Genomic DNA, 119,936 nt, shown 5'->3' with positions numbered 1-119,936 from the left:
GGAAGGATTATAATCCTCATTGCTAACTGCTGTATCAAAGCGAAGGCTTAGCAAAGTCAAGCAGTAAGTTTACAGTAGGGCTTGAGCGAAAGTCGCTTGTAATAAGACGAAGGAAAGAGTTAAATACACTGTCAAGCATGTTTAACGAAGTATCTCTTGCTGAGGAGTGTACGGCATAACCGTAATCTAAGCAGGACCGGACAAAGTTCGATAAAAAAGTAACACAAATCCCTACGAGCTTCCCAACGAGTACTGGACTACACTTAGAATATCTAATGTTTTCATACATTTAACTTATCTTTGTGTCTAGCAAGCTCAGCAGTAATATCATGCACAGAGATAATGAGTGGACTATGATCACTACAAACTTTAAAACCGTGAGGAAATAGAGCCAGTGAGCTAAAGAATATATTAATGTTATATCATGCTCCAGAAAATGACATAAAGATGCACGACCCATCATTCAGTAAGTAGAGGTGCAAATTGTGTCTCACCTTACCAAACATATGCTACACGGAGAGCAAAGTGATCGATTTCATGACGTATGATGTGAGTTGAAATTAATAACAATTAACGAAGGGAACGGTAACTGCTACAGGATCTAGTTCTAGATAATTACAATTGGAAGGATGATTCTAATTGCAAATATAAATTTTGGTGGGTATAGACAAAAACAGTGACGAAGGGAAACTTTACTGGCAATATAGTTTCGTTCATAAAGATTGCTACACCACCATCTCTTTTATCGTTTGTAAGGCACTGACATCTTTCGAAGATATAGCCACAAGGAGGTTTACTGTCCTTTTGTCGAGTAAACAAGAGATAGTTTGATGAACTTTATACAAAAACCACGAACTTTCCACTGCACAAATACCATGATTATTAATTTTTTATAAGGTAGATAAGATTATTTTCTGGGAATACGTGAAAGTAAATATTATTAATTCGTCCTATTTTATAGGTAATCTCTTTTCGGCACTAGATTTTTGTAAAAATATTGTCAGGCCCCCGGGTCGAAATGGACCTCCTCCGTGTTCTCAAGCAGTATCCGAGATTCAGATAATGATTGTGAGGACTGGGATGACGGGGAATTCAGCCCAGAATTTTCTTTCCGGAAAAATACTTAACGCAATCTTGCTTGGCGGCTCGATCACCGGCATAGTCATTGCAGACGTATCCTACCGTTTAGGAGGGGTGATAACATCACTTGTATTCTGAGTACCAGAGACAACGGCTGAAGATCTCTTTCTCTTACTGAGCTCCATAATTGTCGTTGTAAGCAAGAAGACTCGATCACATAGCATTTGACATAACCTCTTCCACTCTTCGCATGATTCAAACTCTACGTTTGCTTTTTTTATTTATGGCTTGCCGCAAATAAAATATTTGGTTTAAATGAAGTACCAGACGAGTTTAAAGTGCAAGTAAGCAGATACATGCAAGTCATCCCCAGTTTCTGTTAAAAGAAGCAAATACGGTACGTTTAACAACTGTTGGGAAAATTCTGGGCGTAAGTGAATGTAAACATTAAGAAATTATTTTCATCTCGGATGATTATGATGAGTCGGCAATGTAAACGCAAAGCGAAAGAACTTACCCGAAAATTTCACAGTACTTATTGAGAAAATAACATCACGGAGAGAATTAGACGTTTAATTTTTACGTCGATTACAGGTGGAACCTTGTTTTCTTTACCGAGCAAAAATTTGGACCGCAAGTGGAAAAATAATCCAGAGATTGGATGCAATGAAGCTGATGTTACTAGCTGGCGCTGAAGGATATAGGTGAAAATGAAAATATTCAGTAGCAAATGAAAGTATGGTCGGAGAGCAAGTATCAGGCACAGTACGGGCATCTGAAAAGGATAGCGGATAATAGGATTCCATACAAATTGTTCAGAAATTATGAAAGAGGGAATAACCTATTCTTTCGGATAAAAGGGGTTGGTACGGCCAAAGACCTTGACGATTGAAGTGGCAGTTTAATAGAAAATGCAGAAATGACCGTTTACGTTATAGGATCTCATTTGTAAAACCAGTGAAATTTCTCGCCAAACAATATTTTATCATCCGATCAGAGTTAATATTATAACGCATTCAAAATACTTTCTCCCGAAAATTGAAAACCGGCTAATCTACTATTAACATTCACTTTCAGTTATTCGCAGCAAGATCGGTGACAACTTACAAACTCCAGCGAAACCGATTTAACCCAATGTAAACCTAGCAGCATTCGTTTGTAGGTAACCCTCAGAATTATTAACCGTGTAATTAAGTAAATATTGACGCGTAATTTAATAAATAGCGACTAATTCAACGGTATAATTATTATTATGTGCGTATACGACTATAGAGATGCCGCATAAAACTTTGTTTATAAGCTGTACTTCCAGACTAAGTTGAGTCACTAAAAACAAAATAATCGTCTAATTATAAATACGATTATCTACACAATTTTATATTACACAATATTTAAAATATATATATATATATAAATAATACAAATAACGAATTACTTACATAAGTGTTTGCGGAATCCCTTGCAGAACTGTATAAATACTGGGAAAACTAATATATTTATCTTTCAACTTATTACATGGTCTGTCAGTTGAAATTGTCAAACCAAAACTGAAGAATAAAAAAAAACACAAATAAAGCTTTATTAATAATGTATTCTGAGAATTTTCTTCTACATTGTTATGCATTCTTTTTATCGTTATCAACAAGTAGCTTCAAAGGTATATTCTAAAACAGACTATAATCATCTGACAACGTATTCAGCCGTATAAAGCAGATGTTTCTGAAATTGTATGATAGAATATTCCTCAGTAGCGACGTAAGATCTGAAAAGTATTATGTTTGTTTTAATAGGTAAAATGAACTTTTTCAAAAGCATATATGTTATTACCGAAACGGTAAAAAATTAGCAGAAATTGTAAACTTTCTGAAAGTACGAAAATCAGAGAAAATAAAAATATAAAATATCTGTAGGTATTTAAAAGACTTATCAGTCTTTTAAATTTTAGACTACAGTACATTCCCAGAAGGGGTCACGGCCCAGGCTGAGCTGTGTGTCTGCGGGGAGGTCCAGTCAAATGAACACTAGATATTTGACTGTCCTGCTCTTGGGTGGACCAGAGACCGGGCCACCCTGGAACTTAGGGGTCAAGGAAAAAAATGGTCACTCATAAGCGGCGAGTCAATGTGGCGTGAGCTGCATTGTCGGACCGTGTCGAGTTCCTTGATGCTGTTGCTTTGTTCAACCGGCATCACTAGTTTAAGGGATATAAGACTCCTACCGCTTGCTGTAGGAAGCTACCCTTGAGAAATGGCTGGCCGTCGGTCAAATATAGCTCCAAGCGCTATAATATTGTGGACAGGTACATGCTGGCATTCAGCGACCTAGACATGACAGCAAATTGCTGTCCTTGAAGGAATAAATTTTAATTTATTGACAATTCATATATTTTAGTATGTAGACGGGGTGCACCTACCCATTTTAATAATATATGACAAGTGAGCGGTGGGACATGCAGGCGAGTGGTGTAGGACACCACGCTTATTCCGCTCATGCAGTTAGGTAAGCTCTAGGAGCTAATTAGGATATTGGTCGCTAAACCGTTTTGAGGAACAGTAGCCGTTTGTGGTACAGACAATCGGCCTTATGCTTTACGGCGACCGAATAGGGTGGTGGTGGGAGAAATGACAAACCAATAGCCTATTTTATCAGCTAATATTTTATATTAGTAATTCATTATCACCATCACCATCACATTAACATTAATATTAGTATTAGCATATATATTTTTTCAACACTGTAATGTAAAATTATATTTAAATGTTAACATGTAATGTTCATGTATAAAATCATTTTATAACTTATTAAAATTAGTATTTAACCATCAATTGAACAATGATTTTTATTTTGTCAGAATATGAACCAGCAAGTTATTATGTAGAGTAATTACATCTAACTGAGGTATTACACAGAGGCGGTTAGTTATTTGAAAATATACAACATGGCATACTTTGTTTTTCAGTATAAGAGTGCACAGAGTCATCTTCATTTTCCATGTTAACATTGATGAGGTGCTTGCGTAAGATTTTTGCATTATCAAAATATTACAGTACTTACATTGTTATGAGGTACATATTTTTATTCTGTAAAGAGAAATTGATTGTTACAGAATATTTTACATCTTTTCCTAAACAAGAGTTTTGTAACAAATTGCAAATTCTGCAATTTCACTCAACCCACTCTTAGCTTTTCCCTTTCTATTTTAAATTATGAAGAAAAAATATTTACACAAGATCACCTTATCTAAACTCAATATTATATTTCAGTCATAAATAGATTTAAGAATCTAGGTCCAAAGACTGTAGAAGCATATCCAGGACCAGATATAAACAGTGACCACAACATGCTTGTAAGTGAATGATGTAGTCTAAAATTTAAAAGACTGATAAGCAAGGTATCCTGATAAGGGTAAGTGGAATCTACAGGTCTGTTCAGAAAACAACCGAACATTCTTAATTACACGTCAACGGAGATATTTAGTGACATGGTTGGCAGCAATGCATTCTGCATAACCTCTGTAACCACATGTTCATGATTGTTGATACCATGTTTAGTTATCGTATTATTGTTAAATGAAAGCAACATGCTCAAGTATTAGTAGCGATTTTTGTAATGTGCTATTTTCAGAAGCAATAATACACGTAAAAATTGCATGAAACTGGGGAAAACTTTCACAGAAACGTTTCAGCTTTTGATACAAGCTGCATGTCACTAAATATCTCCATTGACATGTGCAACTAAAAATGCTCGATTATTTTCTGAACAGACCTCATATAAGAGAGAATATAAAAAGAAGACAGATGAAAGGATAGTGAATTAGAAAGAAGCAGATATAAAAAAGAAATGAGATACATCAAAACGACTTATCAGAAGCAACAGAGGAAGTGCTTGGGAAACCAAAACACATGATTCGAAATGAGTGGATAACTGAAGAACTGATCTGAATGATAGTTCACAGAAGGGAACTAAGGGAACGCAAAAAAGAGGAAGGTGGAAAAGAATATAGGAAAATAAAACAGCAATATTAAAAAGATAGCAAAGGAAGCCGATCTCTATGGCCGATACAAAGAGGATGATAAGACTAATTGAAGTTAACAATCTGGAAGGCTTATACAACAGTAAAATACATTTTTGGAGATAAGAAAACTGCATGCAATGTAATTTTGAAAGAAGACAACTCTTAGAGAAATTGGCCGATAATATACTGAGAAATGAATTTGACCGAGCAATTTTGACCCTAGATGACAGGGAAGCATCTGGAATTAATGAACTGACGTCAGAACTAATCAAATTGGATGAAAATAGATGTTAGGATGCAATGTACGAGCTATTCTGAAAAATTTACTAAATTGGTGTAATGCCTGACGATTTCAATAAGCTTATATCATAACAGTATAAAAATACTTTCGGCAAAGAAATGCGAACAGACCATACAATAGGCCTGATGATACCCCATGCCTCAAAAATCCTCACAATAATAATCTAAAAAGGCTAGTAGGGAAAGTGGAGAGTATACTTTCAGAGGATCAGTTTGGCTTCAGTATGGGAAGAAGTATACTAAAAGCTATACTTGCTTTAAGACAGATAACAGAAAAGTGAATAGGGAAGAATAAGAGACATTTTTTAAGTTAATTGACTTTAAAAAAGCATTTGATACAGTAGAACGGGACTTTTGTTTAATACAATCAATAAGAGCTAGTTACCAGGTCAATAGGTTAATGTGAAAAGTATACACGGATGAGGTAGTAGTTGTTAGATGTAGAGACAACAGGAAGCAAAGAAAAAGAGAGTTGTCAGGCAAGGGTGTTCATTAACAGCTATATTGTTCAACCCTGTTCAACACATAAACATAACTAGGGATAGATGAAGTAATAGAAAAGTTACGGGGTAGTGATAAAGTAAAAATACATTACGAGAAAATACATGTATTATGTTTTGCCAATGATGTACCTGTATTCACTGAAAATGAAACATAATTGAAAAGAATGGTGAAAAGTATGGACATCACACATTATCCATAACAATATAATATGAAAATAAATATGGAGAAAACAAAGGTAATGGAGCGAGTAGGCACAACACAAGAGCTGCTTTAGATATGAATAGACAATAGTTGAGTAAGAGCACTCGAACAGAGCGAACGTGTTTCTTTGCTCCACGTTTTTGGCTGTTCTGTTTACAAGATTCGACAAGCAACCAAATTCAGTAAACAAGGACTTAGGAAATTTTCTTCAATCTCCATGGTGAGCTGACATTTTTTCTAAGTCCTGAGAAAGTAATATAAGGGGAAACGGTTTTTTCTCAATAGATCCCTGTACTTCCTAACCCCAAACCCCCTTGGGATCTATCCGTCCCAGGTCCTTCCCAACCCCCTGATCACCATTCCTGTCCCCCATTTTTGACTTCATTTTTGGGGGATACATTTTGGGGGAGCGGTAAGTACGGGTGTACAGCCCTGACATTAGACATGGGGATAATATTAAAAAAGAAGCTATCATCATGGGCAGGAAAGCTGATAAATCCTTTAAACGAAAATCTAAGATTTTCTATGACCTGGAGGAAGGAGAAGAAAATGCACTATGCGGCATCTTAGGGTTGATCAAGAAGGTGGCGGAGGATTCCCAGTCACCGACGTTTGTTTTACCAGAAGAAAAAAATCGGTTTGGCCATAAAACGTATGTTAATATTACGTTGAGGGAGACTTAGTAAAATAAAAATGGTGTTGCCACAAACAACGGCAAAAGCTCAAAGTGGACCTGTTCAGAGCGTCAGGTTGATGGCGCCAGCAGTTTCTGACAGTAGAGCACGCTAATAGTAAGATCCGCGGGAAGATCATACGCTGACCTTCTTCGTACTGTAAAACAATCTGTTACAAGAGAAGAGGCTAGAGGAGAAGTCCTGGCATTACGTAAAGGTGCTGATGAGCAATTATGCATTCAAGGGACATACGAATGCGGAGAGTTTATAAAACGTGCTCAGAGACAGAGCCGCAGACCTATAGATTGATTTAAAAACAAGAGGCTGTCGCAGGACCGTGATCCATCTCAGAGAGTTGGACTGCGACACAACTGAGAATGAAATAAGAGATGCGGTGGCCAAGTCATTGGCGACCGCATCTTCGATAAGACCCGCTTACGATAATACGCAAAATGCGTCACTTATCACAACACAAAAGAGCGGCAATGAAACTTATACAGGCGAGAATTCGTATAGGATGGGTACTTTGTAAAGTCCAGATAAGATCCGATACTCACTGCTTTAGGTGCTGGGAGATGGGTCACTCTTCCTCTCAATGTAATGGGCCTGAACACACTGGTCGATGTTATAACTGCGGCGGACAAGGCCATAAGAAAAAAGACTGTACGGAGCCTTCAAAGTGCCTGAAACATAATAAGTCTGGCCATCGGACTGACAGCGGGGCCTGCAAGAAGACTGACTGATGAAACTGATGCAAGTCAATGCAAACCGTAGCGCCTTTGCGCACGACTTGATTTGGAGAACAGCGATTCAGGAAAACATCGACTTTCTAGCGGTTTAGGAACCTAACATGAGGAGGGTGGCTGCCTACACCTGAGGCTGATAGGAATGCAGACGCAGCTATTCTGAACGTATCAGGTTCTATCGATATGCACAGATAGGTGTCTCTAGACATAACGGATTTGTTGCTGTGGAGTTGGCTAAACATATACTAATATCTGCATATATCTCCCCCAACTCAGGTATCGCAATGTTTTCTGAATTTATAAGAGGATGATATTAATGGGCGATCACATACATCGGACAGGGTCAAGGCTCGATCGTTGATATAGCGATGGCAACAGAAAGTATAATTCTGAAATACTTCTGTTGCACACGCCATTACTAACTGGCGTGTGCGACAGGAGGAACTTGCTACTGACCACAACGCCATCACATTTTCTGTGGCTTGCACACGGCCAGGATATACCAGAACCCACGCTGGAAGCCAACGGACTACGAAGCCAGAGGTTTCGCAAATGTTCGACGGAAATACACAAATAACCCCAGAACATCCTTCTGAATACTTGCAAAGTGCCTGCAGACGTGCAAGACAGAAAGATGGGCCAGGTAGACGCCGGGTGTATTGGTGGTCCTCGGCAATTGCAGAAATAAGAGCATCAGTACTCGCATTGAAGAGAAGAATGCAGCGGAACATGCGTAGAACTGGTCGAGTGGATAAAGTAAAGAGAGAAAAATACCGTCGTGCAAGAAAGGCATTAACTGATGCTAACAGAAAAGCTAAGAAAAATGCATGGGAAAAATTTATTGCTGAGCTTGATGCTGATCCTTGGAGGGGAGCCTACAAAGCTATGATGAACCGATTTGGTAGACATAACCTCCCTCTTCCTGGTGAAGTGGCGATTGAGAAAGTGAAACAATTATTTCCAGTCGTAGAGACCGAATGGAGGGAGATCCCGGTAGTGCATAACAATAGGTTCACTAGTGATGAGCTTAAATCTGCGGTTACCACGTTACATCCCAACAAGTGTCCAGGACCTGACTCGGTTCCAGGAAACATTCTTAGGGAAATAGTGTACAGACACCCTTGGACGCATTCAGCGTGGCACTAGAAAAGACATGCTTCCCAGACTGTTGGAAAGACACAAGCTTAGTCTTGATTCCAAAAACCAAAATCCAGGAGAAACTACACACAGACCGATATGTCTTAAATACCACTGGGAAATTATTCGAACGAATGATTGTCACCAGACTCGATATTGAACTGGAAACGAGTGGCGGATTGTCTCTCAAACAATTCGGTTTTGTCAAAGGAAAATCCACGGTTGACGCTCTGCAGTACGTAATCAACTGAGCCAGAGAAAGAGCGGGTGGTTCTCAGCGTCGACGGAGGATACCATTGATTGTCCTCCTAGACGTCAAAAATGTTTTCAGAAGCCTCCCCTAGCCGGTTATCAATCAGGCCTTGATTGAAAAAACTTTAGTCCATATTTCAGAAGTATTATAAAAATCTTACCTTCATCATAGAACGATGTACGTCAGTTCTGAAAAGGGAGACGTCCCAGTTGAAGTATTCGGAGGAGTTTTTTCCGCAGAGGTTGTCCTTGGACCAGCTTTCGATGGGGTGTTTCGTATAGAGTTCGATGGAGACGTGGAACTAGAGGCCTATGCGGATGACGTAGCTTTACTGATTTCCGGGTATTCTGAACAAGAAGTGGAGGAGTATGCAAAAGCCGCGATCATCAAAATACAGGCATAGTTGTCAGACATAGGGTAGACAAAGGCATAGCTGTGATCTTAATGGGCGCTAACATCAGTTAGCGCCCATTAAGACCACAGCGCCAGCATTGACTGGCCGTCGTAGACTCCGAAACATAACCGTTCGAGTAGGTGACACGGCCAAATACTTAGGCGTATGGTTGCATAAAAGCCGATTACAAACTGTACACTTGAACAAGGTGACTGAATGTGCAGAAACTGTCATCGGGAAATTAAAAAGACTGATGAGTAATCACCGGGGACCAAGCCCCTCTAAGAGAAAACTGATACTGTCCGTAGCTATGTCAATAATATACTATGCTGTTCCGGCTTGGGCGGAAGCTTTTGATAAAAAATGAAACCTTCAACGGGTCTCATCTTTCTCATCTTTACAGCGCAGGATGAATGTAAACATAATATCGGCTTACAAAACTGTTTCACAGAATGCACTTGAGGTGACTGCAGGAGTTCCTCCCGTGAATCTTCGCGTTCTGATGTTGAACAGGATACGACATGGTGTGCCGCGCAAAGAAGTCCGAAATCAGATCTTGGAAAAATGACAAACATACTGGCAATACCGGTTGTTGGACAAGAAGGATGATTCCACGAATTGACTTTTGGATCTCCAGAAATCATGGGAGGTGGGCTTCCATTTCTCTCAGTTGTTGACTGGGCGTGGAAGGTTTGGGGCTTACCTCCACCGCTTTGTCAGAAGGCCCGAACCGGTTTGCCAATACTGTGAAGAAATAGATACCGTGGAACACAAGATATACTTCGTCACCGGTGGGATGAACTGAGGCACACATGGGCCATTCAAAGACTGACACCGGATAATACCGTACAATACATGTTAAAGGGACATCGTGAATGGAACGCCGTAGCAACGTTAGTCACGAATATTATAAAGACTACGGAACGAGACGGTGTTGAGTGAAACGGGGTAACCTGGAAGTAGGGTCTTACAGGGCAGCTCTGCTCATGAGAGGGTGGTTTGCTGAGGTGGACCACTCTTGACTCTTGATGACTGACCAGGCACCCCCTATCTTCATGGGTAATAAAAAAAGACAGAGACCCGGCTGGATCCCTCCCTACGGAGAGGGTACGGTTAAAGGCAGGCATATAAAAGACCCAGTCCTGGCCTACTGGGTGAACGACCCACGCGGGGAACGGCATAGCCCGGTACCGCGGGGTGTCGGTAGGTTAGAGGTAAAGGCAACCTTTGAGGGTGTGCAATACATTAGCTGCTCCACCCTCCTAGGTATGGGAGATATGAATGGAATTCATATGGTGAAGGAATTCACCTATCTTGGTAGCAGAATTACATCAAATAGATGAAGCTTGAAGGACATTATTAGCAGAATAAAACAGGCGAAATTAGCATTCAATAAGAAAATTAAGATATTCGCCTAAAACAATATGAACAAAAAATTGAGTACACAACTGATGAAGACACTGAGAGTGTTTTCTTATACAGCAATGAAGCATGGACCATAGGGGCAGAAGAAAAAAGGAGAATAGATGTATTTGAGCTGTGGTGCTACCAATGGATATTGAAGATTGTATTGAAGGAGGAAATAACCAATGAAGAAACATTATGAAGGATTGATGAGGTGCCTTGTTTATGGAGCTTATTAAAGAGGAGGCAAGACACTTGGCTAGAACAAGTACTGTGGCATAACAGTGGGCACAGTTGAAGGAAACAATACCACAGGCAGACCAAGACTAAGGTATATTGAACAAACCACACAAGAAACATACATGAAAACAAAGAAATTAGCACAAGATAGAACTGCCTCTAAGAATACTTGCTGCAAACCAATCAAAGAATTGAAGAAGAAATAAAAACGCAGCAATTCTGCAATGTAAATAATTTTTCATATAATTTTTTCTACACCATTTTAATTATGCATTACTTGGCACTGAAATTAAAAGAAAAATTTTAGCTTATTCAAATTAATTTAATAGTGGTGGTGATGAAATCTGGTTGCTGAAAATTGTCAAATTTCTGTAATAACTAAATCGCTTGTCAATTGATTTCAGAAATAAGGGGTTATTTTGTTTACAATGAAAGGCTTAACATTTTAGCTCATAAAACGCATTTTGATGAAGCAAATGATTACAAAGATATAAAAGATAAAAAACTGATGCCATTTGAAAATTGCTAACATATGAGGTCTGTTAAGAAAATAACTGAGGATTATTTTATAATCTTTATTATTAATTTTACAGATTATTGGTCAATCAATAATCCCGAAGTGGCATCCCTTTTATCACTGATTATAATTTCAGAAATAGGACAAAATTTCAACAAGCCAGGTCTGGCAAATAGGGGACTGAAGGAGGACAATCATCTATTTTATGGCATAAAACTGACAAATTGACGAAGACAAGTGTGCGGGAGCATTGTCCTGATGACAGCACCAGGAGTGGTCTTGCTATAACTCTAGTCTGAGTTTGCAGGTTTTTTCACGTAACCATTGTAAAATGCCTTTATAATACACACGGTTCACTATTTCACCTTGAGGCAAGAATTCAAAATGCACAATTCCATTAAAATTGGAAAAAACATAGCATTGCTTTGACATTTGATCAAGATTGACATGCTTCCTTGGGGCATGGAGATCTTTACCAATCCATTGTGTTGATTGAACTTTTGTCTCAATGTCATAGACATAAACCCAGCTTTTGTCACATGTTATGATCCTTTGCATGATTGTTTCATCATCTAGGCTTGTTGTTGTGAGTTGGACAAACATCCACTCAATGTTCTTTCTGCTGTTCAATCATTAAACAAGGAACAAACTTTGATGCAACTTGATGCATGTTCAATCTATTATTCAAAATGTCATGGCATGATCCAGTTTAGGTGCTAACCCCTTCTGAAGTTCTCTGACAGTCAATCAATGATTTGCACATACCAGATCGTTGATTTTCTGAATGTGAGTTTTATCAGTTGGAAATTGAAAGCCTTCCTGGTTAAGGGTCATCTTCAACTGACTGATAACCACTTTTCAATCGTGAAAACCATTCGTAACATTGCATATGACCCAGAGCATCACCTCCATACGCTTGTTTCAAAAGTTGAAACGTTTCTGTGAAAGTTTTCCCAGTTTCATGCAAAATTTTACAGTATTGTTGCCCCCAAAAATCATACACTACAAAAGCTGCTGCTAACAGAAACACATTCACTCAAATAACAATGCACGAAGACTAAACGAAATATGAGTAATCGAAAGACATGTGGTTACAGAGGAGGTTATGCAGAACACAATGCTGGGTTATTTTCTGAACAGACCTCATATTTGCACTGTAAGTTTTTAATTTATTGGCGAAAGACTGTAAAAACATGTGTAGCAAATATTAAAATGATTCCTCAATCTGATCCTGATATATAAATTCTTCTTTAAAAAACAAAAGATAGCAAACAGAAGGAAAACAAAGGGAATTTGATATTTTTTCATAATCTTTTATTCATTTTTGTATGAAAATGAGTAGCCTGCTAATTTCTTTTTTGTTACTCTGTGTGTTTTAATAAAGTAAAATATATGGTTTAACATAATTTTAAATCTAATATAATGTAATGTTTATGTTTTATGTTTATAACATCAAGTACAAAATTGTATTTGCTTATTACTATAACAAAGGCATATTTAAAGTTAATATAACGTACAGTTCATGAAAATTCCAGAACATTTGTAAAATGTCACAGAATAAAAATAAATTTAATCTGATTTTGGCTTATCAGCTTGGAAAAATAGCATTTTCCCACTCTGTTTATTTAAATCATGTTATACCTGAGTCATTTATATACCTGAGACAAATTAATATCCATTACATGAAGATCAGTGCAACCATTCTCCAGTTATAATAGTATAAACAAGCAATATACAAAGTTATTATATATATAATATTATATTAATATTAAAATATATACACATATTTTTTTTTTTGTTGTCTCATATCTGCAGCATCATATGCTGTGCTTATATCAGCAAGTGCGACGCTAACTGTACAGACATCAGTGGGAGTACAGTATACTTACACACAAGGACCCCTTCCCACAAAGCCAGATTACTGCGCAACTTCCCCACCACAGTAGCCCTACCACTCGCAGGGAAGTATATAACAAACGCACGGCACAGCAAGAGCTTATTCAGTCACTGACTACCAACAGGAGAACAAGATAGAAGTTCTCTGGCCGACCCAACTTTGGACGTCCCGCCAGATGCCAATATCTCCTCCAACAGACCAGCAGGCCTAACCAGCTCACTGAAGGAGCCGTTGAGCATGGATGCTACCTTCCAGCCCCAGCTTGCCAGGCTTCAAGCACCCTGGCACACAGACCCACTAACAAGAGCCGACCCAGCATGGGAGAACCACTTTGCCATGCCAGCACAAGACAACCGACACTGGCCCAATACTGTAGTGGGGACCCAACTGTCATTGAGTGGTAGCTCTGCAACTCCCCGACTACAGTAAGCTGATTTCACCGGAAATCAGCTTCTTGACCCAAGCCCTTCTCAGGGCTACTAATCCAAAAAGCCTTTTAAGTCTTGTAGCATACAGCCTTTTTCAGGGCCGCCATAAAGCACTAAGGTGCCACATGCATCAAAGTAATTCTGTGGCAATATATATAATCACACCTTCCTTTATATGGAAATATATGGTAAAAATGTACAAAAGTTATAACAAATTATTTATTAAACATTCTAAATTACAATAATTAAAAAATAACAAATAAATATATAATTTAGTTTTAAAAAATTTTAAGTTTTCATGTTTTGATACAATTATATTTTAAAATCTATTTAGAAGTCAGTAACTCTTCCCTTACGTTCCCAATCTCCATATCTAGTAGGTTCAGGCCCACGAGGACCTCCAATCTCACCAGTGTGAGGATTTGTGTTATTGGGCCATGGTTTAAGTGGTTCTTTTTCTTGTTGCGGATGTGTCTCTTCTTCAAGTTCATCCAGTTTACCTTTAAACAAAGAAGGGAGGGATAATTCAGAAAATTAAAATTTTCTAATGAGAAAAACTTATACAATTCAAAGTTTATATAATTAACATGCAAATAACCATTACACAAAATAAATCAGAAAAGTAACTCCAGATTCTTGTGGAAGTTACATCATGGTTTAACAAAACAATTGTTGAGATAAATTTCCCTGATCAATTTCATTAACTTTCCCTGAAGAATAAAAGATTCTAATGCTAAATCTAATTTTTCCCCTAAAAAATCACACGCAATATTCTATAAAACAAAATGTATTTACTCCTATATTCCTAGCATACCACATGCCATAAAAAGTTAATTTATTTAACAAGTATATATATATATATATATATTAATTTCTTCAACATGTTGTCCTGTGTGTTGAATTATAATTAATATTTATAAACAACCAGATACACACAAATAGAGCAAGGCTGATCCTTCAGATTCATAGTAGGTTATTAAATATACTACAAGTAACAATAGCATTGAGATACTTCGTCAACCATGCTCTTTTGGACAATTGATTTAAGTTAAATTTGATTTTAGTGTAGCTGGTCCTTTATTTTATGTAAGAATAATTACATTTTTCTGGTCCTTTATTTTATGTAAGAATAATTACATTTTTATATCTTTTTAAGATATAAAAATGGACAATCATATCAAATACAATGCCCATAAGTATGAATTGCGTTTTTGTGTATAACTCGCACAATACATCAACTTATGGGAAAGAACTGTATTATTCTTCTATAGTCATTTTAAATAGATAGTTTTAAAAATCTTTCCACTGATTAACTTAAATTATAATTAAAAAATTTTTTACAGAAATAATATTATTTAGTCAATGAGTTTTTAAATAATACTAATCTCTGTTCAAAATGTACATAAATACGTGCTCAATTAATTTTTATTAACATCTGAATCATGAATTATTTTGTAGTTACTTTTTTTATATTTAACAAGTTACCTTCATGTATTTAACAGTATTCAATGCATTTATATTTCTTTAATCGCAATTTTTTTTTCTTTTACTAATTGTCTGGATTTTGCAATGATGTCTTGATTAAGATTTTACCACAGTTTCCCTTGATCCATCAAGGACATAACTATATAATGTATTATTATGTATGATCAGAATAAAAGATTTATTTATTTTATTATTTAGAACAGGTTTACAGTTTTTTATTTGACTTCTCTTATTATCTTTTCAGCCATTCTAAAATTAAAACCTTCTAACATTCTTGCTTAATATAAAAATACCACTCGTTCACTTTGGGGCGACTTCTTAGTTAAGTTTCTTTATCTAAAATCCAATATCGATATTGTACATATATAATCAAATTTTCTTTATCACAAAAGGTCACTCAAAGTAATAGGCATCTTACTCATAGATTTGACAAATCACTCCATCAAGATGACATCATATAAGGATTAACAAGGATAGACCGATTAGATTTAAGAATTTTACATTCTGTTGATAATATTTTTAAAAATGCTAGTTTATATTGCACAAACAAATCTATTGTTTGGTCCAAAATATTTTTTACATCGGCTTGTACATAAACCTTTAATTATAAATTAATTTCATTATGTTGTTAAAAATAATCAAACCTTTATCTAAAGATAAAAATATTAAATTGCACAGAATTAAAAATAACATCAATACAGACAGCTGCTATCTCCAGTCTGTCATTTTCATTCGTGTAATGTTTGTTTATATATATTTTTTCTTATTTCATCTGTTATGTTTATCTACCTTTTTTATTTTCTTACGGGTCACTTTTATCTTTGATAATTAAGAATATAAAAAAATATTACAAATTATTAAACAAATAGCCCACCAGACCGGTCTTTCTTTTTCCTGTTTAGTCTCCGGTAATTACCGTTCAGGTATTCAATGACAATGATATGTTTGAGTGTGAATGAAGTGTAGTCTTGTACAGTCTCAGTTCGACTATTCCTGAGATGTGTGGTTAATTGAATGAAACCCAATCACCAAAGAACACCAGTATCCACAATCTAGTATTCAAATCCATATAAAAGTAACTGCCTTTACAAGAATGTGAGCCTTTGAAATCAGCTGATTTGCGATGATGTGTTCACCACTACACCAACTGGTGGGTTTACTTTGGTAGTCAGGATTCAATTAGCCACGAATCTCATCAACGGTCAACCAGAATCTGCACAAGACTACATCTCATTTACAAGTCATATATATCATTATCTCATCAGTTGTCAGGGGGGGGGGGGTTACTTACTAGTTTTTTAAAATAAAAAATAATGAAACAGAGGATGCGTGCTTGCATGAATATTGAATATGTGTGTGATGATAGAGACCACAAGCCAAACTGTACTGGCTGTGGTAAATGACAAAATTTATGTAGAAAATAGATAATAATTCTGTTCTTAAATGTTTTCTATTAAATAATTTTATTAATCTGCTGTAACGTTTAAACTTATTTTTGTTGTTAATGACCTCATGCTCCTAATAAAATCACGATCATACTCTCCTATAATGAATGAGTATAGTCTCAATAAAATCAGTAAATATTATTTATTACTATATTGCTTATTGTACTACATTATTATTATTATTATTATTACTAAAACCAAAATCAAATGTAAATAAAACTAAAACCAAAATCAAAACTACTGAAATAGAGAAAGACATGACTGTGTCTGAAATAAATACATTTTTTTGGGCGTAACCATTAATGATGTCCCATGCAAGAAAAATTTACATTTTTCGGCGAAGTTGACTCCTAATACAATTGAAATGATACCTGGATGGTTGATCAAAATTGGCCAGCCATAAATTGTTTCTTTCACATTACATGGTCATATAATTATTGTATTGTTTACAAAGGAAGTTCCTCCTACAAAGAATTTTACTGCAGGTGGCAGAGACTATATCACACAGAAATTTAGATCAAGGGGAAGTTTGAGAAACTTTATTGCTTTGTTGATTCTTTAATCACACGATAAGTTGTTATACCAAAGATTCCTCTGTTGGACATGAATGGAACTTATGGTTGGCTTGAACTTGGGGGGGAAGCAGAAACATTACTGGTGGTAGAGTCTCGACCACACATTAACTTGTCAAGCCTGGACTCCTTTGTTGGGGATGCATTAAACTTAGCTTCAAACTCAGAAGAGAGAAGAGGGCACAGAAGCAATGTAGTGGCACTAAAAGAATCAGATTTTACATCGCTTAAAATCATGGTTCCACATTTTTTCATCTTGCTGTTCATTTAATTTTTTTAAGTACTGAAAATATTTCCAGTAGTAGCCAGGTTATTAAACTTTCTGACAGTTGGGCAAAAGAAAGAAGAAAAAGGCAGAAAACAGAAGAGAGTTGACAATGCTATCTCTACAGTTTAGAACTATAAAATATTTAAAACAAAATCAAAAAGTATAATAATGATACGATTAAAAAGAAACAATTATCAGTAGTTATAATTAAACCTTAATTGTAATAAAACCTTGTACACTCATCCAAAATGATATCAGTTTGTATGTTTAGAAAGGCCTAAAATGTAAAAAATATGTTTTCATTTATCAGACAAATCTATTCTAGATTCTCAAAAATGATGAATAAATAAATCAGAGCCTTTGAGAATAATGCAGGATGTCAAGAGTTGAATAGTAACCGATGTATTAAATAAATTAATATCATATTAAATATGTAACCCTTTTAAAGATAATTAAATATTTTCACAATCTGGACTGTTCCTTAGGTATTCTAAACTTGTTAACTTGAAGACCATTATAAAACAGGTGACCTATGGTAAACCAGAGTTCTAGACCAATTAGCCTCTTAAGTGCACTCTCAAAACTTTTAGAAAGATTAGGTCAATTAATTTTATAAAGTTAGTTATTAACTGGTATGGACTATCAATCAGTAGTAATTAAAATGGATTCCAGAATGGAAAGAATACCCAATATTCCATAATTTGATTGATTTGGATAACTAAAAATATTTAACATTTATAGCAGTTCCTCACATTTTTAATCATACTAAAGATAACAAAACCTGAGATCTGGCTATGACTTTTTTTTAAATTAGAAAACACAGGATTCAAGTATAGAGGTAGAAAAAACAGCACGCATAGGAATAAAAATATTAAGCTACAGGCTACCCTAGGTTATCCTTGATTTTTTACCTGATAGGTGTTAATAGATCACTGAAAATAAATTAAAGTAAACAGCAGCATTCTGACTTTCATCAAAGAAACAATATGGTTTTCATTGGCAATACCTTGGGTCAGAGTGTACAGAGATGTGATAAGGAAGTTACCCATAATCGTTAGACACTCAAACAAATTCCCTTTAGCATCATATTAACTTTGAATTCTAACAATATCAAGCTTCACTTCTGCTAGTAGGCTATAACATGAAACTGTACTGAACAAATAAATAAATTAAATAAACTTTTTATTCTGATAAGTAAAAAATACATTATATAGATCAAGTCAAGAATGGATTGGTGTGCTACACTGCTCCACAAAAAAAAAATAAACTGTCTCAGCATTTGTCTCATCGGATCAATGGAAACCATATTAAAACCTTGATCAGAGCAGTATCATAAAATATACAATGATAAAATAGATGTGATTAAAATCCATACTGATTATCTGAAATATGAGCACATGAAATCTTAAGAAAAATATATGACTCTACAAAATATAAGATATAAAGATAATTCACAATAAAGAAGGCATTATGAATGAAAATTATTTCAGCATATACTTATGTACACGTACATAAATAAAAAACTTTTTTCATAAATAGGATTACTTAAAACTTCATCAGCAGTACAATATGTTTCCTCCATAAAAGAATTGTTTAATTATATTTTTAAAATAATTTGATAGTTTATTGAAGAAGATAACAGAAGAATAAGATACTTTTTCGTAAGCCAAATTATTGTGTTGAGTTGCACAAAAACAATTCTGTTGTCTGGTTTCATTGGGGTGGATATTGTTAATTTTTTTTAAGAGTGTAAGTGACTATCCTTTTTAGAAAAGATTGCACATTCATAAATATACATGTACAGATAACTTAAAATTTTTAATTTTCCTAATTTTCTAAATGTCAGCCTAAATGATTCAAATACTTATAGGGGACAAAATATGATCTGACAGCCCATTTCTGTATCTTAAAAACTCATTTAGACTTTTTGAGGGACCACCAAGAGATAATGTTATAATTTAGAGAGGAAGATACATAAGTATAAAAAATATTTAATAATGAGACAAGTATAGCATTTTATTAAGGCACTTGTTGCACAAAACGCTATGTTGACAATTTCCTGGAAAGCAAATTAGATTTTTTGATTTATATACTACTAAAAGCATCTTTCTTTTTCTGTTTAGCCTCTGGAACCACTGTATGGTATTACTTCCAAGGATGAATGAGGATGATATGTATGAATGTAAATGTAGTGTAGTCTTGTACAGTCTCAGTCAACTTAAATATTAAAATTATCTAGTACATATTACATTACGCTGTGCCTATCGTATGACTATATTTATTACTCCCGTATTTGTTTCTTCGTTAAGTAATGTAACCAGACAATTAGCCATTAGTTGTTAAAATAAATAAATTAAGATAAAATTCTTCCAAATTTTTTGGGAAATGTTAACTTAAATACAAATATCATCAACAATAAGATACATTAAAACCTCAACAATAATATACCACAGTCTAAAAAAGTCTTGTAAAGGGTATGTTTTAATTATAAATACAGTAGCTGCAAATTAATCCAATCACAGGGTATTTTTTGTTTATTTCTATGTTGCAGCTACATTGCTTGACCGCATCTGTTCTTAAATTGTCTGTGCAATGTGAGGCTATTGTTCTTTGGTTATTTAGTAATATTCATGTTATACGTAGCGTTTTATAAAGTTTGTTTCATTTTTTTTAAATCATATTTTTGTATTTTTTATTGTCTTGAATGCATGTAAAATAATGGACATAACTCCAAGAGAGCGTTGGAAAATTTTTATTTTTCTGAGTATACCATTGTGACACAAAGACAAATAGCTTCTGAGTGTGGTATTGGACTAGGAACAGTGAATATACCATTTTTTAAACAATTTAAAGAAACTGGTCAGTTATTAGTGAGAAAAAGTAAACTTTATCCACAATTAAATGTTGGGGACTTTAAATCGAGAATTAGCAAAGTGGAATACATTTACAAGTGGCAGCTGTTAGACACAGACTTCTTGCAGCTGGACAGAAAGCTCGTCAGCCAGCTAAAGAGTTTTTAACTTCACCAAAAAAAAGGCTCTTATGAGCCAAAGGCACATGCTAACTGGACCAAAAAAGATTGGAAAAACTTTATGTTTTTCGACGAGTAACATTTTTATGTTCAGGGGCAACGGGTTAAAAAAGGGTACATTAAATAAATATCAGATGAAAATACATCAGTGGCCCATATCCAACAATCAAACAGCTCCAGAAATAAATGTTTTGAGGTTGATTCACACCTGAAGGCCCTAGTTCATTACTTTCAGTACGTGGTATGTTGAAAGATGAAGGATATATAAAGTCTGAAAGAAAGAGTTGCAACACCAACTTCAAAACAAATCCCCCACATGGCAATGAGATGTTCAAACAAGATTTGGCACCACATACTACTGCAAAAAGAGTGAAAAAATTGTTCAAAGAATGAAAGTTACCCCATGACCAAGCAACTTCCCAGACTTAAACACCAAATTGAAAATCTTTGGGCAATAGTCAAAGAACAACTCAAAAATTAATTTTACTACAAAAATTACCTCATTAAAGCAATAATGTCAGTATAGTTTCACGATGAAGAAATTTAAAAAAATTGGTAGTACACTTGTTGAATCGATACCAAGTCATGTACACGAAGTTATTAAGAATAAAGGAAGACATATAAATTACCAGATATTTACAAAATGTACAGGTGTGATTTTTTTTAAATAAAGTTACTTTTTATTAAATACACAATTGTGTGTGTGTGTGTGTATATATATATATATATATATATATATATATATATATATGTGTGTATGTGTGTGTGTGTGTGTGTATTTGGGGGTGTGTGTTGTGTGGTGTGTGTGCATGTGTATGTGTGTGCATTTGCATTTGTGTGTGTCTGTTTGTAGACAGATTTTTCAATATGTAGGTATTTTTTTGTAATTATAACTTAAAATTATAGCTAACAAAAAAATATATTATAGTATAAAAATAAAATAAAAATCAACCTTACAAACAATTTATGTTATATCTCTAGCGCTTTCAGTCATTCGACCATCCTCAGTTGAGAAATATTTTCATAATTTAAAATGTTCAAATTAAAATTAAAAAATTATAAAATCATAACAACTGATCGTTATTGCATAAAAGTAATTTAAATCAGTTATTTAGAGTGTCTCAGTTATTTTTTGTTAATTCATTGTCTCGGTTGTTAATTCATTGTTATGACTGTACACAATTGAAACACTCTTATGCAACTGATGTAATTACTTTTATACAACGTTTTAAATTATGAAAAAATTTCTAATCTGAGAATGGCTGAATGACAAAGCGCTAGAGACATAATATAAATTGTTGGTAAGGTTGATTTTTATTTTATAACTAATTTCATATACCAACGGTGCCATGTTTGAAAATTTTAAACATATATTTTGATAAAGCTAATTAAATTAATATAAAAGATTAAAAACTGAAATCGCTGCATTTTGAGATTTGTGAACATGTTTACACCATAATTTTTTATTTGAGAAGGGTGATGTAAATATGAGTACTAAATATTACAATGATTCTTCAATCTGATTTTCAGATGTGAATTTTTCTTTAAAAATCACAAAATGACAGATAGAAAGAAAACAAAGGAGAGATGATAACTTTTTCATAGAACATTTTTTGTTTATTTTGATAGATAAAATCAAAAAATGAATAGCCAGTTAGGCTTTTTTAATAATCTGAGTAATGGTTTTCATTGGAATTTTAAAAAAATTTTTATGGTTTTGCTGTACATCAATACAAAAAATATATTGGGTTAAGTAAATAAAAAGTGCTTATTATTTCCAACTTATAAAAATATTTAAACTTCACCTAACACTGAGATCCTTTTTTACAACAGATAATGAATATATTTAAAAAAAATGAAACATGTAGTGATACAATCGAAATGTTGGTTATTAAACTTGAGTGAAACTATAGTTTTGATTTATATCAATCGACAGTAAATGTATTGATAGCAAGCGAGCATGGATAGGAAGCGTAGGGTAGAAAAGAAAACAAAGAGAGTATACGCAGTATATGAGAGTTCTTATTTAATTTTTTACATTATATTTAAAGTAAACTGATGATCGTCAATCATATATATTTATTTAAAGCAGTCTGCAACAGGTTATGAGCTGGGATATATGAACAGAGGTCATGAAAATTTTGTAGGATCATTATGACCAAGTGGATAACCTCAATATGGAATCACAGTAGTTAACAAAAATATGAACATTAAGAAATTCCAGATTAGAGTAGTACTGACAGCTGAAGACCGCTTTGACATTACTAATGAAGATATACAGAAATCAGATCTGTAAAAAATACTTAATTTCACAGCAAAAGTTGTGAAATTGAATTAGTATGAAATTTATAATGGACATGCACAAAAGTGTTAATAACGTGCATGGAATCCGGGTTTTTTCACATGTTTTAATGTGCAATTCTGCAAATGAAATGTGGACTGAACAATACATGAACATCATCAAGTGTGTGTATTCATCTATTACAGCAGCAATCTTTTAATTTGAAATTTGAATAAGGTGTTATGAACTCTCTAAAAAAAATTTAAGAGCAATACTATTAAGCAGCAGAAGGAAGAAATACCTGAAAAAATGGTTACTACAAAAATAACTATGTCTTTGCCAGGTCAGTATAAGCATTCTGTGCCTGCTTGGAAATCGGTAGCCGAAAATCAACTAACTCTAAGCAATTTAACAGCTAGATTACTGACTGAAGAAGAGCATTTGAAACCAAGTGAAAATACTGTGGAATTTACTGCTAAACACATAAATAAGTTTATTCTCAAATGTTTTTCTTGTGAAAAGGTTGGACATAAAAAGAATCAGTATAAGAATTATTCAAGTTCTATAAAAAATAAAGATATACGTCACTTTTGTCATAAAAAGGGCCATATATTAAAAAAATTGTTGGTTTCATCAAAAGAAATTGTCAGATGCAAATAAACAAACTATAAATGATTGAAATGGAAGACTGGTCTTAATTGGAAATTTCTGAGATGAATTTAATTGTAAGAACAGTATCTTAATAAGTGGAGCATCTATGTATATGTCATGATTTAAAGATATCTGGAAATTTTGTACAGCTTAATGCACTGAAACAAATAAGAGTAGGTGATTATTCAGTAAGCACTGCATTTGGTATTGTTTCTGTTTTTATTAAATCTTACGATGGACAAAACATCATAAATATGAAGATGAAAAATGTGTTCTATGTACCGATTTAAAAAATAATATTCTCTCACAGGGCAAGGCTGTGGATAATGGTTTTTATTTGAACTCAGATGCTTAAGAAGCATGATTAATTTACAAGGAACCAAATCAATCAACTCTGTGCATTCGCTAGATGGTCAACTAAACATTTTTGCATGTTTTGCTTGGGTAACCAGAATTTTATAGATGAAGATGGTTGTTATATGGCTAATGATGCCATAGTGAACTAAAATAAATTTTTAATCTGGTGGCATCAAAGTTTAGCACGTCATAGTTTCTAATTATGTGAAAAAGTTTTTAAATCAGAATGGTATTACGTGTGAAGATAAAAATGAAAACTTGTTTTGCAAAACCTGTGTGCAAGGAAAACAACATTGTCACTCATTCAAAGGAAGTAATTCACAATCAACTAAAATTGTAAACATAATCAATGCTGATATGTGGTCCTTTGGAAGTTGTCTCATTACTAGTTTTTATTAAAAGATTACTATTCGCATTATAGACAGGTGTATTTTTTAAAACTTAAGCATGAAGATTACAGTAAGCTTGAACTTTTTGTGAATCTGGGTGAAAATCAAATGGTCAGAAAATTCAAATCTTAAGAACAGATATTGCAAAGAGTTTGCTAATCACAATATAAAAACAAACTTCTAACTTAGCAAGGAATAGAATATCATACTGTTCCTTATAATCCTTAACAGAATGGTCATGCTCAATGAGAAATTTGTGTGATTATTGAGGCAGCTAGAACAATAATGGGAGCAAAACATCTAAGCAAGTAATTTTGAACTGAAGCAGCAATACAGCTATGTATCTAATTAACAGAACTGGGCTAAGTACAGTTAAAGGTAAAACACCTTATGAATACAGAATAATAAGCAGTTTTGACAAAATCGTCTCATACAAAAGTGTGGGACATATACCAGAAATCAAGAGAAAGAAGTGTGATTTTAAAAGTAGAAAGGGAATCTTTGTAGATTATGGCGGAAGTGCAAAAGGACTGAGAGTTTGTTTTTCCAGATTAATATATAGAAAATAATCTCTCAGTTCTTTTGCATTGATATCCAGTAATAGAATTAGAAAGAAATGTTATTTTTTTCTATCTAATCCAAATAATTTCTTGTTTTCTTTTTATTGTATGTCAACATTAAAAAAGAAGAACCTACACCTGAAACTGAACATGTTGAAAGCATAATTAAGGATATGACTGCAGATGAAAGTTTAGAAAGAAGTTCTCTGAACATGAACATACATAAACCTGCTGATAGAAAAAAGCTTCGTCCTAGAGATCAGCTGCAACCTCTAGCTAAATATAATGATTATGATACTGTCTTGTTAGTATGACAAGACAGTGTCAATACTGTCAGTGTATTGACACTGAAGAACCAACATCATATGAAGAAGCTAAACTGTCAGTTTTGCTAAGCAGTGCCAGGATAGGAGGTTGAAATCAGCTGAAAATGATACATGGGACGTTGTTGATAAGCCAGAAATATGTGATGGTTACTGACGTCAAGTAGGTTTACAGAATTAAACAAGATAATTAAATTTAAATCTAGGTTAGTTGCCAGAGGGTTCATGGAGAAAAGGCCAATATATGATGTTTATTCTCCTGTTGCCAAATTAAATACAATTAGATTAATGTTACCTGTTATTGTAAATTTTTACTGGCCTGTTATGTAAATGGATGTCAGTAGTGCCTTTTTTGCTTGGCAAACTGACATTTGTCAGTTGCCACAACTGTTGTCTCACAATGTGAGACATTTATCAAATAATAAAGTGTACAAACTTAAAAAAGCATTTTATGGTTTAAAAAATTCTTCCAAGTGTTGGTATGATAAATGTCATGAATTCATGATATCTAAGAATTTTGTAAGGTTAAAAAATAATTATCATTTGTTTCAGATTATCTAATGATTAAAAAATTTTTTTTTGCCCTGCCTCCCAGAATCAGACCCCTAATTAAGCATAAACATAGTTCCACGAGGTACCTTCGCCTCTAGCTGCCAGATGAGGGAAACACCAGGCTAGTCTATGCTGTTCCTGGCCTCCATCACCCAGCAACTGGAACTCGGTCCTTTGTACTTCACCTCTAACTGGGGACACCCCCAAAGGGACGACCCTGCTGGGACTCACTTTTAGCTCAGGGCTTGAGAGTCCTCGCACTTCATCACCACCACCCACATGTGCAAGCACTGGCGAATGGCAAGTCCGTATAGAGCTGTCCCTCACCCCCTCACTTCCGAAATATTTTACTTGAAGTATTCCCGACACAAAACCCATCACAGTGAGATTCACCAGACTGTGCAACATCTTTCCAACAATGGTCCCTACCTCGAGATGCCCAGTTACGGCAGCACAGTCACAACATTCCTCGTCCCACCACGGGCACACTGGAATATCACGTGCTCCGGTGTGTCTAAGTCCCAACAGTAAAAGCAGAATGGGTCTTCAGCTCGTTTTCATCCACACAGGTATGAATTGTGTCAGCCATCATGTACTAATTTATGTTGATGAGTTAATTATCACGGGCTCAAACAAGCAAGTAATAAATGTTTTTTAAGAATGAAATTTGTGTCAAGTTTCACACTATTAAGATATTACTGTAGAACAAAGTCTAAAAGATGGTATGATAACTTTGAATTGAAATAATTATCTGGAAAATGTTCTAAAATGTTCAATATGTTAAACTATCCCTCTCCGGTATATGTAAAACTATCTCTACTCTGATGGATAATAATTTTGATTTTAATTATTTTCTGAGGAAAAAAAACCAGAAAATACCGAGATAGAAAATAAGTATCGAAAACTAATAAGTTGTATTATGTATGCAATGTTAGGCAGCAGACCAGATTTGTGTGCAAGTAATAATCTAAGCAGATACCAAAGTTATGCTAGTAATGATTTATTAATATGTCTAAAAGGAGTGTTGTTACATTAAAGGAATTCTTGATTTGAAAATCGTTTATAGTAAAACTTATACTACTGATATAACTAAAGGTTTAGTAGATGCTGACAGGAATGGTCACTAACAGAAGCCCACCAGTGGACGTTGTTTTAAAATTTTTAAATGTACTGTGTCATGGTGTTCAAAGGAAGAGTATTGTGTTAGCTGTCTTCTACTGAGGCAGAATATGCAGCTCTCAGTCAATGTGTCAGTGAGGCTTGTTTGTTACAAAATATTTTAATTAAATTTGATGTGATGGAAAATTCAAGTGATTTAGATGTACTTTTATTTGGGATCAATTTGTATGCTACATGAATTAATAAATCTTACAAGCAGCCTAAACAGTCAAAGCACACTGACATTATCATTTTATTCAAGATAAAATCAGACAAGGTATAGTAAAAGTGTTTGCACCACTGGATATTCAAGTGGTTAACATACTCACCAAGCCTCTAGGTAAAATATCATTTGAAAAATTAAGAAAGTTAATGTTAAATTAAAAGTAAGAAATGATGTTTATTTTTATTTGTTGGCATTTTTCAAGTACATTGTATTTTTTTCTTGGCATTAGTAAATTTTTGGTGTGTTATGTTATGAAATATATCTAATGTGATATTACTATATTTGTAAGGTTATGTTAGCTGTATGTATTATTTTTGCTATAAACATTTCGATTACGGGAAGGTGTTACAATCAAAATGTTGAAATCTAAATTTATATAGTTTTGGTTTATTTCGATCGATAATATAAGTATCAATAGCTAGCCAGTATCAATAGGAAGCATAATGTAGGAAAGACAACAAAGAGAGAGAGAAAAAGAGTACATGCTGTATATAAAGTTTTGATTTTTTGATTCATTAAATTATATTTAAAGTAAATTGCTGCTCATCAATTGTATATTTGTTTAAAGCACTCCGCAACAAAAAATGTTTGATATAAACATAGAATTTTGGATTAGCTTGATTCTCTCTCAAGTTATTTTTTCAGGTTACAATTCAGATGAATGAAAGCAATAATTAGTGCTCTACTGAATGATACAAAGAGATGAAAAAGTGAGTGCACGAATGATAAGAAAAAACAGATTTAGTAGACAAAGGCAGTACAACAATAGAACCTCATTTTGAATCATCAAAACAAATTTTATGATATGGCTTTACCTTATTATATGGTATTTTTAATTGAACATACGATCAACAGGATGTTTTCAATTGCTGATTGAAGCTAATGGAGAAGACATATATCTCACACACATTCTGTTTTAAGAGGCATAAAAAATTCAGTAAAAGACAATAGTATAGAAGATCATCCAGCCAAGATCATCCCTAGGGTTCTTACACCATAGTACAAAAAGGATAATACAAGGAAATTTTTCACGACATGGTGGTGCAACTCTATGCAATCCTCAACCTTTTTCAAAAAAATAAGTTTCTGATGAAATCTGGATCTTCCAGTATAATACAAGGATTAAATAACAGTCAGTATACTGGAAAACAGTCATTACCAAGAATGTAAACAGCTCATCAAAGCAAGTCTAAATTCAAAGCCATACTCATTGTGCATATGGCATCAAAGGTGTAATTTTGGAAGACTGGGTTTCAGAAAGAACTTTAGTGAATAGGTATTATTAAAACAATGCTTTGAAAAAGCTGAGTCAGAAAAAACTACCAGAACTGTAGAAAAATGATCTCATTCTTCATCAGAACAATGTACCTGCCCAAACAACACTTTCAACCAATCAGCTTTTCACAGACAAATACAATACCATATTGAAATATTCTCTACATTCATCAGATTTAGTACCTTCTTCCACATTACTCTACGGCTCACCACTCTGTTTTCTAGATATGAAGAAATGGTTTGCGGAAAATTATTACAAAATGAAATTATTGACAAAAAATCTGACTTATGTTGAAGAGTTTGATAAATCATACAATAAGTATGGAATCAAAAAACTTGAGCATCATTCGGCTAACTGTATAAAATTGAAAGATATTGATAGAATACATATACATATATCAGCAAAAAAAATTGTTAATTTTTCTGGTTTCCCATTTTACTAATATAGAAAGTTTTGGTAAAATTACATTTTTCCTTTTTTGAGGCTTCGGGTGCAACTTACACATTCCTTTAAAAATAATAGTGTTTTCTCATTTTAACAACTGATGTTTAAAACAATGTCCAATATTACAGAATGATTCAGAAAAAATTCTAGAACAAACAAATGATTTTACAAGTCCGCCAAAAATAGTTAGTTTTCATTTCTCGTAGAAGAAAACAAAAGATTTGTATCAAGTGAATAATATATGTGCGAGATTAAACTAAATTTATTTATTTCATCTTCTATCATCTCCAAGGTTAAAGTTCATGGCTTTTTCACTAATTGAAACACTGAATTTTTTAACTAGAAACAGAAAAGTTTCTTCGTGATTATATTGCTCCTTGTTCTAAAAGCATAAAATATTTAATCATTAAAAACCTTTACAGTTCAAAATATTCAATACTTTTTCATGTTGTTTGGTTGATCTTGATTATTTATATTTACTTACTATTTAAAAGAGAGGAATATACATGTTACAATATTTGTGACATTTTAAACCATAAATATTCCTTTTTTATATCCATTGTTTTACTTTTTACAAACTTTCATCAAAATCTGAGCTAGTAGAGGTCGAAACTTTTTATCTCTATGAAAAGACATCAGATGACCCAATAATAACAGATAATAAAGCAGGGGAGTATATTCTGGGACAAATCAATTATTAGTAGCCTACTTGAAATTAACTAAGTTCCATCTTATCTGTTGTACTTTCTGACACCTGTAATATATAATGATTTTTGAATTAGGAAATGTTTATTGTAAAGATAAAGGAATGTGATCATCAATTTTGTTAAAAATGCTATTTTAAAAAACAACAGGTAAAAAGTAAAGACGACCAATAAAAACGGTCTTACCAATTGGAGTTTTCGCTCGCAGTTTCTTAGCCATATTTTCGACTTTTGAACATGATCCGGCACCACTTATACTTGGTTTTCCTGAAGAATATCCCCTCAAAACGTTTTGTACATACTGTTCTTTACAAGCAATTCGGATCCTGGAATACATGTTAACAAACTTAACCTCAATTTTGTTTGAATGATATTATCAGTAACAACAGCCGATAAGATCTTGCAGTTTTGCCGATAATATAAAATACAAATGTTTAGTGAAAGAAAATCAATATCAAATAATTGTTACAAATAAAAAATACTGGCCACGTGTTAAATTTGATACTAAAGAACTTGTTTACGCATTAATTTGTCAATGTTCTCTGAATAATTGGTAATAACAAGGACGGCCTTCTTAAAAGAATAACATTAAAATAGCTGTTACAATTCAGTAATATATTTCATTTTTTCTATGACTGACTGCTAGTAAAGCAGTCAGAATTAAAAATAGTAATAAAAACATACTAGATTTTTTTTTAAACTACTCCAAATTAACGGTTTTAAATGTATTTTAAAAATGTAATAAAAAGTAAGAGTTATAAATTCTGAAACTTGGCTAAACTGTATTGTCCTAATGGCGAAGCTGCGTGATGGTAGTTGAGAGGAGTTTGTTTGTAATTTTGCAAAATGAAATGACATTACATTGAGAGAAATTGAGTGCTTAAGTTGTTGCTTTATCATCATTTTTATTTTTCGGAAAATTTGTCGTAATCCGTAGTGATTTTATTTTATCAGTGTAAACTCTTGGTGGTTACTAGGCGTTATCGTGCCGTCCAATGTCAAGGCTCTAAATTTTAACCAAATTTGTCAGTTCTGATACTATTCCGTTCTAATCGTGATATTAATCTATTTTTAAAAGCAGTGTATTCAAGTGATTAAACTAGTTAAGTTATACTGTCGTTTGTATAAATATTTGTTAAGTGTTTTATTGAAGTGTTTACAGTAATACAGTTACATCATTAATGATATTGTCTTCCTTATCAGTTGCTTCTTTGTGTTAGGCCTAAAAAAGGTCTCTTTTCTTTCGTAACTTCTTGTACGATGTCAAAAAATAAGCTAAATTTAACATTACCGCCTGGATCAATTGAACCGTTATCTATTTCTCCTTCAGCACCAGTTCCTTCTCATGATTCAGAGTGAGTAATCGTTGTTTTTTGTTATCCGGTTATTAATATTATGAATATGCTTATCTATTGAGTTATTTTTTTGTGATAATGAATATTTCTACAGATTTTTTTTAATTACAGGTTTTTAAAGTTTTTTTACATGAGCAAGAAAACATTTTTCTTTCGAAAATTTGTTTTGTGAAGCCACATTTCATTAAAACAATTACAACAGAGAATTGTGATCAATGGAAAAAAGTTTAAAAAACTAAAATGAGTTTTTTGTTAATGTAATTCAGTAATTTTATTGAAATAGTATCAAATTAAGTTTTGATAGGTTGAGTGTGAATTAGGAGATTCTTGTTTATTCTTTTATGCTAACTTTACATTTGAATATTTTATTTATTTTTAATATAACTTGACCTATTGAAATGTATGAAATTTTCTTGATTTTGGGTTGGTGATTATATTTATATTATATTATCACTTTTGAATAATTAATTATAATAGTGTTATTTTTTTTAGAATATCTTAATGCATGGACTAGGAGAAATTATAGTGTATTCTTAGAAGAAATTCCATCTTTTTTTGATTGGGACAGTGGCTTTTTACTTATCCTATTTTATGCCAATTCAATAGTAATCATTATAAATAAATTTAATTCTTATCAGTAAACAATAAATTCTGCACTACAGATAAAAAAAGGAACTGCCCCTGCATTTGTTCGGTTAGGTCAAGGAAACCATGGTAAAATCGTAATCAGAGCAACATCAAAAAATGCACAATAAATGATAATTATAAACAACTTGAAAAAGTAAAAAATAGATGTAATTAAAATCCATATTAATTATTTAAAATTTAAAAAATGAAATAATGAAGTGAAGATACTAAATAAAATATAACTACAAAATAATTCACAATTCAGAAGGTGTTTGAATTATATATATATATAATACAACATTATATATATATATATATATATAATGTTGTATTATTATTATTATTATTATATAGATAAGTTATTATCTACATAATTTATCTTTACATTAAAGATTTATTTATTTTGTAACTACAATGGAAAGAAAAAATAACTGGAATGAACATGTATTAACATAGAATATATTGCTGCTTATAAAACAATGTCAGCTAGTAATTTTTTCTCCCACCAGTTTACTGTGAATCAACACCTTCACTGACATTAAATTTTAAATATATTTTAATTTACTAGTTAATATTAGTTTATTCATAACGATAATAATTATAGTTTTTCGTTATTATATTTTAAAAAATGAACATTCAAGAGTTTTAATTTTTTTTAATTGCCATTCCTGATTGAAATTGCTGTTATTTAGAAACTGACTTATAAATAGAAAACTGTGTTGAAAACACATCTAAACCCGTCAGAATTAGATTAGATAATTGCACAATTAAAGTGTATATTTTTAGAATTTTTGTATGTTTTCCATGGGCACAAATTAAAGTAAGTTTAAAAAGAAAAAAGTATACATATTTTCCTTTAATACTTCTTAAGATTGTTGTAAATTGCATAATTAGCATAAAAGTGATTGGGAAACTCCGTCTATAAATAATGTTTCACTTTCCAGACTGAAGAAAGTTAAAGATTGGTTGTTTTTATAAACAAAAATTAAATTTTGTTGGTAACATTGAGGAAATAAAAAATTGCCTTCAAGTCCTGGGTTTTATTGTCGAAAACAATAAAGATTTTACATCCCAATTTACTTAAAAATATGACAAATTAGTTTTGTAAGAAATATTCTAGTTAGCTTCTCGTATCCGGAACCCATGTATAACATCTACGTAACTAGTCTGGAATCTTATCATTTAGCCATGTGATATTGATTACAACATTATCCTAGAGAAACTTTCTTTAACACTTACAAAAGAAGAAAATTAAGCGACACAGTAATTTGTACAAAATAGTCAGTTTGATCTTTGACTGTTGAAATTTATTAAAGTGCTTTTCTTTTTTAGTGCCCATATTAAATACTAGAAAATTTTTGATTTCTTTTTTACCATTCTGTAAAATAGTTAATAGTTATAATTTGTCACTGTGTAGATTACACAGGTTGGGTGATTTGATTTAAATTGATTTTTTAGTGTAAAACTTGATGGTTTCAAAAAACCATACTCCAGAACACAAATCTATAATGCTTCGTCAATACTTCTTAACATATATACTTAATTATTAGCTTCATTTGTATAAATCCTACTATTTGATTATACAGAACTTTCATATATAGCTTATATATGTAATAATTGAGTATATAAAACTGTATTAATGGATGATTTCATTGTACATGCTTATTGTACTGATTGAAAAATGTTTTTATGAACATAAATTTTGAAATGTAAACTTGTAATTTTTCTGACTTGCAAGGGCAAACATTCAGCTTATAAAGTAGTTTATTGATATCCTTTTGCAAGGTGGTAGGATGGTGGTCCACTCTTCAAATCCAAAATTGTAGCATCTAATTTGGCCCTATTTCTTAGTAAACATCATTTAAAGATTATCAAGAGGTAAATAATACAATTTGTTTGTTTAACTGCAGTCACAGCAGCTTTGTGGCAACCATATCATTCCATTCCAGTCTTGTAATCGAGATGTTTTGAGTTCCAAGCCTCTTGTGTCACCCTTTTTCTTTTAACTTTTTTTCTTGCATGAACATTAACACAGATGATTTTTTTATTGTGTACTGTTTGTAATAATAATATTTATAAGGAAATAAAAAAAACCAAAACATTTCATTAGTGACCTCTATCGTAAGCATAACCATTTTTAACATTAATAAATCATTTAACGTTAATCATATTATATGTTATATCACAATAATGAGCAATATAAAACTGTAATGATAAAGTTAATGTATTAATCTCAATATATATCTTTTACTTTATATAAAACTAATACGTTTTAATTTTTAACTGTTTTTTCCAATCTCGGCTGTTTATTATAGCAAAAATAAAGTAAAACAGTTTTTTTTATAGTGGACAGCAGCTTATGACTAAAACAAAATTGCTCCTATTTCACACTCGATTAACTTTTGAAACTGTTTTAAAAACTTTAAACTTATTTTAGTTCTGAGTAATTATTTTTGTCATAAGTTTTATGGAGAGAAAAAAAAATTATATTTTGATAGTATTTGTGAACTAATAATTAGATGACCTTAAACAAATATTTTATTTAATGCACTTATAAATTGTTTCAGAAGTTTTGTGCCGTACTTTACAGCCCTTATTTTTCTGATCAAAATAGCGATAAACGTTTGTATTAGAAATGCATTTGGAATCTATTAGATCTTACAAAGATTTCCCCAATTTAGTTCCAAATGTAAAATTTTGTGACATTGACTACTAAAGAAATCATATAAATTGTAAATATAACATATAATTAGGAAGGATTCATTAATATAATAGTTCAGGAAAAAAATACATGTAAAAAGCATTTAAAACTGATTGCAAGATTAAGTATATTGAACTGATTCATACATTGTTACTCTCTTTGCTGATATCATTACTGTGTCTTTATATGAAAATAATTATTTAAAATATTATGTAAATTCTCCATTAGCAGTTCAGTAAATTATTGTCTAGATGGATTTTAATCATCTAAGAAATATTGTTAAAACCATTGCATTTGTGCTTTTCAGATTCATGTAACATTTTTAATCATGAAGTTAGAATTCCTATTATTAATGATAGTATTTCTTTCCTCATAAAGCAAAATTTTTAGATTTTTCAAGATCACAAATTCTCTTGAATAATCAGATTTTGTTGACACAAAATCAAATTGTAATGTTTTGATTTGAAGTATTATAGTGCTAAACTCGTCATTATTATTAAATGTTTATTACATTTAACCTAAATTCCTGTCTTAATATCTCTTGAGGCTACCCCAAAATGCCAGAATGAATTTTCAAGATATAAAAATCAACTTTTAGGCCATTATTTAGTGCCCAAAGTATGAATCATGTCAACCAATATTTTTATAAAATTAAAATTTTAACGTATCCATATGGTTTATATTTACAAACTTGCATTCTTTGATAAAAATTGTTACTTATTCCTTAAAAAAGAAATAAAAATATACCAGACCGCATAACAGAACTGTTTTTTGTGTAATACAAAGTAATACTTTGGGTTACGAGAAAGGATCTTATTATGCTTTCGTTGTCATTTTAAATAAATTACTGAACTGTTAAAACAATTTATTGAAAATTGTAGAAGGATGAGCTGCTGGTGAAAAAAGAACCTTCTTTTTTTAACAAATGTAATCTTTATTTCCTCATTTAGACAATCTACTAAAAATGAGTAATATTGCCTGCTTATCATTTTATCCTTCTCCAGAAAATCATTGAAGATAATGCCACAAGCATCTCAAGAAATAGTGGCCATCCCCTTTCCTTCTGATTGAGTGGTTTTTGCTTTTTTTTTGGAACAAGTTCCCCAACTACAGCCCACTTTTTTACTGTCTTGGCATAAGGTCAGTAGTTATGTATAAAATTTTAACAGTTGTTTTGAAATTGTGCAAAGATTTTTCTCAGTTACATTAAAACAGCCCCAAACTGTGCTTAGTGATGTTTATTTGTTCATGCTTTTCATGGTTTGTGAGTAAATGTGACACTCATATTTCAGAAATTTTTTACCTATGTAAAATATAATGCACTCATCCATTTGAGATCCCTCTTGCCTTTGTAAGCTCATTTGTTTTCAATTTTCTACATCCATCATTATATCATAATTTTTTTTCATTATATTTTACAGTTTTAACCTCAACAAGCCATCTGGAACCATCAGCTTCTTGTGTTCACATGACTGCTCCAAAAGTAGCTATACTTTTTGTAAACAGTTCTAATCAATCAATCATCATAATATTTATTTGACTTACCTTTAATTTACCATGTAGTTTTTGCCTTTCAAAAAGTAAGTTTTATTATCACCTTCATCCATCTTTCACAAAACACCATACTTAAGTCAACTGCAATATCTTAACTGTTAATGAATTTTTCAAAAACTCGATCATTATCATCAGAATGATATCAAGCTATAAATAGTTTATGCTGGAAAATCCGTAATCAGTGAGGATGATAAATTGTTTGTTCAGGTCTTATAACATTTTTTTATTAAAAAAGTCTTCCAAGTAAGATATGGAAAACACAACAGCATCAACAGAGGAGGAAGTTCTTCTACAAAATAATGTAAATCATTGTCAGGATTAATTCTTTTGGTAAAGAGAACAGCTTCAACTGCTTATTAAATTTTTGGTAATTGTTTACATAAAATTATAATTTTGCTTTGTAAAATTGACAATTCATATTATTGCCATGTCATATTCTAATATTTTTTAGTTTTAAAAAGAGCAAAATCTCCAAATAGATATAACTTTATAACAAAACATTTCTGGTGCTTTTTTTACATAAAAAGTATCATTATTTTTATCAGATGAATAAGTGTAAATATAAAGTACGTCAGGCAAAAACCTAAAACACTAGTCATTTTTTTTTTTACATTTTTAATCTAAACCTTTTTTTTGTTGTAATGTGAATGATATATAAATATATTTGTTTGTATGTATATTTTATTTTAGGAAGCAGATCCCAGATCCTGGATCTGCAACAGCCATCAGGTATTTAAATATAAAATATATAACAATACTGATTATCATAATATTATTTTATGAAAGCATCTAGTAAAACCCTTGTAGTATTTGTCTTTATATCATCATATTTTTTTAAAATTCGTCTACCATTTATCCATACACATATATCTATCGCCCTTGTGTTTTATTATTTTATGTATTTATACTTTTATTTTAGCTAACCAATAATTTTATTGATGAATGTAGAAATAATTTTTATGTAAATAGTGAAGAATAGGAATAATTTGCAGAAGTAATTCAAGACATGAAAATTAGCAAAAAATCTCCAAAAATTGTACGTACAGAAATGCTTTCTTTTATACGTCTGCTTTAATATTTTTTAATCAGAAATTTGTATCCCAGAAAGGGTCAGATTATTTTACTAAAATTTAGTGTGTACTAAATTTATATACTAATTTATTGAGTATTAGACAATAAATTTAAGGTTTTCAATTTTTTAACCAGTATCTTTGTATTTGTTAGTCCTCTCAAATTATATTTATTAAATAAAATCTGAAGAATTTTATGTCACTTATTCAAAAATGCAATTTATCAAGAGAAATATATATGTTATTAAGCATGTTAATGCACTAGTTCTAAAACAAGGAAAAGTTTAACTAAATTTATAAGCCAGTGAAGTTAAATTTGAATGTATAAATATTTAGGTAGGCCAAAAGAATATTTACTGCATACAGTATTTTTTTTTTTTTTTTGTGCTAAGGTAATAAATAATGATAGTAAAATAATAAATAATGATTTTTTTTTTTTTATTATTTGTAACTTTAAATTGATTTTATGTAGGTTTTAGTAACTGTACTTTGCTGTTTACTTGTTTAACACAGTTTATCTTAAATGCTCAAAATGTCCTCCATCAATATAATGTACATCCAACCTATGTGGAAACACATTGCTACATAGTTTGGCACAAATTACAATGTAGATCAGTGTCTGTAAATGCATCCATTATGAATTCATTTTGTCCATCGTTTGGGGCTTTCTCTTGTAAACCATATTTTTCATTATGTCAAAGAAAGTTCAAATAAAGATGGTGGCAGTGCTGCCTCATCATCCATTCTGATACTGTGGGAAGGTAGTTCCTTACTACCAACAGTTAGTGAGGGGGTACCCCATTTTACTATAACTAATTCATCTTGCTCAACGATAGCCCTGATTCTGGATTGTGGTACTACCATCTCATGCTCCATGTTTAGGTAATCGTTACAATAAACAGTTCCATCAAAGAAAACAAGTTCTAGAACACATTCACTTGAGATCGCCCACCTGGTAATGCCGGGCCGATTTAATTGAGATGAAGCTTGAAACAGGCCTCATCTGACCTGATGATTTTTAAAGCATGTCGCATTCATCAGAAATTTGGTTATGCATGATTCCACAGAATTGTAACCACCAGTCTAGGTTACCCTTTAGATCATGTAACAGGTGGGACAGCTTCAAATTAAATCTTTAAATTAAGCATCATAATGACATCCTTGGCAGGGATAACTCCTGTACATTATGTACATATTTCTGCACTGTTGAAAAATGTCAGTATCTCATTTCATTTTGCTGTCATAGTCAACATAGGGTATCCAGATTTTGGTAAGTGCTGAATTTGTTCTATTAAGCTTGTCTGTGATTTGATAATTTGTGAGAGAGTATTAGACACTTTTGCCATACTATGCCCTTCTCCTCAGCATTTTCAGTTTCCTAATGCTGTCGCTTTAGAATCCACTTCCTTTTTCTTTATTTAAGTTCCCTGCCTGATAACAATACGTGTAAAGAAAATAAATACTGTATACCTACTTTTGGCCTATTCTGGTTGTATTAATTTTTTTTGTACTTCATTACTTTGACTTAACGGCCAATCTATTTGTAATTAACATATAGACATTGCTTATTTTATTCTGAAATTAATCCACTAAGGTTCTTTAGTGAAATTTAATTAAAAATTAAAGAATAAAACAGAATTGACAATTGTAATTATTTGAAGAAGGTTCAACTATTGTAGAAAATAAAAAATGATGCATAACAATTTTTATAGTAAGTTAGAATTTGAAAAATTATACATTTACTAAGATATTGAGGATTGAAATATTTGAATTTCTGCCGCTCTAAAATTTGATTAGAAAAGAATATCCCAATCTGTTTTCTCTGTATAATATGTTTGTCTGTAGTGAAAGAATGAAGGAGTATTGGAGAGCTAAAAAACTAGCCAAAAGTTAACCAATCTAGTGGTCCTACAGTGGCTGGTGTCAAAAAAAAATATTTTGTCAAAACATTTATAGCACAGTTGCTTGAAATATCTAAATCCACATTTGAGAATATAAATTTTTATTGAAGAAAGAAACATAAAATGATAGATATCCAGAAAATGAAGCAAAATATGATATTTGTTCATATAGATTTTATTGTTTTCTTATATTTATTTTATTTGTGGTTTGGAGACATTTTCTACTGTTCGTTACCCGGCTTCGTTGATACCCAGTATAAAATCAAAAAAACATCAATCAAGTTTAGTAAATGAAGATTAATTTTGTTACAAAAATCTGATGGACAAAGAAATTATTAACCAGATCAGTAAATGAGAATTTTGATGATGATGATGATGATAGCAACGTAATTGGCAGGGGAAAACTGTGTAAATTGAATATTAAATGTTTAATTATAGACATAAGAATAGTAAGGCATGTGTTTGTAGTGCATTAATCAAAATAATCTTCCCCGGAATATTCTGATTTTTAAGAGTTTGAGGTAAAGCGTTTTTTTAAAAATGATCTATTTAAATTTATTTATTACCTTTAATTTAAATTAAAGGTCAATTGACCTTTTTATAATTACCAGAAAGAAAAATAAATGAATAATTAAGTAAAAATAGGCAAAGCAGTCCTGGATAGCTTCTTTTGAAATGGTCTTTAAGATCTGTGAAGAATATGCGTTAATGTCATCAGTAGTCTCAAAATATGGTGTCCTCCCTCATCACTGATTTTAATTTTAGAAATAATAAAAAATCGCAAGGAGCTAGGTCTGCCAAGTAGAGAGGCTAAGGGACGATAGTCATCTGATTTTTGGCATATGAGTTACTAGCCAAACTTCTTTTTTTGATTTTTTCACGTAACCATTGTAAAACTCCTTGATGGTACACACGGTTCACTGTTTCACCTTGAAGCAAGAATTCCAAATGCACAATTCCATTAAAATAAAAAAACAGAGCATCACTTTGACATTGGATCAAGAGATTGGCTGGATTCCTTGAGGTGTGACAATTCTTTGCCAATCCATTGTGATGATTGAAGTTTTGTGTTGATGTCCTAGTCGTAAAACCAGCTTTCATCTCTAGTTTATGATCATTTGCATGAATGTTTCATCATCATTGGCTTGTTCAAGAAGTTGCTGACAAACATCCACTCAATGTTCTTTCTGCTACTCAGTCATCAAATGAGGAACAAACTTTGCTGCAACTCTATGCATGTTCAATTTTTCAGTTGAAAATGTCATGGCATGATCTGACTGAGATGCTACCCCCTTCTGCAAGTTATCTGATAGGCAGTCAGCAATTTGCACATACTAGATCGTTGATTTTCAGAAAATCAACAATCTTCAACTGATCACACGCGTGTAATCAGTTGGGTATGATCAGTTGAAGTCAAAGGCCTTCCTGGTCGAGGGTCATTTTTCGATTGACTGATGGCCACTTCTAAATCATGAAAATCATTCGTTACATTGTGTACGACCCAGATCATCAGCTCCATAAGCTTGTTTCAAAGGTTGAAATTTTTCTGTGAAAGTTTTCCCCAGTTTTACTTAAAATTTTACATTGTATCGTTCATGTAAATCCCACATTACAAAAGTTGGTACTAACACATGTTGCATTCAAATAACAATAATACGAAAACTAAGTGAGATATCAACAATCCAAGAACATGTAGTTACAGAGAAGGTTATGGGGAACACAATACTACCATCCACATGTCACTAAATATCTTTATTGGCACGTAATTAAAAGTGTTGGGTTATTTTCTGAACAGACCTCATAATTAAATCTAAAAAAGATAGTTGGCAGATAACAAGATAGTACCAAGTTATTGGTTTTTCATTTTGAATTGTAAATTATTTTATAAAATACAAAAATACCCCAAAAAAAATCTGATTAGTTTGATAATAGAAGTGCATCTAACATTTTTACATGTTCACATTATTGTGTGTATTTATAATTTTTGGTCAATCAAATATGAGTAGGTGCATTATATAAATCTAATAAAGAAGAAAAGAAATTATGTACATCACCTATCTGTTTCAAATTCAGTTAATTTCCCATTGTATAAAGATAGTAGTTATTGAACAGGAAATTTGGGACCTTGGGTTCAGATCTTTTATAATTTGTTTCTTTCATGAACAAAGAATCTGGGAAGTAATTATCCAAGCTAACATCAGGCACTTGTATGTGTTACCTGTTTTATAATCATGGGTCAATCCATTTGAAGTGACCCTAAGGTGGTTGATTTACTAATTAAAAAAAATTGAAACTTACCCACTTCTTTCCTACATGTCTCAGGACCTTAAAACTTTATTTCTTTATTTAGTTTTCTATTTTTTATTTAAGCAGTTGGGTCTCATGGGTTGTACAACCACCACTATAAATATATAAAAAAAATATAAATGGACTAATTTAAGAATAAATTAACTTTGCTCTTGTTATAATTATATAATCTAACCAAACTTACATCAACACTCGCTAGTCAAGGTTAGCAAGCGTAGGTTAAGTTTGGTTGGATTATATGGTGGTGGTCGTGTAACCCATTAGACCCAAGCAGTTTACCTGTGATGGCCGTTTTTGTTACGGTGGACACATCTATTTTTGTGATTGTAAGGGTTTATGGAAAAATCATAATTGAAAAACTATTGCTCCTGTAAGGATGAAACAAAAAGCAATTTATTCATATTCTCTCAAGGTAAAAGATTGGTCCAGTGGTTTATTTACCTATCTCTCTTCATTCTATGAGAAAATTACCAGTAAAGTTGAACATGAAAAACAGTAAAATTTCACTTTTGGTCATTTTTGCAAGAGGCAGGGGTGGCATTCACAGTTTGAATTATTTTTTTATATGTAAGTATATGTTAGTAGTTTTACCATAAATAATATTAATGCTGATATACTTACCCCTGAATTTTTGAAAACTAATTTTTTTTTAAATTCAAATATTGGCTTCAAATAACTCTTATGTGGCTGGTGATAAAAATCTCAAATTTGCAGAACTTAGTGTTTTTTTTTTTAGATATTTATGGAAAATAAAAAAGTTTCTTGTGTATTATACTAATAAAAAGTTGTAAACTCTCAAAAATCATGAAAAACCTGTTAAAAGCAATATCATTTTAACTCACTAAATACGTGCTCCAAGGGGGTTTCTTGTCTTCTTGGCAATATTTTTATACTTATTACTACAGTTGAAATAGACTTGTTTGAACCATTTAACTGCAGTGTTCATGATATAACAGGCGCTTGAAGTCATTTCCAGTCATCAGGAAAATTCATGTTGCAACATGCTCATTTATGCTTGTTGCATCATTTAGCTTTGCAGTTGCAGACTGATGAGTCTGACATTAGCCAGTGACCTTTTCACAGTGACTCAAATTCCATCCTGTGTTTGGAAGTGTTTATTAAATAAATAAGTTTTACTTAATAATATTATAATTGCAAACCTTAAAATCAGTTAAATTTTTGCATTATTTTCAAGTAATTTAACATAAAACAATGTTCTATAGGAATTTATGTGAATGAAGAGTGTCATAAAACAGTGTATGGTACAGTGCCAAAAGAACTCATTACAATTTGTGAATTTAGTGATGAAAACCAACCTTTTTTTTTACTTGTTAATTCAGATGTCACTAGTGTTTGTAAATATCATGAAAAAATTTTTTTTTGTCTAAATTCATTCACCTGTATAGTTCTGTTGTCACCCTTTGGGAACTCATAAAAAACCAGTTAAGTAAAACTTAAGACAAATAACATTAGAGCGAGTTCTAAAATAACACATTTTTCCAAACTTAAATTTAGTTCCTGGAAATTCTCTTTGTGTTGTTTCTAAAGTATTATTTCCCAGCAGAATAAAGAACTATGTGAATGTGAAGATCAAGAGCAATAGAATACAATGCCCCACATCACAATATTGAACAATTAGATGCTGCTTGTAGCATTTTGGGTGCCTCCATCAAAATTGAAAAAGTTAAAGAATTTTAATTATTATTGAAGAGATATCACAGCTGTTGGTTAACCACACTAAATAAATTTTCATTGCTACAAAAACAGGCTAAAATTTTGCTACAATTTATTTTTTCTTTTATATCGTTTAAAATAAAAATGAATTCTTGATAAAAGATAATAAGATGGCTACTCATTGATATCTCAGTTTTGGTAAGTTTTAAAAGCGTGTTTGAATCAAAATTGTATTAGGTTAATGGTATTTGTAAAGTCATCAATGACCCATTGTTAATAATTTAAAAAATATTGAAAACGTCAACCTCAACAACATAGGGGCTAAATATAAAAATATATAAAAAATGTAAAGTGTCAAGAAGACAAGAAACCTCCTTGGAGCACCTATTTAGTGAGTCAAAATGGTATCGCTTTTGATAGGTTTTTCTTGATTTTTGAGAGGTTATAACTTTTTTATTAGTACAATACACAAGAAACTTTTTTATTTTCCAAAACATCTACAAAGACTCTGCAAGTTGTGTAAATTTGAGATTTTTATCACCAGCTCCATCAGAGTTATTTGAATTTTTAAAAAAATTAGTTTTCAAAAATTCAGGGGTAAGTATATTACCATTAATATTATTTATGGTAAAACTATTAACATATACCTACATGTAAAAAATAATTCAAACTGTGAATGCCATCCCTGCCTCTTGAAAAGTTACCAAAAGTGAAATTTCACAGTTTTTCATGTTCAACTTTATTGGTAATTTCTCATAGAATGAAGAGAGATAGGTAAACCACTGGTCCAGTCTTTTACAGGAGCAATAGTTTTTTTAATTTATGATTTTAATGTAAACCCTTACAATCACAAAAATAGGTTTGCGCACTGTAACAAAAATGGCTGCCACAGGTAAACTGCTTAAATAAAAAAAAAGGTCCTGAGGCATGTAGGAAACAAATTGGTGTTTCAATTTTTTTTTGAATTGGTCAAAAAATGCTTGTGTTTTTTTGGAATACTTCAAATGGATTGACCCTCGTGCAATAAATTCATGTAGCCAAGTAATATTTTTCAAGGATTTTAAAATAATTCTTCTTCCTTCATTTGTATTATGAAATTGTTACGGCATTTAAAAATTATAATTTATGTATATTATTTAAATTGAAGTTATTCAATTTAAATAAGATTTATTCAGTTTAAATAATACACTTAAGTTATATTTTTTAGATGCCGTAACAATTTCATTCATACAAATGAAGGTAGAAGAATTATTTTAAAATCCTTGAAAAATATTAAAATTTATCAAACACAATGTGAATCACTGCATCCTGAATAACAAATTTTGTTTATTACCCAAGGAGAAAGGGAATTGTTCAAAATGTGGAGTGAGCTTCAGGAACTGCCATAATTGAAGTTTTAAAAAAGATCAAATCATTTTTTTCTATTAAAAATGCTCTGCTGATATTGCTTCCCCACCCTTGTACAAGTACTATCAAGCATTCATTTAGCTTCCTTAGTTGAATTAAAACATTGCTGAGAAGCACAAATGGTGAAAACAGGTTAAATGGGTTAGCTATGTTTAGTATTTGCCGACAGTGGGTTTTCATTAAAAGGAGCAATTAGTTGAAGCTGTAGTTAGACAGTTTGCATCTAATCCTCACAAACTATTGTTACAAAATTAGTTTGTTTTGGTTTTTTAAAATAAATAATGAGCTGGATATATAGAGGAAGTTGTCTGCTTATGCTTCCAGTGCATCCTTCACTTTTTCGGCTATACAGTCTGTAAGACCGGTGAAAATCTTGAGAAGCTAGTCATACAAGGAAAAATCTAGAGCAGCAGGTCACGTGGAAGAGCACTGAAAAGATGGCTGGGCCAAAGGGGGCTAACCTAAAGATGCGATTGGAGAAACATATTAAGCATATTGATTCAAATTGCAGAAAATTGTCAGTGGGATATGAATCTCAGGTCATCAGTTCTCAGGCATAAGAGGAAGGATCAGTTAAATTAAATAACTGTTAAAATGACAATTAAATTCCACTTCAAAGGATAATGGCAATATCAAAGGGATTAAATAAATAATTCAAATTAAATTGATGAAGTTCAAGCGAGTTGAATGCAAGCCATAGGTTGGCATTTTCAGTTCTCTAAACTTTCAAAGGGTCTTTGCTTACTGGATTTCATTTCAAGTGACCAGCATCCAGAAAGAAGATAGATTGAAAATTTCCTTAAACTTTTGAAACATTACGATGATGAACACAAATTTTTGAAGAAGTTAATTGTTGAGACATGGATCGATTGCTTTGAACCTAAGAGTAAGCAACAAATTTAGTTTGGAAACATAATTTACTCCTATTGCAAAAAAAAAACCACTGGTAGGAAAGTTGATGATGACAACATTTTGGGAAATATAAAGTTTAGTTTTTACTAACCTCGTACCTAAAGGTGAAACAGTGAATACTGAAAACTGAGCTATGTGTTATTGCTATCTTTGAATAAAAAAATCATGTCCAAAAGATTGTTCAGGATCAAGGTTGGTTCGTTCAGGATAATGCTTGATCTCATTCAACCAACAAAAAATCCATTGTCTTCCAAGATCTTGGGTTTGAGCTGCTGGATGGTCCTGTGATTTTCATTTTTTTGGCCTCTGAATGAAGAGCCAGAATAATTTTTCTTCCTATGAAGAGATCACGTTAGCCGCATAAACTTGCTGCACATCAGACAAAAAATTTAATTTAAAAACATAAACGAAGTCCATAGAAGTAGAAGGGGATTATGTTGAAAAATTAGAATATCTCATTTTCTGTCACATATAAAAATACAAAAATTTATTTTTCAATTAACTTTAGTAAATTCTTTCAGTACTATTTAGATTTAATTTTCATTTGTTAATATTTACATTGCAAGATTTGAACTTATGTTCAAATATGTTAAACATATTGAAATGGAACTCTCTTAGTGCATTGGGATTTAGTACACATCTGCAAGTGGAATGGGGTCTGTGTCTCTGTTTAACAATAAATTGTTTAATCCCTATAAATCTTTCTTTTTCTGTTTAGCCTCCAGAACCACCATAGGGTATTACTTCAGAGGTTGATATGTATGAAAGTAAATGAAGTGTAGTCTCAGGTCGACCATCCCTGAGATGTGTGGTTAATTGAAATCCAACCACCAAAGAACACCAGTATCCAAGATCTAGTATTCAAATCCTTATAAAAGTAACTGCCTTTACTAAGACTTGTACCTTAGAACTCTCAACTTCAAAATCAGCTGATTTGCGATGATGAGTTCACCACTATACCAACCCGATGGGTTGATCCGTATAGGTCTTCATCTTGACCCCATAGGAAATACATCTGCCTTATGATGGGTCCAACCGTCACACCACCCTCATCGTACCTAGCCCTTAGGGGGCTTTACCAGAGGATCTTCAATAAGCCTCAAAACATCTTTCGGTTTGGCCTCGGTCAAGATGTCACTTATGCAGACACCTTAAATGACATTCCCATTGGTGTTCAACACATAAAATGGACCTACAACACCTGTCAGCTTGTCTGCTCAATCAGTGTGGATTCAAACGAGACTACACTGATTGATCTGATGGTCGATCCTACCCGAAGGAGGAGTGAGTCTGAAACACAAACACGAACTGTGAAACCTCAGCAACATCAAAACATTTAAGTAACAAAAAACTAAAAACAGTAAGCCAGACAGCTAATCATAAACACAACATTGTCAACTATAAAACAAAAACATAAAAACAATACAAGAAATATAAAATACAACAATAGATAAACAACCCAGAAACTCAACTAACACAAATCCCATAACCATAATAGAAATAACATAAACACAAAACCAAAGAACAACACAACAAAAATTTTCAGAGAAAACCTAACCAAAAAGCAACAAAAACACTAAACTAAACCAAACATAAAAACAACACAAACACTATAAATAAGCCAAAAACTTAAGGAGAAAACATACCCAAAAAGAACAAAAAGTAACAGTTAACTAAATTAAAGTAAACATAAAAACAACAATGCAAACACTATAAAAAAGACAACTGGAAACAAACCAAACCAAATAAGACTAAAACAGAAACATATAAAGAATAAACAACACAAACACTATAGAGAACAAGCGTGATTCAGAAGTTAAATAGGACCAAAACAAACATATATAAGTAATAAACAAACACAACCTATCACCAAATATTAAAACAAAAACATATCAAAGAAGCCTGACATCCTAGCTCACGGGACTGTCTGATGCTAAAAATCAATACGCCTGATTAATAAATCCCACGCACACTTGTATGTGGGACGGTTCTTGGACTTGCAGTCCTGATTGTCAGGCTTCCCCGCCCGAACACAATTAATGCAACAAGGAGATCCCTCATCGTTGTTAACTTTGCAATCCTCGGAATGATGACCTCCTTCACTATAAAAACAACAAATTTCCACATACATGTAACCCTTAGCCACTCATCCAAACAAATAACACCAAAAAAATCTGCAAACATTACCTTAATCCTGCAGTAAAGAAGGTTTGCGTACACCCGTCCTTTCTCCATCAAAACTTTGCGTAATTCCCTATTGCATTCGACAATATATTTAACGTAACTCGGTTCCCTCTTACCTGTCCAAAATATGACTGAATTTCACACGAAATTCAAAACATTAACAAACCTTCTCGCTATACTTCTTGTTCTGGGCCCAGACAGTATCGATAAAAACCCTTCTCTTGCAGGTTTCGAGGGACATCATATACTATAATCCTAGGCCTCAAACGCCTAGGAACAACGGTCTGTATTGGATAACAGGCCTGCTACAAGTGGTAAATCAAGCATTTTTATCCATTTTCTGTTTTTAAAAATAACTGATATTTAATTACATATAAAAAGTTTTAGCCAGTTTATTCATATAATTTAAATTCAGACGTCATGTATAAAAGAGAAATTGTTACAGAGACTAAGAAAATTTTATCAGCTTTGATTTGACCTAAAAAATCACTTTTTAGACCATTGAGGTTAAAAACGTTCTTCTTTTTTTTACTGGGAATTAAGGTTAGTCAGATATGCAAAGTTACATCAGTTTATAATATTTCGTTGAGATTTATTTTTATTATTAAAAAAAGATTCAAGATTATGAACTATATATTTTTGAAAAATTTCAATTAGACCTAATCAAAAAACTGTATCTGTACTATAGAAGCATGTTAACAAAAACATGTAACCTTTATTTTTTTTAATTTTGTTTTGATGCAGGTGTTCCTACTTACCGTAAATAACTTATAAGTGAAAGTAACCTAGAATAACACGTTTTATTGTTACTTCTACATTATACGAGAGTAATTTTTTTTCCAAGGTCCGATCGGTCACAAAATTAAAACCACAGTGAAAATAAAACTTTTTTATTTGTAACAAGTACTTATATAGTTACGCTATTTCTCTATATAGTCGCCACTCCGATTTAGACATTTGTCGTAGCGTGATACCAACTTTCCAATACCCTCGTCATAGAACGGAGCCGCCTGTGTTTTCAGCAGTGTTTCTACGCTGGTCTACAGCTCGATGTCTGTGCCAAAATGTTGTCCTCCTAGCCAGCGGTTCATGTGAGCAAAGAGGTGAAAAACGGATGGAGCCAAGTCCGAGCTGTATGGTGGGTGATCAAACACTTCCCAACGAAAACGCTGCAGGAGCTTCTTTGTTACAGCTGCAGTGTGCGGCCGAGCATTGTCATGGAGAAAGACGATGCCTGATGACATTTCTCTCTCTATTCTGAATTGCCCTTCGTAGACGTTGAAGAGTCACGCAGTATGAGGCTGCAGTGATGGTCGTGCCACGTTCCATGAATTCCACCAAGAGAACTCCATTCCGGTCCCAGAACACAGTAGCTATACACTTTCTGTTGGAGAAGGTTCGCTTGAACTTCTTTGGTTTATTGGGAGAATGAGAATGCATCCACTGTTTGAGTTGTTCTTTTGTTTCTTCAGTTTCGAAATGGACCCATGTCTCGTCCTCTGTGACAATTTTGTTCAAAAAATGTTCTTCATTGTGTTAGCGCTGGAGAAACGTTAAGGAGGCGTCCATTCTCATTGTTTTGTGATGGTCGGACAGCATTGGGAACCCATCTCGCACACAGTTTGCGGTACTGAAGTCTCTCACTCACAATGATGTAGAGAGCTGACCTTGAAATTTTAGGAAACTAATCACTCGATACAGAAATTGTGAACCGACAATTATCTCGAATTGCCTCATCCACTCGCTCAACGAGATCATCGGTTGACACTCGCTTCCTTCCCTGACCGCCTGCATCATAAACATCTGTACGTCCTGTTTTAAAGTTCCTGTACCATTGTCGCACTTTGCTGTCACTCATTGAAGTTCCACCGTGCACATTACTTATTTGTCGATGAATTTCAGCTGCATTACACCCCTCAGCCTGAAGAAATCGAAATACCGCTCGCACTTCACACTTGGCGGGAGATGCTATTGTTGTAGACACGTTTACGTTCTACCTGCGTGTTCAGAACTAAACGAAGTGACGCTGCGTTATTGAAGCCGATACTAGAGACGCTGCGCAACACATATGCGCAAAGTTTCATCCGATTTTTGCGCGGATTTTTATTTCGTGACCGATCGGACCTTGAAAAAAAACCCTCGTGTATATATATACACACACCTACTAGCTAGTTGGGACTACACCCCCTGGAACCCTGCAGTGTCTGTCACCCTTTTGGGTGAGAGTAATACTGAAAAATAACTACTAAAATATTCAGTATTTATAGAAACCAGAAAAAAAACATTTTTATTGTTTATATATGTCTTAAAAGTTTAAATATACAGCTAAAAATGTTGATTGTTTATTCTTACATCACACAAGAACCAACTAACCAATTCATTTCAAATTTGCATTGTCCCAGGGAAGGTTTTAAGTCATAGACTGAGGACGGAGACCCTAGCCTCCTTGTAGGATGAGGTTGTGAATTAAAGATGTTCAGTAAAGAAAAAAGATTAATCCTCACTATTATTAATATTATTATCATTTTTTTTTTTGAGGTTTTTAGGGGCATCGACTACTTTGGTCGTTAGCCCCGTCTCACTTCAAAACAAAATTAAAAAAAAAAGGTTCGCAATTTCATATCCTAACACAACTTTCGAATCCAATATTTACCGTTTAGACTTTCCTTTCGGCCATCCTTTCTTGCACCGTTTTTCCATTCTTCGAACGGCCTCAACTTCTAATGACTGTGTCTGAGGCCTCGGACATGGCATCTTCTTCTCTTTCTGATCTCAATGACGTTCGCCGGCTTACATCGGGTGATGAAAGCTTGGTTGTTGCAGTTAGCATCGTTGCTATTGAATCTAAACTCGCAAGCGATGTATTGTCGGCGGCTGATATAGACGCTCTCACCGTGGCTGCTCTCTGAGCTTTTGGAGGCTCTATGCATACAGTTTTATTATCGTCTGTGTCTGGTGCTTTCTCGATAATGACTTGCACCTCCATGTCGGTAGACTCAAACATTTGCTGTACCCTCGGGACAATTTCCTTAGCCTTATGACTAGACGACGGAGTGACCATTTTTCCTTTTTCAGTTAAATCAAGATTTTTATTTATTACATCAATTGGTGGCATTATAATCGCAGGTTTTGCTAGTTTTTTATGCTGCGCTGGCACGTTTCTTATATCAACGACGTCAGTCCGAGAATGAGCCTTTTCATGTTTAACTGATTCTGTCCGATGAGTCGACTCAATCTTTGAATCAATGCTTCTTTCAATCATTGTCGCAAGACAATTTTAAATGTGGAAATTTTAGATGTGCGTTAATTTTAGATGTGGAAGGGGTAGCAGCTGCTTCTGCATAAGTGGTCGATGTTCGAGGTGTTCTTTGACTAACGATTTTCTTCGCTTCAGGATAACTGACGTTTTGAAGCGTTTTAACTTCCTGAATGGCCGTTTCTAATTTATATACGGGGCAGTTACGGTGCCCTTTACAATTAATGCAGCTTGGAGGGTCTTTACTTGGATAACCCTCATGTATCTTCATTCCACATATGCATATTTGCTACGCTTCACATCTGGCTGCAGTGTGTCCGAATCGTTGACACTCAAAACATCTCATAGGCTGCGGAATGAATGCCCGTACATCAAGCCGATGGATGCCAGCTCATACCTTTTCAGGAAGGTTAGGCCTATTGAATGTCAAAACATGCGAGGCCGAAGGAAGAATCTCACCATTTCTTCTCATAGTGAGTCTGCGACAATGTGTCACTCCCTGTACTATTTCTTCTGTACAGTTTAGAAGATCACGGCAAACAACAACTCCTCTTGTTGTGGTAAGGGTGCTAAGCGGTTGCACAGATTCCGCAAATTCACCGATCTTCAATGCCTGGACTCTCTGGTTTTGACTGTCATTGATAGTTTCGACGTGCAATCCATTAAAAGTCTTCCGGATTTCTTTAACAGGACCACCAGCACAATTAGCAATCTCTCTAGTGATTAAGAATGGACTAACCGTTTGAAAGTTTCCATTCTCCTTCGTAATAATTAAAAATCTTGACTTAGGTACATTATAGCCAAATAAACTTTTCCGTAAGTCTTTACTGATTCTATCAGCATCTTTCTTAATTTTATCTGACTCCTTACTTTTTCCTCTTCGCTTGCGACAAATCGGAGGTTTCTTAATGAGGGTGTTTACGTGCACCCTCTGCCACGTTTGATTGTTCAAGTATATTCGTTTGTACTTATCCCTTCTGTAGCAAGGCTAGTCACCAGGGTACACCCCCACTCCAGGGCTACTAACCTTGGAGGTCCGATCCGGTACTCTGGTGGAACCGGCATATGTCCTGGCAGAGAGAGGATGCACTGACTCCAGGCTCCTACTCACCGAAGCTGTCAGAGATCCCATGCACCAACATACATGGGCACCATTGCTACATGCTTGCCATCGCAGGGGGCATGTGGACAACAGAAGGGTCTCCGTTACACCTGCAATAACATTGACCCTGGCCGCCACATCGCTAGCTCTAAATATGGTATGTGTCCACTTCCTAATCGTTTAATTTTTCGTATCGTGCAGGTGGCCGAAAAATCCAATCCATCTGGTGACCTGAAGATGGTAACAGATCAAAAGAAAAAGCATATCCGAGGAATTTACCCGGAGCGCCGTTAGCCAGCTATATGTATTGTACATAAGTACAGCTGTGGCCGTCCTGGACGTGGAATGTAGATGTTGTGTTCCGGACGTGGGGATTGCCTATCTCAGGGCATCATCATCCATCCATCCATCATTATCATCCATTAATCCATCATCCATCCATCATCATTAATTTCCTTCAACTCTATGTAAGGTAAAATTCTGTGATAAAAGATTAATAAATTTATCAGCAACTACTCTTGGGTGAAAATAAATGGATTAATCCTAATTCCTTAGGTAAATTTTCATCAAAATTGACATTGATATAAGTAAAATTTGATCTTATTAATATACACATTAAAAACGATTTCAAACAATTTTCTTTATTTTAAATATTACACTTATTGTGGTCTCGGAATTATTGGGAACCAGCTGTAGCCATCCTTTTTGACTTTAGTTCTTTTTTTTAGCCGCTTAGGCTTGGGTCTGGTTTTGCAAGTTAATGGTGAATAGTGTTATGGGGATGATAGTAAAGGAATGTAAAGAGATGTCGAAACATTTTGGAATGAAATTATGTTTTAAAAACTTTGAAATTGCCATAATTTCATTCAATTTTTAATACTTTTTTTTATTTTCCTTTAATATTAAAAATGCACTATTTTTTTTTTTTCAATAATTTTGTGCATTGTGTATTTATGAATATATTTAAAAGCATACTGATCCTGTTTGTATGTAAGGATGATGATTTTTTTTTAAATATGCGTGGCTGCAGTTTTTTGGCATGTATAAGAATTTTGCCTGATGCTTAGAAGGCTTTAAAAAAGAAAGAATTACATTGTATTAATGTTGAGAGGATGGTCTAAATATTTTTCCTACAGCTTCTTTAAATTTCATCTTATATATATGTTTTTTTTACAGAGTTGGTTGCAAATTACATTTTGTATTGTACATTCATTTTTATGTAGATTTTAGTAAATTTTTTAATAGTATTCTTTATTTAACTGGCAGACCCAGAAATTAACTTTTAAGTCTTATTATACTGAGTGAGTCAAAAGTATGGAAACCCCTCAAACAACTTTAAAGCTGTTCCAGGTAGAATATTGTAACTTTCAGGATAAGGTATTGGTGAACTACTTTACCTTTTGATGAGAAATAGAATTTCATTCCTTCTTGGGCGGTGGCTCAGGGTTGCAACTCAAATATTGTAAACGGTAACACCCTTTGTGTGATACGTCATTTTAAAGGTCTCTTTAAGAAAAGAAAAATGGCTTAAATAAAAAGTTGGTTGGTATAATGTCTGTACCCAAAATGGCAGCAGGATAAAGTTTGGATTTTGAAAATTACTAAATGTATTAAGTTCAGATAATAAAATTAAACTGAATTGAATTTAAAAAAAATAATTAATGTTTATTTTTTAATACAAAAAATTGTTTTTGTTCCAATTTAATGAGTAAATAAATAAAAATTTTGTCACCTAATCATGCTGATTTTCTGATCATTGATTACAATTGTAGCAAAAATGAAGTCTACTTCATTGTTTTGTAATATTCAATTTAGAGTGTTTCATTACTACACTGTTAGTTTCTTATGAGAATTTATTGTGATGGATTGGCTAATTGATTTTGTCTTCCTTTACCACATTTGTAAGTCACTTTTGTTACTTACATCTTTTTTAATTGTTTTTTACTGAATTAATTTTTTCTGTTCCATCTACTACTAACATTGCTAACAACATGTGAACAGGAGAAGGTCACTCACTCTTTTAATGATGAGGGGCCTTGGTGATAGAGTTAGGTCATATAATGAAGTTTGTGAATTTTTCAGCGCAACATTTAATAATAGTAACCCTATTTCAAAAGGTAAAGTGTCAGAAACCATCAAACAATTTGAAGAATCAGGGAGTATTAATAATAGGAGAAAACCAGGGAGGCCTAAATCTGCAACAAATAATAACGAATTGTTAGTGGAAGAATTTATTTAGAATCCTCTTTTCTCAACTCGTACGGCAGCATGAGAAATAACATTAGCCAAACATTAAAAAGTGAAAATTTCAAACCTTTCAAAATTTGTTTGGTCCAAGAAGTTAACCCAGTGATGTCATATTTAAATGCCTACACAGATGACTTAGAAATTATATTTAAATCCCCCTGGCAGTATTTCGGGGAACATAGTAATACATAAAAAATCAACTAATAAAGATTTTTCACTGAAAATGCCCCACATTTCCAATTACATTTGTTTTTCTCTCTGTTAGCCTTCTATATAAATCTGGAGAAGAATACCAATTATCTAAACAGTGTGTGACCTCGGTCCAACAATGGTTCACACATGTCAATCATAATATTAGTACTGTCAGGAAGAGTAGGATTTGTCATATCACCTACATAAATTGTGAAATATAAACAATAGCCTGAACTAGATCCAAAAATTTTGTAAAATTTTATTCCAAATCTTGATTGTTTAGATCTATTACATTGCACAAATGAATGGCAACCTCTGAATTTCATTAAACTTTCATCAAAGCTATGTTCTGAGAAGAGAGATGTAATTCAGAAAATTTTGTAGAAAAATGTTGTATGGTAGGCCTAATTTTGTTCAGTTTATCATTTTCATTGTTGTCAGTAGTGAAATGCTAGGAATGTTAGATTAGCTTGAATTTCTCTGCTCATTGTTTCGCGAAATGTGGGTGTGTCATTGCATCTGCTTTTACTCCAATACAATTGGATACATAATTTTCGCACCTGTGACATCAAAATTACATCTGCAGTTGTTTGAAACCATTTATCGTCAGCTTTCAACTTTTTCATAACGGGGTTGTTCAGTTGCTTTGTAGTATATGCATTAGTTTCATCACAGATTTTTCAAACAAAGTTTCCATATATTCCAAAAAATTTGAAGTTCTGAAGGTGGATCTGAATTAAGCCTATTCCATATATCTTCATAAATGCCACTATGTTCAGTAAAAGAATATATGATGGGGTAATTTTGACCTTTTGTCCAATTACAATCACTTTGTTTTTTGTGCGTCACAGTATGTACGCATCTAGACGGGCCTGGTGCATCATCATTATTATCATCACTTTCCCCACTAATTTCATCACTAGATTCACTAGAACTATTCCTACAACTTTCTTCAGACTGTTTCATCATCAGAAAAATCACTACGTTCATTATCACTGTTTAGAATGCTTTCTAAACACTTTTGTCAATTCTTCCTCATCATCACCACGAAACCTTTTTTCCACCATGATGGCTACTGAGGTCGTCAAAAAAATACTAACAAAGAGATTATTTTATTTTGATAAGAAACAGTGAATGAGGCTAGAAAGGGGATTTATGAAAATCACATGTGAGCACTTTACTTAAGAATGCACTACAATGCCATCTATGAGCTACAAACTGAAATATATACATGTATATGGAGCACTGTAGCATTGCAACCTGAGGTCGTTGTATGACTTGTGCCAAAAAATTGTGTGACGACCTCTGGGCGTCTTATGATTCAAATGGGTTAATGAAGATGGTTACATTCAAAGATTCCAGTTATGCAAAATTATGATGATTAAACAACACTGGCATTGTGTGGCACATACACAGTATCCAGTCAAAGTAATTGTATGGATACATATGCTTAGTGGACAATTGAAGGGCCTATATTAGTTGATGGAAATAAAAATTTGGTGTAATATGAGGCTTATCTTCTCGACCATATCATTCAGAACATTGTTGGCCCCCCAACTTCTAAAACATTTGGTTTCATTAAGATTGTGCCCTGCCTTATTTCAATCTTCTGGTACGTGAAATTTTAAATCAGTTTTTTCCTGTAAGATGGAATTGGCCTAAGGGGTCAAATAGAATGGCCAGTGAGATCATCCAACTTGTCACCATTCTTGTACTTTCTACGGGGCCACTTAAAAAGTATTGTTTATCATAACAAGCTCCAAGATATTGATGATTTACAAAATAGATTTCAAAAATCTGCACAAAATATCACTAGGGAATCATTGAATAATGCATTACTTCTCATCCTTTTACAGCCCGATTGGCACACTGTCAAACAACAGAAGGAGAACGTTTCCATCATTTATAAAATGTAATGTAAGTAAATAAGCAGATGTTATGGTTAATATATATATTTTTTTTATTTAAGTAAAATTTATTTGGTAATATCAATTTAATAAAATTTTTATAGATTTATTTGTAATAACAGTTCCTTAATATTATCAATGTAATTTTTTCAAACTTCCATTTTGAGCACACACATTGCACCAACTTTTTATTATGCCATTTTTCTTGTCTTAAAATGACTTTGAAATTATGTATCACACAAAGTATGTTACCAATTAAATATTTGAATTACAACCTTTGGGTCACTGCCCAAGAAGGAGTTGAAATTCTACTTCTTGTCAAAAGGTAAAGTAGTTGACCAATACCTTATCCTAAAAGTTACAGTATTCTATCTGGAACAGTTTTAAAGTTGTTGAGGGCTTTCTATACTTTTTACTTGCTCTGTAGAGTATTTAAATTGTTTTTTATTTGTATTAGTTGCATTGATCCTTTTTTCAGTATTTTCATATTCCTACATTAGTTCTCTTTTTTTAAGCTTAACCAGTTACTTAGTATTATTATTGTGGTATTTATTATTTGATAAAACTTTTATATGTGGTGAATGTACGTAGAATTAGGTTTTATTCAGATTCTTTGGAAACATTTGTTTTCTTATCATGTATTTATAACATTACTGCAGTCTTATTGTGGAACTGGGAATATGTTGATATTGGGTTTTATTTTAAGTCAATTGTAATTTAATCATGCTCGTCACATTCTCAATCGTCAGTTAATATATAATCAAGTGTAACGATATATAGATTTCCTGAAAGGAAATTTACATTTACATTTTGAGAAACTGATTTAAAGCATGAAAATACTTTTAAATTAAAAATTTCCTCTGCCAAGGCTTTTATGAGTTTAGAATTAAACCTATTCCACACCCTCAGTAATCTGTTGCCCTGTGATTTCCAGTTATTTATTTATCTTTTTGAAATTAAAGAGTGCTATAGAGGACTCAATGACGCTATGGATCAAGGAAATACTGTCAACATTTTTGTAACAGAAAGAGAAAACTGTGATGTTTAGTTAGTTGTAAATGGTGACTACATGGAAAAATAAATTTTTGTAAATAAATAAGTTTTTGTAGAAGATAAAATATACTTTTATGCTGTATTTTTTTCCTTTAATTATATCTTAATTAGTGAGTTTGTTACAAGTGTGAATTATGTTTCAGCAACATTAGTGTTAATTCATCAGTGCAAACAATTAAAATTAGTTGGAAATGTGAAAGAAATAAAATTTTCTGTATTCACTGATTTCATGACAATTTAATGTTGAATGTATCAATAATTATATCATCAAACTTTTGTTTTTTTATATTTAACTAATTTAATTTTGTGTTAACTTATTTAATTTTTGGTTTTTTAACTCTGAATAGTTTAATTTATTATTCATATGTTTATTTTTATCATAATATTATGTTTGATGTTTAAAAGTTCATCCAGAGATTTAAAAGAAATATTAGGCTATAAATTTAAAATAATTGCTAATTTAAAAATATGTGTTTGGTAAAATATAACCGTATTAATTTTTATCGTATTGAATGAAGCAGTAGATCCAATATTCTGTCATTATAGGAAATCCACAGATTTTGTCAGCCACTTAGTGATGACTTATTTGTTCTCATTACCGCTTCCAAAATAACTGCTGCTAAAATATGTTTTTAGTTTAGAAAGCAAAGATCACTGGTGACGATCAGAGCTGAATGGTTGGTGCATAGATATTTTTTCTCAAAATATTTTAAACAGCACTTGAGTTGTTACAGCTGAATGTAGACGTTACCTATTGTAAAACAAAACAATGCTGCTTGGAGATTGTTTTTGTATTTATGTGATTGAAACCAAGTAAGTGTTTCATAATAGGCTTGTGAATTAATTTTGTTCTGCTTGTCTGGAAATCAACAAGAAACCTTTCTATCTCCAGAAAATGCTTACTATCACTTTCTCCATGCTCAGAGTTTTCTTGATTTTTTTTGTGTACGGTGTTTCTTGAATGATGCCTTTCTATTGATTATTATTTACTTTCATTAGTGTTATTGTATAACTTTGTTTCATCAATAGCATCGATACGATTAAGTAATAAATTGCACTTATGTTTATATCAATAAAGAAATGTTAAAGGTGCTTGTATGTCACCTTTTCTTGTCTTCAGACATTAAAGGAGGAATACATCAGGCATGATTTTTATTTTGCCTGACAAATAAATGTACAATTGTCTATATACAATTTTGTCTATGGAAAAAACATAGAAAAATTGTCTATGGAGATTGTGAAAATCTGAAGAGGTGAGCTAAATAATTCAGGTTAGATCTAGCTGAGGTTAATAAACCATCTATTCTTATGAATTTCATTGTAGATTTTTTCTTTGCCTTATAAGAGAGTATTGTTGACAATGATCTTTCTCATGGATTTTTATCATCCTTTATTGAACATTCTGTATAATTTTCTTACGCTTGATTCACTTGTCAACAAATTACTATTCCTTAAACTTCAATTTATACTGGAAAACCTTTCTTGTAATGTATATTAAATTTGGTAGATTTTCTATTTTCCATGCATTTAAAATCCACAGGAAAATAATAATTATTTATTAATCATACTTAAATCATCTTATAGTTGGCTAATAAAACAAAGAAATTTTATTCGTCCCACACCATGCATCACTGTGAAAGTTATCTTTACGTGAGTTTTGGACCAATATTATTTTCCTAATGTAGAATTTGATTATAGTCACGAATTGATATTACTAGAAAAATTTGTTCATTAATTTTAATTTTTGTTTTTTTGAACTCAGACGAAGTACTCTTGCTGGGAAGACTAGTATAGAAGTTTTACAAGAGCGATTAGAAGAACTCGGTATGGACGATACACAGCGCAAACGCATGGAATTCTTTCTTTGTCAAAAAGAGAAAATTGGTGAACTGTCAGATGATGATTTTGAAAAATTGGGAGAATTAGGTGCCGGTAATGGAGGTGTTGTTATGAAAGTTAAACACAGATCAAGCGGTTTAATAATGGCTAGAAAAGTAAGTAAATTTTCCATTTGTGTGAAAATGTTATGATAGTATTATACAGGTTTTTTTCTTCAGTATGGTTAACGAAAAAAGGCATCTGAATTTGAATCATTATTATTTTGTATATAAAAGTTTAAAAATGTTTATTTACCAAATTGAAACCTACTCAGTTTAATATTGTTTTATTAATACCTTATTAAACAGCAAAAAATAATTCATTTATTATTGTATTTACTGAAAAATATGGAGAAAACATTTTTTTTTTGCCATTTTTCTGTAAGCAATTTCTGAGGAGGTTATAATTATTATATATGATTATATAATTATTTTTTAACAGATTTGTAGTTAATATGTGTTAGAATACAGGTTTTATATACCGGTGGGTTACACTGTCGATCTAAACTGAATGATTTTAAATGAATTTCATGTGTCATTAATTTTAGGCTTTCTTTTCAACAACTCATTTGATTAATAAGTGGTAACATTTATAAAATTGTTTACTACTGCTGTTATTAAAGATATTTCATTATAATTACTGGAGATTGAGATAACTTTTTATCTTTTTTTTATATCCACTGCTACCAAAATAATTGTCAGAATTAGCTGATAAGGATAAAGAAAGAAATCATATTTTTAATTGGCATAATGGTGCTTCAGTCTATCCATGTTACGACCTTTTTACCCAGCGTATATTTTTTTAAATAATTCGACTGTGTAAATAAATTATTAATGTTGAAAAAACATATTAGTGGCATTTTTGCAGTAATATTATAGAAAACTTAATAGTAAAATGCAATCTAAAAATAAAATTGTTATGAAAAAAATGATCATCATGAAGTACCATTTATTTAGAAAGAAATGGAAATCTAAACAAACATAATTAAAAATAATTATACTTTATTTCAGTATTAAAATTTTAACTTTATAAAATGAAATCTAATTTCCTTCTAATTATTTAGAACTACTTTATCATTGTCTGGACCAGCATATTTTAAGTCATGTAAAACTAATCAGTTTTATGCCATACACGTGAATTTGTATTTATACATTAAATACTAGTTTGCCTGTTTACAGTAAAATTGATTCATTTATATGTAAACAGTGGCGGCTCAAGTATAGGCACTGTGGAATTACAGCACTCCCTATTTCCACTTGATATTTTGATAACATTAAATATGAGTCCTTTTTTCTTTAATTATTTTTTTATACTTGTACAATATATAATCCTTAAGCTTAATGTCAGTAGCCATCCCCCAGTTTATGAAAAAGATACAAAAATCTTTGTATGGAACTGTGCACTTCACATTTCCAGCGGTATGTTGTTTGACTGTTGTGCACATGCACACATAGGAAGCTGCACGCGAGTATGCAAGGGAGAGAGAGCACTGTCACTCTTGCAGTTCCAACCCTGGTGTGCTGGTGGAAGATAGTTTTTTATTTTACTACGCTTGTGTGAAGAATGTTCCTTGTTCGTTCCCTTTTCTAGTTTTATCGGTGGAAAGAATATGAAAGTGGTTTAGTTGTTTTTTCAATAACAATCCTAATAAAATGTTTGAAGTGTATTTAAAAATTTCTCTTGTTCATAACATATGTAAATATTGAAATTGTCAGTAATAACTGCATGTTGCAGATAGTCTTCAAGATGAGGAATTATATCCATATGAAAATGAACCCTAACCAAAGCAGAGATTATTTTATATGTTTGTCTCTTGAATGGTCAGGTAATCATTTTTTGATAACAGCTTTAAAAATGTCAGTCGGTTTGTCCCTGACAAGGATTAGTCAGTCCAAGATGTGTGACCAGCTCCCCAGGCTGGTCTAGTGGTTAACTAGTCATTGCAAATCAGCTGATTTCAAAGTCAAAGAGTTCTAAGGTTCAAATCCTAGTAAAGGCTAGTAATTCCTAGATCATGGATACTGGTGTTCTTTGGTGGTTGGTTTTCAATTAACCACATATCTCAGGACTGGTCAACTTGAGACTGTACAAGGCATTCATTTAGATTCATACATATCATTCTTATTCATCCTTTGAAGTAATACCATATGATGGTTTCGGAAGTTAAAAATAAAAGGATATGTGACAAAAGTGAACAGGCCTTTTTGTAGTCGGTCTTGTCGCTAATGAAATTTAATTCTTGGGCTAAGTTTTAAATTTAATGCAAACTATTATCAAGAAAAAGTGTGTAATTTATCTATGCATTTATTTTTATGTACAAAAAAGAAAACCATATTTTGAGTAATAATAATGTACAAAAACATATTTAAAATAATATATTCTTTTTATTTAAAAAATGAAGAACCAGGAATTACAAACTGTTATTTAAAACACCATAGGAATAAAAAGTTGCATCTTGTAATTAATAAAAAATGGAATCAAAAAAGCTTCTTGTATGAGTTAGCTTCAACACTATAGAAAAAACATTTACGATTAACTGCATAAGTATACAAACATCAGTGAACCAACTAGGTCTCAATTAAACCGATAAGTTAAAAGAATTGATGCTGTTTGGCATTCATACCATTCAATGTGTTAATGTATATTATATTTTGCCCTTCTTTTTTTTTTCAGTTGATTCACCTTGAAGTTAAACCAGCTATTAAAAAGCAAATAATAAGAGAGCTTAAAGTTTTACATGAATGCAACTTTGCTCATATTGTTGGATTTTATGGTGCATTTTACAGGTAATGTAATTAATCTGTTAATTTTTTACTTAATTCTGTTTTTTTCCCCTGTTATGTTTATATCCAGATGTTGGTAATATTTCTGTTGAATTGTATGCAATATAAAATTTTCATTTTTTTATTTAATTATCTAGATGTATTGTGTTAATAGAAATCGTTATTTTTACCTGTTATTCCGAATTATACGCTTGACTGATCATACTGAAAGCACTGGTTTGAATTTGTTTGTATTGGTTTTATCTAATGAATATTTTGTTGGGTATGTACATACACAGTATGACTGAAAAGTTCCCGAACTAAATTAAATAAGTATACAGATTTAAAGAACGAATTTGATCTGTATAGAACCCTTCTCCGGTTATACACGTTGCAGCGCCTGTAGAGCTCGTCAAACGCTCAGGAGAAATCACTTAGTAGGGTCGCCTTCAACTGCTTGGTGCAAGCCCTTTGGATGGTAGGAATGTGCCTTTCATCTTCAGGTTGAGTGTCAGGAACAGAAATCAGACTTCTGGAGCCAAGTCAGGTGAATAGGGCGGGTGGGATAAGACAGTGATTTGATTTGTGGCATAATAACGTGTTAAAACTGTTGCCATATGTGCCAGGACATTGTCGTGCAAGATAGTTGAACTGCCCGAATCCTGGTACTTAGGCTGGATTCAACAAATGCAACGCATCAGGCATTTCATTACTTCCAAATAGAATTTAGAATTTACAGTTTGACCAGTTGTGACAAATTCATGATGAATCAGGCCCTTTGAGTCAAAGAATGCAGTCAACATCGTTTTCACTCTTGATTTTTGCTTCAGGACTTAACCAAGCAGGGGATTGACGCTTTGTTTGTGGATCATATGTGAAGCACCAGCTTTCATTCCCAGTTAAAATTGTGTGCAAAAAATTTGGGTCGCTATTGGCAGTTTCAATGAAACTGTTAATAGCAACCTGAATTTGACAAAAACTGCTGTTGATGATGGTTTCCTGTTTCATTCATCGCCATCCAACAACTGTACCATCTTTAAACTGCTTCCACCATACGTATATTGTTAAGATGCGAGTTTATCACTGAATGCTTGCTGTATCATAGAATAAGTTTCGACGAAAGATTTTTAAAGTCGAAACAAAATTTTATCATGTTTCTCTGTTCCATGTCACGAGCTGGCACAAGGTCACATGAACACAGCATATACTGCTGAATATAACTCGAGACTAGATTAACAAATGTGATGAAATTTTGTACACACACTCCTCAGACATCATACTACATAGTTCCTTGGTTGTCTGAGAGATAGTGTTAGTTGAGCAGACTACAGAAATTTAGTTTGGGAACTTTTCAGACCTATCGTGTGTGTAAACAGAGTTGTCTCACAAACCACACAAATCCAAGATTGCTGTGAATGATCATCACGACTTAGAACAGATGTCTGTCAGAAACCTTGGATTGCTACAAAGGCAAAAGGGATGATTTTTTCTGCTCATAAAACTGAAAAATGAAATAAATAATGTCAAAAAAAGTGTTAAATATATTTGTTGCTATGCCCACAAGTATAAAGTCCAGTATATTTCAGTTACACTAATATGGTAGACCTAGCAAAGAGTTTGAATACTTCATCAATAGGTTGAAAAAAATCTGAAAGTCATATTATAGTGCTGTTTGTTATATGTTATATTATCTTCTTTTTTTATGTACTTGTAGCAACAAGTTTTTGAATTTTAGTTGATATTTCTCCCATCTAACATAAAGCACCTGAGTAAGTTACAAAAATGCAGTAACAATGTTTGAAACTTTGCTATCAGTAGACTTCAGTAACCTTCTTAAAAAGAAATCTTTGATCGAGTTAAATCCAAAAATCTTGATGGCCAAAGGATGACACCATTGTATGTTATGTTATCTACTACATGAGCAGTTGTCATATTTAAATACTGCATGATTATTTCTTTCACAGTACTTTATTAAAATGTGATTTTGCACAGTACAACTGTTTAAAATAACCACTAGCAAAAAAAATGAAATGATTTTTACAGTCATACTACTGCATTGGTTCTAATCTGTAAAAAATTGTGTTTATAATTTAAAAAATTAAAAGCATTCTCTGAAAATCAAATAAGTAACAAAATTTCTGAAATTTCATGGAGTGAGATCCAAAATGCAATTAAGTTCATAATAAAGAAAAAAAACCACCGGGTTGGTCTAGTGGTGAACAACGTGTCTTCCCAAATCAACTGACTTGGAAGTCGAGAATTCCAGCGTTCAAGTCCTAGTAAAGTCAGTTATTTTTACATGGATTTGAATACTAGATCATGGATATCGGTGTTCTTTGGTGGTTGGGTTTCAATTAACCACACATCAGGAATGGTCGAACTGAGACTGTACAAGACCACACTTCATTTACATTCATACATATACATATCATTCTCATTCATCCTCTGAAGTATTATCTGAACAGTAATTACTAGAGGCTAAACAGGAAAAAGAAAGAAGTTCATAAAAAAATAGTATAAGAATGTTTTGTTCTACTTAATAATGCTATAAAATACTGGGTTATCATTAAAAAGATTTAAGGTGCTGACAATAACAAATAGGCAAAGTCCCCTATTCATTATTTATTTTTTTTGTAATCTGTTTTAGAGATCAAATTCTGGCAGCTTCATGAGTTAATCTTATGTATATTTACCACCAAAATTTGTTCTAACTTGGCTGCTTAATATAATGGTTTAAATAAATTAATCATTTATTTTTATTTTCCATCTGCACTTCTGATATTGATAGATATATTAGCTTAATTGCCCAAAAGTTTTCTCTCATTTTCTACATCCTATATTTATCTTTATTGTAATCATATTTTTTTCTAGATTGTTTATAAAAATGAATGCTTCCACTTACAGCCTTATTCTTCCTTCACATTTAATACCTTTGTAAAGATCTCTGATCTTTGCAAAAGTATTTTATATAAATTAAATTTTTTTAAATAATTAAAATATAGATAAGTAAGATTTTCATCTCAGTCACTGGTATAAAACAAACTATTCTGTTACTACAGCGAACTGTGATATGTAATGAAACTGTTGTTTTTGCTACCATTTTTTTTTATTTTGTGATTTAACTCACTGAAATGCCAATCTCTTCTGCTAACCTTACGAACTGTTAAACGTCTATTTGACCTTACCAGATTGTTCACTTCCCCAATGTGAGATTTTCTATTGATGTCAATGACTTTCCTGGATAAGCATCATCTTCGGTAGGTTCCTGATCGCTTTCAAAATGCTTGAAACACTCAAACCATTATTGTTGGCTCAGAAAGTTGTCCCTGTTACCCTCTTTACATTCTTTCTGTTCAGTAAACGTTTTGCCAAGTTTAACACATAATTTTCACTGTAATACTCTGCAAGTCACGCATTACGAAAATCAAAAACTGCACCAAACACCTATTTTGAATGAATCCTTCACAAAAGCCAATGCTTATAGACATGTGGATGGTAGGGGAATGTTTCTTATTTTCAATGCTGCACAATGACGCCAACCTCACATGTCAGAATGACTATATTAAAACCAGAGAAAAGTTTCATTAATTTTTTTTAAAATCTGGTATAGAATCGACAAGCAACTATTTTGAACTGTAATTATAAAACATTTGCCAAGTTTTTGAAGGATATTTTGTATTAAATTTTGAGTGTATATACACAATTTATGCAAAAAAATATTGTTTGACTGTGACATGTTCTTCCCACCCTTACAGTAAATAAAATAGATTACTGTATGTGTTTTGTTAATCAAATATTTTTGATAATGAGTATGGTTGGATTAATAGTAATTTATAGAATCATTTCAATTTCTTTTTCTTTTTTTTGTGTAGTGATGGAGAGATAAGTATTTGTATGGAATATATGGATGGAGGCTCTCTTGATCTCATTTTAAAGAAGGCCGGACGTATACCAGAATCTATATTAGGAACGATTACTTCTGCTGTGAGTATACGAGTAAAATTGTAATAAAAAATATTTGTCATGTTATAATAATGATAAAGTATAAATGAATAAAGTAATAATGTATTTTATTTCAACAGTTATATAACAATTATAATTACATTAATCTTGTTTTCCAACTGTTGTAAATAATAATCACCAACAAAACCACCATAAACACAAAATTAATAGCGAGATCAGTGTAAACCATCAATTTACGTAATCGTACTTTCAAATCCATTGATCCATCATCAGGTTATTTAAATACTATCTCAGGTAATTCAATATCTTTGTTACAAGTTAAAACTAATAGTTATTATCAACTGAATTAAAATTGACAACTAAACCAGCTCTCGAGACAGATGTGCCAATTAAAACAATTCATTTTCAGAATTTACCTATTCAATCATAAGAATCTATTTATATTTATATTTGTAAACTTTATTGTATGTTTATGTGTAATATGGTGATCAACGTTTGAAAAATTTTGTTTTATTTTTTATGCTCGCAAATGTTCTAAAAATCTATTGAAAGGATCTGTTAGTTTTACTAATCGGTAAGAAATATATATCGATGAATATTTCTTTACATTCATTACAATTAGTTTCTACATACCGCCATTATTAAATTTATCCTCTAATGGAATCTTAGTATGATTTAAATATTAATTTAAATCAGGTGAGAGGCTGCTTCAAAACATAATAACCCACTTAGAATTGTGGTGTAAATCTACTGGAATCATTTTTTCCCTGGGGAAAAACAAGCTGCATTTGCTCCTCCCAATTGAGGAAAAATATTGACCCTCAACTGTATTTACATGGTGAACCAGTTGATGCATGCATGCAGGTTAGATTTCTAGGAATGTGGTTAGACCAACAACTAACATGGGTAACACATTTGAAGGGGCTGAAGGTAAAATCTCTAAAAATGTTACGACATGCTGAGACTTCTGTTTAATATTCGTTGGGGAACCAATCATATATGCATGTTGCTCTAATATCAAGCTCTGGTCCATTCCCAATTAGCCTAGGTAGCGTATTCTATTATTATGGCTGCATAGCTTATTCGTCAGCACGAGCCACCACTCTAAAGATGTTTGATGTAGTCCATTCATTCATCCATCTTGCCATGGGTGCATTTCGGTCAAGCCCCGTAATAGGTCTGCTGGTGGACAGTGGTGAGCCATCTCTTTGTAATGGACGGAAGCAAATAATATGCTCCTATGTGGCTTGCATTAAAGCACAACCAACTCATCCAACCTTTGATGTATTCTTGAACCAGCATGTTAATCATTACCAGGAACAGCAGAAAGCATTTGCTTCACTAGGCATCAGAACCTAGCGTCTTTTTCAGTTCTAAATGATAATTACCTCTGATCCTTGCTGTTGTTCCATGTTAATCCCCGTGGCAGCATTTGTCAGTATAGTAAAAAAAAAAAAAACACAAATTAGGTTATACTACAAAACAAATATTATAAATAGCCTGAATCCAGATGCTACAGTTTATACAGATGGCTGTAATACCATTAATTTTGTTGGTTGCAGCTTTATTGTTGGCGATAGAACATACATGTTCTATCATGTACCTTCCCAACATCAGTATTTTTGTTTCAGAACTGTATGCCATTAAGAAGGCCTTATACAAAATTAGCCCAAAATATTGACATATAATTCTTGTTTGCTTAGATTCCATGAGTGCTGTACAGGCGATTAATTACATGTACTTTAGATCCCTATTGTCTGTGAGATTTTGTGTGTTATTTTGCAAATAAACCACCGTAATACAACTATGAGCATCTGCTGAATTTCCAGCCGTATTGGGATTTCAGGCAATGAGTGCACTGATAGTGCAGCAAAGGAGGCTTGATTCCTACCTTCTTTCACCAATTATGTTGCTTTGAACGATCTTGTCTGTTTCTTGAAGAGGGTTCATGATGAGTGGCAAACATCATTGCTGCCATGAACAATAAACTTCACCCAATTAAAAACACTGTCCCCTTGGTATATCCGAGGTAACATCCATGGAGCTCCTCATGCAGAAATAATCATAAAGAGGATGTTACCTGCCGTTTGCAAATGAACACACTAGGCTCACTCATGAACATCAGATGACTCGAAACAGATGCACCAGTTTGTGCTCACTGCAACTGCCAACTAGCAGTACACAATGGATTGTATAGATCACATGTGGATTGTGTCACAAGTTTAAAGTGGAGCCTATCTTGCAAACTATTCTTGGAGATAATGAAATGTTATGTTTTACAGTTTCTTAGGCCCGTTCACTTGTATTCAAATATTTAAATTACTCAGTGTGTTTCAACTATTCATGCTATATGCCATAAAGCAGAGGGTAATTTAATTATTCTTTTTAATTGAGATATATAATGCGATGTATCTTTGTGTTTTTATTTCATTTTTAGCATGCATTGCAGGCATTTTACTTTAAAGATGTTTTTTGCATTGCTGGGATTTTAGTTTTTAATTGACCTTTTTAACATTTATTTTTATAACAAATATATCGTGTCCAGGCGATGGTAACACAAAAGCATTTTTCACCAAGAAAAAAAGGAGTAATAATGCTTATTAATTATTCAAACTGTTTAACGTCGCAACATGATTTCCTAAATCTGACAGAATTTGGTGTTGTTCTCTCTTCAAGTATGTGTTCATAATAAAATGAACAACCAGTACTCGTATAATGACAAACACATTTGTTACAGAAGGCACTGTTATTGATAATGTAATGCAATTGGATTATATTGCCTGAAGAAATATCCATCACTTTGTAATCTCCACAAACTTAAAATCAGTATAGTCTTTGAACATTCTAATTGCATCTTTTTTATGTTAGAAGTGAATTTAATAGGATTTGGCAAGGATTCAAATCCAGATGAAAGCCAAGAGGCTGTCACCTCCTCCTTGGAGGTCAGAGGTATTATATGTCATTTCACAGTTGAGAGTTTACCAAGTATTATTTTCTTCTTTTTTTTTTTTAAGAAATTTACATACTGATTCTACTAGGCATTAAACCATTTGCCTCATGCATTTTTCCTCAAACCAATGTATATCTCTACCGGTTTTTTCTCAAAAATTATTTTTTTAGATTTTTAGGGCTTATGGTATAAAAATAGAATGATCTCAACCTGGTAGATTTATTCATTATGCTGATGGCCTAGACATGAAAATGTAGCATCTATTTCTATTTATTGGATTCCTGCAATTAACCAAAAATTGTACAACTTTAATATTATGAGAGAAAGGGAGAATGGCATTTCTTAAACATGTAATAAGATGTATTTAATATGTTTCAGTTAGAATGTAATTAGTCATAAATGTAAAGATTTGTTTTTGTTAATGTTTGTTTCCAAATGTATCTACAGTACATAACAGTACATAATGAAGTTTCCTCAAAAATGTGCAGTAATTAATAAAAATTTAAACAATTATTCATAATTAATCACTATTGAATTCATACGCTCTTTTTGACAAGTAAATCAATTTTTGAAAATTTAATAAAAAATATAAGTATGATTGCACCTGTCTTTAAGGAGTTCATTTAAAGTGTGCCACCATAGGTATCTCATAAACAAGAACAATTTTTAAATGTGGAACTTTTTCTCATATTTTTTGTGCATTAAAAATATCTTATTGGCATGTTTGAAATGACACTCTGAATTTTCCAGTACAAGTTTTCCAGTCAAGTTCATTTTTTTATATGAAACCCCCAATTTTAATAACATCTTTGAGAAAATATATAATTCTTGGGCATTTTTCTCTAAATGCAATCATTAAGGAGCTGAATTCCTCTCCAGTTGTACTTGTCAATATGTATCGTATAACTTATTTTTCAAAAACTCTGACTTGCCTAGGTTTTCACAGATGGTTGTGAATCTATCTATATAAATTTTTATTTAATAAATGAAATATAAACCACCAGATCCTGTGAAAACTCCTCGCAAACCCTCATTTGCAATGGTATGAAAAGCATCCACATTATATACCACCAATGGGTGTTCGTACCTGACGTTTACTATACCTTTTAAATTTTGAAACCTATTTTCCCACCCTATCCCTGTTTATATCCTCCGTGGAGACTCGACCCCATAATTTTTTTATAAATTGTGATCCCATAAATTATGACCTCATCATATATAATACAAAATCAACAACACCTATCATCTTTCAGCAAACCTTTTGCCATTTTCTATCCAATATAAACCCAGATATAGTAGTATACACAGATGAGTTTTGACTCATCTGAATGATACCGTTTGGTATGCTTTTGTACTAAATGTTAGAACCTATTTGTTTGGTCTACCTGGTATTACAAGTGACAGTATAAGACTTTGAATATCATTAAACCAAAGTACCATCACATCCTTATTTGTGGTGAATCATGTAGTGCACTCCAAGCTTTAGAAAATTTGAATTCTAGCCATCCTATCATCACCAAAATTCATAATGCAATTGCTGAATTGAACCATCGCAACACACAAGTGAGTTTCTGCTGGATCCCTAGCGATGTGGGAATCCTGGGTAATGAATGTGTAGAATCTGGTGCTAAAGATGCATGTAGCTAACCGTCTTTAACCTCGCATGTTGCTACTGATTTTATTAATTCTATTAAACCCATTCTTCGAGGTAGGTGGCAAGGTGAGTGGACTAATACAGTAGATAATAAACCATAATATATCGGGGATACATTGGAGCTATAGAGCCCTTCAGTCCAGAATAATCGTCGAGTTAAGTTTAATATTTGCCCTTTACAAATAGGGCATACTACTCTTACTACACATGGACACCTAATGAATCAGACTGATGTACCAGTTTGTGTTCGCTGCAACTGCCAAGTAACGATACACCACATCCTTTGGAATACGTGTGTTAAGCGCTATTGTGTCATAGGATATTGATATTGTGTCTAGGAAACAATATGATTATGCTATATCGAATATCTTATTTCTTAAGGCTGTGCATCTATATTTAATAATTATTGGAATGTTTTTTTTTTTTTTGTATTATGTTTGTTTCACACAATAACATAAAAGCATTTTCTGCCCTCCCAAAAAAAAAATTATTTAAAAATGATGTCTCAGATGATGATGACAGCAGTATTGTTGTAAATGTTCTGTCAGGAAGTAAATTGTAAATAGAATGAATTAATGTTCAATGTAATATGCATTCTCTTGATTTTATCTTTATTAGGTGCTTAAAGGATTAAATTATTTGAGAGATAAACATGCAATTATGCATCGTGATGTAAAGCCAAGTAATATACTAGTCAACAGCGGCGGTGAAATCAAAATATGTGATTTTGGTGTTTCTGGGCAGCTAATCGATTCAATGGCAAATTCATTCGTTGGTACACGCTCATATATGTCAGTAAGTAGAAAATTGTTCACTGATCTTTGTCTATAATACATTTGTTAACATTTTAAAAACACTTGATTTAATTCTGCTTGCTTTTCTGTTTACATTATCTTATCACAATACTATATTCTATTTGAAAACAGTTGGTTAGTGGTCACACAGTTGTACTTAGATAATTCATTAATGAAGGTTATAAATCTGCAATCACAAGCTAGTGGAATTTTTAACTGTGATTATTGTTCAAATGGTAAAAGATAAACTTTTTAAATTACTATAAACCACTTCAAATTGTCTGTTACGTTACTGTATTTGATAAATATAATATTTTTAAATGACCGTAAACAAGTTTAGTGATGTTATACACAAAGTTTATCGCTAAGAATTAGAAGGAATTTTAGGACACATTCTACTACTAAAAATAAAGAAAAAAGTTCATATAAACAAGGATTTGAAAATTTTTAAGTTAGATTACTAAAAAAAAAAAAAAATCACCATAATTTTTGCTCCAAGAGTAAAATGAAGTCATACTAAAATTCATGAAACAAAAAGTAAATTTGATTGTTTCATATGGTTTTTGACCTGAAAAATGAAATAAAACAAGTTCCACTACTGCAGCTCTTGTGATTTTTGAGAAAATTGTTTAAATCATAAAAAACTGGTGTCAAAACACAATTTTTAGATCTGATTTACAATAAATTTCTTTAATAGCCAGTAAATAATTACAAATTTGTAAATTCTTTATTTAAATCTATTTTTAATTCTGTGAAAATCTACATAAGTAATGCAATTGAACATGAAGAAGAGTTTAATAATTTGACTTTTATTAAAAAACAAAACAGACCAAATTGGAAAGCGAAACTGTATTTATTTAAATTTATCCAAGAATCTTTTGATATTAGAATATATCTAGAAAGGCCAAATCAATTATTAAAAATAAATTCAGATGTGTTACAATAATTGCTCAAAATGTCCACCTTCACCATTTATGCAATATATTGCTTGATTTAAAATTTCTTGGTGACTCTTAATGCGTCAGGATTCTTTCTTATAATTTCAACCGCATTAAAAATTTTTCAGTTGTTTTCTATTACCTGTTGTACAGTAAAAAAAAAAAAATATGTAGTTTAAAATTAAATTGTGATTGAATACTAAAAATTACGTATATTGGTAAACACTAAAAAAATATGGAAATACACGGAGGTTACCAGGCATGTGTGAAACAAAAAAGAGCAAAGATTGTTGTTATTATTATGTTGTAACAACATCATATGATCATTTTAAAAGCACGTTAAAACATTAATATAGTAAGTATGAAAAAGGATTCTTAATTGTTTTTAATATCCATTTCTGTTTGAATTTCCAAGTTCAGAAATGGCATCTTCTTCCCCATTTGGCAGTCTTCACTTTTGTCTTGGCTGTTAGAAATATAGCTTTTCTTAAAGTTCTTCACAACCAGATCATTTGAAGCCAAGATTCATTCGCATATTGATATCAAACTCAACTTTTTCAGTCTTCCTATAGGACTTATTTCATGGATTGAAATCACCATCTACTTCGACACATTTTATACATTCCAAATTAACATGTTATCCATCCATCCATCCTTTTTCTTGGCACGTAACAATGACAACGCAGGAAAAATTTATCCTTTTAGAATTCACCATATAAACTTGATACTTGTGCATGGAAGTATGAAATGGAAATTTTGTAGCATATGAAAAATGACCAGCATTCAAATCCAGGACCTCTGGATCAAAAGGCCAAGATGCTACCATTCTGCCACACAGATTGACTAACCCTTTGGAAGGGTTTTTTCTTTTATATACATAAATGGTGGAAATTTTTTCCAGTCTGCAAGTACTGTTAACACAACTGTATGTCACTGTTTTTCATAGCCACAAATATGCACATGCATATTTTGTAGCGTATGAAAAATGACCAGCATTCAAATCCAGGACCTCTGGATAAAAGGCCAAGATGCTACCATTCTGCCACACAGATTGACTAACCCTTTGGAAGGGTTTTTTCTTTTATATACATAAATGGTGGAAATTTTTTCCAGTCTGCAAGTACTGTTAACACAACTGTATGTCACTGTTTTTCATAGCCACAAATATGCACGCTAACAGTTTTGTCACAGACAGCATTAATTGTTGAATTTACTTTTGTCAAAGTAAACTGGTGTTTGATGGGCATTTCCTATCTGCCCCCATTAAAAAGTTATTTTCTTGTCATAACTGAATTACATGTCTGGAAGGCAATAATTTTTCTTCAATGCATCTGACAAATGAATCTACATTTTCTTATTGATAGCTCTTACCTATTCATAAAACGATTTAAGCATCCTCCACTTGCTTGAAAATTTGGTATTTGAAGTTCCGTCACGATTTGTGCAGCTTTTAATTGTGTCATCACTTGGAAACAGCAAATCCTTACTCACATATGTCTTGAATGTTCTTCTATTCTTACTACTAACCATAAGCTTCTCTTTTTTCTTTCTCTAATCTTTTGTACACGATTCTGGAATATTTAGAGCCTGTTGCATGATTATTGATTTCCTCATTTAAGCGAATAACTTTTAATTTTTTGTCATCCATAAATGAACGTAAACATTTTACAGAATTTTTATTAGCTCACTTAAAGTACAAACTGGAAAACCTTCCAAAAAAAGTATAATCTGAACACACAATATACCTTCACTCAACTAAAACAAAATGAATACTGTTATTTATCTTATACAAAAATACAGGATGAGGGATGATGAATAATAGCAAACATGTGTAATAACTGGAAGTACAGAGATAAACAAAAATGTTTATCACAAAAGCTTATATAAAACAGGCAATTATGATATAACCTACTTAACAGTATTACTCAATATTAAGTTACTGATGTGAAATCAAAAGTAATTAAAACACAACGATTTGTTTATATTACTACTGCATATTAGTACAAGGGCTATATTTTCTTCACTCTCCAGTGGGGAAAGAAAGACACATTAACATAAAAAAATGATTTTATTACTCAAAGTTGAGTAGCATCTAACTTATTTTTCTACATAATCGCCAAAATGATTGAGACATTTGTCATACCGTGACACCAGCTTTCCAATGCCTTCTTCAAAGAAGTTTGCGACCAGTGAGGTAAGGTACATCTTGACACCCTCCTGAAGTTTATTGGTGGCAAAGTGTTGTCCACCCAACTACATCTTCAATTCTCGAAAGAGGTGAAAATCACTAGTCCAGACCTAGCAAGGTCTGGACTATACAGTTGATGGTCGAAAACTTCCCATTTGAATTGTTTGAGAAGATCTTGCGACACATTGGCATAGTGCAGTCACTCATTGTCGTGGTTCAAAACCATGCCACACGAGAGCATGCCTCTTCGTTTGTTCTGGATCGCTCTACAAATGTGACGTAAAGATTTACAATAAACTTCCTGTGTTATTGTCTACTGCTCCATAAAGTCCACTAGCAAGACACCTTTACGTCCCCAAAAAAAATTTAGCCTATTGTTTTCCTGTTGCTCAGTGTCTATTTGAACTTTTTCAGCTCTTTTGGAGTAGAAGTGTGCATCCACTGCTTAGACTATTCTTGGGATACTGGATCCAAGTCTCATCACCACTGTTTAAAAAAGTTTCTTTTCTTTGTTTAAAAATACTAAAAACCTCTTCTCCCTCATTATCATAACATGTAAGAAACATTAAGTCTGATGCCATTCGCTGCGTTTTGTGATCATCACTTAACATTTTCAGGACACCCATCGTAAACCTCCATTTGTTGTGGACAAAATAAACATGCTCAACCAGTAGTGACAACCAAGTACAAACATGTAGTGACAGACTTGCTTCCCTTCCCGTACACTACCATCACTCAGAAAAGTTTTACCATACACTAGGCTCATTCTGTGATTGATTTCAGCAGAGCTACATCCTTCTGCTTCCAGAAAAAGTATCACACTTCACAACTCACACTTGGCAGGAGTATCGATTATAGCAGCCATGGTCAATTGCCCTTAGCTCAGCTCAGACTGATAAAATGGAACTCGCAATGGCAGAGGTTGTGGTGGGGGTGGCGCAATCGCACGACACGTAGACCTGGCTTCTATCTCTTATTTATTTAGATGCACAATGAGGGATTGAAAAATAATAACCCTCATGTATTATAGTACAATATATAGTACAATGATTAAATCAGATACTGAAACCTCATTTGGAAATATCCGCTTGTCACAATGTGCCCATAAGTCTCATGTTGGTTTTTAAGAAAAAAGATGCGCGTTATATGCAAATAAATATGATAGTTATAGTTTAGGAATTTATGGGAAGCGAATTTGTAAGAAGGAAAGCAAAGATCATCTATTTTATTTTAAATTAGCAGATCAGTGATGATATTATGATGATCTCATAATTGGCTACGCTGTTAAATAATGGAATAAATACAGATAGTTTAATTATACAAGGTTTGATAAAAAAAAATAAAAAGTTTTAATTTTTATCAAAAAGTATTAATTTTTCTTTATTGATATTGTCCCCTTCAAAGTATTCCCCAAAGATGTGGCACATTAACCCCAGAATTTCTTTCAGGCCTCAAAACATTTTTAGATAATGCTATTTGTTGCTTTATGGTAAGAATTTGTATACAAAATCTCTTGTAATTGGAAAAAAACAATAAGGAGAAGCTTAACACTTGATCAAACTTGGCATATTTATTTTTCTATATAACCCCGTTTACACTGACACACTTTTCCCAACGCATGACAAGTTTTTGCATTCTGTCACTGAAAAATTATGGCGGTCTTTCTCGGATCCAAGTGGCCACAGCTTCCTTCACCTCATCATCGGTGGTGTAATGATTATCTTTGAGATGTGGGAAGAAGTCGAAGTCGCACGGAGCCAAATCTGGCGAGTATGTTGGATGCAGAATATGCTCAAACTTCAGCTTGCGAAGAGCCATCACAGAGTTTGCGCGGTACCAATCGTACACAGATTTTATGGTAACCCAGTTGCTCGATAATATGGCCTACTCGTTCTTTAGATATGCCGAATAGTAATGCGTTGCTGGGTGATTTGCCGATCACCTTTAAGTAAATTGTCCACCTCCTTTCGATGTTCTCATCAGTCACAGAAACTGGTCATCCACTGCAAGGTGTGTCCTCAGTTGTCACTTTACCAGCTTTACAGTTGTGAAATTTCAACATCCACCTATTCACAGTACTCCTGTGAACAGTTTCACTACTGTAAACCGCTTTTAAACGATAAAAAATATTCATAGGATTCACATTTTTATTTTTAAAATTCTATCACTGTGCACTGATTTAACCTTGTCGTCATATTAGCCGTACTCGACTCGATTTTAACTGCTATCAAAAACAAACTGGTAAATGAATTTCTACGCATTATCACAGGTTTGTAGAGGGGGATTTTAGCTATTATGTGCTGACACGTCCAATCCGATAATACTTTTTGGCCCCATGTAGCACTAGTGTGCAAAATTTATCAGCCGATCCTCATATTATTATTTTATCACATCGTTTATACTTCTGTTACACTAACATGAATATTTTTAATTTTGTTCTTTTTAATTAAGAAATTCAAAATTGTATTTTTTTTTTTTACGGAAGAACTGTTAATGGAGGTAACTAAAAATGTGTTCTTCCGTGTAAAATAAAAATGAAAATTCTTTTAAAACATTCATCATGATAAAACGTTTAGCATGGTTTTTGGAAAACATTTTCTACCAGCAAAAGCCATTTTAAGTTTTTGGAAACTATTTTAATTAGTGTTGATAACAAAAAGATAAAATTTTAATTTTTTTTCATCATCAGTTAAGTATTCGATTCAGTCCCGCTTTTATTACTGATGAAAAAATAGTAGCTATGATGTCAGAGGAGCTGCTTACTATTAGTTTACCTTATCAACTGTAAACAGGCAGTTGAGATGTTATCTTTTGATAAGAATGTGCATCTTCACTTCAGGATGTAAACTGCAGAGTGCCACAGAAAAGTGGTCTCTGTTACTTCTCTTTTTATTGCTTATTCATTGATAATTATTTTCATAGGGAACATAACTGTATCTACATCTAAAAATTATTATTTAAATAACTTCAAAATTGTACATTAGAGGTTTAAAAAATATTCACTGAATGGATTTTAACCATCTAATTAAAAAAAAATAAATAAATAAATATATATGTATGAAACTGTTGCATATTACATCTCTATTTGACATAAGAGTGCTAACGATGTAGATAGAATTCCCAAAAATGGTGACAATAATATTTCTGTTCCCTATAAACCAAAATTTTTGGGTTTATTATTAGAGAGCAATTTGTCAGAATGATCAAATTAATTTAATTTACAAAATCAAACCATACTGTTTAGCTTTGAAATTCTTTAATAGAACACTAAGCTTGTCATCATTATTAAATATCTGTTGTGCTTACATGGTGTGCATGTATATATTTATACACATATATATATATATATATATATATATATATATATAAAATCCTATCTGAGGTATAATATCATCTGCTGGGGTGCTACCTAAAAAAGTGAGAATGACTTTTTAAGGTATAAAAATGAGCTTTCAAATCATTGTTTGCTGCCCATAAGCATGAATCGTGTAGACCAACATGTAGAAAATGTTTAATAACTTATTGATGTGTTGAATGCACATTCTTTCAAAAAGAATGCTATCAATGGCTATGTAACTACCCAACCAGACAACAGAACTATTTCTTTGTTATTCAGTACAATACTTCAGCTTACAAGAAAGGCCTTATAGTTGTATTACTGTTTTTAATAAATAACTGAACCGCTTAAAAAGTATACAGATTTATTTAAAATACAACTAAAAATTTTTCTTTTACAGTGCAGTATTCTGTCGATGAATTTCAAAATAATACTTTTAATATCTGTTGTTTACCTTTCTTAGCTTCATTATTTTATTACATGTTGACGCGTTTCAGAACCATTCCATTATCAAAACTTTATTGTACTGTATTGTCAAAAACTAGGATTACGCCATTGTCAAAATTCCATTATTATTATTATAACGTGCAAAAAAAAATTATTTAATACACTATTAAAACAATTTTTTTTCTTAAATATAACTATTACTGTACAGGTGAATTCATTAATTTGTATTACAATATAAAAAAAATCCCTATCAGCATGCTGGAAGGCGGAGGTAGATTTCACTGGTGCTAAGTAGGGGATAAAAAAGATTTCCACCTTAAAGTTAAGAAAAACTTCAAATTCACTCATTACTACAATGGTTGCATGTGAAAAATAGTTTCACATGTTTAGCATATGACAAGCCCCATCTTCTTACAATTCCAGCAATGTTTTTGTCATCCCTTGCCGTAACGGTTGGTTATATCAAAGATTGTTTCAGACAAAAGTTTTAGGTAATGTTTAAAGGATTAATGACCACTTTAAATAAATTCGATTAAGGGAAATTCTATTAAGGGAGGTATGATTTTTTGTCTTCAAACCTCCTACATTTCCACTCCCTGGGTCAAGGGTTGGTGATATTAAAAAACTTTACTTACATAAGTTATAGGCTCTTATCCAAAGAATACTAGGAACTTTAAATGAATTCGATATTTTACTTAATAAGAAAGTTATAGTGATATTTTGTTTTTTTTTATAAAGCCCCCATTCCACCCCCATGATCTGATTTTTGCCATTAACGAACTCTACTGAGATTTAGGGATGAGTTATTTTTAAGGAACTACTTAAAGTGATTGGCACATAATTAAGGCAGTTATCATGTTCTCAAGAAAGTGAAATGTATATACGAGGGTTATTTTTTTTTCAAGGTCTGATCGGTCACGAAATTAAAACCACAATGAAAATAAAAAATTTTTTATTTGTAACTAGTATTTACATAGTTACGCTATTTCTCTACATAGTCACCACTCCGATTTAGACATTTGTCGTAGCGTATTACCAACTTACCAATACCCTCGTCATAGAACAGAGCCGCCTGTGTTTTTAGCCATGTTTCTACACTGGTCTGCAGCTCGATGTCTGTGCCAAAATGTTGTCCTCCTAACCAGCGTTTCATGTGAGCAAAGAGGTGAAAAGAACAATCCAGACAGTGGATGCATTCTCATTCTCCCAGGAAACCAAAGAAGTTCAAGCGAACTTTCTTCAACAGAAAGTGTATGGCTGTTCTGGGACCGGAATGGACTTCTCTTGGTGGAATTCATGGAACATGCCATGACCATCACTGCAGCCTCATACTATGTGACTCTTCAACATCTACGAAGGGCAATTCAGAATAAGCGAAGAGGAATGTTGTCATCAGGCATTGTCTTTCTCCATGACAATGATCGGCCGCACACTGCAGCTGTAACAAAAAAGCTCCTGTAGCGTTTTCGTTGGGAAGTGTTTGATCACTCACCATACAGCCCGGACTTGGCTCCATCTGATTTTCACCTCTTTGCTCACATGAAACGCTGGTTAGGAGGACAACATTTTGGCACAGACATCGAGCTGCAGACCAGCGTAGAAACTTGGCTGAAAACAGAGGCGGCTCCATTCTATGACGAGGGTATTGGAAAGTTGGTACCACGCTACGACAAATGTCTAAATCGGAGTGGCGACTATGTAGAGAAATAGTGTAACTATATAAGTACTTGTTACAAATAAAAAATTTTTTATTCTGTAGTTTTAATTTCGTGACTGATCGGACCTTGAAAAAAAATAACCCTCGTATGTATATAAATCTTTGAGCTGACTGGTTTTGATGTCTGGAGAATGTGAAACATGAAGATATGTCAAAATTTTCCAGAAGTCAAATCATGATGGTACCCATTCCAAAAGGTAGCTTTCTTATGAAATCTACCTAATTTGTTTATGTATATAAATATGTTCATAATAGATTCTTAAAATTTCTGTGTTTTTGTTATAATTCTAATCATTGTTTTTTTCATAAGTAATATTTACAGCAAATATTAATGTTTCAGCCTGAACGTTTACAAGGTACACATTATTCAGTGCAGAGTGATATATGGTCACTCGGTTTGTCATTAGTTGAAATGGCTATCGGAATGTACCCTATACCACCACCTGATGCCAAAACACTTGCTGCTATATTTGGACCTAATGGTAATAACAAACCGAATGAGGATGGAGAGTCACAATCACAAATACAAGGTTAATTTGAAATAGATTGATGATGTATGCAAGTGATATATGTTTGTATGGATTTTATTTTCGATTAACTTTTTTATATTAATCGATCGCTATTTATTTTTTGTGGCATTTATTTCATTTTTATCAATTATTTCTTCTTTTTCTTATGTAGTGGAAGTTCAACTACCAGTCTTCTTCTGGTGTGAGATCTGCTCCAAGAGAACCTTCTTTTTAAATAATATTTACACAAAGATTGTATAAAATCTTGTTTGCTTTAATTCTTACCTTTCTGAAATATTCAAAATTAAGGGAATAAATCACAAAAACTTCTCATGTGGCAGAGGAAGGAACTCCTGCTTACATTTTTTTTTAATTTTCTTTTTGTTAAAAAACTTACCAATTTTATTTGTGTTAATTTTTGTTGTCTGATCTTTTTTCTGGAAAAATAATTAAACCATAAAATATTAAGAGAAAACATTTGGTGTAGTCCCCTTTCGCTGTTCAAAATTAAAGTAAAACTTTAAAAACCTTGAAAAGATTGTTTTACATTTCTTGTTCATTGAAAAAGAGGAAGATTAATTTATTGTCTTATTAACACACTGATAAATTTATTTATTTATTTATGTTTAAAGTGAAAAAAAGGTATTGTTAAGATTTCAATCTTGTAAATTGATAGGTAAGTAAAATTTGTACATTCTGCAAATTTTGTGAAAAGAGTCATATCCTGTTCCTATGTTATTAAAAAAAAAAATCAAATTGAGGTGTAACAGTCTGAAATTGAAATAAACAAGAGTTCTTTAACTTCAGTTTCAAGCGAAATGCATGTAGAAATGTATTGAATTAATTTTAATTATATTTACAGTTTATATATAATTTTGATTGCCTTAAATCTCTTTCAGTAGAATTCATTCTGATGTGATGTAAATTAAACAAAAGTTTTAACAAAAGGGGAGTGGATTTACTTTTCTTTTAAACACATTCTGAATTTGTTAAAAGCCAAAAATGTATTTTTTACCATGAGAGTGGCCTACTGGTAAATATTTTAGTGAAGAAATTATAAGATTTCAATCATCTTAGGTAAAGTAAATTGATCATTCTTCAGGTTTCAAAACATCAAAAAAGATGTTATTACCTTGAAATGCAATCCCATTCAACTGCATTAAGTCACATGATCTGGGCAGCCAATTCTGATCACCAAAATAGGAGATTTACACGACCAGGAAATGACTCGTGCAGTAATTGAAATATTTCTTGGGCTGTATGGCATGGACATGTGGTTTTAACAAGACGGTAGTCTTGTTAAAACCACATATCCATGTCCATATCCATATCTATATCTTGCAATTTAGGCACAAAAAACTGGATTATCATGTCATGTTAGCGAGCACTAATAACTGTTATTGCTTGATCAGCCATATTTTCAAAGAAGAATGGTCTGATGATGCCTCCAGCCCAAAATCCACACCAAACAGTGACACGTTGTAGATTCATTTGTTTCTCAACAATCGCTCGTGGTTTTTCAGAACCCTAAATGCTGCAATTTTTTTTGATTAATGAAATCATCAAGATGAAAATGAGCCTCATTACTGAAGATGATTTTGATTGAAAAATCAGCATCCATTAGTTATTGTTCCATAATCCATTCAATGAACTCTCTTCAGTATGCGTAGTCAGTAGGCTTCAGTTCCTTGAGTCAATTGAACTTGTAAGCATCTAAATTTTTTGTGAGAATACGCTGTAGAGAAAGCTTCTCAAAATGCCCAATTCTTGACTACGGTGCTGAATTGATGTTCCTGGACTCTCAGCAATACTTTCATGAATTGGTTCGATGTTTTGTATTGAACAATTTGTTGAAGGACGGCCAGAGTGAGTAAGATCACTAATTGATCCAGTCTCCTTGAATTTTTTAATTAATCTGTTCACAGCTGATGAAGTTAAATCACTATTCCAACCATACTTTGTATGAAAATTGCAAACTAAAGCTTCTAAACCTTCATTATTTTTAAAATATTGCTCAACAATGAAAACACGTTCTTATATGTAGCACCCCATTTTTAATAACCTTGAACTGTCGTCTGCCACACTGTCTTGTTTTTTGTTGGCAACACTTTACTGTACAAATGGCACAAAATTCAAATCTTGTGTGAATTTTGGGACACCCATTATAATATTGAACCTTTGAGGATAGTCTTTCATTTGATATTCTTTCAAAATGTTACTGCCACAGATTATTGTAATCTGTGATTTCTCATTCAAGTTGCAGATATTTAAATCGGTATATTGTGTATAGGTCTATTCATAATCAACCCAAATTTCATCATTGCCGCATGGGTTCTATTACCCTTTGATTTATAGTAACCCATGATTAACTTTTTACACAAAACAATGGGAGCAGCTATTACTTATGAAATAAATATTTTGGTAGTAAGTGATTTTGAAGCAAAATCTTTTGTTATTTTTCATTTTTTAAATTTAGTTTTTTATTCCAAGTTATGGATTTTGAATTCAGCAGTTAGATTTATAACTTTTTTAATACATTTTGTTTTTTAATTAATGTTCAATTTCTGCTACTTGTATTTATTTTTCCATTGACTTTATTCACATCAATTAGTTAAGAATTAGATTCTCAATTATTTTGTTTTTAGAAATGTTTATTTACTGACAATTTTAACAATATTAATTTACAACAAATCTAAACAAGCTTTTTCAAGAGGAGGGTTGCGCTTGGAAAGTTACTGTACACTGGAATTATGGAAGTATAATTATGAAAACTTTAATTATTATTTAGTATTCTTATTTAATTATTTTATAGAAACAGATATTATAATAACTGAAATAGTTTAAAAAGGTGTTGAAAATGACCTCCTCCAACATCAATACAACACTGCCCACATTTCAATTTGTTTTCAAACACTAACCGGCTGTTGTACTGGATTATCTTGTACATATCCCGTTATTGTGGTTTTAGTTCGTCAGTCGTGCTTGTTCTGTTTGCAATATTCTGCATGTTTCGCTGCCCTCCATAGAAATTAATATGTGGGTGTCAGATCAGGTGATCGTACAGGCCACAAACCCCTCAAAATGATTTGTTTACCAAAGACATTTTGTAAAAGTCGTTCAGCTGTTAGCTGTGTGCACTGTGGCGTCATCATGTTTCAACCAACTGTGATTGATTTCCACTTCTGTTAACTGATTAATGAAGTTTGTTAAAACAGCACAATAACAATCACTATTAACTGTATTTTCAAAAAATATTGAACACAATTGCACATTCTACTCACACTGAACTGGACTCCAATTTTTGTTTTGTGTTCCAATTACAAGATTGTTCTTGTAATTCATGTGGGTTGGTTAATGACCACAGTCATAAATTTTATGAATTAATATACTTTCCTGGATGAAACCACGCTTCATATGTAAAAAACGTAATATTGAGGATACCTATGAAATTTTAGTCTATAAAACCTTTAAACCGTTGATAATAATTTAGTCTTTTGGCATGGTCTGTAAGTTTCAGTTCTTGAACCCACATTACTTGGTAGGGGAAAAGTTTCAGTTCTTTTCTTACAACTTTATGTGCGGTAGCAAGTTCGATAGCTTGCTGCTGTGCTAACTTAAGCATTGACTTTAATGGACTTTCGACCAATCCATTTGAAATATCAAGTAGCTTCTGTTCATTAAGTTTAAGTAATCTTCCACTTCAATTAGCAGCTTCAGCAGAGACTGTTGTCCTAAATGTTTCAATAAGAGATCGAACTGGAATGTGGTGAGGAGCAGTAGTATTTGGAAACTTATGAAAACTTGTGCTTTACTACTAAATCAATATACTTGTCTCCTTACGAAGCACATGTTCAATGAGAAAAATTCATTCCTCTTCTGAAACAACCATTACATTTCTGGCAACTATTGATTTTGGTAAAAGAAACAACGCAAAACAAAGCACGTTCAGTCGCAACTCAACAACTGACATCTTTGTTTATTACTGAGCAATGCCCTATGAATCCACATGGCAGCCAACCTAATGTAGAAAGAACAGAATGCACTACATAATTCAAAGCATACTGCACAGTGACTTTCCAAACACCCTGTAGTTATCAATATTATAAATACCCATATAATAAAATTATTGTGTATTAAACGTGCTAAATAAATATTTTATCCTGAACAGTACATAATAATCATAGATGACATCATTATAAGATAATATACATATAGGTAAGGAGATAAAAAAAAAACCGGCCACATTTAAACATTGATGACATTTTGATGATGTACAATGAACAATGCAATTTAGAGCCAATATATTATTTAAAAGACTAATTAGTTTTCATAAAAATATTATATACATGTTGAAAAGAGAAAATGGTACTTATTGGTTATCTCCCCGCCATGTATTTTTCCATCCCAACTGGTTCAAACTGTAGTTGGTTGGTTAGTTTTTAGATGGCACCACTGAAACACTATATTGAAATAAGAAAATAAATAAAATAATAAATGTAATCTAACCAAACTTAACCTACTCTCATTAGTCAAGGTAAGCAAGCGTAGGTTAAGTTTGGTTAGATTATATTTATAATTTTATTTATTTATTCTCTTATTTCAATTCAGTGGCCCCATTTAAGAACTAACTACATGGCTGGTAGATAACCGATAAATATCAAAACAGTTGCACATTTAACTTTTTTAGTTTTCAGCATAAAAAAGATAATATATTAACACTCACTGTTAATTTATTGAAACAAATATTATCAATGATAATTCCACAAAAAAAAAAATTACTTAATATTGTATGATTACTTACTATTGAATTAAATGAAGAATTTAATAAAATACTTAGTGACTGAAAATGGTTAAAAGATAAAAAATAAATGCTGCTTTAAACATAAAAATGAAAGTTTTAATTTTACAAAATTTAAAATAAAAGTAGTGTTTATATTCAATTAAATTGTAATATTGAAACATATAAATCTAAAAAAGACGCATTAGCTAATTATACAATTGTTTTTAAAACTAATAATAAAAAGCTGACAATAATTGTGTACATTCCAGGTAATGTTTATTTATTCTTATTTAGTGGAAAAATAATGATACATGAAAAAAGTTTTAAAAAATTCAAAAGTAAATATTTTTAAACTTTGATTGGCTCCCTTACTCCCAATATTGCCCCTAATATATTTTTGTTTAGCCACTCTCACTATTACTGTGCATAGGAAGACAAAAAAATTTCAGTTAAAATTTAAGCAAGAAATAAAAAGATAGCAGCAGCTTTTTTCATTTTTTTGAAAAGGGGAGAATTTGGGGGCAATTTTTTTTTTTTTTTAATTGCAAAATAAGCTTGTACTAAGTTTAATTCAAAGAGGCTTTTTGTTTACAAAATTTTGTAAAAATTAACCAAAAATTTTTATCTTCCTACCTCACTAACTGGAGACCCCAAAATTTTATCAACAAATTGCCCCAAAATACACAATTATCTGAGCCAGATCTCCTCAAAGTAAATGTATCCAGTCAAAAGTTAATCTTCAAACACACCAACACATGTACATATGAACATTACCCTCCTTTTCTTTTGTTTTGTAGGGTCCCTGGGTCATTTGATTTGAGAATATAAAAAAAATCCATACCTCATTTTTTGAGCGAATACCAGTTTTCCATCTTGCAGTACAGATTTAGAATTATAATGCAAGGAAAGGAAAAATTAAATAAATGAATTAAAAACAATCAAAATTTTAATATTTTGATTGTTTTTTGCTGAAAAATATTAATATTAATGCTGAATATGTTCAGCATTGTCAGTGATGCTGCTTGAATCCTTGAATCTTTTCTTTCTGATAAATCTTTGTTCCTTTACACGGGAAAGAGAAAGAAGTCACATAGACCCAATTCGGCAAATACCAATTGCCACGTTTTTTTTCCTAACTGCTGCGTAATAAAAGTAGTGGCCTAACATTGTTGTGGTACAGGTCATTGCTGTACCGCTTCTCTTAAGGTCCCCTTCTAACATCCTCATTTAATCACCTTAGAACAACATGATAGAATTCTCTGTTAATCTGTTTGATCAGGAGTTAGAAACTCCTTGTGGATAATCCCATCAGTGTAAAAGAAACATATCAATAAAGATTTTATGTTTCTCTTAACTTGACTGGCTGAACTAAAAACAGGCTATTTCACTGGGATGACTACCACTTAAAGGTCATATCTGTAAACCCAACTTTCATTATCTTTGATGACTTAGAAATCAATTGAAACTGGTTTTATTTGGTTAGTTCACTGCAGGCATTCATGTGATACTGCTTGTATTGTTATTGAGCAGTCATGCCAGGAAATTTGTACCAATCCTCGTGTTCAATTTTTATGAGAAAATCTGCTGTCATATGTTAATCCTGTGGTGTTACAGTGTTGTTGATGGTGTGCCTACAATATTCCAAAATTGCATTCCAAAAGGTTCTGATCATCCTGAACCTTCATTACCTACAGTCGTTCAACCATTTCGAAAATGTTTAAAGTAGCAGCCCTACATTTTGTATGTTTCTGTGGCTGTTTTACAGTTTAAAACAGAATTTGATACAGGTACTCTCTTCTTTCAGCTCAGTCATTGGGAAATCACATTCATAAGCAAATGTGACTATGTAATACTGATTTCCAATAACTAATACATCTGCTGACATAGAAACTGCTAGATATACTGGCTCGTGTGGAATGTATTACTCTGCTATTACTGTTGTTATACATTATAGTTAGTAGTCCTCATTTTCATGCAAATACAAATTTTGGGAATCTTTGGATTGTGCCACTTATTAACTGGTTATGAACATTGACAAGTTTTGTGTTGCATGGTCCAAATTACTCTCCATATTTGGTTTGTAATATAACAGTTACATTCTGTGTATTTAAAATTCAGAATTTCAACTTTTTGATTACCACTCTGTCCTTGAATACCACAAAGTTGTCTGTATTGAGCCAAGCTCAAGACAAGTTTTAGTGCTTATATCTTTTTATATTTATTTTTCTCACCAAAGTTAAATTCTTAAACCGATGGGTATAAAAGTTTTTCTGGTTTATGTGATTGACTTGTATATAACTGCCCGACTTAATAGTTAACATTATCATCTTTTACTGTCTTTTAGATATCATTTTTTACAGGAGACTGTTTGTGGTGTACTCCACATGTTTTACAATTTGTATATTTGTTTTATTTATGAAATCAAGAACATCTACCTTTTCTATTACAGGTATCATAACCTGTCTTGTATATGATGAGATTTATCATTTTTATTGATTTCTTCCACCAACTTTTGTTCATTGGCACGATAAATGTTTGGTAGGTATGCAAGCTGTAGTAAATGTGATAATATAAATGGTGAGCATCTAGGCCCGTATTATTAGTAGTAATATCTGTTGTTGGTTTCTGTATAATGAAAGGTAAAGAATTTGTATACTTTTCTAATATAAGATTGATGAAATTTATGTGGTTATTGTTTTCGGTTTCTCGCATAAAATTAATTTTCTAGTTTATTCTTGTATTTGATTAAAATTTCAATGTGCTTTTATGTATCATTGAAAACTTTAAAGGTTATATATCCAGAATAAAAAATAATTCTCTGACAAGCTTTACTGCTTTTTGATAGTAAATGTTAATTTTCATAATAACTGATGGAAATTACAGCTTTAATTCACTTAAAGATTTTTCACTCAGGATCTTCTTTGTTCTTAAAAACTTTATTGTTAGATGTGAAATAATCTTGTTATATGATAAAAACTCTTCTGTTTGTTACCAATTTAAAATTGCAGTTTGTTCTAAACTATATTTAAATGAAGTTATTTTTGGTACTTCCTGTAATGTGTCAGCCACCTTTTTTTTCTGTTTTGCCCAGTTTTTTTTTATGGACTCCCTGAGTTTCAAATCTATAACTGTACACAAATAGAACACTTCACTTTGTGGACACAAATAACTTGACAATAGCGATATCAGTTTTCAACTTCATTTAGTTGTTATACCATAAAAGTGACAGTGCCTCTTTATTTTTCTGCCTCAACATGCATTCACAGAGGTACGAGTCCAATAACTCTAGGGCTGCTTTTATTTCATAGCTTTGCATTTCTCCACATGTTTCCAACATTTTGTGTACCTTTTTTTGTATCCGCAAAATTATGAGAATAGTTAATAATAAGCAATTGAAAACTTCTCTTTCAATTCTATTCTAAGTTTTCCATTTTTACTGACACAATTGTTGCCCCTGGCCTAATAAACCATTTAATAACCAGATCAAGTCTTGGAGCATTAATAAAATTTCATTTTTTCAACTGTTCTCATTTTGTTACTGATCTGCCCTTACTTTTAACCCTCTACAGATTCTGGATTCTCTGCAAATATAATTGATAGAGAAGTGGGACATATCATGTTGGCTTCATATATATTAATTGTTACAAATTAGAGTTTGGATGAGAGGATTTCTTTTTAAATAGATTTTTATAATTGCTTAGTTTAGAAAACGCATCGAAAAAAGTTTGTGTTCTTTTGTCAAGGAAATAAACAAATGTTTAAACTCAAACTGAAATTAATAAGATACAGATTTTTTTTTTAATTACACTTTTTCTTTCAGTTCACAAGTTTTTGTAAACAGTAATGAGGAAAATGTTAAAAAATGGTTTTAAAAGTTGATGCTGTTGTAAGAGGATACTGATTTAAAATGAAGATAAAATTGTAAAATCTGTAAAGGATACTTATGTTAGAACAGTAAATATGATATTGAGGAAGATGTATTACTGTTTGTATAATTAAGTTTGAAGCTATTTTATTGAGTTAGTCAATTCATCTCCTTGATATAAGCATCAATTGAATTAATTGTGTCCAATGCAGCTACTTTCCAAATACATAAGAAATTTTTTACCTGGGGAATCAAAAAGTGATAATGCAAAAAATTTGAAATTATTTTAATATTTAAAATTTTTCATTTGTTAAAATATAATACTTTTTCATTATTCTTTTTAAAAAGTGCTGTGTAGTATTTCTAATTTTTTTTAATGTATTTATAAACTTAACAGTTAATTGCTGTAACACAGCAAATGTGCATTATTTTACATTAAGAAATCAGAATTATTAAAAATTTAAATATATCTAGATATTAATTAATTTCAAATTATTGATTATCTTAAAATATTTTGTTTTTTCTTAAGACAGTAGTCTTAAAAAAGCATATACTTGTGTGTATGAAACTGATTGCTCTTATTTTGCACGAATTTGCTTGTATATGTATTTTTTTATTAGTTTAACGTAAAATTTATTTTCATTCAGCACCTTCTTTTTTCGTAATTGTTGTATTATTAAATTATTTTTTTTTACATAATTATTATTTAATTTACTGGGTAATTCAAAAAGGACTAGAAAACTTTAAAAACATGTAAAAATTTCTTTAGGTAACTTACAGATTCGGTTGAGATCTCATTTCATAGAAAAACATATGAAGTTGGTCACCTAGCATTCACTTTGGTTAAATATGGCTTCAATTTGTAGACTGTAGCCAGCAAGTCGATTGTCACCTCTACAGCTGCAGTGTTAATTCAAAGTTTTAACTCAACAAGATCAGCAGGCAAAGGTGGTAAATAAATCTGATTACAATGAAACCCCACAAGCAAAATCTAGTGGGGGTCAAATCTGGGGAGCAAGGGGACCATGCAATTGGGCCTTCACAATCAATCCACCAATCAGGGAATCTAGTAGAAAGAAAATGTTGGACTTCTAGTGGTTAGTTGGTACCCCATCTTGCTAATAGTAATGATTTCCATCTTGTTCATCATCGTCTAACTGAGGAATTAGAAAATTTTGAAGCATGTCCAGATATATGATACCATTTATGGTTCCCTCCTGGAAGAAGAACAGGCCATAAAGTCTGTTTGCTTAGGGCACAAAAAACAAATTTCTTGAGGGTTTTCACTATCTCGTGTTTGACAGTTAAGAGTGTTCAGTTGTTCACCTTGCCACTGATGTAAAACTTTGACTCATCACTAAAAACTTTGTTTTAGAGTAACTTTATCATCATCTGTAATGTGTTGAACCACGGTTAGTTGGTATGGTTTCAAATACAATCGTGTTTGTAATATGTGCAAATATTCACTTGTGAAATGCCAGTCTCACATGACATGTTGAGTTGATTTCTTCGGACTATGTACAAAGGTTTCTCTGAGTTGTTCCACAGCAGCTTCAGGGATGCTTGAGCATCGTGGTGTATGTTAAACAGAACAATCTGTCTCAACAAAGGTTTGGTGCCAAGTGTAAATTGCATGCTTATTAAGAAACTTCCTACCATACTCTACGAAAATTATGTTGAACTGATATTAACTGCAGTTGGTTGTAAATAGTGAAGCCAAACATTCCAAATCAGTAAATGTATCCATTTTTAACAACATTGGTGGCAGCGCTAGTGGCCAAATTCGGTACCAAAGAACTACTTAAGTAAAAACTTGTGTTTGCTATCTGAAATAAGATCTCAACCGAATCCATAAGGTATCTAAATAATTATTTATATAATTTTAAAGTTTGAATTCCTTATTGAATCATGTGGTATTATGTTTAAATAAATTGTATTTTCAATAGAAAAAAGTGTATGCTTTAGATCTTTGTTGAAATGTTACATAAATGTGCTTGTGGTGTGCGGTTTTTTAAATGACTTTTTTTAAATTTTTTCCTAAGCATAGCAGTAGTGCAAACGACCCAAAAAAAATACTTCGACAATATTTGGGATGGAATGCCAATAAAATTTCTAAAATATCGACTTTTTTGGTTGGTTTAAACTTTTAATACTTTAAAATTTTAAATAATAAATTTAATAATTTAGTAATAATAGTACAGTAAAAATTTCATCTTAATTCACCCTCCACCCCCAGAAAAATAAATCTTAGGTAACGTTTTACTAATAGTACATTTTTTTAACTTCCTCCATTTAACATAGTAAACAAAAAACTCAAAAATTTTTCTTGAAAAGTGATTTTGGAGGTAGAGTAGAAAAAAGTGTTAATTTGTTTGAATTTTAAAATCTTTTTTATTTAAACATGTAATGATAATTTTACAATAAACATCATCATTAATTACTCCCCACCCCAAAAATGAAATCTTAGTAGGTAACATTTTTCATGTATAATAATTTTTTCACCTTTTTTTTTGTCTTCAATCATTTGGTATGATGCAGCTTTCCAAGATTCCCTATCTACTGCCAGTCGTTTCATTTCAGCATACCTCCACCTACATCCTGCATCCCTAACAATTTATTTTACATATTCCAAACATGCCCTTCCTGCCTGCACAATTTTTCCCATCTACCTGTCCCTCCAATTTCAAGCGACTTCCAAAATGCCTTAAGATCTGACCTGTAAGTTTCTCTCTTCTTTTAGCTATATTTTTCTAAATGCTTCTTTCTTCATCAATGTGCTGCAACACTAATTCATTTGTCATTGTCTACCCATTTGATTTTTAACATTATCCTACAGCACTGCATTTCAAAGGCTTCAAATCGTTTCTTCTCACTTTTTCCAATCATCCAAGTTTCACTTCCATGTAAAGCTACGCTCCAAATATATACTTTCAAAAATGCTTTCTTAATGTTTAAATTAATTTTTGATGGAAGCAAATTATATTTCTGATTAAAAGGTCGTTTTGCATGTGCTATTCAGCATCTTATGTCATTCATGCTTCGGCCATCTTAACTAATTCTACTTCCCAAATAACAAAATTCTTCTATATCAAAGTCTTATCTCACCCTATTTTTATATTCAGTAGTCCATCTATTTTATTTCTACTTCATTTCATTACTTTCATTTTGTTCTTGTTTATTTTCATGCATTTGAATTTACATTTGCATTTTGTTCTTGTGTAGGACTTCATCCGTGACATTCATTGTTTCTTACAACATTCATTGTTAAATATTTCTTACTTTTAGCTAGAATTACTATATCATCAACAAATCATAGCATCTTTATATTTTCACCTTGTACTGTTACTCCACATCTAAATTGTTCTTTAACATTGTTACATGCTAGTTCTATGTAAAGCTTAAAAAGTAACAGGGATAGGGAACATCCTTGTCAGGCTCCCTTTTTTATTACTACTTCTTTCTTATGCTCTTTGATTATTGCTGTTGTAGTTTGGTTCCTGTAAATATTAGCAATTATTCTTATTTCTCTATACTTGAAACCTAATTTTTTTTAAACGCTGAACATTTTATTCCAGTCTATGTTAACAAAAGTCTTTTCTAAGTCTATAAATGCCATTGATGGTTTGTTTTCCTTTAATCTTCCTTCTAATGTTAATCTGACCACTAAAATTTCTTCCCTTTCGCTATACTTTTCCTGAAACCAGTAGTTAAGCTAGTTCTGTATTCTTCACATTAATCTGCTCCTGCTTTCTTTGGTATCATGACAAAAACACTCTAGAAGTCTGACGGAACTTGCCCTTATTCGTAAATATTACACATCAGTTTGTACGATCTATCTATTGCTTCCTCACCTGCACTGCACAGTAATTCTGCAGGTATCCCATCTATCTCAGGAGTCTTTCTGCTCCTTTAATGCTCTATTAAATTCAGATCTCAATATTGTATCTCCCTTTTCATCCTCTTCGACTTCCTCTTCTTCCTCTATAAGACTAGTTTATAATTCATTTCCTTCATATAACTCTTCAATACATTCACTCACCTATCATCCTTTTCTTTCGTATTATGAATCAATATACCATCTTTATTTAACACATTAGATTTTAACTTATGTACCACAAAATTCTCCTTAACTTTCCTGTGTGTTCCATTTATTTTACCAATGATCATTTCTCTTTCCACTTCAGAACACTTTTCTTCAATCCACTCTTTCGCTAATTTGCACTTTTTGTTTATAGTAATAGCACTTCTCTTTGTTCTGACTAAGTTTGCTTCTGCTGATTTAAGAATTTCCTTTTTAATTCCCCCATTCTTCTATATTTCCTACCGTATCTTTTTTACTGAGACCTCTTGCAATTTCCACTTCAAAAATTTTTTTATCTCCTCCTCAAGCTTCTCTGAATTCACCCGATTCATGTAACATTTTTGCTTCAGGTTATTAAATCCCAATCTACATTTCATTATCACTAAATTATGGTTGCTATCAATATCTGCTCCTGTATATGCTTTGCGGTCGACGAGTTAATTTTTAAATCTTTGCTTTTACCATGATAAAGTCCATCTGATATCTTGCAGTATCGCCCAGCTTTTTCCATGTTTATATTCTTCTATTATGATTTTTAAAGCACAGTAAGTTGGTTCCCTCTTTCATTTCTTTTGCCCAGCCCATATTCAGCCACATTATTTTCTTCCTTGCGTTTTTCAATGCTTGGATTCCAATCTCCAACCATTACTAAATTTTCATCCCATTCTATGTGTTTAGTTGCTTCATCAGTTTCTTCGTATACACATTCTATCTCATCATCATGGACACTTGTAGGCGTATAGACATAAACATTACCAAATTAAATATAATATCATCTCTGCAGCCCTCAGTAATTATGTAAACCAGTACTCAGAAAATTAATCATGTTAACTTTTCTCAGTGTTTATATTTATGAATGTGCATTCTTTGTTAAAAAAAAAAAAGTAGTAATTCTTAATAATAAATAACAATATGTCTACCTCCATTAAACCAAACTACAGAACTGTTTTTGTGTAACTCAATATAATATTTCAACTTTAAACTAAAGGCCTGTATATTCTTTAATAAATTATTTAACCACAGTAAAGCTTTTTCCATCAATTTGTTTCAAGTATTTTTAGATAATTTTTTTTAGGAACAATATTATTCTGTTAATGAATTTTTAATATACTAATAAAAAATACTTTTAAAAAACCCGCTGTTTTTTTGTATCCTGTTCAACATATACATAAATATGTACTTAAATAATTTTCATTATCTTATCATTATTTCTTGTGTTAAGTTACACTTAAAATAATTAATATATCCTTTTAATCACATCTATTGTTTATTATTTATTTTATAATTAGTTATGTGTTGGTGATGCTGTTCTGATCAAGGTTTTACCATGTTTTCCCTGATCCATCCAGGCAAATGCTGGGGCAGATTTTTTTTTTAACCATTGAGTAGCACATATTGTAATCTATTTAATGTGTTATTTTATACTGTCCAGTACAATAAATTTATTTATTACATATTAAAAATATTGAAATTTATATTAACATAACTGACAGAATCAACATTAAATTCTTATGCCATGTAATGAACACAGTGTTAAAAAACTTAATTACAATCTAATAGATAATTGAATATAGCACATATAAAACAGTTCAGTTGATCAAGAGCAATGCTAAGCATTCATTAAAATAAATTGGAAACCGGTTTACAAAAAGAAAATTACTTAAAACCCAAAACAATTTCTATATTGATTTTTAAACAGTTATCGTCTGTAGTTGCTGAATGAATAGTGTGTAAACAAATAAAAAATAAAAAAATAATAATTATTAATTAATAAAACAGTCAGTATCTTAAGACAACATTAATAACAAAGAAAAATTGGAAAAGGTTTGAAACTAATTAGAAAACAATTGCAAAACTAAATAAGAAACAAAAGACACATTAAAATAATATGGGAGATTTTAATGCTCAAATAGGCAGGGAAAGAAGAAGATTCTCTGCTCATAAGAATATTAATAAAACTGGAAAAATACTAATAGAACTCTGAAAAACAAAGCCTGAAAATAATGACCAGATTTGAAAAACATCCAAAAGAAGTAACAACTTGGAAATCACCAAATTAAATTCTAGGGGAATTTTAGACAGATCGTGTGGAATTCTCTTCAAAACGGTTGACAGAAATCCAAAAAGCTAAAGTAAGAAAGGTAGATTTTGACTTGCTACCCTTCGCAACTTAAAATAAAATTCTTCCTTAATTCTAAAGATTTATAAAACCAGTAATTAAATGTGACATTCAGAAGTTAAAATTGAACGAAACAGAGAAGGAAATTATTTAAGAATATGAAAAACTCTAAGCTAAAAACTGGAATAAAATAATAAAACAAATATGAGAGAAGACTTGAAAAATTAAAAAGAAAAAACGTGTGGGGTGAAATGAAAATTGTGAAGAAGTTCTAAAGTGGAGTGGAGGACGATCAGGAATACCTATGTAGCGAGGATGAAGAAAATCCCATACTAGGTGTCCCAGATTATATACCGGATCCTGATCGTCTCGCAGTCGCTGTAAACCTGTACCCCATGGTACAATGTTATTGATCGACTTGCCGGCAGAGCATCCCGCCCTATTCTCCTCTCGGAAATCGTACCGATACGAAAAGATGCTGAGTGTAATAGAATTCTTTCGGGAATTTGCTGTCAGCTCGCTCGGGTCCGGAAATTCAGACCAGGGGACTACGTCTTCATGCTTGTCTGTCGGCACACAACCGACAACCCAAAGTGGGAGCACCTACACACCTGCAGTTACCAGAGATCCACCTGCAGGTGTAGCATTCGGAAATATTACTGAGAAGCAGTTAGACATCGCCACTCTGTTCGCTGCTATGAGCTGCAAAAAGAGAACTGGATCCATATCGTCCAGTATCTATATGCAGAAGAGCAGACAGTCCTACTCCTGGTCCTCGGACACGATGAATGGTTCTCACCTCCTCAAATTCAATCTGTATCCTATGGACAAGATACAGTCGATCCCGTCACGAGAATGGTGGCGGACTGCCACCGTGCGCGGGAAGGTGGCCCTGGAGGAGGGGAGCCTAATGATGTATCTATTCCTGAACACGGTAATGGAGGGAATAGACTGGCACGAAAACCGAAAAGAATAGCTCCTGGCGAGCTGGTATCGTTTAAAGTCAAGTATTCCACGTCCCCGCCGAAACGTCTGTTGTCCAGCTCCTTTTTGTTGGATTCGACCGTAACGGAGGAGCTAGACGATTCTGACAAAATAGTAAAGTTAGCTCTGCATAAGGTAAAACATATATACAACAATTTCGACGTGTTGGATTTTATGCAACACTACAATGATAATCCGTCCCTATTCAACGCCCAGACGAAGGCTGAATACGACGCCGTTGACAGCGTCTACTCCCTTGTCGGCCTTCTGATGTTCCAGTTTGACTGTGACGTCAAGGATTAAGTTGTTCCTAAACAGCCTGTACTGTGTATGCAATAAAGGTATGAATAAATGCAACACCGTGTACATTTTGGGTCTGCCAAATTCGGGAAAGAATTACTTCTTTGACGCGCTTGCGTGGTTTTTTCTGAACCCCGGCTACATAATCAGCCCCAACTGCAACGAACGGTTTCCGTTCATGGGTGGTTTTGGCACGCCGTATCAATATCTGGAACAAGGCCAGACTGGATCCCTATTATAACGAAGACGTCAAACAGATCATGGCCGGCGACCAGCTCCAAGAATCATGGAAAAGACCCTCCCTAATCGTATTGAGTAACAGAGAAGTCTTTCCTGACGAGCGTGCCTTTAATATACGTATGATAAAATACAAATGGCGAACCTGCGGGTTAATTTTAAGTAAAACACTACAAAACAGAATAATTGATAAAATTGAGAATTATTTAGGAGAATATCAGAGTGGTTTTTGCCCAGGAAAATCCAGCGCTGAACAAGTTCTAAATTTAAAAACTATCAAAAATGATATTAATAAAAATGGTGTAAAATATGTTAACAGTTTTTGTTGATTTTAAAAAAGCTTCCGATTCCATCCATCATGAAACGTTTAAAATATTAGAAGAAGCAGAAGTAAATAGGAAAAGTATACCAGTAATTAAACAAACACAAGTAAACATTAAATCTAAAATTAGACGTGGAGAATTGTCAGACATTTGGGATAAAAATAGGCGTAAGGCAGGGTGTTGGAATCTCCCCAGTTCTAATCAACATTACCTTAGAAAAAGTAATTAGAGAATGGAATAAGGAACTGGTTAAAATATTAAATTTCAGAGTCTGTATATTTAGGGACGTAAAAAAATAATTATCTATTAATCATTTATTCTTTGCAGATGACGTAGTTATCCTAACTATAAATGTAGAAGAAGCAAAATTAAAACATACATACATCTCTTGGTAGAAAACTGCAAAAAAAATAGGTTTAGGAATTTCTTATGAAAAACAGAATTTATAACTAATGATAAGAACTGTTTAATTTGAAAAGGTACAAAAAATTCACAAAGCAGGCAAATTTAAGTATCTTGGGGAGATAACACCAACTATACTTGAAAAAGAAGGAATTAAAGGGAGGATTCATAAAATGGAAACAGCTTATATAGTGACAGATATTTACAATAAGAAATTATTAAGCTAAACTATGACACTACAAAACAGTAATTTGCCCAGGAACCGTACATGCAAGCAAAGGTTTAGGAAAGTTTAATGTAAGAAATCTTTAAAAGAAGAAAGGAGTATTAGGAAATTTTTTGGACCCAAAAGAACAAAGGAAGGTTACAGGTTAAAATCTAAGAAAAAAATTTAACAAGAAATAAAAATATTTAGAAATAGAAATGAAGAACAGAAGAATGACTTGTGTGGCTATATTTATGGAATGAGTCAATAGACTTAAACAATTATTTGATTTTTACATTAATAAAAAACAAATAGGGTGGCACCGTGAAAAAAACCAAGATCTAGAAAAACTAAATAAAGATTGGAAGAAAATAATAACAGATAGAGTTTTGAAAAACAGTTAAGGATTTCAAACTAGATGAAAAGGAAAAACTAAAGAACAGCTAAGGAAAATTTACAGAGAGCAAAAACTAGCACTCTTGGAAAGAATGAAAAAGTATTGTAAACAAGTAAAGAAAATAAAAAGAATAAAGGAAAGGCAATGAGATCTAAAGAAAGTCTAATCGAAAGAAGAAGAAAATAGTACCTAAAACTATTACAAAATTGTATTTCTACTAGAATAAATAAATCTTTTATTCTGATCAATAAATAATTAAAAAATAATAATAACGATTAAAACATTATATAGAGAATTATAAAAATAATGGGTACTCCATAATTAAAATAAAGAACTGCCCCAGCCTTTTCCTGAATGGATCAAGGGAAACTGTGTTAAAACTTTGTTCAGAATAGGATCATAAAATACAAATTTAATAACTTATGAAGTACTATTTAAAATTCATTGACAGATTGTTTCTGTAAAAGAAAAAGGTTAATTATGTTTTAAATTAATGAGAACATTTTTTTTAAATATTTCAGTAAGTTATTAAAAATGGCAGTGGAATCATAAGGCCTTTTTTTCTCATAAGTCGAAGTATTACATTGAATTATACAAAAACAGTTTTGTTGTTTAGTTTGAAACTGGTGGATTTTGTTATTTTTTTTAAGCTGAAAAGGCTATAGTTTTATGAAAAATTGCATATTCATAAAAATAAACACTATAAATTAAATTTTTAAATATTATTCTATAGTGATTCTTATTTATTTAAGACAGATGATCTGATAGCCAATCTTTATACTATGAAAACATGTCTTGACTTATTAAAGAAATCCTAAGTGATGATGTATTTCAGACAGTAATACACAAGTTTAAAAAAGTTCAATAATACTAAAAATGTCTTATTAATGTGATTAATCTCATACAATTAGTAAAATTCATTATGTAAAGCATTCAGTTGGCATTTTATTGTTTTACTTTTTTGTATTATTCTAAATGTTTTCAAAAGAAATTATTTAGAAATCAAAACTGAATAATATTTAAAAATAAAAATGTAAAAACCTTAGAAACAGCCTATATCTTAAAATTAAAATAACTAACAGAGCTCAAGACATGAATGACAGCCGGCGAAGTGTCAATTTCAAACTTACAAACGTTAAGATAGTTAAAAATCATTGTATTTTCCAATTGTTGATTTTTTATAACTGGAGTATACACATATAAATTAACTGAAATGTACATCTTTCATTTTACATAACTGTGTAATTTTCTTTTTTAGGGAATGGGAATGGGCCACGTCCAATGGCGATATTTGAATTATTGGATTATATCGTAAATGAGCCACCACCCAAATTACCATCTGGTATATTCTCAGATGAATTTAAAGAATTTGTTGACAGATGTCTAAAGAAAAATCCAAATGAAAGAGCCGATTTGAAAACACTTATGGTAAGTGAATTGCTTTTCTTCAGCAAATATTACTACGTTTCAGTGCTATTTTCCAATTTTTTCATACCTTCTTGTTAGAATCTACAAATAAAATGTTACTAATGTAAAATTTTTATTAAGTTAAATTTTAGGTATTAGTTTATTATTAATATGTATGTCTTGCTAATCTTTGGATGTTTGATTGAAGCAGAATTCATTTAAAATCTGTTATCCAACAAATCCCGTATCTTGACAGTTTTTACAACAGAAAGTGGCTCCTGCTTTACTGAAATGCCTTTTCAGGGAACAGTTTAATAGCGTAAGATAAAATTGGTAAACATACTCTTCAATAACTGGCATCGTGGAGTTTATTTGGTTTGTTCTATAAGTTTTTAAAATGTACAGTATTATAAACATTTGTTAATAATTTATGAAAAAATAACAGTGAAAGATTTTTTCCCAAAGTAGTTAGAAATTTCTGGATAAATTTTTATTTATTAATTTTCATATAATTTTAGTAATTAAAATTTTATTTACGATGTAAATTATTTTAAAAAAAGGTTTATACACAAGGTGCTACCATAAAATTCTAGAAATATAACAAATATTTGATACAGTACCATCATTCCTGGATTCATCACAGTCACCTTGGAAGATCAGGCTCTGATTCCAGCAGTTTGCCACAAATGGAATCCATCCTGAAAGTTTAATTTTTGTGAATGTGTTCAAATCACTTGCAATTCCACTTGAATCTTCTTTCTTTGCCTCTTTAACTTGATATTCAATTTGAAAATGAGAATGAAGTAGCCTAGAGCCAAGTTGGACAAATAAACTAAGGAAGAAGATAAACCTTGATGTTTTTTTTACAAAAAATTACTGCATAATAAAAGTAGTAAGTAGCCTCGCTTGCCATAGTGAAGGATCTGGTCATCCCTACACCATTTTTCTTCATGTTTCCTTTTCATATCCTCTTTAGCTGTTAAGGACAACGTGATAGAATTCCTCGTTAATCATCTGACCAAGATAATCTCATAAGTTTGAGATGATTGCTGTTTAGGTTAAAGGTCAGAGCCATAATCCCAACTTTCATAACCTTTGAAGATTTAGAAAGGAAATCTAGATCAGTACAAAGCATTTCTTTCAATTTACCAGACATTTATGCAATGCTGTTTCTGTTTGTCATTCAGCAAACTTGCCACAACCTTTGCAGCAATCGTTCTTGTGTTCAATTCTTATGACAAGATCTGTTGACATCTCATAAAATATCCCTCTGTGTTTCCAGCCAGTACATGTAACTCCCTCTGGAAGAGGAGCACATTGCTTCCTCCAAATACTACGGCTCTCGAAAGGTGTATTCTTGTTAGGTCAAAAGGCACTAGCATCAAAAGGACTTCAGAGGACAGACTGAAGTGGAATCACACCAGGAGAATGAAGCTCATGTGCACCTAGTCTCCCACTATCAACCCGTTCAACAATTTCTCATTATTCTAAAGGATTGGAATGTGAATAACAATTCCATCTGTAAATAAAAGAAAATAACTGTAACCGCCACTAAATAAACTATGACCCATGCGATGAAGGAAAGGCACAGCAGCAAGAAACATTCATTCAGATTCTGCGATTAGTAGGGAGATAATAAACTCTCCCGCTATCCTTGCATACCTGTAATTCCTCAGTGTTGCAGATGTCATTGATTTGCTACAAACTTCCACAATCACATTCTGAATTGCACTGACATTTTTCGTTATTCTGAATATTCATCAATAAGATCATCATTATAAAGTTTAAAACAGAACTTGATTCAGATACACCATTTCCTCAGATTGGCCATTGCAAAATCGCAAGCAGAAGTGACAATGAAAATCTGCTTTTACCACAACCACCACCAGCAACTAACACATCTGCTTAGATCCTATCACGGGGTGTACTTACTGATGAAGGATGTATTATCCTGCTAGCTACTAGTGACGTTTGGTTGTACTAATGTGTATACTGCAGTATGTGGAAACATTTAGGTAGCACCTCATTTAAATATAAAAGAACTTCTTAATGAATCATTTGATATAACCAAGTTGAAATTCTGATGAATTTTTGAGGAACTTGAACTAAAAAAGGACGTAGTCAATTTGCAACAGTTTATTGATGCCCTTTTGTATGTGGTAGGAGGGGGTCCCTACTTTAAATGACAGCTTTCAACTTGGCTCCATTTCTCAGTAAATTCCATTTAAAGATTTTCAGATGGTTCAAGTAGCTTATTTGTATATCTACAGTTTCAGCCGCAGCTAAGTGATGAGTGTACCAGTCCTCTTTCTTTTAACTTTTATTTTTTTCTTATAATACTCTAATGCAGGTGACCTTCTTTTATGACCATACAGGATCACTAGAAAGTCCATTATCTAAGTCTCTTTGAAAGGACTATTTGGGCCTTGGGATCTTCCCAATACTTTTTCATACGCTCCAATCTTTATGCTCTTTCTAGTGTTGAAAATGTTAGTTCATAATGTGAGTGTTTAAGCTAGGTTTTTGTCCTTGATTTTTTTAGTTTAATTTTATCTTGTCTGTGGTGTCTTCTGGTGTAAGGCCAATTTCCTTCAGATCCTCTCTTATTTCTCTGATCGATCTACATCCTGTCTTGGTGTTTTTCAAGTTGAGATTGCACTGTACCAACTGTTACAGAAGTCTCAAATTTTGCATCCTCGTGATGTGTTCAAAGAATCCTAGTCTCCTCTTACACATGGTATCAGTGATGGGTTCTAACTCTTTGTACACAACTTTGTTTGGCATGATCCACTACTATCCATCTTTCTGGTACTTTTTGTTGGTGCGGTTTCTTTCGATTTTCTGGTGCCTGTCTGTTTGATTTATATGGAAGAATGTTTCTGCTGCATATATGGCTTCTGGTTTTATAACTGTGTTGTAGTGTCTTATTTTTGCAATTATGGATAGACATTTTTTATTGTAGGTGTACCAGGTTAATTTTTGTTCTTTAACTAGTTTAATTGTTCTTGTTGGGATTAGGTATTTTCGTTTAGGTTCTTTGTTATTATTTTTCTGAGGTATTTAAATTAATTTATTTTGACTTTATTACCATTTATGTTTACTTCTTTTAATTGTATTGGTTTTTGAGGTATAATTTCTGTTTTTTCTAATGATACTTTATGGCCGATTTTATGTCTTGTTTTGAAGTTCTGATATCTGTCATTTAGCTTCGTCAGTGTTGTTTGCTAGCAGTCCCAAGTAGTTGGCGAAACCAAGGCAGTTTGTTTTGAATTTTTGGCATATTTTTATTTTTGGGGGCATTTTGTGAGCCATTCCCTCATTAAATTTCCAGAGTGCAGTTGAATAGTAGAAGTAAGAGTCCATTTCCTTGGCATAGTCCTGTTTTGATCTCAAATGTTTCCGAGAGTTTGCCTCTGACTTTCACTTTTGACTTAGTATTTGTGAGGGTTGGTTTTAACATATTTATTAATTTGGGATGTAGTCTGAGGTGCTACACTTTTTTTTTTTACTAGGGATTCTCTGTGAATGCAGTTGCATACTTTCTTGAAATCTATGAACGTTATCACCATGTCTATGCTTCTTTTCTGTTGTAATCCATTATTAGCTTGAGACTCATGATCTGGTCTGGACAGCTCCTCCAAAGTCTGAAACCTCCCTGGTATTCTAGATCTATCTTGAGCTCTAAACCAACTAAGGCTTGAGGATGATTCTTGAAAGAATTTTGTATGTTTTGTGTAGGAGTGAGATTCCCCTATAGTTGTTGGGTCTGCTTTTTTTTGTAATGGGTGGATGAGGGTTGTCATCCAGTGTTCCAGTAGCTCTTTAATCCAGATGTTGATAAGCTTAATGTTTATGAAGGGAAATTTTTCCTGGCCTTCCTGCATGTTTCCAGATCTCTACAAGGTCTGATCTCCCACCGCTTTCTAATTCTTCATCTCACTCAGTGCTTGGTAGGCTTCTTTTATTGTGGGAGGGTTAATATTTTCCAGTGGTGTTATTATTGGGGTGCTGGTATCAGGGGTTAGGAGTTCTGTCAGTTCTTCGCAATTTAGGAGTATTGAAATATTTAGCTAGGATTTCCATGTTGTCTTTATTGTTATGAGCCAGATTATTTATGATTTTCATCCTTCATTAGAAGGGTTGGGGGTTCATATTTTTGGAGTTGTTTTGTGGTCGTCTTTCGGTTACATTTTGTTGAAATCTTCTTCTGTTGATTTCAGTGTGTCTTAATGGTGTTGTCTTTTTATTTTCCTTAGGGTTCAGGTGGTTTCTTTTCTTTGTTTTACTAGATTTTGGAAGGATGTTTCTGATTTTTGGGATTGGTATAATAGCTATGCTTCATGTTTTCATTGTTTCATTGCATTCACTGTTCCACCATTGATGCTTTTTGCAGTGTTTTATTGGGGCCAATTTTTCTGTGATATGATTTTTTATTATATAGCATTAATAATTATATTTATAAGAATTTGGAATAAAAAACTGTATGAATTTCATGTTTGTTGAATTATTATTTTTTAACGTAAAATTACACTGGTATACAAAATTTTGTTCCAGAAAAAGGAGAAGTGTTTTCTGTATGTATTTTTTTTATGAATTCTTTTATCACCCGTAGTTGTCATGTTACACCCTTTTCAGTGTTATATATGTACTGGAAATTATGCAGTTATGTTATTAATTATATTAATACCATAATTATGTTATGGTAGTACGCATTTATTATTATTATTATAAGTTGAGAACTTCCCAGTGATTCATGATTTATATTTTTTTCACTTGGCATTCTTTTCCCTCCAAAATTCTTTCATTCTTTCAGAAAAGGCCTTCTTCCGTTCTTCAAACCATTTCAGATGATGTTTAGGCTTCGGCATTATATATGCACTGGAAATTTATAATACATAGAGAATAAAAAAATTGCATTGATTAAGCATTTACAAATGATTACTTATGAAAGAAGGTCTGCAATGGCGTAGAACAATACAATTAGTCACAACTGCTGGCTGATACAGTTCTGAAATAAGTCAGAAGATGGCTTTCTTACAGACTTAGCCATCATTGTTCATCAAAATGATGTCAGAAGAAACATCTGTTTTGATTATAATTGCTGAGTTACTGGTGCAAGCCATAGCCAGTATGTCTGTTGACATTGTCTCATGTGTATGTGCTGATATAGTATAGTTAAGTGTAAATGTTTCTCAGTTATGACATATGCTCAATTTACATTTCATCTTTGAAATTCAAGACATGTTGTAAATAATTTTTGTAGTGTTTATATTGTGTGATTTTGAAAATGCCTAGAAATTGTGTAAATCCCCCGGACAGCTTTTGCGATATTTGTAGTGAGTAACATTTAAATTTCAGAAACTTAGTTTTACTCTTCTCTATGAAAAATGTTATGCGCTTTATTTTGGCTACAAGTTGGTGAACAAGAAAAACACTGGCACATTTGTTGTGCTACTTGTCAGATTCCTTACAATTTAGTCAAAGGGTTTTTGGCGCATGAACTTTGCTGTTCTAATGATTTGATGGAAACCAAAAGATCATGCCACAGTTTGTTACTTTTGTCTGACTAATATTGCAAGCATTAATTCAAAATCAAAGACACTATTTCATACCCTAATTTACATTTGCCATGAGGCCTGTTGCTCGCAGTGAAGAACTGCCTGTGCCTAAACCACCAAAAAATATCATACTTAGCGATGATCAGCAAGACAAAGATTTGACAGAAGATAATGATGATGTAAGGATTGATCCAAACTAGCTTCGTGTTTGTCGGGTGAAACACATTTACTAACACAACCCTTGTGTTAGTAAACGAGGTCTCCACTTCAAAGACCTCATATGAGATTTGAATTTATCACAAAAGGAGACAGAACCTTTAGGTCCATGATTAAAAGTTTGGAACCTCCTTCACCACAAAACAAAAGTATGTGTTTGGAGAAATGGAAATTGGAGAAATTGGAGAAATGACTACATGAATTTTTTTGTATTTGAAGTTGAACTTGTTTTTTATTATAATGTTTTGGCTGTGATGGAATCACTTGATCATGAGTACAAGAATTTATCCAAAGCTAGTCTGAAAGCCATGCTTCTGCACATCAGTAATGAGTTTCTACCAGTGCCACTAGCTTATGCCATGGATCTGAAACAAACTTTCTTGAACATGAAACTTCTGTTAGATAAAATAAAGTATAAAGAATTTTGGTGGAATATCTGTAGCTACTTGAAAGTTATCGCTCTGTTGCTATGTCTTCAACGTGGTTTCACCAAATACTTGTTTTCTTTGCGAGTGAGACAGCAGAGACCGAAAAAATCATTATCTACAGAAAGAGTGGCCAAACCAAACAGTGTTAACTCCATATAATATATGCACTGTTTGTTGATTCAAAAAGAGATTATTTACCTCCACTCCATATAAAGCTGGGGCTTATGAAAAACTTCATGAGATCAGTGGATCAAAGGGCTTGGATTTGTTTATTGAAAAAATAAGTTTCCAAAGGTCAGCAAAGCAAAACTCAAAGAAAGAATCTTTGTAGGTCCTTTAATTAGAGATTTTTGTTTAAAGATGAAAACTTGGATAGTACGTTAAATGTAGTGGAGAAAGCTGTACGAAAGTCTTTTTAAGAGCGTTTGCCAAAACTTCGTAAGAAATCATAAAACCAAAAATTGCAAAGAAATAGTGGATGATATTATAAAATCACAAGATGCAACATGTCACTGAAGATTCACTTCATGGACTTACACTTGGATTTCTTCCTACCAAATCTAGGAACAGTCAGCGATGAAATTGATTAACAGTTCCATCAGGATATTTCAGATATCGAAAAGCAGTACCATGGTAAGTGAGGTCCGAGCACACTAGCTGATATTGTTGGATCCTAAATAAAGATGATTTTCATGACCAAATATAGAAAATCAAATATTACTACTTTTTAGGTAAGATTATATAATACTAAGAATGCATTTTAAATACATAATATTGTAAAATTAAAATAGTTGTCTCCAAAAATCTTTATGTGATAGAGAAGTTCTGAAACCATATTTGAATTTAATGTGAAAAGTGCTATTAGATTCAACCATTTTCACTTCAGGAGGACAAAACATAAATCAAATTTTATGCATAAGATGCTTTGTATGGTTTCCAGTGCGACAGAATTTTGGAACGATGTTATAGAGACTGTTTCAAAATCAAAGCAAGTTCTTTTCTGTTTTCTAATATTTTTTATTATGGCTTAATGTAGATTTTTATATTCAAGAAATATAACTACATCATGTCCTCTAAATTAAAATAGTGTACCTTTTCACCATTTTCTTTCTGTATAATAAATATTTCCTGTTAAACCCATCAGGGCTAGGAACAGAGGGGGCGGTGTGGCAACCGGAAGTGTCACAAGTCTTCCTTTATGGGGTTGGGATGTATAATTAATATATCCAACATTTAAATTTAATGTTATTCAATAATGAAGATGTTTCTTTATCAAAGATATGTTTGTTCTTTCATACATAACAAAAATTGCTTAAAATTGATTTTCTTAAAATAAAAGATGTTAGCTGGAATCCATTTTTTCCCTAAGGATTTGGTCCATTAGCAAAAAGTGCATTTAATTTTGTAGGTTTCATTTTCTTGACTCATAACATATAAGATATAAATTAATTTTAATTTGTTTTTAGTGTAATTTGATTTCCAATAATTTACTGTATTTTTTTTATGTAGAGTTATTTTGTCTTTTTAATTATCTTATGCTGTATCCATTCATTTTGTCCATTTCATCATATGTTGTAATTGTTGATAGCACTTGAAATTTTTTCAAAATTTTGTTGCTTTTATTTTGCCTTATATTACAGAAAAAAAATATAATTCAATTATTAACTTAAATGTAGTAAAATCATCAATTTTGCAAAAAAAATTTGGAATTTATTCAACCACTGCAAGTCAAAATTTCCCTAATTCAGAAAAACTATTGATTCATTGAGATTAGATGTAGAGAAATTTGACTATAGTATATAAATTGATAACTATTAAAAAGTGTGAAACTAAAATCGTTTGACTAATACGATAATGGTGTTTTCAGTATCTAGCTGATTGTGATATTTGAACGATAAGGTAACTTGATTTCCTTATTGTTACATGCCGATCGATCAAAATGTATAACAAATGTTACATGTCAAACATCGACTTAAAATTGAATTATCATTGATTATGTTCTTTTATAGTGTATATTGTTAAGATACTAATGATATTCTTATGTTTAAATTGATTTTATTGCATTGTTTTTAAACAAAATAGTATAAAATTGTTTGGCAGAACAAGTCTTTGAAGAAGTAGGTCTTCTTATATATATATGTAGTAGCTAAATTTTTTATGAATAAAAAAGTAATTAATCATTTTATAAATAATAACAATTTTCAATGTAATTTTTATTAAAAAAAAAATCCTCATTTCTTTATTGATATTTTGCTGTGAAATCGGCACAACAAACTAATTAGTGTAAAGAAAAAAATTGTTGATTGAGCAGCATATTAAATTTAAGAGAGAAACTGGAAGGAGATTATGGTATAAGCCAAACTAACAGTCAGCAATTTTTTTTAATGCTAAATATTAATTAAACATAATTCTTTGATCATGTGACTCATTTTGATATTTAAATTACCTTCAGTATTAGTTTTTTAGATTTTAATCCTCTTAAAGTTGCATAATTCATTAATGAAGTAAAAATATCTTGCAGGGGAAAATCTTATAACTGTGAATTTTGTTACCTATGGACTAACAGTTTATTTTATTTTAATTTATCTTTTAGAATCATGAATGGATTAGGAGAGCTGAATCAGAAGATGTAGATATCGCAGGGTGGGTGTGCAGAACTATGGGTCTGACACCCACTACACCAACCAGAGTTGCACCACCATCATGAAGACTGACCCCACTCCAGCAGTTGATTTTTTTCATCGATAACACAGCCAGCTTCTAGCATTCAAAAGAGTACTGGAATTAAATCCAATATAATATTGTACACCATATCGATATGTGCATTAATGTATTGGGTTTTTCCAGTCCTTTTCGGTAAGTTTATCGTATTCTTTCATGCGAAGATAATATGTGATAAACAAAAGTTAATCCGTTTTTTAAACTTTTTTCACCACATGATATTTTCTATTCCAGGAGAAAAATTGTTAAATCCATTTATTAGTAAACCAGTAACAGAAAATTTTTCCCTTTAATTGCCACCCAGAATTACAGTGTTATGACCAATTTTACAGTATTCCTTTGCCTTACAGAAGTAGATGTCACAAATTACTCATACAGTATAACAGTTACTGAAGCAAAGCATTACCAAAACTCTGAGTAGCTGTTCGGTCTATATACTTTACACATTAATAAATAAATATTTCATTCTGAACAGTTCATAATAATATAAATCACATCGGGAATGGAAAAATATGCTATCTAATCGGTAAAAAAGGAACTGTCTAAACATTTGCATGGATCAAGAGAAGCCATGCTAGCTAAGATCTTGATCAGACTATAATCCTCAAGCAATTAATTATAAATAAAAATCTTGTAATTAAAATCCATTCTAATTATAATTAAAATATAAATTAAGGTAAATACATGAACATATAAAAGTAAAAAATAATTACAAAAATCAGTCGCAGTTAAGAAGGCGTTAGTGAAAATTATTTACCTGTTAATGTAAAAATTAAATGGGTAGCAGAAAATTTATTTTTTTAATTAATATTATTTAAAAATTCAGTGATAGACTAATGTTATTTATATAAAAGAAAAATTTGGATTGCATTCTAAATTAGTTAGTAGGAAGTTTTTTTTTAAATGGTTCAGTAATTTATCTCAAATCACAACGGATGCATAATAAGGCCCTTTTTTATAAACAAAAGTACTGCGTGTGTTACATGAAAATAGTTATGCTGTTTCATTTAATAAAAGCGGATAGTTTTATTTTTGAAGAATAAATTTCAATTTCTTTTTAGCAAAGATTTCACATTTATAAATGCAAGGATAGATAAAGTTGTTTAATTTTCTAAATACCACTCTACATGGTTCATACTTAAGGACACCAAACAATAATCTAAGAGCCCATTTTTGAATTTTGAAGATTTATTGTGACTTTTTGAGGAACCCCCAAAGAGATCGTACGATACTTCAGAAGTGGTAAGCAAATATATATTTCTATATTTTGTGTAAAATAAAATCCAAACTCCTTTTTAATTAAAATGATAATATTTTAATGATTTGTTATCCTTATTTTCCAGTAATATGCTTAATTTGTGTCCCTTCGCACAGGAAAAGTAAGCTTACATTATCCTACTCAAATGGTAGGTTTTTTATTATGAGAAAATGTATTTTCTTATTATGTAGAGGGTGAAAATAATACGTATTATCATGTTCCATAGTACCACCTTATTTGAAGGTTATTAACTAACAGTCTCTTACATTTACATTTCTCATATTAGTCATTCATTTCTTAATTTTTATCAACAGGTTTCTTTCCACCAAATGTTATTCTTCACTGCTGTGTTTTTAGACCATTGCAGTTTCTAAAAAAAAGTACAAAATAAACTTTAAAAAAAATTATACTTCATCGATTCTGTTAATTCTGACTTTGAAATCAACACCATATTAAGGGTTAAATTAGTCAGTAATTAGTGATTTTCTATTTTTAATCTGTTGTCAATTTTGTAAAGTAGAAATTTAATGAAGCAATTTATTTTTTTTAAGTTTATTATGTCATTACACTTCCAGCTTTAAAAATTGTGAGGTAGATCCAGAAGAATGGTTAAAAATCATATTGATACAACTGAATTACAGTTATAGGATATACTGGATTACACTATATAGGATATATATACTAGGATACACTATATAGAATATACTGGATTACAGTATTTTACAACTGGATTATCAGTTGTAAAGAAAAAGAAGAAATTACAAACTCTGTGGAAAGATGCTTATGTTAATGAGACAGATGACATAAACTCTAGATTTACTCATAATAAAAGTTTAACTTATTTAGAGACTTTGCTGCCATTGTTTGAGCATCAACTCAAGTTATCTAAACAGGTTTTTTTTATTAAAATGAGAGAGATCTTGTATTTTAAAAAAGGTAATCGTATAACAGTCTTTCAATTTACTGATACATGGTTTTTATTTTGCATTGATGTTATTGTTTATTACCAGACTTCACTGTTTTTCAGAATACCAGTTTTCCTTATATTACTCTTTCTGTGACAAAGAATTTAATTACACTTCCTTAATACTTAAAATGTTCACTTGTTATAGTAGTTTACTGCATTATTATTTGTACATTTGTCTTAAAGAGTAACCATTTAAGAATGTTGTTAGTGTTTGTTTTTTTTTATTAGTTTATTCTTATTCCATCCCTTATCTATCATTGTAATTCTTCTTTACTTTCTACAATTACTACTTGATCATCTGCTTATTTAATTGGTTTTATTCTTTCCATCCATTATAATTCAATAGTTTGCTTCGATATCTCATTCACATACATTGAATAGAAATAGAAATAGATTATGTGGATGTTTGATAAATCCATGTAAAGTCAAGAAAAGTGAATCGTTGGGGTCATTATGAGATGCTTTCATTTTCAAGTAGGACCGTACACCACTTTCAATCAGTTATTTATTGTGAAACAGTTCCATTGACTAGAACAGTTTGGTTATTTTTGAAGCGGTCGTATGACTACAATTGATGCTGAACACCAGATGACCAGTTAAGATTACAACTGCAGAGGAGAATGAAAATAATCCACAATATAGTAATGAATAATCCACAATATAGTAAAATTAAAAGCTTGTGAGGTCACTAAGACAATAGGAATCTGAAACTAATCATATTTCACATGAATATTTAAATAAGCAAGAACTGTACATGGATAGATGTTCCACTCGCTCACCATCAATCAATGACGAAATATTTCAATGCACAGTTTCATAATCTATGAAACCGGGATACATCACTACTGTGCTGAAGCCAAATGGTTTGCAGTCTGGGACTGCAAACCAGTCTTGACTTGTCACAACAAAATAGACAAATACTGTCCCATCAGCAGGAAAAGTAATTATGTGTGTTTTTTTTTTTTTTTTTTTTTTTATTTATGCTTTTGCCATAATATTCATGGGCTTTCTGGAGAAGGGTAACACAATAACTGAGCGATGTTTAGCATCTTCACAGAATCATCTAGATAATAAAACAAAGAAGAAAAAAAATCTGTTTGATAAAAAAGAAGGTTCTTTTACACAGATATAATGGACTAGTTCATTCTTCTTTTAATGCTACAACAAGATAGTTTAAATCATGCTACAAAGTTCTATTCACCCCTACTCATCAGACTTAGCACTTTCAGACTAATATCTGTTTCCAATTACAAAGAAGCAGCTTGTTGGAAAGATATTTATCCAAAACGATGTTATTACTAAAACATCTGTGATAAATCATTAAGAGTGGGATTGCAGAACTTTAACATCATCAAATTAAGTGTATAAACTTGGAAGACAGATGATATTGAGAAATAAAAACATTTTTCTAAAAAATTGTATTTTATTTTTGCATGAACTTATCAAACACCCCCTGATATGTATATATTAATAAACTTTCAATATTAACTAGATTAATTAGATTATATATATATATTTTTTAGAGTAAAGTAAAACATACATGTATAGAATAAAATACATTGTTACAGAAATAAAGAAAATATTTTTTTAAAAATACCAATGTATTATATTAAAGTGTATTAACATCATATTTTATATAGGAAAGTTTAATGTTACTGTGAAGACATAATGACAAGCAATATGGAAAGTAAAAATAATATTCTGAGATCATAATATGTTGTGATCTGAATAATTTTTAATGATGAAATAAAAAATTATTTACCTAGTTACATGCCACTAAATTCTTTTAGTTGGTTTTGGATTTTCCTTTAAATTAAATATAACAATCTTTTTAAAATAAAATCATTTATTGTTAGTTTTATTTTGATTGCAAATTTACCATATTTAGTATTAAAAAGAATAATAAGCAAAAACTCATAAAGTATTTGTTAATTATAGTAAAAATAATCATTATTTCAGTACTTGATTAAATAACAAAATAGAAGTGAAGTCCTTCATCAAAATTACTTATCATGTACAACAATTTTTACTGTAAAATAAAATAGGAAAAAAAAATATGCATCATACGAGGGATATTTCTCAAGTAAAGACCACTGGGAAATTTCTCTCCTTAAGATTGGCAAACCTGTGTTGTTCATGGCCATGCCAGTAATGTACACACTACATTGTTGTGTCCGCAAATTGTCACATTGTAGTATCTTTGATTACGTGTGAGTTTATTACATTATAAAATGAATGGGAAAATCGAAGTTGCTACTGACTGTGAAATATCTGGAGTCATATGTTTTTTAAACCATCAAAACATTAAGCCAGCTGAAATTCATAGGCAGTCAAAGTCATAGGCTGTGTATGGTGATAATGTAATGAATTAAAGAAATGTCCAAAAATGGTGTGAAAGGTTTAGAAATAACAGAATTAATGTGCATAATGAAGAACGTTCAGGGAGGCCATTGATAATCACTGAGGACTTGTTGAAACGCGTCGATGATGAAATCAGAAAAGATCGTCGCTCAACAATTTCCGACTTGGCCCTTCTTTTTCCTGATGTTTCAAGACCTGTTATCAGTCGCATAGTTCATGACCATTTAGGCTTCAGAAAGGTTTGTGCACGTTGGGTGTCGCACATCTTAATGGAGTGTCACAAAAAAATCCAAATGGGATCTGCTTTGGAATTTTTGATGTGTTACACAGAAAAAGGTGATTGAGTTCCTTAATTCAGTTGTTATTGGCGATGAAACATGAATTTCGTATTACATGCCAGAGAAATAATGGCAGTCAAGTGAATGGCATCATCCTCAATCACCAACCAGACCAACAAATGCCACAGGCATTTAGACTCAAAATTAATGGCCACATTCTTTTGGGATCGATTTAGCGTACTGCTGATTGATTTCATACCATATGGAACGAATATAAATGCAGAAGCCTACTGCCAAACTCTATGTAAGTTACGGCGCACCATTCAAAGTCTGTGACATGGGCGGCTGATCAATGGCATCGTCCTGCTGCATGATAATCCATGTCAACATGTTGTGAGTCCAACAGCATGATTTACTGAGAACATTTAAACGGGAAATTTACGATCACCCACCACATAGTCTGGACTTAGTTCCTTCTGATTACCATTTGTTTGGGACATTGAAAGAATTTTTGAGTGGTGAGCAGGTGATGACTAAAAAATGCTGTTAATCAGTGGCTAACTGGACTGACGCAGAAGAATACGATGAGGGTATATTGATGCTGGTGTATCACTACAATAAATGTCTTAATTCATGTGGCAATTATATAGAGAAGTAGTATAAGGTATGTCGTTTAAGAAAAATAAAAAATATTTGAAGTTTTTTGAATAGATTTTTTACAATGAAGTGGTCTTTACTTTAGAAATAACATCTCGTATTTTCTGTAACCAGTTAGTTAATCGATTTGATACTATGATGTGATGTAAATATAACATCTTTGTTACATATTTATATCATCTCTTGTAGTTTCCTTAAGAAGTTACAAGTTTTTTATGTATAAAAATGGCCAATCAGATCATTTTTTGCACTCTTAAGTATACCAGTACTTAAAAAATTATTTAATGGGTTTAACTACTTTTTGTCTTATTACTTTTTGAATCGGATAATTACTTCACTGATATTGTAAAATAGTAATTTTTAAAATATTAAAAATGCCATTTCCATCTTCCATCCTTGTTTACTAATAATTCATAATGGATCAAGCTTTTTAAGCCAAAAAACTGTCTGCATTACCTTCCTGTTTGATCATCTTATGTGGCCTTTTTTTGATCAGGTAATCATTTTCCCGTCCAGTATGAGGATCGTGTCTTGGTTTCCAAATTGTAGCCATAAGCTCAAGTTTCATCTCGTGGTGTAATGTTTTTCAAGTCTTCATCAGCATCAGCACAGTCAAAAAAAGTTTTGACTGATGTTTCTATTTAAATTGCACAACATGGTCTTATGTTGATGCCCACTCTCTCAGCGATCTCTCTGACAGTTAAGAAGTGATCCTCATGAACTGCATCAATGTTATCATCGTTTATCGATGGGGAAGATTTTCTTCAGACCTGGTAATGAATGTTCATCAGTCAGTGTTTGGACCACCTCAAATTGATTTTACCATCTGTAGCATTGTGATCTGATTATGTATGATCTTCCTAAAATGCTTACTGAAGCGTTTTAGATGTTTGAGAAAGTGTTACGTATTTTAAACAAAATTTAATGCAAAAGCATCATTCAAGAGCTTTTGTTTTCACTTTGTTAAAAATCCAATGAGAAGTTAGTATATATATTCACTCCAATTGTTACAACTTTAAAACTAACAACAGTAGCGTAACTTGTCAAACAGCATTATATTTCTGAAACAAGCTTGTATTATTTTTTACTGTGTAGGAAGTTAAGTTTTATTGTAATGCATTTACCATATTATACTGACTTCTGGCAAGTTAACACTTGTGGTATAACTGAGGATCATTTTGCCCCTGCCTCTTGTAGGTAGAAAAGAAATAATCTGTGTAGGAAGTTAAGTTTTATTGTAATGCATTTACCATATTATACTGACTTCTGGCAAGTTAACACTTGTGGTATAACTGAGGATCATTTTGCCCCTGCCTCTTGTAGGTAGAAAAGAAATAATTTTTTTTGTAATTCAGTAATGTAACCTATTAAAATTATTCTGAATGTTTGTCATTTTCTCAGCGACAAAGAATTTTTTAAATCTCTTTTTTTTAAATAATATCTTAATATTCCTATTAAAAATTGTTTAATCTGTATTTTAGATTTTTTTTGTATTTTTTTTCCAGGAGTTGCAGCTTTATTCTAATATCAAAAGAATGTAATGATTTATTTATGGTTGTTTTGGAGTGGAATAATGATTGTGTTTGCTGATATATATATATATATATTGTTTGTTAATGATGTAAAAATCTATTACATTTATTGGTAATGCATGATATAGAAGTGAATTAGTTAACATCAAATGGTTTATTGTAAGTGGATTTGCTACAAACTGGTAGGCTTGTGTATGTCGATGAATAATAGGTAGGACTGAGAATTCATCACAGTATTATTATTATATATATTTTTAAGGGTTAGTTAATAATAAATAGTTTAGGATTATGTTATGTTATTAAATTGTATCTGCTAAGTATGTTATATATTTATAAAACGTCTTTTTTTTCCCAGTACTGATATTCTGTGAGAAAACTTTACCAGTTGTAGATAATGTATGTATGTATTAGCATATTAATACTTTAAACTTAATCGTCTTTGATTTTTTTAATACCGGTGTAGTAATGAAATAAAGAATCTGTATTAACGTATTTTGAAAAAACTGTTTATAAGATAAATCTAGGTACTTATAAAATTTTGAAAACATTTTACATTCAAAAATGATTTAATAAGACCTATATGCTGCTTTGAGGTCAATTACCATATTATTTTATAAGGAATATTAAGAATGTAAAAGGTGCTGTACCAGAAATTATATTAAAATTATTTTACTTTTTAGTTGATAATACATTACAAATTTTTTTCTATTACTTCCATCATGAATCTCAATCCATTTAACGAGTCAGATATTTCAATTATATCATCTAAGATGCCCTTTGAACTTCATCTGACTTTTTCCCCAGCCATATATTTTTTTCTTTCATAAAACAATTTGGTTAACATTTTCCAAAGGAACGGCTGCAACAACCTTTTTATAATAGAAACAATTTATGGCTGGTGGGTTTGTTGAGCAGTAGGTGTGCTTTACAGTACTATAGTAAGTTCACAAAGTTATTAAAAATTAACATATTAATAGTCAATTGGTTCACATCTACCTTTCCTACACATATACATTTGGGTCTTTGAATTTTATTTCCATTTTTTCTTATAACAATTTAGTACTTTTCTGTTATCTACCAGTCAGTCAGTCTCTTAGTTTTATTATGATTTACACTCTGTAAAGGTTTACTTATTAAATAAGATTCAAGAAAAAAGTTCTGATGTCATTTAATAATACAGATTCAATTCCTTTATTTTTGTTACATTAATTCATCAAATTAATAAACAAAATTATAAGTTTGATAATAATCTTTGTGATGTGTTCTATATTGTTTCTTATTTAGAATTTTAAGATTTTCCTAAAAATTTTCTAATCGTATTAGATGTAAATATCTGCTTTTAGATAAAAAAAAGGATTGGTTTATTGTTAGATGATTGAATCTTCTCCAAAATTTATTGTTGTCCAATCTTTCAACTGGATAAATTGTCCATGGTTTAAAATATTGCTTAATTATGACTGCAAGATATAATTAAGCCACTTATCAGAACAATGATTTAAGAAATATTATTTGTTACTTCTCAAAATATCATCAAGTACTCATACTAATTCTCTGCCTTTATGATATATTTTTGTAATAAATAAATTTTCATCGGTTTCAACTATACATTACTTTTCTAATAATCTTTGGGTTTTCCAGTTAAATAGTTGCTCACAGTTCTCTCAGGTAATTAACATACTCAAGTTTTATTTATTTATTTGTTTATATATATTTGTATATCTAACAGTTAGTGCAATAAATTATTTTTTGAAATGGTAATTTTGAATTTACAAGCCAAAAATGATTAAACATTTGCTTTTCATACCCATCTTTTATGTCTCTGCAGACATTTTATTATTTAAATCACAAACAGACAGGATTATGAACACTGATATATTATTATTAAAAACCAGAATCATGAACAGTATTTATTTATAAAGCGAAATACTTCTTTATCACCCCTTATATGTTGTTAATTATCAGGTTTTCTGCCCATTTTCTATATTTATCATGGTCTCTTAACCTTTTGATACTTCTTTCACTCTCATCAGCAATTTCTCATTCATGACAAATTCTCTGCTCCCTCATCTTTTTTGTTTCAACTATTCTCATTATGCTCACCATATTCTTCTTCCTTTCTTTCACCAATTCTACTTTACCACTATGAGAGATTTAAAGTCTAAAAAATCATTTCATTTTGACATTTCCAGAACAGTTCTCCTTATATTTTTGTGGACAGTTTCACTCGGCTGTTGATCCTGTAACCAAAGGTAGCTAAGTAGAAGGGCTGCCTCTTTTTAGGATTCCTAGCTTGCCTGAATATCTTTTGAGGTTTACTTCCTTAGTTTCATCTGCCCTCTCAGCCATTGACCACTTCTTATTAACAAAGCTAATTCAGAGCAATCTCGTCAAAGAGTTATTCCAACAAGATCCTGCAATTGCAGTCCAGTACTGTTTATTTTGAGTGTCTTATCCGCAGCTAACTCCCACATCTGAGGTTCATTTGATATCAACAACTGCAAGCATAGCTGAAGCTAGCCCTGGGAAATGAGATTCATTTCGATAAAAACATTCCACTACAGAATGGAAAATTATATTGAAGTTGTTATCAACTTGATGAATCATACAGAGATAAACTATTCTTGATAACTAGATAAAGAATTAAAAAGAAATGATAAAAGTGACTGCCAAATAATAGAAAATTAGTCATTCATTTACAGATAACAAGGAACTTTGGTTTAATTATGTTCTTTGATTTTAACTTTATAATGTAGGCATTTTGTTCCAGGTGTTTTTAAATCTGAAACTCCCTGCAGGCCAGGTTAGTTTCATTGTTGTTTTTTTATAAAAGAAAGTTAAAATTTGTGAAAGCATATGTCTCATGTCTCCCTACTTCTTTCTCCTGCTAACAACATTGTCTGCAAAATAACTGTCTGTATTCTTCACCGAAATAAAAGAGGTTTTTGAAGAGTTGTCTTGAAGACAAGAATAATCTTGAAAAATGCATTTATCCAGTTGAATGATTCCCAATAGTTTTGTGTATTAAAATAGCTTATATCATTCATTAAAGACAGGGATTCATTCAATCACTGTAGGATTTTGTAAGTATTATACTTCCGTTTTTTAACATCTGCATGTGATCGTAGTGTTTTTATATTAAATAATTACTGTTCTGTAATTACTGTTAAATAATTACAGACAGTTCTTAATCTGCTGCAGTTTATTGCACTGGAAAATATGCAATGCAAAAAAAAATTAGCTTGACTAATAGAGTACATCTGCAAAGTACTATCAGAAATAGACATTGTACTTGAATTTATTTAAATTAAAAAAAAAAAATGTTATAATACAAAAAATCTAATTTATGTAAAATTGTAATTATTAGAAAGGTTGATCGTATAAGTCTCGATTTTCTTATGGTAATTGTTTTGAATAGATTATTTAAATTTTAAAACATTGTATCAAAATAAATGATTAACTTAGAAAATTGTACTGTAAAACATGTTTTACTTAAAGAAAAAAATATTTTGTCATGTTTATTTTAGGTTTTTAAATTTATGAGAACATGTTATTAGGTGTAGTTTATTGATAATATGATATTTTTGATGATATCTGGCAGAAACCTTCTAGATATTTTTAAATATTATTAGATGCTATTTATTGTTTTCAAATGAAATTCAATTTCATTATAATACAAAACATTTTGCTTATTGGAGTCTATGAATAATAAAATCCGCCGCTTATTATTTGTGTGAAGTAAGGGTTAGGTAGTTGTTGCACCGATAAGTAATTTAGTCCCCAGTTGAGATTTTTGTGTGGCAATCAAATAGATAATAAAGTATTCAGTTCAGTTGTAGGCAAAGTTATAACTACTGCAGCAGTAACTCAAAGTAGCTCTCAAAGCCTTAAAACCGTATTGTAGATCCTATGGTGGGCACCTACCCAAAACTCTGAGAGAGCACCTGTGGGGAGGAAAGAATTAAAGACAAAAATTAGGGGTGGTGGCAATCTACCCACAAAGGAATTGTGGAACTATAAAACCAATTCTGCCAAAAGATGATTTTTTAAGGTGCTGTTTCTCGGGTAAAGGCACGGATTAACCCTTTAATCAATTCATTTGTATATTTATAATTTATCAAAAATGGCTTTTGGTGAACTTAACATAAACACTTGTACGTTTATGTTGTCAAGTTTTATTTTACCCTCTAAGATTTATATTTACTGTATCAATGCTGTGATTTGTCATGAACAGATTTTATTCGCAATTTTAAACTCTACAGCTGTTGGAAATATATAACGTGAACTACAAATAGGCTGTTATGTTCAGGCCCACATCTTAACCATTTTAATATTTATTTGTATATATTTGCTTTACTTATCCCTCTTTATTTCATTTAGATGTAATTTTTAAATGGAATCCTTTCCATTGATGAAATTTATATTACAACAAATAGTGAATCTGAGTGTGATAAGTATAAATGTTGAGCAATTTAAAATTTTACCGACCGAAATGATAAATTTTGTTCAGTATTGTTTTCATCTAATAATAAAAAATCAAATGTTACATCATTTTAATACGTATTCATTTGTCAAAGGCTTAATCATTTTCTATTGATGTGTCAGTTATAAACAGTAGAAACTGTTTACTCAAGTATTCTTAAGGAAAATCCTCAAGAAGTGTGCGTCATGCAATTGGATAAACAGTTTAAATCAGCTTCTCTCCCAGTATTGGTAAATGCCCAACTACTTTTTCAATGAAGTTGAAAAATTCTAGTTTATATGA

General features: G+C 31.9%; 2 protein-coding genes across 4 annotated transcripts; one reads left to right on the top strand and one right to left on the bottom strand.

Moving 5' to 3' along the window:
• Positions 1-13,995: 13,995 nt before the first annotated feature.
• On the bottom strand, positions 13,996-30,056 carry LOC142322946 (succinate dehydrogenase assembly factor 4, mitochondrial-like). Its single transcript, XM_075362044.1, has 2 exons — positions 29,699-30,056; positions 13,996-14,290 (listed from the first exon to the last, which is right to left on the bottom strand). The coding sequence occupies exons 1-2, from the start codon at positions 29,847-29,849 to the stop codon at positions 14,121-14,123; spliced, it is 321 nt and encodes a 106-aa protein (XP_075218159.1). The 5' UTR covers positions 29,850-30,056; the 3' UTR covers positions 13,996-14,120.
• Positions 30,057-30,226: 170 nt separating this feature from the next.
• On the top strand, positions 30,227-116,259 carry Dsor1 (mitogen-activated protein kinase kinase 1). Of its 3 annotated transcripts, none has more exons than XM_075362032.1 (10): positions 30,227-30,867; positions 36,440-36,478; positions 58,724-58,955; positions 61,513-61,625; positions 65,474-65,585; positions 70,787-70,963; positions 79,930-80,071; positions 99,050-99,219; positions 107,994-108,256; positions 115,148-116,259. In XM_075362032.1, exons 1-9 carry the CDS (start codon positions 30,773-30,775, stop codon positions 108,105-108,107), a joined length of 1,194 nt encoding a protein of 397 aa, XP_075218147.1. In that variant the 5' UTR covers positions 30,227-30,772; the 3' UTR covers positions 108,108-108,256; positions 115,148-116,259. The 3 variants fall into 3 exon arrangements, with proteins under 3 accessions (XP_075218147.1, XP_075218136.1, XP_075218142.1); XM_075362021.1 differs by having other exon boundaries at positions 30,231-30,867; positions 79,930-80,119; XM_075362027.1 differs by lacking the exon at positions 36,440-36,478 and having other exon boundaries at positions 30,233-30,867; positions 79,930-80,119.
• Positions 116,260-119,936: the final 3,677 nt, after the last annotated feature.

Source organism: Lycorma delicatula, chromosome 1 (genome assembly GCF_047948215.1).
Source record: "Lycorma delicatula isolate Av1 chromosome 1, ASM4794821v1, whole genome shotgun sequence".
Classification (NCBI taxonomy): Eukaryota; Metazoa; Arthropoda; class Insecta; order Hemiptera; family Fulgoridae; genus Lycorma; species Lycorma delicatula.
This window is presented reverse-complemented; position numbering and strand designations above follow the sequence as displayed.

Excerpts from the sequence above, each read along its gene's own strand:
- Dsor1 (XM_075362021.1), top strand. The coding sequence starts at position 30,773 with ATGTCAAAAAATAAGCTAAATTTAACATTACCGCCTGGATCAATTGAA. Across the intron at positions 30,868-36,439 it reads GTTCCTTCTCATGATTCAGA|GAAGCAGATCCCAGATCCTG; the intron begins GTGAGTAATCGT and ends ATTTTATTTTAG. Across the intron at positions 99,220-107,993 it reads CCGATTTGAAAACACTTATG|AATCATGAATGGATTAGGAG; the intron begins GTAAGTGAATTG and ends TTTATCTTTTAG.
- LOC142322946 (XM_075362044.1), bottom strand. The coding sequence starts at position 29,849 with ATGTATTCCAGGATCCGAATTGCTTGTAAAGAACAGTATGTACAAAAC. Across the intron at positions 14,291-29,698 it reads GCGAGCGAAAACTCCAATTG|GTAAACTGGATGAACTTGAA; the intron begins GTAAGACCGTTT and ends CTTTGTTTAAAG.